Source organism: Ranitomeya variabilis, chromosome 5 (assembly GCF_051348905.1).
Source record: "Ranitomeya variabilis isolate aRanVar5 chromosome 5, aRanVar5.hap1, whole genome shotgun sequence".
NCBI lineage: Eukaryota > Metazoa > Chordata > Amphibia > Anura > Dendrobatidae > Ranitomeya > Ranitomeya variabilis.
This window is the reverse complement of record NC_135236.1, coordinates 674,570,626-674,714,804: the sequence shown is the minus strand read 5'-3', so window position 1 is coordinate 674,714,804 and position 144,179 is coordinate 674,570,626. Positions and strand designations below refer to the sequence as shown.

At 42.5% G+C, this 144,179-nt stretch overlaps 3 protein-coding genes across 4 annotated transcripts; 2 read left to right on the top strand and 1 right to left on the bottom strand.

Annotated features, from left to right (window-relative positions):
• Positions 1 to 2,421: 2,421 nt before the first annotated feature.
• Positions 2,422 to 5,842, top strand: BHLHE41 (basic helix-loop-helix family member e41). The gene is made up of 5 exons (XM_077266869.1): positions 2,422 to 2,645; positions 2,737 to 2,800; positions 2,956 to 3,063; positions 3,314 to 3,425; positions 3,905 to 5,842. The coding sequence occupies exons 1-5, from the start codon at positions 2,584 to 2,586 to the stop codon at positions 4,819 to 4,821; spliced, it is 1,263 nt and encodes a 420-aa protein (XP_077122984.1). The 5' UTR covers positions 2,422 to 2,583; the 3' UTR covers positions 4,822 to 5,842.
• A 35,405-nt stretch (positions 5,843 to 41,247) lies between these two features.
• RASSF8 (Ras association domain family member 8) lies at positions 41,248 to 75,595 on the bottom strand. Of its 2 annotated transcripts, none has more exons than XM_077266867.1 (5): positions 75,343 to 75,595; positions 51,175 to 51,316; positions 45,322 to 46,211; positions 44,697 to 44,835; positions 41,248 to 44,395 (listed from the first exon to the last, which is right to left on the bottom strand). In XM_077266867.1, the coding sequence occupies exons 2-5, from the start codon at positions 51,275 to 51,277 to the stop codon at positions 44,274 to 44,276; spliced, it is 1,254 nt and encodes a 417-aa protein (XP_077122982.1). In that variant the 5' UTR covers positions 51,278 to 51,316; positions 75,343 to 75,595; the 3' UTR covers positions 41,248 to 44,273. The 2 variants fall into 2 exon arrangements, with proteins under 2 accessions (XP_077122982.1, XP_077122983.1); XM_077266868.1 differs by lacking the exon at positions 75,343 to 75,595 and adding an exon at positions 60,309 to 60,469.
• A 7,947-nt stretch (positions 75,596 to 83,542) lies between these two features.
• Positions 83,543 to 138,058, top strand: LMNTD1 (lamin tail domain containing 1). Its single transcript, XM_077266866.1, has 17 exons — positions 83,543 to 83,630; positions 85,841 to 85,989; positions 92,783 to 92,946; positions 93,911 to 94,099; positions 104,584 to 104,677; positions 104,852 to 105,037; positions 113,648 to 113,773; positions 123,798 to 123,899; positions 126,947 to 127,065; positions 129,034 to 129,239; positions 129,438 to 129,639; positions 131,155 to 131,341; positions 132,871 to 132,990; positions 134,141 to 134,349; positions 134,429 to 134,601; positions 134,880 to 134,968; positions 136,364 to 138,058. The coding sequence occupies exons 2-17, from the start codon at positions 85,849 to 85,851 to the stop codon at positions 136,502 to 136,504; spliced, it is 2,448 nt and encodes an 815-aa protein (XP_077122981.1). The 5' UTR covers positions 83,543 to 83,630; positions 85,841 to 85,848; the 3' UTR covers positions 136,505 to 138,058.
• Positions 138,059 to 144,179: the final 6,121 nt, after the last annotated feature.

Genomic DNA, 144,179 nt, shown 5'->3' with positions numbered 1-144,179 from the left:
AAAATGGGCCTTAATGTATGATTAATAATGTAATATAACACTGTTTACACCTTCTTAGGACTCATCAGTACAATATTTCAGTTATAGACAGAATATGTAAATCAACTTAAAAACCAGGTAAAAGTGAAGAATTTGGTCACTGAAATGGTAACGTGTTTATGTATAGATGACAATGAGCATAATGCAAGATTAATAATGTAGTTTAGTACTGTTTACACCTTCTTAAGGCTCATCAGTGCAACACTAAAAGAATGTAAAATTGATTATTTTAGTCTCTGATAAAGTGGTTAATCCTTTATCTACAATAGAGGCCACAATGAGCCTTAATGTATGGCTAATGTAACTTTAACTATTATATGACTGTTTACACCTTCTTAGGACTCATCAGTGCAAGTTCGGTCTTATATGAACAAACTTTAAAACAGGGAAAAGTAATGCATTCAGTCCCTGACCAAGTGGATCCTTTATCTACAATGGAGGTCTCAATGAGTCTTAATGCATGATGAATAATGTAATTTAATACTGTTTACACCTTCTTAGGACTCATCAGTGCAATATTTTAGCTATACATTATATAAATCTGCTTGGAAACAGGTAGCAGCTAATATTTCAGTTACTGACCAAAGGAATGGAATCTCATCTCGAGGTGACACAAAGCCTTAATATATGATCAATGTACCTATAACCATCGTATGATTGTTTACACCTTTTTAGAACTCATCAGTGCAAGCAATAGATTATCCAAATATTCATAAAACAGGTAAAAGCATGGACCAAAAGGGTACTTTTTTTTTCTGGAGATGACAATGGGTTTAGTACATGCATAGTAATGAAATATAGTAATGTTGACACCTTCCTAGGACTCATCAGTGCAATGGATCTGATTGAAAATAGGTTAAAACGAAATGTCCAAGTTACCATACGACTAGACCCATATATAGAGGTGACAATGAGCCTTAATAGATTATTAAATGTCTCTCTAGTCTCTACCCATCAATGACTGTTTACACCCTGTAAGCATTCATCAGTGCAATACAAGTATGAAATATATACATCTATATAAGGAGGTATTGATAAATATTGGTAATATTTCTAGCAGACAAAAATAAATCCTGTCCCTATGGAAACAGCATCAACTTTGTCAAATGCATGTGCTAAGTTTTAGTAGAAAAGGTTACGCCATTTTGAAATTGTGATTAAGAAAGGTTAACCCTGTCAGGTGAAGAATGGAACTTCAGCTAAAACTTTCCAAACTATTACTTCTGAAAGGTGTAGTATTTTAAGCTATCCATCTATAAGTAACAAGGAGTCTTATAGTTCTCTCTCATCATGACATTACTGTTTACACCCCAGAAGGACTCATCAGTGCAAGACTTTGGTTCTATACAGCTGGTTTGATTGGCTATGTTTCCAGTCACTGACCCAATGAATAAACCTTTACTTAAAGGTGACAGTACCCCTTAATGCATGGATAAAATTTCTAACCGTTACAATACTGTTTGCACCTTTTTAGGACTCATCAGTGCAAGACTTAGGTTCTATACAGTTGGTTTGATTGGCTATGTTTCCAGTCAGTAACCCAATGAATAAACCTTTACTTAGAGGTGACAGTATCCCTTAACGCATGGATAAAATTTCTCTCTAACCGTTACAATACTGTTTGCACCTTTTTAGGACTCATCAGTGCAAGTAATGTCACTGATCCGTTTTCTAGTTTTACATTCTCCGATAAGGAAAAAGTGAAGAAAGCTGACATGAGCTTAATACCTGGATGGGTATATGAACTCCTACGATAGGGAAAAAGGCAGAATGTGGACATGAGCTTAATAACTGGATGAATATATAGATTCCTTTGACTGTTTCCACCTTTTAGGACTCATCAGCAAAAGTTACGGCACTGATCTTTCTGACCATAGCTGAAAGCTACTGTTCCAGTCATCAATGGAGGTAAAGGCATAAAGCTGACAAGGAGCTTAATATCTGGATGAACACATCGACTCCTCTCGGACTCTTCACACCTTATTATACCTCATCAGTGCCGGTCATAACACTGTAATCAGCAGATGTTTGGTACAAACTCCTCAGATTGACTAGAACTATGTAAGTCCCAGCCGCCGGAGTTTCCTGAAATAGGTTGCTTCCTGTCATCTGGAGTGGCAAACAGTGTGTTACTATGACTTTAAAACTTTTTTCCAAATTAATGGTTGGTCACAGCCTTACAGAGGAAGCTCAAATCATTCCTCCTGCCTGATAGTAATAGGTGTAAGCTGCCTTGTTAGCAGCCAGATCTTTAAAGAGATATACCCACTCACTTGCTTGTGTAGTCCCCAGGGTGAATATGCTGTGTGACTCCTGCACCTCCTCTTTTGTCCACTAGGGGGCAGTACTGAGTCACTCTTATGACTTTTTGCAGCCATCTTTCCCTCTGCAAAGCAGAACAAGCAGTGCAAGAGAAAGCAGGGGAGAGGGACGGAGCTGCTGCAGCTTCCTCTGACTTGGAACTGTGTAAGTCTGGATGTCCCCCGCTTTAAGGAGAAGCCCTCAAGACTCAAACCCTGCAGATTAGAAGCCTCAGCAGCTGCCATGGATGAAGCTATCCACAGTTTGCAGGAGAGACAGTTACTGGAGCACAGAGATTTCCTGGGGTAAGGCTATTTCTTGGACTTGGAGCTCCTGGTGTTGACTGAGAAGTGAAGTCCAAGCCCGACCGTCTACTAACCTGTCACTTCTTTGCAGAATGGACTACCCCTCCTTATACCTGTGCAAGCCCAAGAGGGGAATCAAGAGAGACGACAGCAAGGTAGGAAGTTTTTTCTATTTCTTATAACCGGGAAGGAAGAAGGGTGGTTGTGATCCCAGACAGTAGATCTGACTTGCACGGAATCCTAAGTGTCTGTCTCGATGGATTCAATGCATCACCGGAACCTTTTGTTTATTATCTCCTCTTCTCGATAGGAGACCTACAAACTGCCTCACCGGCTCATTGAGAAAAAGCGTCGAGACCGGATAAATGAATGTATCACGCAGCTCAAGGATCTTCTGCCTGAACATCTCAAACTCACGGTAAGGTCTCCACTTGGCGTCTTGTAGTCATATATAATTAATAGCCATGAATATTTCAGAAAGCCCATTGATCCATCGAGGAGAGTCATTTGTGTGTGTGCCACGTTGAGCTGCCGGGATCGTTGCCCCTTATCAGTGGAACGAGTTCCTGGTATTCCCATGTTCTGCAGGCAGCCGACTCGTCTGGCGTTGGTGGAGGGGGAAGGAGAAGCTGGCCGTTGGCACTGACATTGACGTTTTTGTATTGCAGACGTTGGGGCACTTGGAGAAAGCGGTGGTGCTGGAGTTAACTTTGAAACACTTGAAAGGTTTGACGTCCCTGACGGAGCAGCAGCATCAGAAGATCATCTCATTACAGAACGGTAAGTCCTGCTTCACGCCTTCTCTGGGTCGTTGACAGCTTTTTTTTTTTATATAGAGCTGTGCTATCCCTTTATGATTTCCAGAATAAGTCCAAAGAGATCGGGGTCGTTATTCTGTGGGTGGTCTCAGATATTTGACCAATTTGTGTAAATTTTTGAAGGTTGCCCTAACAATCCTGACAGTCGATTTTGGTTATCCTGATGATCATAACGATTCAGAATTAGATTGTGTCTACCACAAAAAGTTGTTGATGGTTTTATAATTGAGGTGGTGGCACGAGAGAGGGAGAAAATTAAACGTTGGGTGATTTCTTACCGTATCTAGGCTCTAAGTCAATGGTTGGGATGTTTGTTACTGAGGAAGCACAGAGCTGGGGACCTACAGTGGGGTTTCTTCACGTGTGGTGGATTCATGCGGGCAGCCGATAAGCAGATGTCGCTTGTTGACTTTACTCCTTGTCTGTGTTTGCTATGAACAGGAGAACGTTCCATGAAAACTCCCATCCAGTCAGATCTGGACGCTTTCCATTCCGGCTTTCAGACATGTGCCAAAGAAGTCCTGCAGTACCTCTCCCGGTTTGAAAGCTGGTCAGCCCGGGACCAGAGGTGTACCCAGCTCCTCAACCATCTCCATACTGTGTCCAGCCAGATCCTGCCCAGTTCTCAGCTCCTGTTACAGCAGATCCCTGGCGGCAAAGCACCTTCACTGTCCCCGTCTCGAGGGGATCAAAAAGTTGAAAGCCAAACAAACTGCGTGCCGGTCATTCAAAGGACACAAAACCTGGAACTGAGTGAGAATGACACTGATACTGACAGTGGGTACGGGGGCGAGGGGGAGAAGATGGACACTAAAGCTGAAGGACAAAGTGTTGGCAAGAGCCAAGAGGCCAACAATGTGACCATCAAACAGGAGCCTCTGGATGAACCATCGCCTAAAAGGTTTAAGGCGGAATGTTCAGGATTGGGGGTGCCGGGCGCCGTCTCTGATCCCATTTTAAGACCCGATGCCAATCTTCTCAACACTTTGATGGCATTTGGAAGTGGTCCTTTTGGTCAACAAGCACCTTTCTGTTTACCCTTTTACTTCATTTCGCCAACGGCGGCAGCTGCAGCCGCGGCATATATGCCTTTTCTAGACAAGGGGGGTTTGGAAAAATACTTGTACCCAACGGCTGCCCCAATCCCTTTCATCTACCCGGGCATCCCGACCCAGGCAGGAAGCACGTTCCCATGCCTTTCCTCAGTCCTGACCCCCGAAAAGATGCCAGGTTGCTCCTCAACCTTACTGTCAGAGCTCCCGGCATCAACTTTCCAGGCTGGTGGTCCTACCTCACTGGCCACCGAGGATCTTCGGGAGCCATTACAAGACCTCTTGCAGCCTTCTAAGGAGAACTGATTTTAAGACACTGGCAAATGAAGCAAAAAAAATCTATATACTTTTATCTATATATATATATGTATAAGGAGCCTCTCATTTTTGTAGAAAGTATCGAAGTATCTTACTGGATCAACATTAGGGTTGTATATTGATGGGACGGTTGATGGCTGCTTTAAATTAACTCACAAAGTGCTGGTTTAGACAATCGGAGGTTGCTGACCTCCATATGGAGAACATGTAAGTGTGAACATACTTTTAGCATGACCCTTCCCCGACCCCTGGCACAAAAAAGAACCAAAGTGAAATTTAACAAAAAAAAATTTCAAAAAGTTTACAAAAAGTTCCTATTGGTAAATTAGTTTACGGTTTGGCAGGCTGAACAGGCTTTGGGCAGAGTCATCGTATATAGAATGTATAATGACAGGGATGACCCTCGTCTAGCGAGAGAGACAGGTGGTGACCCAAAAATAGCTTCCCCGTGAGATAAAAAAATATCTAGAAAATGTAATGTATTTCTCAAATTTAAATCTTTTGTACCTTCCATAAATGGGAAGAGAAATCAAAATAAAAAAATAAATAAAAAAAAGCTAAATTTGGAGACTCATAGGTTGGGAGGGGGGAATGTTAGGATAAAAGTCAGTCTACTTGTCCAAAAAGTTAAAAAATACAATATAACATGTGCAAAATAAAAAATTATATTTTGTCTATGCCACATAATTTTGGGTTCTGTTTTGAAAAATGTTTTTCCAAAATTTCTTTAAAGTCTTTCACTTCCTACTATAAAAAAAAATATATATTTTTCAGGATAAAAGTGAGTCTAAAATAGTCCTAAAAGATAAAAATCACAATATTATTTTACAAAATAAGAAATAAATTATGACAAATTTTTGAAATCTCAAACAAATTCCCAACATTTCTGTAAAGTCTGTTGAGTAAAAAAAAAATCTTTATCCCTTGCTACTTGAAAATATGTTACTTTTTTTAGGATAAAAAATGAGTCTAAAATAGTTCCAAAAGCTAAAATTATCATCTAAACATACAAAAATGAAAAAACTTAACATTGTGACACATTTTTGGAATTTCCAAAAGATTCGAAAAATTTCTGTAAAGTCCGACAAGTAAAAGAAAACTACTAGAAAGTAAGCTAAAAGTGAGACTAAAATAGTCCCAAAAAGTTGGAAATGCAATATAAAATATACAAAAAAAAAAGTATTTGAAACCATGACAAATTTTCAGAATTTCAAAAAATTCCAAAAATTTATACTTTCTGTCAATTAAAAATAAAAGATATATATCGATTCCTACTAGAATAAAAAATACCAAAAGTCCGACTAAAATAGTCCCAAAAATTTAAATAAAGTGTACAAATAAAATACTTAAAAGTATATATATATATAACATTTTTGGAATTTAAAAAAAAAATTCCAAACGTTCTATAAAGCCTGCCAAGTAAAAAAAAGAAGATATTTATTCCTTTTTTTTTTCTTTTACTTTTTTTTTAGAATAAAACTGAGTCTAAAATAGTCCTCAAAGCTAAAAACACCATCTAAACATACCAAAAAAATTTTGACAAAATTTTGTTATTTTAAAAAAATTCCAAAATTTTTTCTAAAGCTTGCCAACTAAACAAAAAAGAACTTTATTCCTTTTATAGTACAAAAATTATTTTTTTTTCTAGGATAAAGGCTTGTCTAAAATAGTCCCAAAAAGCTAAAAGTACCATCTAAACATATGCAGATAAAAAGCTTTAAAATTTTGACAAATTTGGGGAATTTCAAAAATTTCAAAAAAGAAATCAGAAAAACAGAAAAAAAGGCATTTTTTTTTACGATAAAAGTGGGTCTAAAATAGTCTCAAAAAGTTAAAAATACAACAAAGTGATAACAAGTATTTGAAAAATTCAACACAAATTTTTGAAGGATTTCTTCAATAGACTCCTGTCGAGTAACGAGTGCAGAAGGGTAATTATTCCTGGCGATGTAATGCCGTAACCTGTTATATAAGCGAGGTGTAATTATACCTTGTCTGATGGAGAGAGAATATTGTGTTCTCAGTTCTCCTTTCTCCGGAACGGGTTCATCCAATATATTATGTAATCCACCTCTTACGTAGATGATTTAATTGGCCAAAAAAAAACCACCTCGGCCCACGTGACCTGCGAGTGTCTACAGTCCGTGGGCCGGTCATACTCTACACCTCCTTTCCTTATAGACCCACAGCACGGAGTATTTTCTAACATCTCGGGCCAGAGCCATCTCTATGGAATGTTAATGTTGGTCTTGTATCCTTGGGTTTTGAAAAAAAAAAAATTATTATTATTATTTTTTTTTTTGTAATTTTATTTTGTTTCGCTGTAAAAAAACAAAAACAAAAACACAAAAGCTGACGTGTTAAAAAAAAGTGTTAAAAATTCAAAATCCATCTAAACTTTTTGAAACTTTTTTTTTATTTTTTGCTGGAGTGAGTTAAAAAAAAAAAAAAAGTAAAAAAAAAAAAAATTTTTTTTTTTTTTTTTTGCTATGTCGGGCTTTAGATTCTGAATTCTGGTTTCTAGTTGCACTTTAATTGTATCAGTTTCTTAAGTTCCACTTGATAAACTTTTGCACTTGACGTCCTGACGAGATTTCTTCTTTTTTTTTTTTTGATACTTGAAAGTGGAGTTTAGTGAAAAAATAAATAAAAAAATCAATAAAAAAAAATCTATGTAAATTATCCCCCTTCCCAAAAAAAAAAAAAAAATAACGGTAGCACTTTATTGGTTGACTGGCCGCGAGTGGGGAGATGATGTTTGTCCGATGTCTCTTTAAGAAAGCAGCTTTGAATGGGAGGTAAAAAAAAGTGCGAAGACCCCAAAAATGTTTTATTATATAATTGCTCAAAAAAATAAAAAATAAACACGAAAAAAAAATAAGTGCACTGAAAAAAAAAATATTTATATGTAGCCTAAAAGAGTTATTACTGAATCGATAAACTGGAAAGGTGGACTAAAAAGTTCCACCAGTTGACGATGGGGAGACTACAAGCCCCAGCATACCCTGTTACCATCTTAGAAGGGTACTATGGGGGGCTTCTTGTTTGTTAATGTCTTAACCACTGGAGACAATTGTGTGTGCTTTTCTGACAGCAGATGGATAGAAAAAAAAACAAAAAACCATTCCACCGAGCAGTGTTTTGTTCTATAAACTGGCAGGGAAAGGAGAATTCCTGCCCCTAAAAATGCCCTCGACGGGGCCACGCTGAATGTCAATGTGGTGCTGAGCACCTGTTTACTGGACTCTGTCTCTTTAAATAAAGTTTTTGCTTTTTTAATATTACATTTCTATACATTTGATTTGTTAATGTGAGCAACAAACATGTCGCCCCTAAAAATGTGGCCTAACCAATGGGGGCCAAGGTGTATTGGTGTTAGTGAAAGCCCACCTGTACCCAATGCAACACCATTCACAAAGGAACATTCTCCTGCTTAACAATTTCCATATTATTGCTCACAAGGAGCAGTATTATAGTAGTTATATTCTTGTACATAGGGGCAGTATTATAGTAGTTATATTCTTGTACATAGGGGCAGTATTATAGTAGTTATATTCTTGTACATAGGAGCAGTATTATAGTAGTTATATTCTTGTACATAGGAGCAGTATTATAGTAGTTATATTCTTGTACATAGGAGCAGTATTATAGTAGTTATATTCTTGTACATAGGGGCAGTATTATAGTAGTTATATTCCTGTACATAGGGGGCAGTATTATAGCAGTTATATTCTTGTACATTGGGGCAGTATTATAGTATTCATATTCTTGTACATAGGGGCAGTATTATATTAGTTATATTCTTGTACATAGGGGCAGTATTATAGTAGTTATATTCTTGTACATTGGGGCAGTATTATAGTATTCATATTCTTGTACATAGGGGCAGTATTATATTAGTTATATTATTGTACATAGGGGCAGTATTATAGTAGTTATATTCTTGTACATAGGAGCAGTATTATAGTCGTTATATTCTTGTACATAGGAGCAGTATTATAGTAGTTATATCCTTGTACATAGGGGGCAGTATTATAGTAGTTATATTCTTGTACATAGGGGGCAGTATTATAGTAGTTATATCCTTGTATATAGGGGCAGTATTATAGTAGTTATATTCTTGTACATAGGGGCAGTATTATAGTAGTTATATTCTTGTACATGAGGGCAGTATTATAGTAGTTATATTCTTGAACATAGGGGGCAGTATTATAGTAGTTATATCCTTGTATATAGGGGCAGTATTATAGTAGTTATATTCTTGTACATAGGGGCAGTATTATAGTAGTTATATTCTTGTACATGAGGGCAGTATTATAGTAGTTATATTCTTGTACATAGGAGCAGTATTATAGTAGTTATATTCCTGTACATAGGAGCAGTATTATAGTAGTTATATTCTTGTACATAGGGGCAGTATTATAGTAGTTATATTCTTGTACATAGGAGCAGTATTATAGTAGTTATATCCTTGTATATAGGGGCAGTATTATAGTAGTTATATTCTTGTACAATGGAGCAGTATTATAGTAGTTATATTCTTGTACATAGCGGGCAGTATTATAGTAGTTATATTCTTGTACATAGGGGCAGTATTATAGTAGTTACATTCCTGTACATAGGTTCAGTATTATAGTAGTTATATTCTTCTACGTAAGAGCAGTATTATAGTAGTTATATTCTTGTACATAGGAGCAGTATTATAGTAGTTATATTCTTGTACATAGGAGCAGTATTATAGTAGTTATATTCTTGTACATAGGAGCAGTATTATAGTAGTTATATTCTTGTACATAGGGAGCAGTATTATTGTAGCCATATTGTTGTACATAGGAGCAGAATTATAGTATTTATGTTCTTGTACATAGAAGCAGTGCAGTATTATAGTAGTTATATTCTTGTACATAGGGGCAGTATTATAGTATATTCTTGCACATAGGGGCAGTATTATAGTAGTTATATTCTTGTACATAGAAGCAGTGCAGTATTATAGTAGTTATAATCTTGTACATAGGGGCAGTATTATAGTATATTCTTGCACATAGGGGCAGTATTATAGTAGTTATATTCTTGTACATAGGTTCAGTATTATAGTAGTTATATTCTTCTACATAAGAGCAGTATTATAGTAGTTATATTCTTGTACATAGGAGCAGTATTATAGTAGTTATATTCTTGTACATAGGGGCCGTATCATAGTAGTTATATTCTTGTACATATGAGCAGTATTATAGTAGTTATATTCTTGTACATAGGGGCAGTGTTATAGTAGTTATATTCTTGTATACAGGAGCAGTATTATAGTAGTTATATTCTTGTACATAGGAGCAGAATTATAGTATTTATGTTCTTGTACATAGGGAGCAGTTTTATAGTAGTTATATTCTTGTACATAGGAGCAGTATTATAGTAGTTATATACTTGTACATAGGAGCAGTATTATAGTAGTTATATTCTTGTACATAGGGGCAGTATTATAGTAGTTATATTCTTGTACATAGGGGCAGTGTTATAGTTGTTATATTCTTGTATATCGGGCAGTATTATAATAGTTATATTCTTGTACATAGGGGGCAGTATTATAGTAGTTATATTCTTGTACATAGGGGCAGTATTATAGTAGTTATATTCTTGTACATAGGGGCAGTATTATAGTAGTTATATGCTTGTACATAGGGGCAGTATTATAGTAGTTATATTCTTGTACATAGGGGCAGTATTATAGTAGTTATATTCTTGTACATAGGAGCAGTATTATAGTAGTTATATTCTTGTACATAGGTTCAGTATTATAGTAGTTATATTCTTGTACATAAAGGGCAGTATTATATTAGTCATATTCTTGTACATAGGGGCAGTATTATAGTAGTTTTATTCTTGTACATAGGAGCAGTATTATAGTAGTTATATTCTTGTACATAGGGAGCAGTATTATAGTAGTTATATTCTTGTACATAGGAGCAGTATTATACTAGTTATTTTCTTGTACACAGGGGGCAGTATTATAGTAGTTATATTCTTGTACATAGGGAGCAGTATTATAGTAGCCATATTGTTGTACATAGGAGCAGAATTATAGTATTTATGTTCTTGTACATAGAAGCAGTATTATAGTAGTTATATTCTTGTACATAGAAGCAGTGCAGTATTATAGTAGTTACAGTCTTGTACATAGGGGCAGTATTATAGTATATTCTTGCACATAGGGGCAGTATTATAGTAGTTATATTCTTGTACATAGAAGCAGTGCAGTATTATAGTAGTTATATTCTTATACATAGGGGCAGTATTATAGTATATTCTTGCACATAGGGGCAGTATTATAGTAGTTATATTCCTGTACATAGGAGCAGTATTATAGTAGTTATATTCTTGTACATAGGGGCCGTATTATAGTAGTTATATTCTTGTACACAGGAGCAGTATTACAGTAGTTATATTCTTGTACATAGGAGCAGTATTATAGTAGCCATATTCTTGTACATAGGAGCAGAATTATAGTATTTATGTTCTTGTACATAGGGAGCAGTTTTATAGTAGTTATATTCTTGTACATAGGGAGCAGTATTATAGTAGTTATATTCTTGTACATAGGGGCAGATATATAGTAGTTATATTCTTGTACATAGGGGCAGTATTATAGTAGATATATTCTTGTACATAGGGGCAGTGTTATAGTAGTTATATTCTTGTAGATAGGGCAGTATTATAATAGTTATATTCTTGTACATAGGGGGCAGTATTATAGTAGTTATATTCTTGTACATAGGGGCAGTATTATAGTAGTTATATTCTTGTACATAGGAGCAGTATTATAGTAGTTATATTCTTGTATACAGGAGCAGTATTATAGTAGTTATATTCTTGTACATAGGAGCAGTATTATAGTAGTTATATTCTTGTACATAGGGGCAGATATATAGTAGTTATATTCTTGTACATAGGGGCAGTATTATAGTAGTTATATTCTTGTACATAGGAGCAGAATTATAGTATTTATGTTCTTGTACATAGGGAGCAGTTTTATAGTAGTTATATTCTTGTACATAGGGAGCAGTATTATAGTAGTTATATTCTTGTACATAGGGGCAGATATATAGTAGTTATATTCTTGTACATAGGGGCAGTATTATAGTAGATATATTCTTGTACATAGGGGCAGTATTATAGTAGTTATATGCTTGTACATAGGGGCAGTATTATAGTAGTTATATTCTTGTACATAGGGGCAGTATTATAGTAGTTATATTCTTGTACATAGGAGCAGTATTATAGTAGTTATATTCTTGTACATAGGTTCAGTATTATAGTAGTTATATTCTTGTACATAAAGGGCAGTATTATATTAGTCATATTCTTGTACATAGGGGCAGTATTATAGTAGTTATATTCTTGTACATAGGGAGCAGTATTATAGTAGTTATATTCTTGTACATAGGAGCAGTATTATAGTAGTTATATTCTTGTACATAGGTTCAGTATTATAGTAGTTATATTCTTGTACATAAAGGGCAGTATTATATTAGTCATATTCTTGTACATAGGGGCAGTATTATAGTAGTTATATTCTTGTACATAGGGAGCAGTATTATAGTAGTTATATTCTTGTACATAGGAGCAGTATTATAGTAGTTATATTCTTGTACATAGGTTCAGTATTATAGTAGTTATATTCTTGTACATAAAGGGCAGTATTATATTAGTCATATTCTTGTACATAGGGGCAGTATTATAGTAGTTATATTCTTGTACATAGGGAGCAGTATTATAGTAGTTATATTCTTGTACATAGGAGCAGTATTATAGTAGTTATATTCTTGTACATAGGTTCAGTATTATAGTAGTTATATTTTTGTACATAAAGGGCAGTATTATATTAGTCATATTCTTGTACATAGGGGCAGTATTATAGTAGTTATATTCTTGTACATAGGAGCAGTATTATACTAGTTATATTCTTGTACATAGGGGGCAGTATTATAGTAGTTATATTCTTGTACATAGGAGCAGTATTATAGTAGTTATATTCTTGTACATAGAAGCAGTGCAGTATTATAGTAGTTATATTCTTGTACATAGGGGCAGTATTATAGTATATTCTTGCACATAGGGGCAGTATTATAGTAGTTATATTCTTGTACATAGAAGCAGTGCAGTATTATAGTAGTTTTATTCTTGTACATAGGGGCAGTATTATAGTATATTCTTGCACATAGGGGCAGTATTATAGTAGTTATATTCTTGTACATAGGTTCAGTATTATAGTAGTTATATTCTTCTACATAAGAGCAGTATTATAGTAGTTATATTCTTGTACATAGGAGCAGTATTATAGTAGTTATATTCTTGTACATAGGGGCAGATATATAGTAGTTATATTCTTGTACATAGGGGCAGTATTATAGTAATTATATTCTTGTACATAGGGGCAGTGTTATAGTAGTTATATTCTTGTATATAGGGCAGTATTATAATAGTTATAATCTTGTACATAGGGGCAGTATTATAGTAGTTATATTCTTGTATATAGGGGGCAGTGTCATGTTCTCAATGGCAAGAGAACATAGCATCAGCACAGATAGGAACTAGCTCTTGGAAGATGGGAACTGAGCTGACCATGAACTAAACCTAACACACAACTAGCAGTGGCCGGGTAGCATGCCTACGATGATTCTAGATGCCCAGCACCAGCCGGAGGACTAAATAATGCTAGCAGAGGAAAATATTAGTCCTAGCTCACCTCTAGAGAAATACCCCGAAAGGAGACAGAGGCCCCCCACATGTATTGGCGGTGAATTAAGATGAAATAACAAACGTAGTATGAAAATAGGTTTAGCAAATTTGAGGTCCACTTACTACATAGCAGAAGACAGAAAGGACACTTTCATGGTCAGCTGAAAACCCTATCAAAACACCATCCAGAAATTACTTTAAAACTCTGGCATTAACTCATAACACCAGAGTGGCAATTCCTGTTCACAAGAGCTTTCCAGACACAGTAACGAAACTACAGCTGTGAACTGGAACAAAAATGCAAAAACAAACATGGACAAGAGTCCAACTTATCTAGTAGTTGTCTAGGAGCAGGAACAAGCACAGAGAGGCTTCTGATAACATTGTTGACCGGCAAGCAACTAACAGAGCAGCAAGGTTATATAGCGACTCCCACATCTTGATGGGAACAGGTGAACAGAGAAGATGAAGACACAGTTCAATTCCACCAGTAGCCACCGGGGGAGCCCAGAATCCAAATTCACAACAGTACCCCCCCCTCAAGGAGGGGGCACCGAACCCTCACCAGAACCACCAGGGCGATCAGGATGGGCCCTATGAAAGGCACGAACCAAATCAGAGGCATGAACATCAGATGCATTCACCCAAGAATTATCCTCCTGGCCGTATCCCTTCCACTTGACCAGATACTGGAGTCTCCGTCTGGAAACACGAGAGTCTAAGATTTTCTCCACAACGTACTCCAACTCACCCTCAACCAACACCGGAGCAGGAGGCTCAACGGAAGGCACAACCGGTACCTCATACCTGCGCAATAATGACCGATGAAAAACGTTATGAATAGAAAAGGATGCAGGGAGGTCCAAACGGAAGGAAACAGGGTTAAGAATCTCCAATATCTTATACGGGCCGATGAACCGAGGCTTAAACTTAGGAGAAGAGACCCTCATAGGGACAAAACGAGAAGACAACCACACCAAGTCCCCAACACAAAGCCGAGGACCAACACGACGGTGGCGGTTGGCAAAAAGCTGAGTCTTCTCCTGGGACAACCTCAAATTGTCCACCACCTGCTCCCAGATCTGATGCAATCTCTCCACCACAGCATCCACTCCAGGACAATCCGAAGATTCCACCTGACCAGAGGAAAATCGAGGATGAAACCCCGAATTACAGAAAAACGGGGACACCAAAGTGGCAGAGCTGGCCCGATTATTGAGAGCGAACTCTGCCAATGGCAAAAAAGCAACCCAATCATCCTGGTCAGCAGACACAAAACACCTCAGATATGTCTCCAGGGTCTGATTAGTCCGCTCGGTCTGGCCATTCGTCTGAGGATGGAAAGCGGACGAAAAAGATAAATCTATGCCCATCCTAGCACAGAATGCCCGCCAAAATCTAGACACGAATTGGGTCCCTCTGTCAGAAATGATATTCTCAGGAATACCATGCAAACGAACAACATTTTGAAAAAACAGAGGAACCAACTCGGAAGAAGAAGGCAACTTGGGCAGAGGAACCAAATGGACCATCTTAGAGAAACGGTCACACACCACCCAGATGACAGACATCTTCTGAGAAACAGGCAGATCTGAAATAAAATCCATCGAGATGTGCGTCCAAGGCCTCTTAGGAATAGGCAAGGGCAACAACAATCCACTAGCCCGAGAACAACAAGGCTTGGCCCGAGCACAAACGTCACAAGACTGCAGAAAGCCTCGCACATCTCGTGACAGGGAAGGCCACCAGAAGGACCTTGCCACCAAATCCCTGGTACCAAAAATGCCAGGATGACCTGCCAACGCAGAAGAATGAACCTCAGAGATGACTCTACTGGTCCAATCATCAGGAACAAACAGTTTATCAGGTGGGCAACGATCCGGTCTATCCGCCTGAAACTCCTGCAAGGCCCGCCGCAGGTCTGGAGAAACGGCAGACAATACCACTCCATCCTTAAGGATACCTGTGGGCTCAGAGTTACCAGGCGAGTCAGGCTCAAAACTCCTAGAAAGGGCATCCGCCTTAACATTCTTAGAACCCGGCAGGTATGACACCACAAAATTAAACCGAGAGAAAAATAATGACCAGCGCGCCTGTCTAGGATTCAGGCGCCTGGCAGTCTCAAGATAAATCAAATTTTTGTGGTCAGTCAATACCACTACCTGATGTCTGGCCCCCTCAAGCCAATGGCGCCACTCCTCAAAAGCCCACTTCATGGCCAAAAGCTCCCGATTCCCAACATCATAATTCCGCTCAGCGGGCGAAAATTTACGGGAAAAGAAGGCACAAGGCCTCATCACGGAGCAGTCAGAACTTTTCTGCGACAACACTGCCCCAGCTCCGATCTCAGAAGCGTCGACCTCAACCTGAAAAGGTAGAGCAACATCAGGCTGACGCAACACAGGGGCAGAGGAAAAACGGCGCTTAAGCTCCCGAAAGGCCTCCACAGCGTCAGGGGACCAATCAGCAACATCAGCACCCTTCTTAGTCAAATCGGTCAATGGCTTAGCAATATCCGAAAAACCAGCAATAAATCGACGATAAAAGTTAGCAAAGCCCAAAAATTTCTGAAGACTCTTAAGAGAAGAGGGCTGCGTCCAATCACAAATAGCTTGAACCTTGACAGGATCCATTTCAATGGAAGAGGGAGAAAAAATATATCCCAAAAAGGAAATCCTCTGTACCCCAAAAACACACTTAGAACCCTTCACACACAAAGAATTAGACCGCAAAACCTGGAAACCCTCCTGACTTGCTGGACATGAGAGTCCCAGTCATCCGAAAAAATCAGAATATCATCCAGATACACAATCATAAATTTATCCAAATAATCGCGAAAAATATCATGCATAAAGGACTGGAAAACTGACGGAGCATTTGAAAGACCAAAAGGCATCACTAAATACTCAAAGTGGCCCTCGGGCGTATTAAATGCGGTCTTCCACTCATCCCCCTGCCTGATTCGCACCAAATTATACGCCCCACGAAGGTCAATCTTAGAGAACCACTTGGCCCCCTTTATGCGAGCAAACAAATCAGTCAGCAACGGCAATGGGTATTGATATTTAACAGTGATTTTGTTCAAAAGCCGATAATCGATACATGGTCTCAAAGAGCCGTCTTTTTATGACACAAAGACAAAACCGGCTCCTAAGGGAGATGACGATGGACGAATATGTCCCTTTTCCAAGGACTCCTTTATATATTCTCGCATAGCAGCATGTTCAGGCACAGACAGATTAAACAAACGACCCTTTGGGTATTTACTACCCGGGATTAAATCTATGGCACAATCGCACTCTCGGTGCGGAGGTAACGAACCAAGCTTGGATTCTTCAAAGACGTCACGATAGTCAGACAGGAACTCAGGAATTTCAGAGGGAATAGATGATGAAATGGAAACCACAGGTACATCCCCATGAGCCCCCTTACATCCCCAGCTCAACACAGACATAGCTCTCCAGTCGAGGACTGGGTTGTGAGATTGCAGCCAAGGCAATCCTAGCACCAAATCATCATGTAGATCATACAGCACCAGAAAGCGAATAATCTCCTGGTGATCCGGATTAATACGCATAGTTACTTGTGTCCAGTATTGTGGTTTATTATTAGCCAATGGGGTGGAGTCAATCCCCTTCAGAGGAATAGGAGTCTCCAAAGGCTCTAAATCATACCCACAGCGTTTGGCAAAGGACCAATCCATAAGACTCAAAGCGGCGCCAGAGTCGACATAGGCGTCCGTGGTAATAGATGACAAAGAGCAAATCAGGGTCACAGATAGAATAAACTTAGACGGTAAGGTGCAAATGGAAACAGATTTATCAAGCTTTTTAGTGCGCTTAGAGCATGCTGATATAACATGAGTAGAATCACCACAATAGAAACACAACCCATTTTTCCGTCTAAAATTCTGCCGCTCGCTTCGGGACAGAATTCTATCACACTGCATACTCTCTGGCGACTTCTCAGTGGACACCGCCAGATGGTGCACTGGTTTGCGCTCCCGCAAACGCCTATCGATCTGAATAGCCATTGTCATGGACTCATTCAGACCCGCAGGCACAGGGAACCCCACCATAACATCCTTAATGGCATCAGAGAGACCCTCTCTGAAAGTCGCCGCCAGGGCGCACTCATTCCACTGAGTAAGCACAGACCATTTACGGAATCTTTGGCAATAAATTTCCGCTTCATCTTGCCCCTGAGATAGGGACATCAAAGTTTTTTCTGCCTGAAGCTCCAAATGAGGTTCGTCATAAAGCAACCCCAAGGCCAGAAAAAACGCATCCACATTGAGCAACGCAGGATCCCCTGGTGTCAATGAGAAAGCCCAGTCTTGAGGGTCGCCCCGGAGCAAGGAAATCACAATCCTGACCTGCTGTGCAGGATCTCCGGCAGAGCGAAATTTCAGGGACAAAAATAATTTGCAATTATTTCGAAAATTCTGAAACCCAGATCTATTCCCCGAGAAAAATTCCGGCAAAGGAATTCTCGGCTCAGATACAGGTGCATGACAAACAAAGTCTTGCAAATTTTGTACCTTCGTGGCGAGATTATTCAAACCTGCAGTTACACTCTGAAGATCCATTACAAACAGGTGGACACAGAGCCATTCAAAGATTAGAAGGAGAAAAAAAAAAAAAAAAAAAAATCTCAGCAGACTTCTTATTTCTCTCCTTTCTCAGCCAAGGATTTTAACCCTTTAGTGGGCCGGTCAAACTGTCATGTTCTCAATGGCAAGAGAACATAGCATCAGCATAGATAGGAACTAGCTCTTGGAAGATGGGAACTGAGCTGACCATGAACTAAACCTAACACACAACTAGCAGTGGCCGGGTAGCATGCCTACGATGATTCTAGATGCCCAGCACCAGCCGGAGGACTAAATAATGCTAGCAGAGGAAAATATTAGTCCTAGCTCACCTCTAGAGAAATACCCCGAAAGGAGACAGAGGCCCCCCACATGTATTGGCGGTGAATTAAGATGAAATAACAAACGTAGTATGAAAATAGGTTTAGCAAATTTGAGGTCCACTTACTACATAGCAGAAGACAGAAAGAACACTTTCATGGTCAGCTAAAAACCCTATCAAAACACCATCCAGAAATTACTTTAAAACTCTGGCATTAACTCATAACACCAGAGTGGCAATTCCTGTTCACAAGAGCTTTCCAGACACAGTAACGAAACTACAGCTGTGAACTGGAACAAAAATGCAAAAACAAACATGGACAAGAGTCCAACTTATCTAGTAGTTGTCTAGGAGCAGGAACAAGCACAGAGAGGCTTCTGATAACATTGTTGACCGGCAAGCAACTAACAGAGCAGCAAGGTTATATAGCGACTCCCACATCTTGATGGGAACAGGTGAACAGAGAAGATGAAGACACAGTTCAATTCCACCAGTAGCCACCGGGGGAGCCCAGAATCCAAATTCACAACAGAGCAGTATTATAGTAGTTATATTCTTGTACATAGGGGCAGTATTATAGTAGTTATATTCTTGTACATAGGGGCAGTATTATAGTAGTTATATTCTTGTACATAGGAGCAGTATTATAGTAGTTATATTCTTGTACATAGGTTCAGTATTATAGTAGTTATATTCTTGTACATAAAGGGCAGTATATTAGTCATATTCTTGTACATAGGGGCAGTATTATAGTAGCCATATTGTTGTACATAGGAGCAGTATTATAGTAGTTATATTCTTGTACATAGAAGCAGTGCAGTATTATAGTAGTTATATTCTTGTACATAGGGGCAGTATTATAGTATATTCTTGCACATAGGGGCAGTATTATAGTAGTTATATTCTTGTACATAGAAGCAGTGCAGTATTATAGTAGTTATATTCTTGTACATAGGGGCAGTATTATAGTAGTTATATTCTTGTACATAGGTTCAGTATTATAGTAGTTATATTCTTCTACATAAGAGCAGTATTATAGTAGTTATATTCTTGTACATAGGAGCAGTATTATAGTAGTTATATTCTTGTACATAGGGGCCGTATTATAGTAGTTATATTCTTGTACATAGGGGCAGTATTATAGTAGTTATATTCTTGTACATAGGGGCAGTGTTATAGTAGTTATATTCTTGTACATAGGGGCAGTATTATAGTAATTATATTCTTGTACATAGGGGCAGTGTTATAGTAGTTATATTCTTGTATATAGGGCAGTGTTATAATAGTTATAATCTTGTACATAGGGGCAGTATTATAGTAGTTATATTCTTGTACATAGGGGCAGTATTATAGTAGTTATATGCTTGTACATAGGGGCAGTATTATAGTAGTTATATTCTTGTACATAGGGGCAGTATTATAGTAGTTATATTCTTGTACATAGGGGCAGTATTATAGTAGTTATATTCTTGTACATAGGGGCAGTATTATAGTAGTTATATTCTTGTACATAGGGGCAGTATTATAGTAGTTATATTCTTGTACATAGGAGCAGTATTATAGTAGTTATATTCTTGTTTATAGGGGGCAGTATTATAGTAGTTATATTCTTGTACATAGGGGCAGTATTATAGTAGTTATATTCTTGTACATAGGGGGCAGTATTATAGTAGTTATATTGTTGTACATAGGCGCAGTATTATAGTAGTTTTATTCTTGTACATAGGGGCAGTATTATAGTAGTTTTATTCTTGTACATAGGGGCAGTATTCTATTACTTATATTCTTGCTAACATATATTTTATTTTTCTTCATTGGGGCAGTATTACGGTATAGTTTTGTCTCTACGGGTAAAATGCACATTACCCTGTAGAGGGAGACAATGAGCAGCGTAGAAAGCTCCTCCCAAAACATAAAATGTTGTGGTATACTAAGGCATGATGGGATTGAATTACTGCACATAAAGAGCAATAAAAAAGATCTTTATTGTCATCGGTGTTAATGTTAGCAGTGACTGGTGTGGCCTTTTCACTGTACCTTTGGCCCCCTGGATCCTTTCTATGACTCCCCCCCATGTATTACTCTCTGTAGACCACCTGCTGGTCGGTACAGACACTACATATAGACCCTGATTGCCTAAAATTTGTTTAGTTTGGCAACATTTTTGTGATTTCCCTAAATTTTATCAGCGCGTATCCCGTAAACTAATTTTGGGTCCCGCGGTCCCCGATCATCATGTGGTTCGGGCTATAACTTCATAGCGCCAAGTAGAAACTTCCTCCCTCACACTCATCTCTCTTTTTTTTTTTTATGTTTTTTTTTCTCCTCAGAATTTGCTGTCACTCAGTGTTTTACAAGTTTTGCGTAGTGAGATCCCGACCTGGAGGTCTCCAGACAGCGCAGATAATGACGGGGGAAGCGGCGGGACTTAGAGAAAGACCTTGTGTAGATATTTATAGGTTGTTGCCACGGCAGCACCGCGAGAAGTCGCACCTCATTGTTATGTAAGAGGCGCGACAGAGCGTGACGGAGGGTGAATAATCCCCAGCGATTTGGGGGTTTATTTATTTATTTATTTTTTTTCGGTGCCTCAGACACTGAGTTTAACAACGTTTTAGAAACTTTACGGCCCGATACCGACGATGATTCATTTTTTCCGTAAATAGGTGAAAATGACGTCCGAAATGTACAAAGTCTGACAAGGTATTTTTGGAAGCGGGATAAAAGAAAAATATATATATTTTTTCGCATTTAATGTGTTCTTTGGAAAGGCTTATGGCGACAGAAGGTAAAATTTTGGTGGAACGATTCTTACCTGCTCATCACTGTGCAAAATAAAAGAGGCAAGAGGAAAAACACAACGGCCTCCGATGTCCGAAATTATCTGCTCCGTCATCAGTAGCTCTATCATCTATCTATTATCTATCTATTATCTATCCTACAGTTGTGTTCAAAAGTCTACATACCCCGGCAGAATTTTTGCTTTCTTGGCCTTTTTTCAAGGAATATGAATGATAACACCAAAACTTTGATCCATGCAAGGTTAGTGTTTATATTCTTGTACATAGGAGGAGTATTATAGTAGTTATATTCTTGTACATAGGAGCAGTATTATAGTAGTTATATTATTGTACATAGGGGCAGTATTATAGTAGTTATATTCTTGTACAATGGAGCAGTATTATAGTAGTTATATTCTTGTACATAGGGGCAGTATTATAGTAGTTATATTCTTGTACATAGGGGGCAGTATTATAGTAGTTATATTCTTGTACATAGGGGCAGTATTATAGTAGTTATATTCTTGTACATAGGAGCAGTATTATAGTAGTTATATTCTTGTACATAGGAGCAGTATTATAGTAGTTATATTCTTGTACATAGGAGCAGTATTATAGTAGTTATATTCTTGTACATAGGGGCAGTATTATAGTAGTTATATTCTTGTACATAGGGGCAGTATTATAGTAGTTATATTCTTGTACATAGGCAGTATTATAGTAGTTATATTCTTGTACATAGGAGCAGTATTATAGTAGTTATATTCTTGTACATAGGAGCAGTATTATAGTAGTTATATTCTTGTACATAGGAGCAGTATTATAGTAGTTATATTCTTGTACATAGGGGCAGTATTATAGTAGTTATATTCTTGTACATAGGGGCAGTATTATAGTAGTTATATTCTTGTACATAGGCAGTATTATAGTAGTTATATTCTTGTACATAGGAGCAGTATTATAGTAGTTATATTCTTGTACATAGGAGCAGTATTATAGTAGTTATATTCTTGTACATAGGGGCAGTATTATAGTAGTTATATTCTTGTACATAGGAGCAGTATTATAGTAGTTATATTCTTGTATATAGGAGCAGTATTATAGTAGTTATATTCTTGTATATAGGAGCAGTATTATAGTAGTTATATTCTTGTACATAGGGGCAGTATTATAGTAGTTATATTCTTGTACATAGGGGCAGTATTATAGTAGTTATATTCTTGTACATAGGGGCAGTATTATAGTAGTTATATTCTTGTACTTAGGGGGTAGTATTATAGTAGTTATATTCTTGTACATAGGGGCAGTATTATAGTAGTTATATTCTTGTACATAGGGGCAGTATTATAGTAGTTATATTCTTGTACATAGAGGGCAGTATTATAGTAGTTATATTCTTGTACATAGGAGCAGTATTATAGTAGTTATATTCTTGTACATAGGGGCAGTATTATAGTAGTTATATTCTTGTATATAGGGGGCAGTATTATAGTAGTTATATTCTTGTACATAGGGAGCAGTATTATAGTAGTTATATTCTTGTATATAGGGGGCAGTATTATAGTAGTTATATTCTTGTACATAGGGGCAGTATTATAGTAGTTATATTCTTGTACATAGGGGCAGTATTATAGTAGTTATATTCTTGTACATAGAGGGCAGTATTATAGTAGTTATATTCTTGTACATAGGAGCAGTATTATAGTAGTTATATTCTTGTACATAGGGGCAGTATTATAGTAGTTATATTCTTGTATATAGGGGGCAGTATTATAGTAGTTATATTCTTGTACATAGGGAGCAGTATTATAGTAGTTATATTCTTGTATATAGGGGGCAGTATTATAGTAGTTATATTCTTGTACATAGGGGCAGTATTATAGTAGTTATATTCTTGTACATAGGGGCAGTATTATAGTAGTTATATTCTTGTACATAGGGGCAGTATTATAGTAGTTATATTCTTGTATATAGGGGGCAGTATTATAGTAGTTATATTCTTGTACATAGGGGCAGTATTATAGTAGTTATATTCTTGTACATAGGGGCAGTATTATAGTAGTTATATTCTTGTACATAGGGGCAGTATTATAGTAGTTATATTCTTGTATATAGGGGGCAGTATTATAGTAGTTATATTCTTGTACATAGGGGCAGTATTATAGTAGATATATTCTTGTACATAGGGGCAGTATTATAGTAGTTATATTCTTGTACATAGGGAGCAGTATTATAGTAGTTATATTCTTGTACATAGGGGCAGTATTATAGTAGTTATATTCTTGTATATAGGGGGCAGTATTATAGTAGTTATATTCTTGTACATAGGGAGCAGTATTATAGTAGTTATATTCTTGTACACAGGGGCAGTATTATAGTAGTTATATTCTTGTACATAGGAGCAGTATTATAGTAGTTATATTCTTGTACATAGGGGCAGTATTATAGTAGTTATATTCCTGTACATAGGAGCAGTATTATAGTAGTTATATTCCTGTACATAGGAGCAGTATTATAGTAGTTATATTCTTGTACATAGGAGCAGTATTATAGTAGTTATATTCCTGTACATAGGAGCAGTATTATAGTAGTTGTATTCTTGTACATAGGGGGCAGTATTATAGTAGTTATATTCTTGTACATAGGGGGCAGTATTATAGTAGTTGTATTCTTGTACATAGGGGCAGTATTATAGTAGTTATATTCTTGTACATAGGGGGCAGTATTATAGTAGTTATATTCTTGTACATAGGGGGCAGTATTATAGTAGTTATATTCTTGTACATAGGAGCAGTATTATAGTAGCTATATTCTTGTACATAGAGGGCAGTATTATAGTAGTTATATTCTTGTACATAGGAGCAGTATTATAGTAGTTATAATCTTGTACATAGGGAGCAGTATTATAGTAGTTGTATTCTTGTACATAGGAGCAGTATTATAGTAGTTATATTCTTGTACATAGGGGCAGTATTATAGTAGTTATATTCTTGTACATAGGAGCAGTATTATAGTAGTTATATTCTTGTATATAGGGGGCAGTATTATAGTAGTTATATTCTTGTACATAGGGAGCAGTATTATAGTAGTTATATTCTTGTACATAGGGGGCAGTATTATAGTAGTTATATTCCTGTACATAGGAGCAGTATTATAGTAGTTATATTCCTGTACATAGGAGCAGTATTATAGTAGTTATATTCTTGTACATAGGAGCAGTATTATAGTAGTTATATTCCTGTACATAGGAGCAGTATTATAGTAGTTGTATTCTTGTACATAGGGGGCAGTATTATAGTAGTTATATTCTTGTACATAGGGGGCAGTATTATAGTAGTTGTATTCTTGTACATAGGGGCAGTATTATAGTAGTTATATTCTTGTACATAGGGGGCAGTATTATAGTAGTTATATTCTTGTACATAGGGGCAGTATTATAGTAGTTATATTCTTGTACATAGTAGCAGTATTATAGTAGTTATATTCTTGTACATGGAGAGCAGTATTATAGTAGTTATATTCTTGTACATAGGAGCAGTATTATAGTAGTTATAATCTTGTACATAGGGAGCAGTATTATAGTAGTTGTATTCTTGTACATAGGAGCAGTATTATAGTAGTTATATTCTTGTACATAGGGGCAGTATTATAGTAGTTATATTCTTGTACATAGGAGCAGTATTATAGTAGTTATATTCTTGTATATAGGGGGCAGTATTATAGTAGTTATATTCTTGTACATAGGGAGCAGTATTATAGTAGTTATATTCTTGTACATAGGGGGCAGTATTATAGTAGTTATATTCCTGTACATAGGAGCAGTATTATAGTAGTTATATTCCTGTACATAGGAGCAGTATTATAGTAGTTATATTCTTGTACATAGGAGCAGTATTATAGTAGTTATATTCCTGTACATAGGAGCAGTATTATAGTAGTTGTATTCTTGTACATAGGGGGCAGTATTATAGTAGTTATATTCTTGTACATAGGGGGCAGTATTATAGTAGTTGTATTCTTGTACATAGGGGCAGTATTATAGTAGTTATATTCTTGTACATAGGGGGCAGTATTATAGTAGTTATATTCTTGTACATAGGGGCAGTATTATAGTAGTTATATTCTTGTACATAGTAGCAGTATTATAGTAGTTATATTCTTGTACATGGAGAGCAGTATTATAGTAGTTATATTCTTGTACATAGGAGCAGTATTATAGTAGCTATATTCTTGTACATAGAGGGCAGTATTATAGTAGTTATATTCTTGTACATAGGAGCAGTATTATAGTAGTTATAATCTTGTACATAGGGAGCAGTATTATAGTAGTTGTATTCTTGTACATAGGAGCAGTATTATAGTAGTTATATTCTTGTACATAGGAGGAGTATTATAGTAGTTATATTCTTGTACATAGGGGCAGTATTATAGTAGTTATATTCTTGTACATAGGGGCAGTATTATAGTAGTTATATTCTTGTACATAGGGGGCAGTATTATAGTAGTTATATTCTTGTACATAGGAGGAGTATTATAGTAGTTATATTCTTGTACATAGGGGGCAGTATTTTAGTAGTTATATTCTTGTACATAGGGGCAGTATTATAGTAGTTATATTCTTGTACATAGGAGCAGTATTATAGTAGTTATATTCTTGCACATAAGGGGCAATTTTTATTATAAAAAAAAACACTTTGCAAAATGAGCTCATCATATTTCAACCCAGTACCTCATCCTTCCATAGCTTTACATTTTGTAACTGTTCCTTGTTCCTATGATTTTATCTGAGTTCGGGCATTATCTGGTTGACAGCGTTACAGATCTGAGTCGGAGTTATTCCGCCCACCACCGGTCTCAATTTCAGACTCTTCCCGAGTGCCCTCAGGTAAGGGCTTCCGCTTTGGAGGACAGTCCCCTGCGTCCCAATCACACTCTATGTCGATTCTTTTAAGGTCATCCTCAAAATCACCATCCGACCGAGACCGAACATCAAACCTATTAGGTATGACCAATACAGACCAATACCTGCAGAACTCTGGACTTTGTTCCTGGCTCTTTGGCCAGTATCATTCTCCTTCTCAGGTTTACTGGAGGTCTTGTCCTTTTTCTTCCTTTTAGTCTGATTATTTCTATTTCCTTCAGATACAAATGGCAATACTAAAGTAATGTCCTGTTCCTGTGACTGCTGCTCCTGAGGCACAACCTCCATACTCCCCTGTGCACCCTCTGAACCCTGCTGCTCTGGTGTTAGCTGAGTGGACCCCTGGTGGACCTTCGGTCTGGTCAGTATTTCCCCCGACAGTAAAGCTGCCTCCTCCAGAATCTCTGCCCCTGCCAGCAAACCCTCATCAGGAAAGTCCTTACAGATATTGTGCCAAGCATCTGGACAGTCTCTGTGAGGGTGACTGGTCTTCCCACAGAGGTTGCACCTGATGTTCTAGCAGTCTGCAGCTACATGGCCGACCTCCCCACATAGGCTGCACTTCACCACACAACAGATATTTGCCACCTGCCTTGCCACATTTGAAGCACTTTTTGGGCTGGCCGGGATAGAAACATACACCCTTCTCCCTCCCAATAAAGAATGAGTTGGGTAAGTGGGCAGTGATGTTATTACACTGGCGGAGCTTCACCAAGATCCTCCACCCTGCTGTCCGGATACCATCACTGTGTCTGCTTTTGGTGAGGTCAGAGACCAGGTCACAATGCCTCTGGAGCCACTCCACAATGTCCTGCAGGGGAACAGACTCATTCCAGAAGATTATATTTACGGTAACCGTGTCTGGCTTAGAGATAGGAATAAAGCTGAACTGAACTTACTCCAGCCCTCAGTGTCTCTAAACTTGGGGAAGTTAGACCAGAATCTGTCCAAGTCAGCCATGAGCTTAAAGTTGACATCATAGCCCTGCCTGTCTAGAAGATTAATCACTGCCAAAATGCTGACTGGCGCAAACCCCATCTGGTGGCACAAGAGCTCCCTGACCACAAACCTCCTGTCTGGCAGATCCTCCTTGGCACCTGTGTGCCAGAAACGCAAAACATTTCTCCATTTAAACACCTGACTGGAATAATTGGCGCCGGAGGTGAAGGACGGAGCACCACATCTCCAGGCATTACTGGGAGGAACCTGCGGGGTCACACTGGACTGACTGATGGGGTGAGGGTCTGCAGCAGGGGGGCTGCCATGCCTTGTGTGCTCGGAATTAAAGGGGGGAAATGACATTATCATACACATTGTTATCATCAACCTCAATGTCATTATCAGACTGTGCAACCTCCACCAAAGATACTGTGCTCCTCCAAGCCCCAGACACAGCACGGTTATCCACAGCATCAGAGCCATGCAAAGCACCATCAGTAACTAATGGAACATGTCCACTCTCCAACTGTTGTGCTTGGCATTCTAAGACTTGTAGTCCCTCTGCTGGAATGTGCACTCCATGCTGCTGCTTGGGATCTGCCACAGGCTGCTGGTGCAGTATTTGACCTTTTTGGAAGCAGAAGCTTGCGGGCTGCAGCACTGGCCGTACCTGCTTTTGGGGTCCACCTAGGACATTGTCTGACCTAGAACCCGCATAGTTCTGCTTGTGTGACAAACAGTTCCTGGTTCCTATAAGTCTCTGCCAGGAACCCCATCTGCTCTAGGATGTAGTCCATGTCCCCCACCACTCTTGCCAACAGCCATACACCCAGTGAGTTCAAACTCTGGTCATACCCGATGTGATCCCCGGAATTAGAAGCCTTTACCTTATAGACACCGTCTATTTGCATCTGCGGCAGGCTTTTCTGCTGCTGTAACTCACTGAACTTCTTGACCAGTCCTGGGATCCCCTCTGCAAGCTGCAGCTCAGGTGCACATGGCGTCTCCTTCTGGGATCCTGCTTTCAGTGATGTCCCCGGCTGCTTGGACCCAGATGTCTCCTTGATTTTTACCACCGCTGGTTTTGTGGCTCCACAGCACTTTTACTGCTGCCACCTGACTGTGACCTTGTGCGTCCAGAGCTCGCCATACTGGCCACCACATGTTTCTGCTGCAGGTTCTCCTGGACCATCTGTCTCTCCAGTGAAGTCCTCCTCTGCCGGTTGGGAGTGAGCTGCACACCTGAGGCCGGTGATGGCATCTCCAGAGCTGCAGGCTGCTTTCCTCCATTCAGCTTCACACCAGTAGATTTCTTTTGGATTTCTCCTAATTGCACTTTACTCTGCTTGCCTTGGCTGGATGACTGCTTAACTGGAAATTTCTTACCGACAACCATGGCTTTTCCTTGTTCCTTTACTTTACTTATTTTCACAACTTCATCTTTCTTGTTGCTTCTGTTACTTCCATTCTGAGCTTTCTTTCCCTCAGAAATCACTTTGGAATCTGCATCCACATTAGAAACAGCTTAGGCGTTTCTTCCCAGTGTAGGCCTGGAAGCCTGGGCCTTGCTTGGGAAGTTTCCCTGCCCTGGGCTTGCTCCAGACATAAGGAGAGCTACAAACACACAATTTCTCAGCTGGGAGGCAGTATTATAGTAGTTATATTATTATACATAGGGGCAGTATTAAACTAGTTATATTATTGTACATAGTGGCAGTATTATAGTAGTTATATTATTGTACATAGGGGCAGTATTATAGTAGTTATATTATTGTACATACGGGGCAGTATTATAGTAGTTATATTCTTGTATATAGGAGCAGTATTATAGTAGTTGTATTCTTGTACATAGGGGCAGTATTATAGTAGTTATATTCTTATACATAGGAGCAGTATTATAGTAGTTATATTCTTGTACATAGGAGCAGTATTATAGTAGTTATATTCTTGTACATAGGGGCAGTATTATAGTAGTTATATTCTTATACATAGGAGCAGTATTATAGTAGTTATATTCTTGTACATAGGGGGCAGTATTATAGTAGTTATATTCTTGTACATAGGGGCAGTATTATAGTAGTTATATTCTTATACATAGGAGCAGTATTATAGTAGTTATATTCTTGTACATAGGGGGCAGTATTATAGTAGTTATATTCTTCTACATAGGAGCAGTATTATAGTAGTTATATTCTTCTACATAGGAGCAGTATTATAGTAGTTATATTCTTCTACATAGGAGCAGTATTATAGTAGTTATATTCTTCTACATAGGAGCAGTATTATAGTAGTTATATTCTTCTACATAGGAGCAGTATTATAGTAGTTATATTCTTCTACATAGGAGCAGTATTATAGTAGTTATATTCTTCTACATAGGAGCAGTATTATAGTAGTTATATTCTTGTACATAGGGGCAGTATTATAGTAGTTATATTCTTGTACATAGGGGCAGTATTATAGTAGTTATATTCTTATACATAGGAGCAGTATTATAGTAGTTATATTCTTGTACATAGGGGGCAGTATTATAGTAGTTATATTCTTGTACATAGGGGCAGTATTATAGTAGTTATATTCTTATACATAGGAGCAGTATTATAGTAGTTATATTCTTGTACATAGGGGGCAGTATTATAGTAGTTATATTCTTCTACATAGGAGCAGTATTATAGTAGTTATATTCTTCTACATAGGAGCAGTATTATAGTAGTTATATTCTTCTACATAGGAGCAGTATTATAGTAGTTATATTCTTCTACATAGGAGCAGTATTATAGTAGTTATATTCTTGTACATAGGAGCAGTATTATAGTAGTTATATTCTTGTACATAGAGGCAGTATTATAGTAGTTATATTCTTCTACATAGGAGCAGTATTATAGTAGTTATATTCTTGTACATAGGGGCAGTATTATAGTAGTTATATTCTTGTACATAGGGGAAGTATTATAGTAGTTATATTCTTGTACATAGGGAGCAGTATTATAGTAGTTATATTCTTGTACATAGGAGCAGTATTATAGTACTTATATTCTTGTACATAGGAGCAGTATTATAGTAGTTATATTCTTGTACATAGTGGGCAGTATTATAGTAGTTATATTCTTGTACATAGGGACAGTATTATAGTAGTTATATTCTTGTACATAGGAGTAGTATTATAGTAGTTATATTCTTGTACATAGGGGCAGTATTATAGTAGTTATATTCTTGTACATAGGAGGCAGTATTATAGGAGTTAATGCTTATATATTGTAGTAGTTTAATGATTGGAGAAGATGAATTATACAATTGCTTTTTTAGCTGGACAAGAGAAAGCGTGACAAAGTACTATGAGAGACGATGAGATGATTATTACTGGGTGGCAGACAGCAGGTCACACATTAATCTAGTGTTGGAGGGAAGCGACGTTCCTTTGGAGTGACTGTCCACGTGAGCGCTTATCACGAGATGCTGGAATATACCCCTATCCAAAAATAATCTGGTATCACATGCAGCGGGTTCCCGACCCCCTGTAGTCAAGCAATTAACATGGGATTTCACACAGATCACTGGCAGATTATACATGCTCTGATCCTGTCATGTACCAGAATCATGAGATTATTTCCAGAGTCAGGATGGCCAAGCATAATAGGGGGTCACACCCGAAATAACCTGCTATAGAACAGATTGTCAGGGGAATTGTTATGATCCCATTGGCAGAGGATCTCAGAGATTACTGCAAAGTCTGCAAACATAAATACCAGCTCATAGGGAAGTGGTAACTAGGCTGACCATATACCTGATCCTAGCACAAACAACTAACAGTAGCCGGGGAACGTGCCTACGTTGATTCTAGACGTCTCGCGCCAGCCGGAGAACTAACTAACCCTGTCAGGGAAAATAAGACCTCTCTTGCCTCCAGAGAAAAGACCCCAAAGTAATAATACAAGCCCCCAACAAATAATAACGGTGAGGTAAGTAGAAAAGACAAACGTAAGAATGAACTAGATTTTAGCAAAGAGAGGCCCACTGACTAATAGCAGAAGATAGTAAGATGACTTATATGGTCAGCAAAAAACCCTGCAAAATATCCACGCTGAATATCCAAGAACCCCCGAACCGACTAACGGAGAGGGGGGAGAATATCAGCCCCCTAGAGCTTCCAGCGATATCAGGAATCACATTTTGTACAAGCTGGACAAAAATATGAACAATGCAAATAAACAAAAATAAGAAAGCAGGACTTAGCTTATCTTGCAAAGAACCAGGACCTGAAGACAGGAGCAAACAGAAATGAACTGATTACAACGATGCCAGGCACTGGACTGAGAATCCAGGAAGTTTAAATAGCAACACCCCTGGACTAACGAACCAGGTGAGTACCAACCTGGGAAAAGACAATCCAAGTGCCAAACCACTAGTGACCACAAGAGGGAGCCAAGAAGTATAGTTCACAACAGGGAATATATAAGATATAGAAATATGGAGGACAGGACAGGAGAGTGACATGATGGACAGCTCACAAGTGAGCTCACCTTTCAGAAGAGATAAATATGACACATTTCAGGAACGGATTGTCACAGCAAATGTACAGGTAGATAAGATCGTGAAATAAAGACCTGCAGGACCTGACGCACATAGATTATATAAAATACAAGAATTGCTAAGATTATATGAAGCTTCTGACACCGCAGACCTGCAATTATAGTACCCAATATATACTAAAATATACGGTAACTACTATAATACTGCCCCTATGTACAAGAATATAACTACTATAATACTGCTCCTATGTACAAGAATATAACTACTATAATACTGCCCCTATGTACAAGAATATAACTATTATAATACTGCCCCTATGTACAAGAATATAACTACTATAATACCGCTCCTATGTACAAGAATATAACTACTATAATATTGCCCCTATGTACAAGAATATAACTACTATGATACTGCCCCTATGTACAAGAATATAACTACTATAATACTGCTCCTATGTACAAGAATATAACTACTATAATACTGCTCCCTATGTACAAGAATATAACTACTATAGTACTGTCCCTATGTACAGGAATATAACTACTATAATACTGCTCCTATGTGCAAAAATATAACTACTATAATACTCCTCCTATGTACAAGAATATAACTACTATAATACTGCCCCTATGTACAAGAATATAACTATTATAATACTGCCCCTATGTACAAGAATATAACTACTATAATACTGCTCCTATATACAAGAATATAACTACTATAATACTGCTCCTATGTACAAGAATATAACTACTATAATACTGCTCCTATGTACAAGAATATAACTACTATAATACTGCTCCCTATGTACAAGAATATAACTACTATAATACTGCTCCTATGTACAAGAATACAACTACTATAATACTGCCCCTATGTACAAGAATATAACTACTATGATACTGCTCCCTATGTACAAGAATATAACTACTATAATACTGCTCCTATGTACAAGAATATAACTACTATAATACTGCTCCTATGTACAAGAATATAACTACTATAATACTGTCCCTATGTACAGGAATATAACTACTACAATACTGCTCCTATGTGCAAAAATATAACTACTATAATACTCCTCCTATGTACAAGAATATAACTACTATAATACTGCTCCTATGTACAAGAATATAACTACTATAATACTGCCCCCTATGTACAAGAATATAACTACTATAATACTGCCCCCTATGTACAAGAATATAACTACTATAATACTGCCCCCTATGTACAAGAATATAACTACTATAATACTGCTCCCTATGTACAACAATATAACTACTATAATACTGCTCCTATGTACAAGAATATAACTACTATAATACTGCTCCTATGTACAAGAATATAACTACTATAATATTGCCCCTATGTACAAGAATATAACTACTATGATACTGCTCCCTATGTACAAGAATATAACTACTATAATACTGCTCCTATGTACAAGAATATAACTACTATAATACTGCTCCTATGTACAAGAATATAACTACTATAATACTGCTCCCTATGTACAAGAATATAACTACTATAGTACTGTCCCTATGTACAGGAATATAACTACTATAATACTGCCCCCTATGTACAAGAATATAACTACTATAATACTGCTCCCTATGTACAACAATATAACTACTATAATACTGCTCCTATGTACAAGAATATAACTACTATAATACTGCCCCCTATGTACAAGAATATAACTACTATAATACTGCTCCCTATGTACAACAATATAACTACTATAATACTGCTCCTATGTACAAGAATATAACTACTATAATACTGCTCCTATGTACAAGAATATAACTACTATAATACTGCTCCCTATGTACAAGAATATAACTACTATAGTACTGCCCCTATGTACAGGAATATAACTACTATAATATGCCCCCTATGTACAAGAATATAACTACTATAATACTGCCCCTATGTACAAGAATATAACTACTATAATACTGCCCCCTATGTACAAGAATATAACTACTATAATACTGCTCCCTATGTACAAGAATATAACTACTATAATACTGCCCCTATGTACAAGAATATAACTACTATAATACTGCCCCCTATGTACAGGAATATAACTACTATAATACTCCCCCTATGTACAAGAATATAACTACTATAATACTGCCCCCTATGTACAGGAATATAACTACTATAATACTCCCCCTATGTACAAGAATATAACTACTATAATACTGCTCCTATGTACAAGAATATAACTACTATAATACTGCTCCTATGTACAAGAATATAACTACTATAATACTGCTCCCTATGTACAAGAATATAACTACTATAGTACTGCCCCTATGTACAGGAATATAACTACTATAATACTGCCCCCTATGTACAAGAATATAACTACTATAATACTGCCCCTATGTACAAGAATATAACTACTATAATACTGCCCCTATGTACAAGAATATAACTACTATAATACTCCTCCTATGTACAAGAATATAACTACTATAATACTGCCCACTATATACAAGAATATAACTACTATAGTACTGCTCCTATGTACAAGAATATAACTACTATAATACTGCTCCTATGTACAAGAATATAACTACTATAATACTGCTCCCTATGTACAAGAATATAACTACTATAGTACTGCCCCTATGTACAGGAATATAACTACTATAATACTGCCCCCTATGTACAAGAATATAACTACTATAATACTGCCCCTATGTACAAGAATATAACTACTATAATACTGCCCCTATGTACAAGAATATAACTACTATAATACTCCTCCTATGTACAAGAATATAACTACTATAATACTGCCCACTATATACAAGAATATAACTACTATAGTACTGCTCCTATGTACAAGAATATAACTACTATAATACTGCCCCTATGTACAAGAATATATCTACTATAGTACTGCCCCTATGTACAAGAATATAACTACTATAATACTGCCTCATGTACAAGAATATAACTACTATAATACTGCCCCTATGTACAAGAATATAACTACTATAATACTGCTCCTATGTACAAGAATATAACTACTATAATACTGCCCCTATGTACAAGAATATAACTACTATAATACTGCCCCCTATGTACAAGAATATAACTACTATAATACTGCCTCATGTACAAGAATATAACTACTATAATACTGCCCCTATGTACAAGAATATATCTACTATAATACTGCCCCTATGTACAAGAATATAACTACTATAATACTGCTCCCTATGTACAAGAATATAACTACTATAATACTGCCCCTATGTACAAGAATATAACTACTATAATACTGCCCCCTATATACAAGAATATAACTACTATAATACTGCCCCTATGTACAAGAATATAACTACTATAATACTGCCCCTATGTACAAGAATATAACTACTATAATACTGCCCCTATGTACAAGAATATAACTACTATAATACTGCTCCCTATGTACAAGAATATAACTACTATAATACTGCCCCTATGTACAAGAATATAACTACTATAATACTGCTCCTATGTACAAGAATATAACTACTATAATACTGCTCCCTATGTACAAGAATATAACTACTATAATACTGCCCCTAAGTACAAGAATGTAACTACTATAATACTGTCCTTATGTACAAGAATATAACTACTATAATACTGCCTCCTATGTACAAGAATATAACTACTATAATACTGCCCCTATGTACAAGAATATAACTACTATAATATTGCCCCTATGTACAAGAATATAACTACTATAATACTGCTCCTATGTACAGGAATATAACTACTATAATACTGCTCCTATGTACAAGAATATAACTACTATAATACTGCTCCTATATGCAAGAATATAACTACTATAATACTGCCCCTATGTAGAATAATATGGTCACGTTGTGCCTCTCACCATCAGGTATTACTCTTTCTCTGACTATTGGACGTTGCTCAGGTTTCCTCTGACATCTGCAATGGATATTAATGGGTTAAAAAAAAATTCCCAGAGGCCTTTGCAGATCCTTGCACTGATCTGTCTATTTTTGGGATAGGGTGAAATCAGGTTGCACCCGTCCGATTTTACGTGTCTCCTAAATGTCACCTCTTGCGGTGGGGAGGCTGCGCGGCATCAATCAGACATACCTTTCATTGCACCTAAACATAGACTGTCCCGGCCCCACGTGTGGGTGTTGGGGGTTCATATACTTATTATTTGGATGTTTTCTTTGCCTCAGTCTTATAATATACAAGAAGTTTGGATACATCATTATTTAAAGGGCACCTTTTACTTTTTTATCAGATTTTCCCAGAATGTCCGCTATATTGCTCCGTCACCCTCCAGCACTATTGGTGCCGGGACATACCGCCGCCCATTCTTTTATTCTATCTCATACACGGTACGGACTTTCTCCCGCCATTGTTGGATTTTGGGTATATTATGTTCTAACCTTTATTTATCTCTGTCCTCAGGGCTGATTTTTTTGGGGTGAGAGAGCCATTCTCAGGCCCCCATAATAACCCCTTTAAGAAACTGGGGTTTAGTTTTAGTATTTTATTTTATTCCCGTTTTCCAACAGCTATTGTTTTTATATATATATCTTTCCTGTCATCATCGTTGTATGAGGCAGTGCCCATCACTAAGGGGTTAATATCAAACCCCAAGCCAGCCCCCTTATGGTCGGACCTCTTGATTAATATTAGACCCCAGACCAGACCCCCGACCAAAACCTCTAAACATGTTCATTCCCCGGACCAGACCCCCTGAATATATTCAGACACCAATATTAATATCAGACCCCAAACCTGACCCTTACATTTATTTCAGACCCCAGACCAGACCCCTAAAATTTTTCAGACCCCATGACGGAGCTTTGTATTGATATCAGACCCCACCCCTGACTCCTCAAGTATATTAAGCCCCCCATATATTAGCATCAGACCCCTAGATGATTTTCACACCCCAAGCCAGGCCCCCATATTCTTTTCATTCTCTAAACCAGACCCCACAAATATATTTAGATCTCATATATTAGGATCAGACCCCTAAACTAATTTTGGGGGTCTCAGGTCAGCGGCTCCAGGTGCAGTGTACAGGCCACTATCCACTGACTGTGCGCCCTCAGAATAAGCTCATCTGTGTGCTTCTTGTGCCCCCTGCTGTCTGACTGGTGAAATAACACTGATAAAACCAGTTCACACTCGCCACCTAGTGGCGGCACAGATAACTGCAGGACATTGGACCATAATCGCTTTTTATGCTCCATTATGACATTATAATGATTACATTATTACGCTACAGCGACATTTTATGGTTCACTTCTGTGATTTAGCTAAAAAGTTATTTTTAGTTTATAAAGAACCTGGGTGTGAATGGGGCTGTAAACCTTGTTGGAACATCCGCAGCCTGACACCATTATGATCACTCATTAGTCATCCCGTGACTAAGGACTAGGTGATCTGATAACGGCCCAAACCTTATTATAAGCCCTACTACAAAATAGAAATGTTTTTAAGTTCAGCCTGCAGTGTACAGCATGGAGTTTTTCTAATCTAGCTACCATAGCTACATTCACAGCCTTAATACATGTCCTACTATCCTTATAGCTGCCAGAGGGGGAAGGAGACTGTCAGCTATGAATACAATCATAGCAAGTTCCCTAGTCAGTCTCCTTCTCCCTCTGCACAGCGATAAATATAGTCATCACTGGTTCATTCATGAGTCTTCTTCCCCCTCTGGCAGCTATGAATATAGCCATGGCAAGTTCCCTAGTCAGTCTCCATCCCCCTCACAGCTATAAATATAGTAATCGCTGGTTCATTCATGAGTCTCCTTCCCCCTCTGGTAGCTATGAATATAGCCATCGCAAGTTCCTTAGTCTCCTTCCCCCTCTCACAGCTATATTGTCATCGCTGGTCCATTAATGAGTCTCCTTCCCCCTCTGGCAGCTATGAATATAGTCATCACAAGTTCCCTAGTCAGTCTCCTTCCCCATCTCACAGCTGTAAACATAATCATTGCTGGTTCATTCATAAGTCTCCTTCCCCATCTGGCAGCTGTGTATATAGTCATACCAAGTTCCCTAGTCAGAGGGGCAGGGAGACCCATGAATGAACCAGCGATGAATATATTTATAGCCGTGAGAGGGAGAAGGAAACTGACTAAAGAACTTGCGATGAATATATTCATAGTTGCCAGAGGGGAACAGAGACAGATTGGGGAAACTGCAATGACTATATTTAAAGCTGCCAGAAGGGAAAGGAGACTGATGGAGAAATCTGCAATGACTATATTTAGAGCTGCCCGATGGGGAGGGAGACTGATTAGGAAACTTGTTATAACTATATTCACAGTCAATATAATCCCCCAATAATTCCATAGTCAGACTCCTCCCTCCTTTGGTAGCTTTCAATAGTTTCTCAATTTGTTCCCTAGTTAGTCTCCTTATTCCTCTGGCAGCTGTAAATATAGTTATAGTACGTTACCTAGTCAGCCCCATTCCCTTGCAATTGCAAATATAGTCATTACAAGTTCCATAGTAGACTATTTCTACAGCTGCCAGGGTGGAAGGAGACTGACTAGGTAACTTACTATAACGATATTTACAGCTGCATGAGGAGTAAGGAGACTGACTAGGGATCTTGCTTTGAGTATATTCAGATCTGCCAGAAGGAAAAGAAGAGAACCTTTAAGTAACTAGATTTACAGCTGCAAGAGGTGAGAGTATACTGATTAGGGAACTTGCTTTTACTTACAGCTGCCAGAGAGGGAAGGACATTGACTAGGGACCTTGCAATGACTATATACTTGTACAATGCTGCCACATCAGGAAAGAGACTATGTATGCTGTAGATATTGTACCAGACCTGACACTTTACTAAAAAGTCTAACGAGACGCCAGGGGGCGTGGGCAACAGCATCTCAACTCATTTACTATAATGCAGGCCAGAAATTTCTTAGTTGGATGCAAATATATATTGAGGTGTGCGTGTCTTTAAAAAAAATTGCCGCACACAACTCCACAAGTTTTTGCTTTAATAGAGTATGAGATGCCAGTCTTCATAAATCTCACCTATAGTTACAATTGCCAGAGGGGGAAGGAGACTGACCATGGAACGTGCGATGGCTATATTTATAGCTGACAGAGGGAGGAGAATGATTAGGGAATAGTGATGAGCAAGCATGCTCATTTCCTAATAGAGTATTTCGGTATGCTCGACAAAAATGCCTGCGTCGCCACTGCTGCATGTCTCGTGGCTACTCTACAGCCATTTGTCAGGCAAACCCTGCAGGTTTTCTGGATGTCTAACAATCGCTTGACATTCAGGTGCGGAGACTTGAGCATTTTTTTCGAGCACACCGAAAATACTCGACAAGGACACGAGCACGCTCACTCACTCATCACTTACTATGGAATTTTATGAATATTTACAGCTGCCAGAGGGGGAAGGAGACCGACTAGAAAACTTGCAATTACTATATTCAAAACTGCCAGCTGAGGAAGGAGACCTTGTATGCCGTATTAAACATTTTAGAAAAGTGTCAGGATTGGTGTAAGAGATTTAGCAAATGGAGAGCGTGCAACAAATACAATGCACGTCATAAATCTGTCTCATAGCTGGTGCCAAATTTATTGAGGCATGTGCACGCATTACTGCAGTGCAGTGAGTTTTGATTTCTGGCTCACATGTGACATATCAATCTTAATAAATGTACCCCCATATTAACAGACTATGGCATAACGATGACTAGATTTACAGCTGCCAGAAGGGGAAGGACACTTACTAGGTAAGTTGTGATTACTACTGTATATTTACAGCTGCCAAAGGATACCTAGGCTAAGTATGCTGTAGATATTGCCTGAATTATGAGATATTGTGGATTATTGTATTATCTTCAAATTCCTTCTGTAAGGTGGTCACAAAACGGTGAAGATGTTGTGGTGATGATGATAAAGATTTATTAATTCGGATGTCTGAAGGTCCTGTGATGTCACACGACCCTGAACGTTGGTCCCGGTTTTGGCTGTAAGTTAGAAGAAAATGAAAAAGTGTATTCACGCGTAAAGCGCCATGGAAAAAATGGCGCTGACAATCTATTGTCACCATGACAAACGGCTCCCCCTAGTGGCTAAGATGTAACACCACAATATATTCTTATAGCACTCCAGGTTCAGAGGGCACCTAGAGGTTGGCAAATATCTGTAAGGCGCTGCGGAATATGATAGCGGTATATAAAAAAATAAAGATTAAATCACATGTGAGAAAGGTTGCAGCGGTGAGTAATGCGGGGTGAGGGGCTGTGTGCCATTGGTTAGTGCTCATAATTTATACTCTTCCATAATTACCCTTCATTTCAGTTCCACCTGTGTGTATTTATCAATATTTGAATCCCAAATCATAGGAAATTCAAGACTCGGCCCACAAAGAACATCCCCGAAATAAATAACAGGGAATTGGCAAGTACTAAATTTGAAGCTGCCAGAGGGGGAAGGAGATTGACTGAAAATTTACTTGGAACTATGTTTATAGCTACCAAAGGTGGAAAAAAAATTGTGAGCCTACTGGAGACTCATTTTTCTGTATTGGGGACTGGTTTAAGATTGGTATATGAAACATCAGTTTTAATAGATTCCCTTCCATAGTTATAGCTGCTAGAGGGGAAAGAAGATCAACTATGGAACTTAGTTAGTAAGTTAGTTACAGTAAGTTACTAAGTTACTTAGTCAACTATGGAACTATGTTTACAGCTGCCGAGGAGGAACAGAAGACAATCACAGGTTCCCTAGTCTGTCTCCTTTCCCCCCTGGCAGCTGTCAATATAGTCTCCCAATCGTTCCCTAGTCAGTTTTCTTATTCCTCTAGCAGTTGTAAACATAACTGTAACTTGCGATAATAATTTTTAAGCTGCCAGGAGGGAAAGGAAACTGACTAGGTAACTTACTTTAACTATATTTACAGCTGCCTGAGGAGTAAGGAAAACTAATGAAGGAATTGTAATGACAGGTATCAAAAGAGGAAGATGAACACCAAGGGAACTAATGTGGAATTCTATTGACAGCTGCCAGAGGAGGAAGGAGACTGACTAGGTAACCACTAGGGAACTATATTAACAGCGGTGAGAAGACAAGACTGACTAGGTAACTTACAGTACCTATAGTTACAGGTGCCAGAGGGGGAAGGAGACTAACTAGGTAATAAATAATATTAATAAATATTACTTACAGCTGCCAGAGGAGGAAGGAGAAGGATTAAGGAACTAGAGGAGGAAATGTGTTGACAACTGGTATAAGAGAAAGACTACTAGCTAGGGAACTAATGTGGGATTATATTGACAGCTGCAAGAGGGGGAAGGAGACTGACTAGGTAAACAATGGGGAACTATATGAACGGCAGTGAGAGAAAAGACTAACTAGGTATCTTAGGATACCTATATTTACAGGTGCCAGAGAGGGGAAGGAGACTAATTAGGTAACTTACAATAAATATAATTTACAGCTGCCAGAGGAGGAAGGAGAATGACTTGCTGGTGAAAGACATAATGCAGAGAAATAGGATGTCTCTCTCGATACATTGCAGTGAATAAAGACAGGAGACGGCCTTCCCAATGTGTGCGGGAATATATTGTATGCAACAAAACCATTTTTTTTTTCTTTGCATTTCGTAACAATATTTAACCATGTGTGGGTAACATTAGAAAATATATAATATCGTAACAGAAAAAAAAAAAAATAGGTAATTACATATAATACAGGGTTTGCATTGGAGCAAAAGCAGAGCTTAAATCATTCACAGTTTCTGTCCAAAATCGCAGTCACGTAAAATATATATATACTGCATATATCGTCGTCCAATCAGAACGCACAAAAGTCCTTTCACAATTCGTAGTACGAGTACGTTTTCCTTCAATTAGGGGTCGGTCAATAAGCGCGCGTCGGGGCGGCAGCCATTTTGCTGAGGGGAGTATAGCAATAGATTCTGAGTGTGTATATATATATATTTATTTATTACGGCCTCATGGGCACAAGCAGGTGTGATGTTAACCATGATAGGCCTAGAGGTGTCCTAAGATCATGGTCGCCCTTAGTATCGGAATTTCAAAATGGCTGCCACCGACATATATATATCCGCACCGCCCTTTTAAAAATTCCCAGTTTTTTTGTTATTTATTTTTTTTTAAATAAAGTTATAAATTGCTCACGTGAATGTTTTCTTTTTTTTTTACCGCGGTTTTCGCAGTAATTCTCACACATCCATTTACAGTCGACACGTAACACGCGCCATTCGCTCCTCGTCAGCCTGGATAATACTGTGTGTTAGGGTGAGGCCACACGTCGCGGCTTTATGCGACGTTTTGTCACGATTTTCAGAAAATCTCCACAAAAAAAAAAAAAAAATTGCTGTTGTTAATTTGACCCATATTTGTATTGTGTAAATGACGGAGGAGATTTATTTTATTATTTTTGTCAGAAGTGCTGGTTTAAGGCGGCAGAATAAACTTCTGGTCGAGTCTCTGACTGCAGAGGAACTAGGCCGCTTATTTTATAGAACTGGTTGCCATGTTGTTCATAGCAACCAATCAGGGATCAGCTCTCATTCTCTAGACAGCGCTGGGCAAATGGAAGCTGGCTTCTGATTGGTTGCTTGGGGGAGACAAGGCTTCATCGCCTGGATGAGGCCTAGTCTACAACTCCATCATTTCACTAATAAAGTGAATGTTAAGGGGGATTCCAGTGACTGCCGGGGACCCCTACTGATAGAGCTAAGAAAAAAACAACAATTGCACATGCAAGTTCCATATTTTAGTCAAGCACTGTAACACTCAATCCCCACAGCGGCCATTTTGAATCACTCATTTCTACAAAATGGCTTCCGGATGAATGTACAATAGACAAAACCAAGGAATGTAGAATACAAACATCCTCCATTTTGTTATAAATATGTAGAAAACAAAAAAAAAGTGGTAAAAATTCCCATAGGAAAAAAAAGTGTCTGCGTTCTGAATCTATAAAGCTATGGCGCCATTTTAGAGGATCACGCGGGGCGTGTATATTTATTACATGAAACCAGATTCATCCCCGGGGTTGTCATTAGCTTTTGGGACGCGCTTCAAACCTCTTGGCGATATTGGGGGACACAGAGGAGGATGGGAGGGGTACGCAGATTGTCCGCTATTTGGCAATAGTACACCTGAATGCTTGGAACTACATTCAATGGCGGGGACAAAAAATAACGCTCTGGAGTGTTCCTTCTCTAGGACGTTTTTACATTAACAGTCCCGTAATCCGGCATCCGACTGTCTGGAAATTCTGATTCATTAGGCCCCATACAACCAAATTAGAGGTCGCTGTCGATTCTGTATCATGTAACATTACAAAAAAAAAGAAAATTCCATCAGGAATGTGACATATTGCCCCCAGGCACAAAAACATCTCAATATTGCCCAGATATCAATTACAATTTTTTTTTTTATAACCTGAAAACCTTAAAGGGGACCTCTCACTAAATTTCTAAATTTAAACTCAGTACCTCCTCTGATTTCCGCTGTCCCGCCGATTCCGGAACAGTTTTTCTTTTTCTTCTGTGACCTTCAGTTCCCAAGTTATGTCCCCTGGTAATAATAATGCAAATTTTCCTTTCAGTCATCTTCTTTGTGGGCGTGGCTGTCAAAACAGCCACGCCCATAGTTCTGTGCAGATGGATGATGGGTAAATTTGCATCCTGATTATCGGGGGGCATAACTTGGGAACGGAGGGTCATAGGAAAAAAAGAAAAACTGTTTCAGAATCAGTAGAGCAGCGGCAATTGGAAGGGGAACTCAGTTTAAATGAAAAAATAACCCCTTTAACACAGAATATTGGGGTTCCATAAACTGACTTCATCTTTTGGATTAGCCCCTCAGAATTAGAAGCGGTCCTCACAATATGGAATGGCTTGGAAGTGTCGGCTAACCCATAATATAGAAAAGCCAATTGGCATCACAAATCTATATAAAGTAGAAGTCCGATGATCCGGCACCATGGTTCGAGTATGAATGTCAGACCGGATCAAATGGAATTGTATTGTGGTCCAGAAAATCTGATAGACCGTAAGTGCCGTAGATACTGGTATCGTGCAGTAACTATTATTGTGCCCAACAGAATAATACTGTGAACCCTAGTCCAAAATTTTTTTTTCAAAAAAGTTTCAACGTGCTTCGTCGTAACACTGTTCTGGTTAATAATAGAAGAAAAAAAGTACAATGAAATACTGGACATACATAAGAAACACATCAACGTCTTAGCAACGGTATGAGATAGAAAATTTCTAAACTGGTGGAAAAATAGATATTTATATCACGTTCTATCCTTCCATGGGCATTTCTATTCAAAATAATACTCCAAAAATAGCATTCGATAAGCAAAAAAAGTGTCAACCTCAGGTCAACACGGGCAGCAAAGTCCTATTGCTCAGATACTTGGTGATGGTTTCCATCTGTGGTTTCCTCGTGTAGGAGTGGCAAAAAAGGATGGCTCCTTGAGTAAAAAGGGAGGAGGCCGAAGCGAAGGAGGAGAACTCATGACCCTCCAAAGGTTTTAGAAATGTAAGAAAAGTCTGGAACTGGGTCCATCCGAAAACGATGTGTAGTTATACGTAGATGCCCTCGGGGTTGAACCCTGAAGACAAGGCGTTCTGGAGGATCCGTAAGTTGCTTGGAAGCTGTCTTGAAGTCACGGGCCGTTTTAGAGACCCTGACTGGAATGCTGGCTCTAGAAGAGAAAAATGGCAAAAGGAAATGGTTTAAAAAAAACAAAAACTTTTTTCAAATTAACTTACTGTAATAGGGTTATATAGTGATTAAAATGGAACCTCGGGGGCGGGGTTTAGAAAAAAATAGATATATTAAAATAGGCCACTACATTAGCTATGGATGTCTGAAAAATCGGCCTTACCCAGGTTGTCGTAGACTCTACTAAAAAGAAAGTGGCACTGTTCACACTGGACTATATGGTGGCACTACAAAAAAAAGTGAAAACAAGAAAAATAATGGGGGACCCAAAGCAAGCGTACCTTTTTCTGGCTGCGGGAATTCAGCTTCGCTGGGCTCTGCGGGCAGTACTGTAACCTTAGTACCAGTCTGCTGGATAAACTGCTGGAGATTCACTTGTCGGAGTTCTTTGGTCAGCTGTTCGAGTTCCTGCTCTCGCTCCTGGAGGGAGGGACAATCAGAATTTAAAAATAAGTAAATAAATAAAATTGCCCTGAAAGCTGTCAAATATTTTTGTCAGGTAGAAAACAGCTCAGAGGAGATGACATTTCTCTTACCCAACCTCCTATGGCCAGTTCACACAAACTACATGACTCTGCAGGGGTGGGAGAACACGGTAGCAAACTCCTCCCATGCTTAAGGAGAATATGAAGACTGAACCTATTCTGTGGTATGATGGGAGTCATGTATGTCTCCACGCTCACTGATCTCTTTTGCTGCCCGCCTATAGACAGTGAGTTAGGGAGCACATGGGAAAGAGTTCACATGGAGCCACATAGCTGTGCACTGGAGCTGCATACATGAACCTCTCCATTCGCGCTCACTCATCTTAATAACCTGCCAACAGACAACCTGAGCGGAGGATGTAATGGCGCCATAATGGCTGTCACTCAGCTACCTCGCCGATACACAGCTGCCATGACTCACCAATAGCCTCTTTGCCGCTTGCCCCAGTGACCGCTCCACAGCCTTGGCCCCATTCTCCAGCCGGACACTTTCCTGCCCTTGATTGTCCAGCTCCCCTTTGATCTTTTCGATCTTCCCCCTGACAATCTCCTCGTTGATCTGTGCTTCTTGCATGACCATCTGTAACCTCTCGGCCTCGATGCCGCTCTCGATGCTCTGGATTTTGCTCAGGTGGTCCTTCAGCTGGCCCTCGCACTGACGCATGCGCTGGGTCATCTCCTCAAGTTGTTCCTGGAGTTGTTTCTCATTTTCCACCTCAATCTGGAACTCGTTCTCCCAGAACTCCTCTTCACCGATCTCCACGTCGTTCCGTTTGATCTTCTGCTCCCATTTCCCAATTTCATCCTCCAAGCCGGACTTGTACTTCTGCTCCCAGTATCGCAACTCGGCGTCGCTGGAGTCCAGCTGCTTCTCCAGGGTCAGGAGCTTGTCGGACTGTAGGTGGACGAGCTTCTTCAGCTCCTCGCCCGTTGTCTTGTAGTTATTGAGCACTTTTTGCTTAAATTCAGACTCTTTGCCTTTACCGAAAATGTCGATAAGTCCTTTGGCCCCGCCGGTAAAAGTCAACGATTTCCTCTTTGGTTCACGCCTCTTTAATGACTTATCGTTCTGCGGCCTCAGCTTGGCCAGAGGTGGAAGGCTCTGCCGGTACAGGTTCCTCTCGGGCACATGGGAGATGGTGTCAGATGTAGGACGTTCACTGAGAGACGGCCCGGTGCGCCTGAGGATGAGCTGCACGTCGCTCGCGTACTGCCCCCACTTGTTCAGGGAGATCACCGGGTTCTCATGGGGAGCCAGGTGCCTCTCCGAATCTCTCCATTTTTCTATCAAGGTGTATCTCCCAGTGCGACCTACCAAATAAAAGGAGGAGATGGTTAATTTAGGAACCTAACGGTATATGGTTTGGTTAGCACAACAACCGGCAGAGCGCTCTACCCCATCACGTCCGATCGGCTCTTCTCAGAGACTTTCTATGAAGCCCATAAATTGGTCTGATCTCCGAGCATCTGAGCTGATCGGCACCGCTGCTGGTTGCCGCTTTGGGCCCGGAGCGCTCTGCCCCATCCGATCGTCTCAAATGTGGGAAATCCCAAATCCTTAATTTTATATTTATGAAGGTTTCTCCCAGAAACCATCAGAGTCAGCAATGATCCTGGGGGAGTCATACATTTATCATCTAGCCTGTGTTTGTTGGACAACCCCTTTAAATTTGAAGACAGAGGTGGAGAATTATCACTTCTGGACCCTTCCTTTAATAATTCTGATGCTTTCTCCTGGAAACAGCAGTGTAGCTCCACCCTTTAATAATCCTGACCGTTTCCTGTGAAAACAAGTCAGCAGTGTAGCTCCACCCCCGAGGGACCCCATATAAGATGGCTTCTGACTGTCAGGACATGCTGGAAATTGTAGTGCTGCAACAGCATGAGAGCCGGCGGCTGGAGCTCATTGATATAGAATACTAGAACTCTCAGTGCGACAGATGGAACGACACGAGGGCTGCAGCAGGTGGCGCCGCGGGAGCTCTGCCAGCAGGTGGCGCTGCGGGAGCTCTGCCAGCAGGGGGCGCTGCGGGAGCTCTGCCAGCAGGGGGCGCTGCGGGAGCCCTGCCAGCAGGTGGCGCCGCGGGAGCACCGTCCACGCCGTGCATCTAGTGAGACTAATAGACCGGGATTCGTTTACCAATAATTTAATTTCTGTGTCTAAATTAGTAGCCCGCATAACCGGACGGCGTTTTTTGTGACAACCGGCACCGTGAGATCAAACCCGTGCTAAAATACTGGAAAAAAGTAAAATTTTATAAAAAAAAAAAAAAAAAAAAATGTCATTCGCTTTTGATGGCGCGACTCCAATAATTGCCGTTTAATGAAACACAAATACTCTCGGCAGCCAAATCACCGCCGGAGCGGGAAGTGTTTGAACACATGGCGGCGGCTGCGTGTCTGATCGCACAGACTGCGCGGGGGCCATATTGGCATCTCTTACAGTAGGTGAAAAAAAAAAAAGCCGGGTTTCAGTATCAGCCATGATTGAATTAAAGGGGTGGGGGAGTGCTTTTTAATGTAGCAAACCATTTTCCCCTTCAAAAGACACCCATCTATACCAGGGTTATGAGACAACCCCTTTAAGAACGGTCACATGATCTATTTCCCCCCCCCTTTCGATTGCTACAATGCCTGCTGATCATAAAGAATGAAAGGAGCAGTACTGAGCACGTGCGACCACTTCGTAGGTTCGGTGGTCGCACGCGCTCACTGCCGCCAGGACCACCAGCGGACATACATTTATTATCTATTTTGTCTATGCGGGACAATCCCTTTAAAAATGTGGGCAGAGAATTAGTACTTTTCGCCCGTTTTTCCACTTTGGGAGACCATTATAGCGATTATTATTATCCCCTCTGGCTCAGTTTTGATAAAAGTCCTAATTTAAAGAATTTTTTTTCTGATGTACATTCCCTTTAAGACCTCACCCCACACCCCTAAATAAAAAAAAAATGTCAAAACCCATTTTAAATCAGTGAAAAATTATGCTTCTGCGATTTACAGGATTTTCAGGCAAATTCTGGGAAGAGCCCCCGGAGATTGCGCAATGTGAGATTTCCTCACTGAGGAGGTTTATTAGCTCACTGGTAAAAAAAAATAGATAAAAAGAATGAAAAGAAAAGATATAATAATAATAATAATGATAATAATAATAATTTACTGTATATAACAAAAAATAAAAAATAAATAAACAAAAAGAATGAAAAAAAGGATAATAATTTACTGTATATATAACAAACAAAAAAAATTAAAATAATAATAATAATAATAATAATATAATTTACATAATTAAAAAAAAAACAAAAAAAAGAAAAAAATAATAAAATGCTAAAAAATAATAAAAATTATTTATATAATATAAATAATTTTTTTTAAAATTGGTGGCAGCATGAAGGAGCCCTGCAGGAATAGAAACTCATCGAAAACTTTGGGTACAACTTTTTAAATTCCCCTTTAAAGAAGATTTTGAGTGGGGTTGTGGGGTTGTGGGGGGGGGGAATTTGTGATAATTATGAAAGGTTGGAGCAGATTTTAAAGCCCCCTCCCAGTAATCAGTCCCTGATCAGGCCCCTCTAATCTTCTGAACCCATCCCAGTAAATTAAGAAAAACATAGATCTCAGGGAGAGAGAGGGGCAAAGGACCCCCCGAAAATGTCCAGGCCCACAATATCTGTAGCTGTGTGTCTCCCCCCACCTTAAATGTTGGGAGTTGTGGTTTTGCAGAAAGCCACAGGCTGAGAAGTGCAGATGGAGAGAAACTACCTCTTTAAATTAACCCTTTCTGGTCTGAATGTAGCATAATAAGAGAGGAGCTGTCAATCACGCTGCAGCTCCACCCCCTCCCGGAAGCTGATCCGCCTTTTAAAACACTAACGGCACCGTTCCACCTCCAGAGAGCTGCAGCAGTAATCAGCTGATCGTGGAGGTGCTGGGAGTCAGTAGTCACAGCAGGGGGCTCCCAACCCTACCCAGTAGAGTTTTCTTGGAAATTCTTATTCACCTGGTCAAAAGTTTCTAATTTTGCTCTTATTTTATTCCCGTTGTTCCCCTCAGCATTCAGTCTTTTGATGCTTGAAAATCCGCCGTATGGATCCAGAGATACGGGCCTTTTCATGAGCTTTAGTAAGTGGGCGTGGCTCAAAGGGTAATTATGCAGAGCCTGGAGACACGCCCCAGAGGATCCTGTGAGCCACGCCCCATTGAAAACACCATTAAAAAGGCCCATATCTCGGGAACCATATAGCGGTATTTATAGAAAACAAAGTGGAATACTTGGAGAAGCAGCGGTAATAAAATAAGACCAATAACTGGACACTAGACCTGGTGGCAGGTGTTCTTTAAAGGGGAAGTGCTCATTAATATACAGGCATGCAAGCAGCACGTCGACGGGTTAACATATGTACAGGTTTCTTTACGCAGTGCACGGTGACCCTGGATTTGCCAACCATGAAGGACATGATCAGACTAAATTGGATTGTGTCTCTTATTTCCCAAGTTATTGCCGGGCTGGGCTTTAATGAGGGGTGTGTGTGGGGAGGTGTCACGAAATCCCACAGCTTTTTATGAAAACAAAGTGTTGACCCCAGTCATGTGGCCTGAAAAACAAACATGGCCGACATTTTGATGTTCTCAGAAATGTTTATTTAGTTGGGCTCAGTTGTTGGATTAAATACGGAGATGAAAAGGAGAAGGACTCTGCTTGTGACTGTGGGGGGTCACAGGCAGCGGGTGGGCTAAAGTTGTCCAGAAACATTAATCGTAAAATCTGGAAACTGCAATGATTACGACAGAGGAATAAAGGATCGGCAGGTTGCACAGGAGACAAGCAGTGGCAAGAGGAGACCGAGAAAGATAGATGTCAGTTCTATGAGGAGACCGGGAGAGATGGATGGTGGTCTATGAAGAGATCAGGAAAGATGGATGGTGGTCTACAAAGATCAGGAGAGACAGATGGCGGTCTACGAAGAGTTTGATGGCAATCTACGAGGAGACCGTAAGATGGATGGCGGTCTGAGGAGATCGGGAGAGATAGATGGCAGTATACGAAGAGATCGATATAGATGGATGGTTGTCAATGAAGAGATAGGGAGAGATAGATGGCGGTCAACGAAGAGATCGGTAGAGATGGATGGTGGTCTATGAGGAGATCGGTAGAGATGGATGATGGGATATGAGGAAATCGGTAGAGATGGATGGTGATCTATGAGGAGATCGGTAGAGATGGATGGTGATCTATGAGGAGATCGGTAGAGATGGATGGTGGTCTATGAGGAGATCGGTAGAGATGGATGGTGGTCTATGAGGAGATCGGTAGAGATGGATGGCGGTCTACGAGAAAATCTGTAGAGATGGATGGTGGTCTACAAGGAGATCGGTAGAGATGGATGGTGGTCTACGAGGAAATCTGTAGAGATGGATGGTGGTCTACGAGGAGATCGGTAGAGATGGATGGTGGTCTACGAGGAGATCGGTAAAGATGGATGGTGGTCTATGAGGAGATCGGTAGAGATGGATGGTGGTCTATGAGGAGATCGGTAGAGATGGATGGTGGTCTATGAGGAGATCGGTAGAGATGGATGGTGGTCTATGAGGAGATCGGTAGAGATGGATGGTGGTCTATGAGGAGATCGGTAGAGATGGATGGTGGTCTATGAGGAGATCGGTAGAGATGGATGGTGGTCTATGAGGAGATCGGAAGAGATAGATGGCGGTCTATGAAATAGGGAGAGATGGATGGTGGTCTATGAGGAGATCGGGAGAGTTTGATGGTGGTCTATGAGGAGATCAGGAGAGTTTGATGGTGGTCTATGAGGAGATCAGGAGAGATAGATGGCGGTCTACAGGGAGAGATGGATGGCGATCTACGAGGAGATCAGGAGAGATAGATGCGATCTACGAGGAGATCGGGACAGATTCATTAGTCTATGAGGAGATCGGGAGAGATGGAATCTCTATGAGGCCGTACCCCCCGATTTCACGCCAGCGTTCGGGGAGCAGGTGTCATGCACTAAATGCTTCTCTGACTGGACCTTGAAAAGATTAGAACACAAGGGCCTGAGCGCGCGTCTGGTGCTCCACAGCTGTGCTCGGTAAGTCTGGACGCCATCTGCTTCTTCTGCCACTGGGCACATTCCACCAGTTGGACCCCAGACTTCAGATCAGAGCCTCTGCTTATCTTCTTGGAGCTCCAGCATCCAACTTAACCCCTAAACTTCGTCGTCACCATTATATTACATACGTGAAGACCCCATCCCCTTCAGGCCAGACTCACCTATGGCCTGTGCCAGGGCGATGACAACTTCCTGGCACGTGGTCGCCTCCGTCACCCCGCAGACGATCCTCTGGACCCCGTCCACCCACACTTTGAGTTCCATGATGAGGATCAGAGATTGGCAGCTCACGTCATGTCAAATCTGCGGAGATCAACACAACAGGACATTACTTATTTATTTGTTTTAGGAATTGTTTTTCCCCCTGTTCATCCTGTTCCACCTGGTTCATGACAAGTATAATAAAGGCAGATTAGTGGAATGAGGGGGTGGGGAGTCGCTCTTAAAACCTGTCCGTCAGCTCCTGACACACTGTAACGCAGGCCTCTGCTGAACGCCAACTTCAATCATCTGGAGGAAATTAAAGATCCTTCTACCTGCCAAGAACAGCGCCGCGCCGGCCGGGGTGAGGCCGTTTCCGTGAACAGGCAGCGCCCCGCGTTCACCCCGCACCCCAGTCCACTTTGCTGACATCTTGCAATTCAATCCCGCGCTCCAGGATCCTACACAAACAGACCCGACACTCGAGAGCGGAGGGGGTCACACGGGAGAAGAGGCGATGTCTGTGCCGTGTGTATCCCTGCGTACAAAGAGCGCTCGCGGATCGCAGCCGTCATCGTCACAGCAGCGCAGAGGATTTCAGCACTGAAAGAGCGCGGCCGAGCTGTATACCGCAGAGGCGGGTTCTGCTGGGTGCCATCTCATATGTTTACTCCTTGGCGCAAGAATGAAGGAGCTGTCAGAAAAAAAATGCGGCATTCTTGGGCTGCCCCCAGCGGGGGGCGCCCTGTCGAGATATGTTGGGCTTTCAAAGAGGGAGACCCCACCAGAATGGAGCCGCCCCGTGTGTGGTCGCCTGTAATACCACACACCACCTGTGGACAGGGGAGGCGCCATTTTACCAACCTGAGTAACATCCACAGTGGCAGCTCCAGACAGCTGCTCCCCCTGTACGGGAGGTTCGGGACCGTCACCCCCTCTCTCCGGCCTCATTATGGAGGACCCTCGCCCCCTTGATTTTCAATTACCGCTCGCTCAGTTTTCCGCCGGTTGCCATAGGTACCGGAGTTCTGTCTTTTCTCCATCTTCCTCTGTGATATGTTGCAGGGCGAGTGCCGAATCTTTACAACATCCCCAATAGTGCAGAAGGGGAGGAAACAGCCCTTTCCTGAAATACTCTGTGCCGTTGTGACACCTGTTTTGGAGTTACAACCTTTTGGGTTCCCCTTCTAACATCACGTATGGCCCTCTCCTCCTGCAAGCGTGCAGCAAACTGCTTTCCTTAAGTACTCTGTGCTGCTGTGTAACCTCCTCGGCCCCTGTACACAGCCTCCATCTGCCGTATATCACTCCTCTGCCCCTGTAAACAGCCTCCTTCTGCAGTACATCGCTCCTCTGCCCCTGTATACAGCCTCCTTCTACAATACATCGCTCCTCTGCCCCTGTAAACAGCCTCCTTCTGCAGCAGTACATCGCTCCTCTGCCCCTGTATACAGCCTCCTTCTACAGTACATCGCTCCTCTGCCCCTGTAATCAGCCTCCTTCTGCAGAACATCGCTCCTCTGCCCCTGTATACAGCCTCCTTCTGCAGTACATCGCTCCTCGGCCCCTGTACACAGCCTCCTTCTACAGTACATTGCTCCTCGGCCCCTGTACACAGCCTCCTTCTACAGTACATTGCTCCTCGGCCCCTGTACACAGCCTCCATCTACAGCACATCACTCCTCTGCCCCTGTACACAGCCTCCTTCTGCAGTACATCGCTCCTCTGCCCCTTTAAACAGCCTCCTTCTACAGTACATCACTAATCTGCCCCTGTATACAGCCTCCTTCTGCAGTACATCGCTCCTCCGCCCCTGTAAACAGCCTCCTTCTACTGTACATCACTAATCTGCCCCTGTATAGAGCCTCCATCTGCAGTACATCGCTCCTCTGCCCCTGTACGCAGCCTCCTTCTGCAGTACATCACTAATCTGCTCCTGTATAGAGCCTCCATCTGCAGTACATCGCTCCTCTGCCCCTGTAAACAGCCTCCTTCTACAGTACATCACTAATCTGCCCCTGTACACAGCCTCCATCTGCAGTACATCGCTCCTCTGCCCCTGTAAACAGCCTTTTTCTGCAGTACATCGCTCCTCTGCCCCTGTACACAGTCTCCATCTGCAGTACATCGCTCCTCTGCCCCTGTAAACAGCCTTCTTCTGCAGTACATCGCTCCTCTGCCCTGTAAACAGCCTCCTTCTACAGCACATCGCTCCTCGGCCCCTGTATACAGCCTCCATCTACAGCACATCACTCCTCGGTCCCTGTATACAGCCTCTATCTACAGTACATCGCTCCTCGGCCCCTGTATACAGCCTCCTGCAGTACATCACTAATCTGCCCCTGTATACTCCCGATTTTTATTTTACAGTTGATAGTGTCTGTCTTCAGTGAATACAGATTTTACCTCAGAATTGAGAATTTTGACAATGGCTGATCAGTTTTGGCAGAGAAAGAAAACGATTGCTCTGATAATATATATCACAAAGTTGCTTATTTTCAGGTGTATTATTGATCTATGAAATAAAAATTAAAACTACGTTTACTCTTTAATCGTTTAGATGCCGCTTTTAATCCTATTCACGACATCTAAGGGGTTAACCTGCTAGGATCAGAACAGATACCATATTGTTTGCCCCTAGATACCTCTGACACATCTGTGGCCATGGACCCCAAGGTGGGATGGAACCTTTCCCAACAGGGGGCAATGTGTAAAAGCTGCGCCTCTCGTGACCGGGCTGCATTAATAATCACCCCCCACAAACCAAATCCCAGCAGACGTGTAGACATGTTAAGGCTTGAGATCCTCGTAACAAAGGGGGGGATGGAAAGTGAAATGAAATGTCACAATGGTCGCCTCCTTCCGCAGACAGAGCTGCGGAGTGACAATGGATCAGGACTTGTCAACACCCCGTAATTCAATCATTACCTTTACGTGGACGACTGCCCATCAACAACCAGAAGAACTAGACCTGTGGCGGCCATATTGGTTGTCACCCAACTTGCCCAGGATAACTCAGAGCCCTGACTGTTCGCTTTCTATAAGGCCGCACTAATTACTGTGGACCCGGACCCCCGGCCCGGCCACAGACCTGCTGCCTCAGCACATCTAATGGGATCCCGGGAAGGGGGAGTGAGCAAAGTGGGAAAGGTCTCTAATTTATTGTGAAGAAGAGGGGGATGGGAAACTGCCAGTAATGAGGGGGCACATAAGGGGGGATTCACACTGTGAGGTCAAATCAAGTATTTCTCAGTGAACTTTACAAAAATCCTGTCAAAAACTTTCACAAATAAACAAGATGCAACATGTGAAAGGGCCTCTGCACAGGTATTCTGTATCTGACACACTGACACAAACTACAGCTGTGCGAGCCGGGCGAGGACAAATCATCACATGAAGGTATCATTATAGTCAATGAGTCATGTCACACCATCCTATGTACAAGAATATAACTGCTATAATACTGCACCTATGTACAAGAATATAACTACTATAATACTGCCCCTATGTACAAGAATATAACTACTATAATACTGCTCCTATGTACAAGAACATAACTACTATAATACTGCCCCCTATGTACAAGAATATAACTACTATAATACTGCTCCTATGTACAAGAATATAACTACTATAATACTGCCCCCTATGTACAAGAATATAACTACTATAATACTGCTCCTATGTGCAAGAATATAACTACTATAATACTGCCCCTATGTGCAAGAATATAACTACTATAATACTGCTCCCTATGTACAGGAATATAACTACTATAATACTGCCCCTATGTGCAAGAATATAACTACTATAATACTGCTCCTATGTACAAGAATATAACTACAGTACTATAATACTGCCCTCTATGTACAAGAATATAACTACTATAATACTGTCCCCTATGTACAAGAATATAACTACTATAATACTGCTCCTATGTGCAAGAATATAACTACTATAATACTGTCCCCTATGTACAAGAATATAACTACTATAATACTGCCCTCTATGTACAGGAATATAACTACTATAATACTGTCCCCTATGTACAAGAATATAACTACTATAATACTGCCCCTATGTACAAGAATATAACTACTATAATACTGTCCCCTATGTACAAGAATATAACTACTATAATACTGTCCCCTATGTACAAGAATATAACTACTATAATACTGCCCCTATGTACAAGAATATAACTACTATAATACTGTCCCCTATGTACAAGAATATAACTACTATAATACTGTCCCCTATGTACAAGAATGTAACTACTATAATACTGCCCCTATGTACAAGAATATAACTACTATAATACTGCCCCTATGTACAAGAATATAACTACTATAATACTGCCCCTATGTACAGGAATATAACTACTATAATACTGTCCCCTATGTACAAGAATATAACTACTATAATACTGCCCCTATGTACAAGAATATAACTACTATAATACTGCTCCTATGTACAAGAATATATCTACTATAATACTGCCCCTATACACAAGAATATAACTACTATAATACTGCCCCTATGTACAAGAATATAACTACTATAATACTGCTCCTATGTACAAGAATATAACTACTATAATACTGCCCCTATGTACAGGAATATAACTACTATAATACTGCCCCTATACACAAGAATATAACCACTATAATACTGCCCCCTATGTACAAGAATATAACTACTATAATACTGCCCCTATATACAAGAATATAACTACTATAATACTGCCCCTATGTACAGGAATACAACTACTATAATACTGTCCCCTATGTACAAGAATATAACTACTATAATACTGCCCCTATGTACAAGAATATAACTACTATAATACTGCTCCTATGTACAAGAATATATCTACTATAATACTGCCCCTATGTACAAGAATATAACTACTATAATACTGCCCCTATATACAAGAATATAACTGCTATAATACTGCCATATGTATGTATATATACATAGAAGCTTTTCTGTCTTCCGCTCGCTCCTCGTCTTCTCCGTGGGATCTATATTAAGCTCCGGCACACAATCAGTGACTCATCCGCCATCTCCATCTGGAGAAGTTATCAGTGGAAGTTTCTTCTAAACTTGTGTAAGTAACACAGCAGAGGGGGAGATAATGGCGGTATTAATACTCCATTATCTGCAGCGGGTGGGCCGCTCTCCACTTCAGGCTTCTATTTTGGGGGGCTGCTATCTGCGTATACTTGTGATCACCCCGACATTCACTTGTGGTTTTCCTTCAGATGATGGGACAATATGGAGGACGTATCTACTATATAATTGTCTAAGGGTCACTTCCGTCTTTCTGTCTGTCCTTCTGTCTGTCTGTCACGGATATTCATTGGTTGCGGCCTCTGTCTGTCATGGAAATCCAAGTCGCTGATTGGTCGCGGCAAAACGGCCATGACCAATCAGCGACAGGAACAGTCTGGCGGCAAATGGCCACTCCTTACTCCCCGCAGTCGGTGCCCGCTCCGTACTCCCCTCCAGTCAGCACTCACACAGGGTTAATTGCAGCGGTAATGGACCACGTTATGCCGCGGTGTAACGCACTCCGTTACCGCTGCTATTAACCCTGTGTGACCAACTTTTTACTATTGATGCTGCCTATTCGGCAACAATAGTTAAAAGATCTAATGTTAAAAATAATTTAAAAAAAATAAAAAAATCGTTATATACTCACCCGTCCGTCAGCCCCTCGGATCCAGAACCGGGCTTTCCCGCTCCTCGCGACGTTCCGGTGACCGCTACGTCATCATCTCGTGAGACCGCAATGCACTCTTGAGACCGGAGCGCCCGAGGAGCGTCGGTAACCGCTTCGCCTGGATCCGGGGCCAACGGAAGGTGAGGATATAACTATTTTTTATTTTAATTCTTTTTTTAACAGGGATATGATGCCCACATTGCTATATACTACGTGGGCTGAGCAATATAATACGTGAAAAAAAAACTTACATAGCAAATAGATAATGGCTGCACTCAATTTTACTGTTCTAAAGCAAGGAAATGTGCGATACATGAAATGTGAACAGCATAATGGCTTGTGAAATCTATGAAAAAAATCATATGCGATGCTTAGCACAAGATTTGGCCAAAAGTTGTGAGCCCATCCACCAAACGTCAAGGTAATCTCAGATCGGATGGGTCCCTGACCTCTCTGCCTAGTGTGAACACTTACCTATGGCTAATAACATGGTAAAGCCTGCATTTATAGGAAGGTCGGAACCAACTGTGTTTGGATGTAATTAAAATCACAGCATGGTGAAGGGCGGGGCGTTCAAGTCAGAAAAAAATAGTACATAGCAAATAATGGTCAACTGACCGAATAGCAATCTAGTCTGAACTGGTGCATAACCAAAACAAACTAGACTAGATACTTCTTGGGCTGTGCTATATACTCCGTAAGCTGTGCTATATACTACGTGGGCTGTGCTATATACTCCGTGGGCTGTGTTATATACTCCGTGGGCTGTGCTATATACTACGTGGGCTGTGCTATATACTCCGTGGGCTGTGCTATATACTCCGTGGGCTGTGCTATACACTCCGTGGGCTGTGCTGTATACTCCGTGGGCTGTGCTATATACTACGTGGGCTGTGCTATATACTACGTGGGCTGTGCTATATACTACGTGGGCTGTGCTATATACTACCTGGGCTGTGCTATATACTACCTGGGCTGTGCTATATACTACCTGGGCTGTGCTATATACTACCTGGGCTGTGCTATATACTACGTGGCTGTGCTATATACTACGTGGGCTGTTATATACTACATGGCCAGCTGCGAACAATTAGCGACAGGCGCAGTCCAAATCCTATTCAATGTATTATTCTAAAATCTTCATAAATAAACTACATACATATTCTAGAATACCCGATGCGTTACAATCGGGCCACCATCTAGTCACAGTATAACCAGGCAGAGAGGGAGAGCAGAAGCCAATATGGCCACCAGTACCCCTTCCACTGTCATCGGGCCTAGTTACGTAAACCGACTAGATGTGCTAATTCGGACAATGGGAAAGATGGCCGCCATACGTGTGACAGTTGGATAGGCGGCCATGTTGGTTGTCACACAGCATTCTCAGCAATAGATGTAACTACGGGAAGCCATATTGTAAAAAAAATACCTAAAAAATTGTGACATGATGTTTGCAAGCAATTGTAGTAAAGAGGCTTCATGAATTTAGGCCTCATTTGGCAAAATGGACTTCGTGTTCTGTAGCAACCAATCACGGCGCAGCTTACATTCCTCAAACAGCTCTGGCAATATAAAAGCTGCTCCGTGATTGGTTGCTAGGGACAACAAATGCGGTTTCTACAAATCTACCCTTAATTCCTTTTATATGACCTTTAAGGGCCCCTGGTACTTGTTGGGGCCACAGCTAATGTCCCTAGATGTCAGGGCTGATGTTGATCACGGAGGTCAGTGACTTTTACCTGAACTGTCACATGGCCAACAATTTAAGGGCCGGTGTTTATAAAGTTAGCAGATTGTAATAGCGCAGGAGCATAATAATGCGAAGCAAAACACATCTCCCAGCTTGAAACAGCTGATAACAGAGAAATAGATCACGCTCTAAAGACAAGATTACACGTGTACTGTCTCTTTAAGAAAGATTTAAAGGGCTCTTACGCCTTAAGTAAGATACAGGGAGGGGCGGCGAATAAATAGTGCAATCAGGTCTATTTTTAGGTGATAATTTGATAATGAATATTAATGAGCCGTCCCTCCCGGTAAAGCACAGGTGATTCCTCACCCCGATCCCTCCCTGCACGGGGTGGAACATGTGTTTTGGGTTTTTCTGGTACAATCTCATTCGGAGCGTAGAAATCCTAAAAATAGAGAAGACTGCGGCGTGCGGGAAGTGGAAATGTCTAACAGATGTGCCTGCTGCAGATGGAAAACGTCACCCCGCGGCCCTGCGGAAAACAACGGGGGGCTCTGCGCGGCCCCAAGTCATATGGGGCCGAATTCTGACGGATCTCTGGAAGACACCTAAAAAGAAAGAAATGAGCAAATCTCCCAAAATTTGTTCCAGACACGTGTGGGGATGCGGTGCACGACGATGTGTGGGGCAGCAGCGCACAACGTGGGGGAAGGGGTGCACAACGTAGGGGTGCGAAGGAGGTTCACGACGTAGGGGAAGAAGCGGCTCACGACGTAGGGGAAGAAGCGGCTCACGACGTAGGGGAAGAAGCGGCTCACGACGTAGGGGAAGAAGCGGCTCACGACGTAGGGGAAGAAGCGGCTCACGACGTAGGGGAAGAAGCGGCTCACGACGTAGGGGAAGAAGCGGCTCACGACGTAGGGGAAGAAGCGGCTCACGACGTAGGGGAAGAAGCGGCTCACGACGTAGGGGAAGAAGCGGCTCACGACGTAGGGGAAGAAGCGGCTCACGACGTAGGGGAAGAAGCGGCTCACGACGTAGGGGAAGAAGCGGCTCACGACGTAGGGGAAGAAGCGGCTCACGACGTAGGAGGGGGGGGGAATAGAGCGGCGCACAATATATCTAACATGGCCCCCTGAGGCCTAGTCAGAACCGGAAGATCTGAAAAACAAACAGTGACAGTTAGGAGCTAGCGGACAGAACCGGCGGGCAGTTGCGGCAGCAGAACTCACATTTACTATTAACCCTTTCCCAGGCCCCTCAGGCTGGCTACCATTTTGCCTGTGAATCCCATCATTTTCAGGATTGGTCGTTCACATCTCCTGAACTTCTTCCCCTTTAAGTCCTGCTGCCTACATTCCACCCCAGCGATTACATGAGGTTTCGATGCGGATACGTTTGTGGATGGATTTCCTGATCTCTCCTCTCCAGATTTCCTTCTTTATACAGGAGCCGCAGACATGGCGCTGACTCAGTCTTTCCTCCCCCGTTATCTGTAGAGCTCGTATCCTACCCTGCAGATGTTGGATATTGTCAGTCACAGCCCCCCCAAGTCTACATGAAATCTGTCTAACGCCCAGAAGGCCACCCATCTTTCCCAGAATCCTGAATAGCAAAAAGGATTATGATGGAGTAAAGAAAAACACGAAGACGGTTGGACAGAAGAGGCAAAACCTTACCAGAGATGGAAACTGGAGGATGAGACATAAGAGGAGAACGTGAAGACACGAGTCATTCCTGAGACGTGAGGTCACTTGGAGTAGGATGTGATCCCATGTCCCAGCTCGGGGCGACGGAGGCCGACTGTAAACCGGATAACCTGGCTCCAATATGGTGACAAACCAGATTGTTGGAAATGGATTATACAAGAATAGTCACTTCTCCACACATTATTTATCCTGTAATATACCTTAGAGCTGCACTCACTATTCTGCTGGTGCAGTCACTGTGTACATACATTACATTACTGATCCTGAGTTACATCCTGTATTATACTCCAGAGCTGCACTCACTATTCTGCTGGTGCAGTCACTGTGTACATACATTACATTACTGATCCTGAGTTACATCCTGTATTATACCCCAGAGCTGCACTCACTATTCTGCTGGTGCAGTCACTGTGTACATACATTACATTACTGATCCTGAGTTACATCCTGTATTATACCCCAGAGCTGCACTCACTATTCTGCTGGTGCAGTCACTGTGTACATACATACATTACTGATCCTGAGTTACATCCTGTATTATACCCCAGAGCTGCACTCACTATTCTGCTGGTGCAATCACTGTGTACATACATTACTGATCCTGAGTTACATCCTGTATTATACCCCAGAGCTGCACTCACTATTCTGCTGGTGCAGTCACTGTGTACATACATACATTACTGATCCTGAGTTACATCCTGTATTATACTCCAGAGCTGCACTCACTATTCTGCTGGTGCAGTCACTGTGTACATACATTACATTACTGATCCTGAGTTACATCCTGTATTATACCCCAGAGCTGCACTCACTATTCTGCTGGTGCAATCACTGTGTACATACATTACTGATCCTGTATTATACCCCAGAGCTGCACTCGCTATATGCAGCTACATCTGACGCTCTCAGGTGTATAATATGTTGGCGGTGTCGCTGTATATCGGTCGGTAACACATGGGGCCGTCATGGAGTCGCGTTGCGCCCGGTTATGGAGAACATTCTGTACCATCAGCCACTTCATTCATATTTAACGCTCTGACTATAAGGCCTCCAGCGTCTTTTCCCTTTCGCAGCCGCACGGCTCACGAGCGTTAAAGGACGTGAGGAGAATAATCAGCGCACGTCTCATTACCATCCTGCCTGTCAGGTTATGTAATAAGGCGCTTAAAGGGGAACTCCACATTATATGAGCGTTGTGTCAGAAGCAATACAAGATGTAATGAAGCTCCTACATGGCACAACAGGCTGTGCACTAGTGATTAATGAACTACAAGTTCCAGCACAACCTCATTCACACTACAAGAAGGATGTAAATAAACTGCAGGCCTGGTTTCCCATAGTAACCAGTCTGAAAGTGCTGAGGGGGCCTAGCAACCAATCAGAATCCATGTTTCATTTTTCCACTGCAGTTTAGAATATGAAAGCTCATCTCCTATTGGCTCCTCGGTTCAATAAACTTTAATTTAAAATGAACAATAATTTTTAGCTATAACTTTAGGCCACGTATTAAAGGGGCGTGAAATGTAGGACTCGATATTATAGGACAGGGCCACCTGGCGACTTAGGCTGCAAAAAAAATGGGCACCTGTAGCTCCATTAACTGATGGGACGCACTTCTGGGAGTTGTAGTTTCACACCCGCCGTAGAGACGACCGATTTCCAGACGTAAAAGCTTCATATGTTCATTTTTGTTGAGCTCCTCGTTCTTCACGGATAAGTCCTAATCTAGATGAACCATCTGCCGCCATACTGAGCCGTGATCAGAGCTTTGCTCTCCCCAGGAGACCCCCATAAATAGCGGCCACCTACATAATACGACGAGAGCCCCCGAAAAAGGAATATATTTTACGGTCTGATCCTCGAATTTACCACATAGTCGCCATTTTGTCGCCACATTACTCCTTAGAGGGATTTGCTAATATTATTATAATTACATATTGGGACAGGATCTTGGAGATGGGAAAGCTCGTGTCACCTAAAATGTAGATTAAAAACAAAAAAAAAAGTCCAAGTGGAGTTGTCCTGTAAATCGCCGGCCATCAAATACAATTGTGACAATGGCTGACAGAAACAAAAGCTTTTTATTCCCCCTGTAGGCCGCGGGCGAGGGCGGTTTACTGAGAAAACACTGCGGGGTGAAGAATCCGGGCTTGTATGATGTGTACGGGCTCAGTGTCGCAGACTGACACCGCGGAGTGGTCACCGGGCGACTGCGCAAAAAATAATGGCCGGTAAAGGAGAGCGGGCCCCGGAGACACCATCCTAATCTCCCCACAGTCCGACTACCTGCCATGGGAGACAAGAAACAGCAGGAAACACTTGAGGCTCATTCAAGTAGATTAATCCCCGATGGCCCCGGCACTAGACCTCTAAATCCCAGGACTGGACATCTACAAGGCGGCTCTCGCCACGGTGCACAGCGCAGCCTGGAGGAAGGGGGTATAGAAAAGCCTCCGGGGCAAAAGGGAACAATCTGAGGTAATAAATACAAAATACAGAAGGGAGTGGCGCTACTACATACGCACTACAGCCAGGACTGGCGCTGCTATATACGCACTACAGCCGGGACCAGCGCTGCTACATACGCACTACAGCCGGAACCGGCTCTGCTACATACGCACTACAGCCGGGACCGGCGCTGCTATATACGCACTACAGCCGGGACCGGCGCTGCTACATACGCACTACAGCCGGGACTGGTGCTGCTATATACACACTACAGCCGGGACCGGCGCTGCTACATACGCACTACAGCCGGGACCGGCGCTGCTATATACACACTACAGCCGGGACCGGCGCTACTACATACGCACTACAGCCGGGACCGGCGCTGCTATATACACACTACAGCCGGGACCGGCGCTGCTATATACACACTACAGCCAGGACTGGCGCTGCTATATACGCACTACAGCCGGGACCGGCGCTACTACATATGCACTACAGCCTGGACCGGCGCTGCTATATACACACTACAGCCAGGACCGGCGCTGCTATATACACACTACAGCCAGGACCGGCGCTGCTATATACGCACTACAGCCGGGACTGGCGCTGCTATATACACACTACAGCCAGGACCGGCGCTGCTATATACGCACTACAGCCGGGACCGGCGCTGCTATATACACATTACAGCCGGGACCGGCGCTGCTACATACGCACTACAGCCGGAACCGGCGCTGCTATATACACACTACAGCCGGGACTGGTGCTGCTATATACGCACTACAGCCGGAACCGGCTCTGCTATATACGCACTACAGCCGGGACCGGCGCTACTACATACGCACTACAGCCAGGACTGGCGCTGCTATATACGCACTACAGCCGGGACTGGCACTGCTATATACGCACTACAGCCGGGACCGGCGCTACTACATACGCACTACAGCCGGAACCGGCGCTGCTATATACACACTACAGCCGGGACCGGCGCTACTGCATATGCGCTACAGCCGGGACCGGCGCTACTACATACGCACTACTACATACGCACTACAGCCGGGACCGGCGCTGCTATATACACACTACAGCCGGGACCGGCGCTACTGCATATGCGCTACAGCCGGGACCGGCGCTACTACATACGCACTACTACATACGCACTACAGCCGGGACCGGCGCTGCTATATACACACTACAGCCAGGACCGGCGCTATTACATACGCACTACAGCCTGGACAAGCGCTACTACATACGCACTACAGCCGGACCGGCGCTGCTACATACGCACTACAGCCGGAAGCGGTGCTATTACATACGCACTACAGCCGGGACCGGCGCTACTACATACGCACTACAGCCGGGAGCGGCGCTATTACATACACACTACAGCCGAGAGCGGCGCTATTACATACGCACTACAGCCGAGAGCGGCGCTATTACATACACACTACAGCCAAGAGCGGCGCTATTACATACAAACTACAGCCGAGAGCGCCGCCAGTACACAGGCACTACAGCCGAACACAGCGCTATTACATACGCACTACAGCCGGAATCGGCGCTACTACATATGCACTACAGAAGAGACCGGCGCTATAACATATGCACTACAGCCGAGAGCGGCGCTGTTACATAGACACTACAGCTGAGAGCGGCGCTATTACATACGCACTACAGCCAAGAGCGGCGCCATTTCCCAGGCACTACAGCAGAGAGCGGCGCCATTACGCAGGCACTACAGCAGAGAGCGGCGCCATTACACAGGCACTACAGCAGAGAGCGGCGCCATTACACAGGCACTACAGCAGCACCATTACACAGGCACTACAGCCGAGAGCAGCGCTATTACACAGGCACTACAGCTGAGAGCGGCGCTATTACACAGGCACTACAGCCGAGAGCAGCGCTTTTACACAGGCACTACAGCCGAGAGCAGCGCTATTACACAGGCACTACAGCTGAGAGCGGCGCTATTACACAGGCACTACAGCCAAGAGCAGCGCTATGACACAGGCACTACAGCCGAGAGCGGCGCTATTACACAGGCACTACAGCTCAGCAGGGCGCTATTACACAGGCACTACAGCTCAGCATTGCACCATTACACAGGCACTACAGTAGAGTGGATGAACCCACGAAGGGACTGTAAAAATGGAATTAAATTAACAGGTCAGAACTAATAAGAAGTCTATCCAGGGGTCAACACAGACATTGTGGTTTTAAACACCATATTACTTTGAAAAATAAAAGATATATTTTAATAAATTATTAAAGAAATTTTAGTTTGGGTGTATTTACTTTATGGTAATTTGTAAATTAAAACTGTCTGCAACAAAACTCCAAAGCATGATTGATCTCCACCATGCTTAATGGTTGCGAGATGTTCTTTTCCTGAAATTCTGCACCCTTTTTCTCCACCTTTGATCATTGTGGTCAAAGACATAAATTTAACCTCATCGGTCCACAGGACTTGCTCCTGAAATGTATTAGGTTTGTTTAGATGTTCTTTTGCATACTTCTGACTCTGAATTTTATGGCGAGTTTGCAGGAGAGGTTTTCATCTGATGACTCTTCCATGAAGGCCATATTTGTGCAGGTGTCTCTGAATAGTAGAACAATGTACCACAACTCCAGAGCCTGCTAAATCTTTCTGAACGTCTTTTGCAGTCACGCAGGGGTTCTGATTTGCCTCGCTAGCAATTCTACCAGCATCTCTGACTGAAATTTTGCTTGGTCTTCCAGACCTTATCTTGACCTCCACTGTTCCTGGTAACTGACATTTCTTAATTACATTTTGACCTGAGGAACGGTCAAATGGAAAACTCTTTGCTCCATTCTTATAGTCTTCTTATAGCTTTGTGGCCTCCGCCATTTTCAGAGTGCTAGAACTTCTCCCTACGGCCTACAACAAGGTTTATGCTGCGCTTTCGGAAAAATCCATAATGCCCGAATACACCCCAATTTCTCCGGTTGGCTGCCAGTTGTGGTGGATTACTACTTCATCATCCTCCGCCTGCAGATGAACGTTCAGTGTTAACGGATCCTCGTTAAATTCTGGCAACCATCTTTTTCCTTAATTCATCCCAGGTGCTGCGAGTTTACTCTAGTGCGATCCTTCAGGCCGGCGCTCCCCCTCTTGTGCGCGGTGATTACACGGGAGGGTGGGAGAGGCCGCATATGGAATTTACAGCAACACAGACACTTGCAGCCAAGTGGAAAGTATTTACTTCAGACACAAGGAGAGAACTGGCACCGACCCGGGCGCCTCGTATTATACAAGCCCTCGTAATCAAAACATCTCTGGAGGCATCGCCTTCTACGTGCGTCAAACACACCATCAAAACTCATCTCAAAGGAGACGTGACAGAAGAAATTGATGAAAAAAAACCTTAAAGTGCATTAAAGATGTGAAAAACACGTTCTAATATCTTATCTCTAGGCAGAAATACGATCATACGGGGTTACAGGCCCGAAGCCTGAGGCTGCACTACTGAGAGATTCCGATGTCAAGGTCTCCCTCAGTCAGGGGGGACAAAGGGAGACTGTGTTCAGCTAAGTCAAACATGCCAAACTCTGGCCCGTGGGCCAAATCTGGCCAACAGTGTGATTATATTTTGCCCACAACGCTGGCACCGCCCGTTCCCCACCCCACAATGCACTTTCAACTGTATCGGCATCCTGGATGCTACATGGGGCCCATTTCGACGCACGGAAGGCTACGTGGGGCCCATTACGACGCACGGAGGGCTACGTGGGGCCCATTACGACGCACGGAGGGCTACGTGGGGCCCATTACGATGCACGGAGGGCTACGTGGGGCCCATTATGACGCACGGAGGGCTACGTGGGGCCCATTACGACGCACGGAGGGCTACGTGGGGCCCATTTCGACGCACGGAGGGCTACGTGAGGCCCATTACGACGCACGGAGGGCTACGTGGGGCCCATTACGAAGCACGGAGGGCTACGTGGGGCCCATTACGACGCACGGAGGGCTACGTGGGGCCCATTATGCTGCATGGAAGGCTATGTAGGACCCATTATACTGTATGGAGGGCCATGTGGGGCTCATTATACTATATAGAGGGCTAGTTGGAGATCACAGTAGGGTCATCATACAATACGTGTGGAGGGCACTGTGGAAGAATTCACTGTAGGGGGTATCCTACGGTGTTTGTGTAGACACTATTGTTGGCATTATACTTTAAAAAGGGGCAATGAAATGGGAATCTAGGGGCTATAATAGGACAATTACTTTGTGAGATATGCCTTTCTGTGACCCAACCGAACATTAAGGTTTTTTTTCCCACTAGAAATTCTGCCATAGGGCCCCACATTTTCTATGTACGTCCCTGCCCGCGAGGAAATACCCAGTGCTCCAGCCGTGTAAATCTGACCCTTACGATTTATACGTTGCTCATGGGACAACCTGTAAGTTTTTTCCACATGAAAAAGACACGGTGCGGGTATTTTAACGATTTTGATCCACACAAAACTCCCATCATCCTCCTCTCCATATCTGTTTTTCCCTCGATCATTGAAGCGTTAAACATGAGTTTTTGGCTTAACTTTAAACCGAGCCAGAAAAATGAAGAGAGAGACGAGCGAAGAACGAAAGACAAGAAGATCTGGTCCGACCTGATCCTGAGGAAGAACCTACTGCACACGGGGTGGAGTCGTAAGGTCGTTTAAAGGGGACCTGTCACCAGGTCAAAAGCAATCAATTTCTGCTCTTATTTTATTCTCGTTGTTTCCTTGATTATTCCACTTTTTGTTTTTTTAGAATCCACCATACGGTCCCAGAGATATGGGCCTTTTTATTGGATGCTAACTTTTACTGAGTAGTGCTAATAGCATAATTATTTAGAGCAGCATAAAGACACGCCCACATAGTATCGCTTGAGCCACGCCCCCTTTGTAAAGATAAAAATTAGCACTAAATAAAAAGGTCTATATCTCTAGAACTGTATGTCGGATTTCAAAAAAACAAAAAGCGAAATACTCAGGGGAATGAAGCAAGTACAAAAACTGGACACTTTTGACTTGGTGACATGTCTCCCTTTAAGGGAGATAAGAGTTTTTTGGTTTTTTTTCAATAAATTGCGACTTTTCTTCAGAAAAGTGCCACAAGTTTATAGTTTGTATCTGGTATTACGGATCAGCTCCATAGAATTGAATGGGGTTAAAATGCAATACCGCACAAAACCTGTAGATAAGGTGTGGCGCTGTTTTTTGTAACAGAAACAGGCATGTTTTTCTAATCCTGTGCAACCCTGTATTTAAGAACCTCCTCCGGTACATTTACGGACGACACTAAACAGAGGTTGGCATTGTTTCATCTCTAATTGTGGCCCGTGAAAAAGCCATGACGACAACAGAAGAGTAATCCAGGATTGTCCTGAACCAAAAGAGATTCTGCCAGCATCAGCAGCGGACGAGGTAAACAATCGGGGCAATACCCAGCAGATATAGAGACTGGTGCTCACTGCCACAGCACTATCACTCCCACCATGCTCAGCCTGGATATACAGAGGAGGATGGTAGCAATAAAAAAATAATTCTGTCTAGCTATCCCTGTCTGACTATAATTCAAGTTACACACTACTAAAAGAGGTGGCAAACTGGGTCTGCATCCAGCTGGAAAGGACTAGAAAGGAGGTGCCTAAAAAGAATCATATCCCTCAGTCAACAGGGGGTGTGCTCCCAGCATAGCCAAGAACACTCCCAGTGATGCTGATTGGCCCGTGAGCACTTAAGTAACAGGACTATCTTCCTCATGCTCCTCCCTCATAGTCCTTTTCAGTTGGATGCAGACACAGTATAGAAGTTCTCTACAGAGAGGCGCGAAGTGTGGCAATGGCGTATTTCTCGTACACCCAGAATAGGGTGGTTAAACACAGAACTATCCTGAGTAACCAGTGCTGCACCTATAGACCCAATCTACAGGCTTTCCAATAGGTCATTCCTCTTTTTGTACATATTTTTCTGCAGCGTCGGTCGTGCTGCTCCTTTGGGTTAGTTATGTATTGTATTTCGTTGTTTTTTTCTTTGCACAGTGTTTTCAGTCATTTCCACAGTGCGGCTCTGCAGGAAAATGGCCAGGATGAAATTATAAAGTAATCTCAGCCTCTGGAGGAGACGTCTAGACAATATGTGTGCAGCTGCCATGTCAGCAGGGCGCGCGGCTGCGCTACTCCATCCTGACCAGGAATAACACAACATCACTTCCAGGAGATGCTCCAGTTTAGGAGTCACATAGCACATCACAAAAGAGTGTGCAGGTCAATGAAATCTATTGTTCACTGTTATCAGCCATTCCAGGCTGTCTTTAGTGTCTTAAAAGTGATAATGCGGTAACATAAGTGTCAGCTTTGGACTCGCTATTATAAGCTGCCAACTGTAAGGCTACTGGCCCTTTAAAATCAGAGAGTACAACTGGAAAGCGATGGACAACGTCCAGCTAACTTACAGCTGAGAGAACACAAGAGGGAAACTATGAAAGTCATTTCCGCACCGGACCAAGGACACAGCTCACACTGCAACATACTACACCGAACACAACCGACTCTACTACAACACAAACCAGAGACACACATCTAATAACAAAGTACAGATATTGCTGTACATAGGGGCAGTATTATAGTAGTCATATTCTTATACATAGGGGGCAGTATTATAGTAGTTATATTCTTGTACATAGGAGCAGTATTATAGTAGTTATATTCTTGTACATAGGGGCAGTATTATAGTAGTTATATTCTTGTACATAGGGGCAGTATTATAGTAGTTATATTCTTGTACATGGGGCAGTATTATAGTAGTTATATCCTTATACATAGGAGCAGTATTATAGTAGTTATATTCTTGTACATAGGAGCAGTATTATAGTAGTTATATTCTTGTACATAGGGGCAGTATTATAGTAGTTATATTCTTGTACATGAAGCAGTATTATAGTAGTTATATTCTTGTACATAGGGGCAGTATTATAGTAGTTATATTCTTGTATATAGGGGCAGCATTATAGTAGTTATATTCTTGTACATAAGAGCAGTATTATAGTAGTTATATTCTTGTACATAGGGAGCAGTATTATAGTAGTTATATTCTTGTGCATAGTAGGCAGTATTATAGTAGTTCTATTCTTGTACATAGGGGCAGCATTATAGTAGTTATATTCTTGTACATAAGAGCAGTATTATAGTAGTTATATTCTTGTACATAGGGAGCAGTATTATAGTAGTTATATTCTTGTACATAGGAGCAGTATTATAGTAGTTATATTCTTGTACATAGGGGCAGTATTATAGTAGTTATATTCTTGTACATAGGAGCAGTATTATAGTAGTTATATTCTTGTACATAGGGGCAGTATTATAGTAGTTATATTCTTGTATATAGGGGCAGCATTATAGTAGTTATATTCTTGTACATAAGAGCAGTATTATAGTAGTTATATTCTTGTACATAGGGAGCAGTATTATAGTAGTTATATTCTTGTGCATAGTAGGCAGTATTATAGTAGTTATATTCTTGTACATAGGGGCAGTATTATAGTAGTTATATTCTTGTACATAGGAGCAGTATTATAGTAGTTATATTCTTGTACATAGGAGCAGTATTATAGTAGTTATATTCCTGTACATAGGAGCAGTATTATAGTAGTTATATTCTTGTACATAGGAGCAGTATTATAGTAGTTATATTCTTGTACATAGGAGCAGTATTATAGTAGTTATATTCTTGTACATAGGAGCAGTATTATAGTAGTTATATTCTTGTACATAGGAGCAGTATTATAGTAGTTATATTCTTGTACATGGGAGCAGTATTATAGTAGTTATATTCTTGTACATAGGAGCAGTATTATAGTAGTTATATTCTTGTATATAGGGGCAGTATTATAGCAGTTATACTCTTGTACATAGGGGCAGTATTCCACACTTTTCACCTGTGTATAACTTCCCAGAATATAATGTCAGGAGACTGCGGCTTGTAGCCCCCTGTGGTCTCTTTCCTCTCCCGCTCTCAGACGTTTGACTAACGGTAATCTCAGAATTCCTTCTCCGGCCAAGAACAATGGGATTTAGAATTAGCGCATAGCTGGCAACAAGACACCAGTCACCTTGTGCAGCAGATTAGACGGCTCCTTGTACTCAGGACGCCGCGCTGCCATGGAAATGTAAAGTACGAAAACAAAATGGAAACATCGATTTCACCTAAATGTATGTTTCTGCCAAAACCGTTATACAGGTGTCCTCGGCTGCCGGAAGAACAGTTACATTCTTCCCAGATCTCTGCCCTAATCCCGTCCCGCCATATTGTTTAGGACGCAGACTAGCAGCCTAAGGAAGGCGATGGCAGAACTATACGTTATATATACACATTTATTAACTACGAATGTGAGGGGAACTCCAGAAAATAAAGTGTAGCCTAATCTGTCAATTAAAGGGGTAAAGTGGTAACGCCCAATTGTCAATTTACTTATACGTCCAGGAGGAATAATAGAAATGGGTCAATTAAGCATTTTATGTAATTTTTAATACTACTTTTTACTAAAACAGACAAGTCACGTTGCCTAGCAACAGTCCCAGACATCACTGGTGACTACTCCGGAGCTACATGCTCTTGAGGAGGCCGATGTTGTCACTTTCTGTAATACATGGCGCCATAGAGGACACAAACTACTTTATATACAGGTAAGGCAGAAAACGAAAATTTCTCATGGTCATGGGTGAACAAAACATTCACTCCGACTCATGGCAGAGCAACCAATCAGAAACCAGCTTTCATTTGTCCGTTACAGGTTAGAAAATGAAAGCCGGGATCTGATAGGATGCTACACGCAAGTCTGGCAAGAAACACACGACACAGACAGGGCCTCAGAAATGCTGTAGGCCTCGTTGCCTATAGCAACCAATCAGAGCCCACGTTTGATTTTTCCAGTGCATGTCTCAGAATGGAAACTGAGCTCTGATTGGATGCTGTGTCAGATATCAGTAATCAAGGTCGCTCTATAGTAACGGACGGCGGCCACGCCAGAAACACCGAGTGGAGTAAAATACCTCAAGGTGTTTTTTCAGTAGGAAAATATGAATTATATCCCCCCCAAAAGAAATAAATCAGCAGCCAACTGATGGGCGGCCATCAATAGTCTGGATTATCGGTCGGTCGATGATTTTCTGGATTAGGCATCAGATGAAAGAAAATAATATATAAGCTGAGGGTTTGTTACCATCGCGGACTGTGTCAGAGCTGCGGCTACAAAACCCCAATTACTCCCTGCACCAGAGTGAATGTCGCCCGGTGGTGGGCGCAGCGAGGACTCCACACAGCGCCACCACTGAGGCGCTGACAACCAGGGTGCTGACCACCGAGGCGCTGACAGCCAGGGTGCTGACCACCGAGGCGCTGACAACCAGGGTGCTGACCACCGAGGCGCTGACCACCGAGGCGCTGACCACCAGGGTGCTGACCACCAGGGTGCTGACCACCGAGGCGCTGACCACCGAGGCGCTGACCACCAGGGTGCTGACCACCAGGGTGCTGACCACCGAGGCGCTGACAACCAGGGTGCTGACCACCGAGGCGCTGACAACCAGGGTGCTGACCACCGAGGCGCTGACAACCAGGGTGCTGACCACCGAGGCGCTGACAACCAGGGTGCTGACCACCGAGGCGCTGACAACCAGGGTGCTGACCACCGAGGCGCTGACAACCAGGGTGCTGACCACCAAGGCGCTGACAGCCAGGGTGCTGACCACCGAGGCGCTGACAACCAGGGTGCTGACCACCGAGGCGCTGACAGCCAGGGTGCTAACCACCAGGGTGCTGACCACCGAGGCGCGACCACCAAGCGTGGGAACAGGACCTGTGTTACCGTGAAGATTACGAGCTCGGCTTCTTACAGGCCGCCGTCAGCCGCCCTGTGATTACAATGTGCCTGGCACAGACTGCAGTGCCCTCTACAAAGTGCCAGGAGGGCAGCGCACACTCTCACCACAGAATCACTGCTGAGGAGGCGACATCAGTACAGTACACGGGAAACTGATAGACGCCAGGAGGGCACCGTGCGAGGGGGAGACACCCAGGCACACACCATGGGGAACTCACACACACAGGAGGAAGGAGATTACCCGATGCATTGGGTTTTTGGAGTTTGGGAACACACACACAGAGGCGCTCACTACCGGGAACACACACAGAGGCGCACACTACCGGGAACACACACAGAGGCGCACACTACCGGGAACACACACAGAGGCGCACACTACCGGGAACACACACAGAGGCGCACACTACCGGGAACACACACAGAGGCGCACACTACCGGGAACACACACAAAGGCGCACACTACCGGGAACACACACAGAGGCGCACACTACCGGGAACACACACAGAGGCGCACACTACCGGGAACACACACAGAGGCGCACACTACCGGGAACACACACAGAGGCGCACACTACCGGGAACACACACAGAGGCGCACACTACCGGGAACACACACAGAGGCGCACACTACCGGGAACACACACAGAGGCGCACACTACCGGGAACACACACAGAGGCGCACACTACCGGGACGACACACAGAGGCGCACACTACCGGGACGACACACAGAGGCGCACACTACCGGGACGACACACAGAGGCGCACACTACCGGGACGACACACAGAGGCGCACACTATCGGGAACACACACAGAGGCGCACACTATCGGGAACACACACAGAGGCACACACTACCGGGAACACACACAGAGGCACACACTACCGGGAACACACACAGAGGCGCACACTACCAGGAACACACAGAGGCGCACACTACCAGGAACACACACAGAGGCGCACACTACCAGGAACACACACAGAGGCGCACACTAAGGGGAACACACACGGGGAAGGAGAATACCCAGTGTCTTGGGTTTTTGGAGTTTAGGAACACACAGGCGCGCACACTAAGGGGAACACACACAGAGGCGCACATTACCAGGAACACACACAGAGGCGCACACTACCAGGAACACACACAGAGGCGCACACTATCGGGAATACACATTGTGAAGGAGAATAACCGGTGTCTTGAGTTTTTGGAATTTGGGAACACACACATAGGCGCACACTAAGGGGAACACACACACGGGGAAGGAGAATACCCGGTGTCTTGAGTTTTCGGAGTTTAGGAACACACAGGCGCGCACACTAAGGGGAACACACACAGGCGCACACACACTATCGAGAACACATGCTCCCGTCTCTCGCCTCGGGTCTGGCAGTGAAGGGGTGCGAGTTGATCCCTCTCCAGGATTACTTGCCGTCTGGCCTCCAGATTACTGTGGTCGGATGTTCTGGCTCCTCCGGCCGCTCCACACAACACACAATTGTTTTCTGACTGTTGTGTAACAAAGTTGCAGAGTGAGAACAATCGCTGCTTCCTGTACATCACATCTGAGGACCCCAAATATATCACTGGCACAGTCCAGCGAGGAGTGGGGGGGTCAGAGCCTGGAGATGGGATGTTTTGTGGCACAATGCAAGGTGGGACGATGGAGAGCGGGGGGCACAGTGCACACACTTTACTTCTATGGACAATGGACGGTCAGGCGGACACACGACAGGGATAGCAGTAAAGACTGTGCTCAGCACATGGAGGGACGGCCACATATGGCAGCGCAGTACAGGGGGCAGCGCAGTACAGGGGGCAGCTGACTAGGACAACAGTACAGCTGTGCACAAGGGGACATGCAAGGGCACACAGTGCAGGGGTACAGCATAGGGGTGCACAGACAGGGTAGCACAGGGCAGGAGTACAGCAGCGGAGCAGATAGACCGGGGGGGGGGGGGGGGGTGCGCAGCAGACGAGCACATAGGAAGGGGGGGCACAGGGGTACAACAGAGGAGCACATAGGCTGGAGGGGCACAGCAGAGGCGCACATAGGCTGGGGGGGGGGCACAGGGGTACAGCAGAGGAGCACATAGACCCTAGCAGCAGAGGAGCACATAGACTGGGGGGCACTGGGGTACAGCAGAGGAGCACATAGACCCTAGCAGCAGAGGAGCACATAGACTGGGGGGCACTGGGGTACAGCAGAGGAGCACATAGGCTGGGGGGGGCACAGGGGTACAGCAGAGGAGCACATAGACCCTAGCAGCAGAGGAGCACATACACTGGGGGGCACTGGGGTACAGCAGAGAAGCACATAGGCTGGGGGGCACTGGGGTACAGCAGAGAAGCACATAGGCTGGGGGGCACAGGGGTATAGCAGAGGGGCACACAGTTCGGGGGGAGGGCACAGCAGAGGGGCGCAGGGCAGGGGTACAGCTAAGGGGTGCACAGAGTGGAGGGCGCAGGGTAGAGTGGAGCACTAGAGGTAAATACAGTATATGGGGACAGTCCTGTACGGGGGGCACAGGATGATAGCTCAGATATTGGGGTACATGTTTGGTAGTACAGTTATCCGGGAGCAATGCTCATACCCCGGGGTGCACGGCACAGACCCCCGGTACACGGCTCATACCCCGGTACACGGCTCCCTCCCCGCTTGTACTCACAGTGCAGGACTCCTCTCCGCTCCGCACTGCTCCCGGCTCCGGGGTGCGCACAGTCCGGGGCCCCGGGGACCACAGCTCCGGAGAAAGTTAGTAAAGTTGTTCCCGCAGTAGCCGCGCTGTCCGCGGTGTGTCGGGCGGGGGCCGGAGCTGAGCGCTGCTGAGCCCGGGCTGTGCGATGTCACTGCGGTGCAGCCGCGGCTCCTCCTCCCCTGTCACCGCCGGAGCCTCCTCCTCCACCGCCCCCGCCCCCACTGCAGCGCCGCAGCCGCCGCACAGCCTCTTATCAGGACCTCTGCTTGCTGTCAGTGCACAGGAACACCCTGACTCCATGCACAGGCCCCCTCAGGGAGCTGCGGACAAGGCTGATACACTGTAACAAACCCTCTGCATGTGACAGCAAGCAGAGATCGGCGCAGAAAGTCTAGGAGAAAGTGTCAGAACTCTATTCCACACTGACCCAGTAACAGAACCCCTCCTGGGACCATGATGCTTTGCTCTGGTTTGGAGGTCTGGGTGGGTTTGATGCCCCCTGGGGCTACCAATGTCCTTTATCCCTTCTACGCCTTTAAATATAACCTGTGCCCCCTCAGCCATTGCAAAACTATAACTCCCAGCATGCCCCATGCCGCCGTCACCCACCAGTGACTGGCACTTATTTGCTGGGGAGGGGGGCACTGTCAGGTTGCGAAGTCACATGAACAGAGGCGAAAGGTTTCAGGAAACACAACGGCCGCCATCAGATCTTGCGTTTCGCTCCGTCCGCCGTGCTTTATACTGCAGCACTGCTTATTCAGATTTTTCTGCTGTGTCTAAGCACCAGCTCATCTTGGTACCAGGATATCACATCTAGAAGTCTCCCCCTTTTCCTGATGAGTTTTCAGGCAGTTTTTAACCTCTCAACGGTCCTTAAAAGATTTTTTTGTGTGCCTTAAATATGTAATTTTTCTTATCTGGAATAAATGCTGCCATTCTCCTGAATCCGGCGATGTTTTTCTTGTGTTTCTACGCCTCTCTGTTCCTGAGATACGGCCCCTTCTTCTCTGTATGCAAATTGAGTCTCTTTGGCAACTGGGTGTGCGCATCAACAAACAACGCCCACTTGGCTAACAAGACTAGATTTATAGACAGGGAAGAAAGGGCCGTATCTCAGGAACGGAGAGGCGTAGAAACACAAGAAAAACATCGCCGGATTCAGGAGAACAGCGGCGTTTACACCAGCTGAGAAAAATTACATATTTGTGGAAAGTAACAGGATGGAAACTCCAGGAATAAACTTAATCCAGCATTATATGGTGGTATTATATGAGGGAAGTATATGGCGGTACTATGTAGGCTCCTTAAAGGGCATTCGCCATACTTAAACCACATCAACCATGACCTATGTGTCTAGACCACAGAGACCCCCAACTGATCATGATAATAGGGGTCCCCGGGTGTTAGGAGATGATAAACATGAGACACACAAACTTTTGGGATCCTATTGAAGAACAACAAACTTTTTTTGATACAAAAAATCCCTTTAAAGGGAACCAGTCACCTAGACGGACTTCATCACTCCTTACGGAGGCTCTTTGGGTCCAAATCATCCTTGCCATATAGGCCCCGCCTCTCTGTTAGTCACATGACTCACTTTCCTTTAGCCTTGACTCTGAGAGCAAAGTCATAGGGGCGGGGCTTACTTTAAGAGGCCGTAGGGGGAGGGGAAATGAAATTCGACGGCTGAGCCCTGATGAGCCGAGGTGGAGGACTCCATTGACGCTCTTTCAGTCTCTTAAATACAATTCCCTCGAAATGTGACCATTACCTTTAATTTCCTATTTTTGGGGGTCGTTGGTTGAGACTCGCAGACGTGACACGTACCACTTTGTTACTCTCCGTCTTAACAGGGGCTGATCCTAAAAATCAATTCTTCACCCTGGGTAATTTGTGCGCCCCTCCAGAATACACAGCCCTCGCCCCCCTGCCCCCCTCCCCACAGGGAAGGAGATTGGACGGGACTGATAACATAATTGGGTGGCTGGCCGCTATTCAGAGGGCGAAGAAAATCACAAAATAATTGGGTTACCTTGAGAAAAAAAAACAGACTCGACCAATTTAGAACTCGACAGGGGAACGAAATGGGATTTATGGCTGTAAAACGGAGAAATATGCGAAAAATATACGAAAAAAAATCATCGAAAAAAATAAAAAATATTACTATATTATAGGGGAAGGGTGAAGATGGGGCCCCAGAGTCTAACTGGGGGCCAAATGGTCCCTTTTTCCATTTTTGGGGACCGGTATTAAACAGATTTGTTCACTTTTCCCAATAAGGGGTGTGGCATTTACCGCCTAAAGCCACACCCTCTATCAAACACTCCGCCTTTCCCCGACTATTCCCCGCCCCCTTGACTTTATGATTGGTCTCCAGAGCTTTATCCAGTGGTGATACATTTTTGGGATGTCTAGAACGTCTCTCCTTAAAATACGGTATAAATGTTGCGCACTGTTACCGGTTTTCCATTGGCCCATTTACATCCTCATGGGCGGGGCTAAACAATTACCCTAATTGCACATTTTAAAAAAAAACTAGAGCCATTTTGGGCCATTAGGCTCATCTTTATGCGCCACCTACTTCCTATTAATTTGTAAAAGGCGCCAAATGTACCACGCTGAGCTCGCCATGTAGATAAATTGGGGCCAAACTCTTTAAATCCCTCCCCATTCCACTGTGTAACGTGGCGCCCTTGCACAATTTTGAAATGTGACCACAAAAAATGCACTTTTTAGACATTTTTACATCAATTTCTCTTTGCTTAACTTTTATTATTACTGTTCCTTTAAATAAAGAAACTCCGCCCACAGGTTCCTCGGGGGAGGAGCATGCACATCATTTTTTCTGCTATTTCTCTTAAATTTTATATTAAATTATTATTTTTTTGGAAGATTATTTGTTTGGGGGCCATTTTTGACTTTGATACAATGTTGCGACTTTATAGACACGATCCCCTTTAAAAAATAATTATTTTGTCGCAGTGACGGTTCGCTCTTTTCCACCGCCTCTGCGTTTTACATTCGGTCTATGGAATATTTGTGCTTCGTGATTTATTTTTCTTTTTCCAGCTTATCCTTTTGACAGATATTAATCAGAAAACGTCTTTTCTCGGTGAGGGGGTCGCGGGCGGCGACACAATTTACGGAAAGAGCGAATTTAGCGGTTTCTGTGGAAACAAAAATGCATTTTTTTTGTTGTTTTTTTTTCTTGTATTGTAAGATATTTCTATTCCGGAAGAAACGACTGCGGCTGGAACAAAAGGCCGCGATTCCCGGGGTCCTTGTGGCAAAGGAGCGGCGGATCGGCACCGCCTGCCTCATTACTGGCACCGAAAAGAGGTGCTATCACTTTAAATTAACTCTTTCCTGCCCCGACCAGCAGCTGGATTTTCCCAGTATTTCTGCCAAAAATGGGATTAGATCCCAGCGGCCAAAGGTGCCCGGTGCAAGGCACTGCGATCAGGGCAGAGTGACAGGCGCTCTGATGATACTGGGGCATCTATTTATTTTAGCCAAGTGGGTGTGGTCCTGAAGACGATGCCCACATAGAGGAGTTGAAGATGACGCCCACTTGGCTATAAAGACAACATTTACATATAGAGAATAAAGGGCCATATTTCCGGAGCGGAGAGGAGGAGGAACCTGAGAGAAACATCGCCGGATTCAGGAGAACGGGGGCCTTTATACTGAGGGAAACAATGAAGCAACGCTTTGTGTAAAACGCTACTATATGGGGGCTTTAGTACTTTATACATTGTTATGTAGCCTCTATATGGAGGAGAGCAGTACACTGAACCAACCCATGGCCCCCATACTCAGGTCCTGTAGTCCGGGGCTCCCGGTTACGGCCATTCATCACTTATGAAGCTTCATGGTCGACCTGCAGAAATGTCCAAAACTTCTACTGTGTTCTGAATCCATCATCTAATACGAGACGTAGATATGGCGGCGGCCGCGCTCCTCAGATTTCATCCCGTTGTCAGAAATTGACAGAAATAAATTTAATTGCTGTTTATCATATTGAAGGTCTGCAGAGTACAAACTGTGGAGCCGGAGAGATGCAGAGCTGGCAGTATGGAAGGTGAGAGCAAGAGCCTACAGCGCAAGGGCCCAGAGGACACGGAGGGAAACGGCAGCTTACCCCCATTACATCCATCCAAACCTTGTGACGTAGTGTGTAGATGTATTTATTACATTACCCCAGAGCTGCACTCACTATTCTGCTGGTGCAGTCACTGTGTGCATACATTACATTACTGATCCTGAGTTACATCCTGTATTATACTCCAGAGCTGCACTCACTATTCTGCTGGTGCAGTCACTGTGTACATACATTACATTACTGATCCTGAGTTACATCCTGTATTATACCCCAGAGCTGCACTCACTATTCTGCTGGTGCAGTCACTGTGTACATACATTACATTACTGATCCTGAGTTACATCCTGTATTATACCCCAGAGCTGCACTCACTATTCTGCTGGAGCAGTCACTGTGTACATACATTACATTACTGATCCTGAGTTACATCCTGTATTATACTCCAGAGCTGCACTCACTATTCTGCTGGTGCAGTCACTGTGTACATACATTACATTACTGATCCTGAGTTACATCCTGTATTATACCCCAGAGCTGCACTCACTATTCTGCTGGTGCAGTCACTGTGTACATACATTACATTACTGATCCTGAGTTACATCCTGTATTATACCCCAGAGCTGCACTCACTATTCTGCTGGTGCAGTCACTGTGTACATACATTACATTACTGATCCTGTGTTACATCCTGTATTATACCCCAGAGCTGCACTCACTATTCTGCTGGTGCAGTCATTATGTACATACATTACATTACTGATCCTGAGTTACATCCTGTATTATACTCCAAAGCTGCACTCACTATTCTGCTGGTGCAGTCACTGTGTACATTACATTACATTACTGATCCTGAGTTACATCCTGTATTATACCCCAGAGCTGCGCTCACTATTCTGCTGGTGCAGTCACTGTGTACATACATTACATTACTGATCCTGAGTTACCTCCTGTATTATACCCCAGAGCTGCACTCACTATTCTGCTGGTGCAGTCACTGTGTACATACATTACATTACTGATCCTGAGTTACACCCTGTATTATATCCCAGAGCAGCACTCACTATTCTGCTGGTGCAGTCACTGTGTACATACATTACATTGCTGATCCTGAGTCACATCCTGTATTATACCCCAGAGCTGCACTCACTATTCTGCTGGTGCAGTCACTGTGTACATACATTACATTACTGATCCTGAGTTACATCCTGTATTATACCCCAGAGCTGCACTCACTATTCTGCTGGTGCAGTCACTGTGTACATACATTACATTACTGATCCTGAGTTACATCCTGTATTATACCCCAGAGCTGCACTCACTATTCTGCTGGAGCAGTCACTGTGTACATACATTACATTACTGATCCTGAGTTACATCCTGTATTATACTCCAGAGCTGCACTCACTATTCTGCTGGTGCAGTCACTGTGTACATACATTACATTACTGATCCTGAGTTACATCCTGTATTATACTCCAGAGCTGCACTCACTATTCTGCTGGTGCAATCACTGTGTACATACATTACATTACTGATCCTGAGTTACATCCTGTATTATACCCCAGAGCTGCACTCACTATTCTGCTGGTGCAGTCACTGTGTACATACATTACATTACTGATCCTGAGTTACATCCTGTATTATACCCCAGAGCTGCACTCACTATTCTGCTGGTGCAGTCACTGTGTACATACATTACATTACTGATCCTGTGTTACATCCTGTATTATACCCCAGAGCTGCACTCACTATTCTGCTGGTGCAGTCACTATGTACATACATTACATTACTGATCCTGAGTTACATCCTGTATTATACTCCAAAGCTGCACTCACTATTCTGCTGGTGCAGTCACTGTGTACATTACATTACATTACTGATCCTGAGTTACATCCTGTATTATACCCCAGAGCTGCGCTCACTATTCTGCTGGTGCAGTCACTGTGTACATACATTACATTACTGATCCTGAGTTACCTCCTGTATTATACCCCAGAGCTGCACTCACTATTCTGCTGGTGCAGTCACTGTGTACATACATTACATTACTGATCCTGAGTTACACCCTGTATTATATCCCAGAGCAGCACTCACTATTCTGCTGGTGCAGTCACTGTGTACATACATTACATTACTGATCCTGAGTTACACCCTGTATTATACCCCAGAGCTGCACTCACTATTCTGCTGGTGCAGTCACTGTGTACATACATTACATTACTGATCCTGAGTTACCTCCTGTATTATACGCCAGAGCTGCACTCACTATTCTGCTGGTGCAGTCACTGTGTACATACATTACATTGCTGATCCTGAGTCACATCCTGTATTATACCCCAGAGCTGCACTCACTATTCTGCTGGTGCAGTCACTGTGTACATACATTACTGATCCTGAGTTACATCCTGTATTATACCCCAGAGCTGCACTCACTATTCTGCTGGTGCAGTCACTGTGTACATACATTACATTACATGCAGCTCTGGAGTATTGGAGACGTGAAATGCTGCGGATCGGGGTGAGCTTCTTATAACGCTTCGGTTGGCGGTGTTGTGCGGCGATTATGAGTCTGCCATCGGTGCCATCCGTCAGTTGTGTCCTTTCTCCGACTGACATTCAATGAAAAGAAAGGACTAACGCTGGTTATCACCGCTCAGGATATTTTAACCTTTTATACGGAGCTCGGCGCCCGTAATGCGGCGTAAAACTGCGCAATCCAAAGGTCGTGAGAGGGCAGACATAAAACAGAACAATGGTGACGGTGCCGGAGCGTGGGTCAAACCACGGGCAGGTATCGCTCAACAAAAATGCCATTTCCTGCAGAATGGAGGGGGCGCACGAACGGGAGCAGGCAGGTGAACAATGGGGGGCACGGGGGTGGGCGACACTGACTCTCGTCTTACTTTACAAATTGTTGATAGAGCGGAGACACTGATGTATTGTAAGAATAGAAATGACTCTCATGTGGAGGACAAGTGGTTTCACGAAAAAGTCTGAACCTCTCCTGGGTGCCCTCTGAAAGATCCTGTTTTTCAGCGATTAGTAAAGTAGGGATTGAGATATTTAGGGACGTTCAGGCACAGCGAACGACCATGGAGTGGGCAAGAGGACGGTGCTGAAGGGCGAAAAAGGGGTTGACGCCAGTGCCAAAAATGAGAGGAATTTTCACAATTTCCACGTATGGAAGCCTACTAGGCCACGGTAGAGGCAGAGTCCCACCGACAGGCACCAATACACCCCAATGTAGAGCAATGTAAGCGATCAGGAGATTTTCTTACAAAAGTTCTTGCATTTTTTTTATTAAAAAAGTTAAATTTGTTATATTATGGAGGTGAATCAGGACATTGTTAATAGGATTAATAAAAAAAAAGTAAAGAAAAAATCCTCAAAGTTAAATTTTTTCGTGTAAAAATAATTTAAAAAAAATCAGGATTTTACTGACATAAAAAGTGTAATAAAATGATATCGCTGCCTCATACAATAAAATGAAACCGTTATTGATCCCATGTCGTAAACACCGTAAAAAAAAATAATAAAAAAAAATAAAAAACTATTTTTTAAAATTTTATGAGTTAATCACGGGCATCGAGGGCTTTGTTTCTAGGATAAAAAAATAAATAAATAATAAAAAACAAATGTATAAAAAGTCCCCAAAAATGCAATTTTTGTGCAAAAAAATAAGTCAGGATTTTTTTTCTGACTAAAAATTTGTATAAAAAAACGTAAAAAATAAGATAAAAAACACTGTATAAATGGCGGTTTTTCTGAGGGGGTCTTTTTTGGGTCATTTTGGGGACGGATCCTGAATTTGGCCAGTGTTGGATGACAGGGTTGGGGTGAGTTTGTAGATTTGTGGGAGAGGTGTGTGGTGGCCTCTATGGCGGCCATATTGTCTTCACCCAGCTTTTCCCAGTTATGGTCCCTGACTGGGAATGTGGTGATTTGTGCTGGGGATGGGGGGCACTGGTCGTCCAGGAGGCGGCAGACACCAGTGAGGTGAGTGACACCGGCTCCACGGGCCCCGGCTCCACCTCACATTGTTGTCCTCAGGCCCAGCGTCGCCCATGGAGACCATCAACAAAAGTGAATGTGGGCGATCACTGGTCACATCCGACCAACACTTCCTGAGGGAAACTGCACAGGGACGACGAGGGTGAGTGACGAGGGGCTGACGAGGGTGAGTGACGAGGGGCTGACGAGGTGGGACCCCCAGCCGCGGGATGTGAGCCCCTAATAGTGCGTATGATCCCCTTTATCACACCCCTAAATGAATACAGACCCCCCTGACCTATTACAGACACCAGGCCCCCTAAATATAGAGAGACCCTGCAGTAATAAAGACCCCCAGAGCAACCCCCCTGTAATAAAGACCTCAGTCCAGCCTCCCTTACTAGAAAGACCCCAGACCGGTCATTCCCATAACAAGCATCCCAAACCAGCCCCCTATTATAAGGACCCCAGACCAGCCGGCCTCATAATAAGGGTATGTGCCCACGTTGCAGATTCTGCTGCGGATTTTCTCGCGGTTTCTTCTGCGGATTCCTCTGCGGGTTTTCAACTGCACTTTCCTATTGGTGCTGGTTGAAAACCGCTGCGGAATCCGCACAAAGAATTGACATGCTGCGGAAAATAATCCGCTGCGTTTCCGCGCAGAATTTTCCGCAGCATGTGCACAGCGTTTTTTTTTTCCCATAGGTTTACATGGTACTGTAAACTTTGGGAAAACTGCTGCGGATCCGCAGCGTCAAATCCCCTGCGGATCCGCAGCAGAATCCGCAACGTGGGCACATACCCTAAATACTCCAGACCAGCCCCCACCTTATAAAGACCCCATACTAGACGCCACATTTTAAAGACCCTAGACTATCCTTCTATAATAAAGATCCCAGACCATGTTCTCATAATAAAGACCCCAGACCATCCCCCTTTTATAAAGATCCCAGACCACAGTCTCATAATAAAGACCCCAGATCAGAATTCTCAATAATCAAGACCCCAGGCGAGACTCGTATATAATAAAGACCCCATATCAGCTTCCTCCCTAAATATAGACCTGAGACCAGCCTCCCTTATAAAAAAAAACTCCCAGGCCAGGCTCCCCCATAAAAAGTACCCCAATCAGACTACTCCCTAAATAAAGACCCCAGCAGCCTCCATTAAAATAAAGACCACAGGCCAGCCTCCTCATTGTAAAGATCCCAGCCTCCTCCCCATTATAAAGACCCCAGGCCAGCCTCCCCATTATAAAGATCCCAGCCTCCTCCCCATGATAAAGACCCAATGCCAGCCTCCCCATTATAAAGATCTCAGCCTCCCTATGATAAAGACCCCAGGCCAGTCTCCCCATTACAAAGATCCCAGCCTCCTCCTTATTATAAAGATCTCAGGCGAGCCTCCCCATTATAAAGACTGCAGCGTCCCCATAATAAAGACCCCAGGCCAGCCTCCCCATTTTAAAGATCCCAGCCTCCTCCCCATTATAAACACCCCAGGCCAGTCTCCCCATTATAAAGATTCCAGCCTCCTACCCATTATACAGACCCCAGGCCAGCCTCCCCATTATAAAGAGCCTAGCCTCCTCATTATAAAGATCCTGGCCTCCTCATTATAAAAACCCCAGGCCAGCCTCCCCATTATAAAGATCCCAGCCTCATACCCATTATAAAAACCCCAGGCCAGCCTCCCCACGATAAAGAGTCCAGGCCAGCTACCCCATTATAAAGAGCTCAGGCTCCCATTATAAAGACCCCAGGCCAGCCTCCCCATTATAAAGATCACAGGCCAGCCTCCACATTATAAAGATCACAGTCCAGCCTCCTCCATAAAAAAGAGTCCTGATCTTAAGCCCCCAAGATAAAGTTCCCAAGCCAGCATCCTGCATTATAAAAAACCCAGCTTCCCCATTATAAAGACCCCAGGCCAGCCTCCCCATTATAAAGATCACAGGCCAGTCTCCACATTATAAAGATCACAGTCCAGAATCCCCCATAAAAAAAGAGTCCTGATCTTAAGCCCCCAAAATAAAGTCCCCAGGCCAGCATCCTGCATTATAAAAAACCCAGCTTCCCCATTATAAAGACTCCAGACCAGCCTTCCCCATAAAAAAGTACTCCTTCACAATACCCAATAATAAAGCCCCCAGGCCAGCCTCCTCCAATATAAAAACTCCAAACCAGCCTCTCTTATAATAAAGATCCCAGATCAGAATCCCTAATTATCAAGACCCTAGACGAGACTCCCCCCCACTGTCAGACAGGAAGCTCCCACAATGCACTGCTCTCTGCTAACAGGAAACCAGCTGAATTCTGAGTTCAGCTCTGGATTTTGATGTGAAGCTAATTTTAACCTGTTCCCTTCTGTCAGGAGGAAGCATGATCCCACTCAGCGGAGCACGGTCACCTGCCGCAGAAGTGGCGCGCCGCAACTCCGAAAAAGCGCAAATCCGAGACATTACGGAAAGATTCAGGAGCTATATACAGGGGGTGAAATCGCTGAGGAGTCAGCTGAGACAGGTGCGATGGAAAGCGACGAGTGAGCTGAGGATCCATCAGTGAGCGCCTTCTGATGGATCCGCAACTGTAAGCCTGTCATGTTTCCGGAAACAAAAAGCCTGTAAAAGCCAAACGGTGCAAAATGTTTAATGAAACCCAACTGCAAAAATGATTTTTAGCCCCAAATAAATAGATTTAAGTAATAATAATAAAAACTAGACACCCCCTTTAAGCCCCGCCTCCGGAAGCGACCCGAAACCACTAACAGTGGGATGTGGTCTACTAAGCCGCACCTTTCTGATGGCCCGGATCTGACAAATGTGCACAGAGCTTTCTCCTCTAATGAGCCCCATCTTCACTGAGAGTGACCGAAACGCGTCCCCAGCTTCAGGATGTTCCCGAGAAAACAGAAGTTTGTGTTCGACTCGATCAGTCTGTAAATGACGACGCCGTGACAATGGAGACGCTGTGCGCTCCTCAAGATGAGGCAGTGTGATCTGTATAGCTCACTGAGTCACGAGTACTGAAATCTATCCGTGACCCGTCACTTTAAAAAGATTTACCCTCCAAAAGCTGTTTAAATTTGTCGATTTCATTAATGTATGCCGGTGTTATACAGGCATGGTATTGCAGTATTATTGGTAATGGTATTGCGGTATTATTTATGAATGGTATTGCAGTATTATTTCCAAATGGTATTACAGTATAATTTAAGAATGGCATTGCAGTATTATTCATTAATGGTATTGCGGTATTATTTACGTATAGTGTTGCAGTATTATTTATCAATAGTATTGTGGTATTATTTATGAATTATATTGCAGTATTATTTATGAATGGTATTGCAGTATTATTTATGAATGGTATTGAGGTATTATTTATGAATGGTGTTGCAGTATTATTTATGAATGGTATTGTGGTATTATTTATTAATGGTGTTGCAGTATTATTTAAGAATGATTTTGCAGTATTATTTATGAATGGTGTTGAGGTATTATTTATGAATGGTATTGTGGTATTATTTATGAATGGTGTTGCGGTATTATTTCTGAATAGAATTGTGGTATTATTTATGAATGGTATTGCGGTATTTTTTATGAATGGTGTAGCAGTATTATTTCTGAATGGTGTTGCAGTATTATTTATGAATGGTATTGTGGTATTTATGAATAGTATTGTGGTATTATTTATGAATGGTATTGCGGTATTATTTCCGAATGGTGTTGCAGTATTATTTATGAATGGTATTGCGGAATTATTTATGACTGGTATTACAGTATAATTTAAGAATGGCATTGCAGTATTATTTATTAATGGTATTGCGGTATTATTTACATATAGTGTTGCAGTATTATTTATCAACAGTATTGTGGTATTATTTATGAATTATATTGCAGTAATATTTATGAATGGTATTGAGGTATTATTTATGAATGGTGTTGCAGTATTATTTATGAATGGTATTGTGGTATTATTTATTAATGGTGTTGCAGTATTATTTAAGAATGGTATTGCAGTATTATTTAAGAATGGTATTGAGGTATTATTTATGAATGGTATTGTGGTATTATTAATGAATGGTATTGCGGTATTATTTATGAACTAGATTGTGGCCCGATTCTAAAGCATCGGGTATTCTAGAATATGCATGTCCCCGTAGTATGTGATTCGCGGCAGACTGTGCCCGTCGCTGATTGGTCGAGGCAACCTTTATGACATCATCGTCGCCATGGCAACCATTATGACATCTACGTCGATACTGTGCCCGTCGTTGATTGGTCGAGGCCTGGCGGCCTCGACCAATCAGAGACGCGGGATTTCCATTATGACATCATCGTCGCCATGCTGTGCCCATCGCTGATTGGTCGAGGCCTGGCGGCCTCGACCAATCAGAGACGCGGGATTTCCAGGACAGACAGACAGACAGACGGAAAAACCCTTAGACAATTATATATAGATAGTATTGTGGTATTATTTATGAATGGTATTGCAGTATTATTTATTAATGGTATTGCAGTATTCTTTATGAATGGTATTGCAGTATTATTTCCGAATGGTGTTGCAGTATTATTTATGAATGGCATTGTGGTATTATTTATGAATAGTATTGCAGTATTATTTCCGAATGGTGTTGCAGTATTATTTATGAATGGTATTGTGGTATTATTTATGAATGGTATTGTGGTATTATTTATGAATGGTATTGCAGTATTATTTATTAATGGTATTGCGGTATTCTTTATGAATGGTGTTGCAGTATTATTTGTGAATGGTATTGCAGTAATATTTATGAGTGGTATTGCAGTATTATTTATGAATTATATTGCAGTTTTTTCATTAATAGTATTGCGGTATTACTTATGTATGCTGCTATAATTTTTGAATAGTATTGCAGCATTATTTATAAATGCTATGGAGTTATTATACAGGAGGCATGGTATTGCGATATTTATGAATGATATTGCAGTATTATTTATGAATGATATGGCAGAATTATTTATGAATAGTATTGTGGTATTATTTATGAATGGTATGGTGGTATTTGTAAATGGTATGAAGGTATTATTTATAAATGGTATTGCAGTTTTATTTATGAATAGTATTGTATAATTTATGAATGGTATTGTGGTGATATTTATAAATAGTATGATGGTATTATTAATAAATGGTATGGAGGTATTATACAGGCATGTAAACGGTATTATTTGTAAATGGCATAATAGTATTAATGTTTTATATGTGTTATTCGGATACTGTTTGGTGGTATTATTTTGTCATTGCTTTTAGCGGTATTTGATGAGAAATAATGGCAGTATTATGTTTGCACCATATAATTTGGATGCTATTAAATGGCAGTATTACTTAAGCATAATATGGCGGTATTATTTAGACACTTTATAGGAGTAGTATTTAGAAAATATATGGCAATGTTATGTGTGCACAATATGACGGTATTATTTAGGCCTATTTTGGCATTGCATAGTAAAATTGTGTGAAAAACATGACAATCTTGAGATCTGCAAGAATTGTCTAAAAATTATCATTCGGAGGAGGTATCGGTAAATAATGGCCACATCAGGGACAAGCACTTCAGATTCATTCACCTTCCTAATTATAATATGTTCCCTGAGGATGGAAGGAAATCCGCAGATGTCCACGCTCGTACACCGCTAGAAATCCGGCATTATACCGTCCGGGAACATTGCTAAATAACGAACACTGACATAGAGAGCAACAATACTAAAAAAAAAACATAGTAAACATACTACTGCTATATGGTGCATACATCACTCTAACTTTCAGAGCGAGCTCAGAGCCGCCATATAGTGGACAAATAGTTTTGGCATCTAGTTCCGTGCAGGGCATAATAAATGCTGACATAAAGTGCAAAAATAATAATTGAAAAATAGTATATAAACTCTACTGCTCTATAGCACATAAATAATGCCGCCTCTCAGTGCATAACTGATACCGTGATAAGGTACAAAAATAATATTGGAAGCAAAGATGATTAAAATACTACTGCGGTATGGTGAATAAATAACACTGCCTTTCAGTACAAGCATAGTTCCGCCATACAATATAATACCGCCATGTAGTACACACATAATGCTGACATATACAGTATATGCAAAATAATAAAAAAAAATAAGTGGAATAAACGGAATATTTCGCCTTTGAATGTCTCACCTTTATTTTGGTCTGTTAGTTGATTTACTTCAGGAAAAAAAAGCGAAATATGTCCACGTCTTCCTCCGTTATCGAGCCCGTCCCTTTAATTACATTTCACTAACATTGGATTAGTGCACAATGCTGAGGTGAAGAGGGTCCTATTATCCCCCCGCCGCTAATAATATGCAAACACACACAGACCCTCTGTAATTATCACCACTGTCATTAAGACGTCGCAGCAGATGACAAGTAATTGTGGCTCTTTGTTCGCAGAGGGAATTAAGGAAGATTTGGGAGGATTAGTGTTTTGCATTGAACACGTGTTTTAGATCACTGAGTGCGTGTGTCGTGGGGTGCGGGGTAGACCAGTGATCGCAAGTAGTCATCGTGTATAAATCCGCCATACGGGAAAATAACAAAATTATCACAAGTGGCACTGATCAATAATTCAGAGGTAATCCCTGACTCACCTGCCAAATACCATACCGCTAATTACCTCTTATTATACTGTGAAGGTCCCTCCTCTCCCAGACTGTATAATATAACTACTATAATACTGCTCCTATGTACAAGAATATAACTACTATAATACTGCCCCTATGTACAAGAATATAACTACTATAATACTGCTCCTATGAACAATATAACTACTATAATACTGCTCCTGTGTACAAGAATATAACTACTATAATACTGCCCCTATATACAAGAATATAACTACTATAATACTGCCCGTATGTACAAGAATATAACTACTATAATACTGCTTCTATGTACAAGAATATAACTATGTCAATACTGCCCCTATGTACAAGAATATAACTACTATAATACTGCTCCTATGTACAAGAATATAACTACTATAATACTGCCCCTATGTACAAGAATATAACTACTATAATACTGCTCCTATGTACAAGAATATAACTACTATAATACTGCCCATATGTACACGAATATAACTACTATAATACTGCTCCTATGTACAAGAATATAACTTCTATAATACTGCCTCTATGTACAAGAATATAACTACTATAATACTGCTCCCATGTACAAGAATATAACTACTATAATACTGCTCGTATGTACAAGAATATAACTACTATAATACTGCTCCTATGTACAAGAATATAAGTACTATAATACTGCCCCTATGTACAAGAATATAACTACTATAATACTGCTCCTATGTACAAGAATATAACTACTATAATACTGCCCCTATGTACACGAATATAACTACTATAATACTGCTCCTATGTACAAGAATATAACTACTATAATACTGCCCCTATGTACACGAATATAACTACTATAATATTGCCCCTATATACAAGAATATAACTACTATAATACTGCCCCTATGTACAAGAATATAACTACTATAATACTGCTTCTATGTACAAGAATATAACTACTATAATACTGCCCCTATGTACAAGAATATAACTACTATAATACTGCTTCTATGTACAAGAATATAACTACTATAATACTGCTCCTATGTACAAGAATATAACTACTATAATACTGCCCCCTATGTACAAGAATATAACTACTATAATACTGCTCCTATGTACAGGAATATAACTACTATAATACTGCCCCCTATGTACAAGAATGTAACTACTATAATACTGCTCCCTATATACAAGAATATAACTACTATAATACTGTTCTTATGTACAAGAATATAACTACTATAATACTTCCCCCATGTACAAGAATATACCTACTATAATACTGCCCCTATGTACAAGAATATAACTACTATAATACTGCCCCTATGTACAAGAATATAACTACTATAATACTGCCCCTATGTACAAGAATATAACTACTATAATACTGCCCCTATGTACAAGAATATAACTACTATAATACTGCCCCTATGTACAAGAATATAACTACTATAATACTGCTCCTATGTACAAGAATATAACTACTATAATACTGCTCCTATGTACAAGAATATAACTACTATAATACTGCCCCTATGTACAAGAATATAACTACTATAATACTGCTCCTATGTACAAGAATATAACTACTATAATACTGCTCCTATGTACAAGAATATAACTACTATAATACTGCCCCCTATGTACAAGAATATAACTACTATAATACTGCTCCTATGTACAGGAATATAACTACTATAATACTGCTCCTATGTACAAGAATATAACTACTATAATACTGCCCCCTATGTACAAGAATGTAACTACTATAATACTGCCCCTATGTACAAGAATATAACTACTATAATACTGCTCCTATGTACAAGAATATAACTACTATAATACTGCTCCTATGTACAAGAATATAACTACTATAATACTGCCCCTATGTACAAGAATATAACTACTATAATACTGCTCCTATGTACAATAATATAACTACTATAATACTGCTCCTATGTACAGGAATATAACTACTATAATACTGCCCCCTATGTACAAGAATATAACTACTATAATACTGCCCCCTATGTACAAGAATATAACTACTATAATACTGCTCCTATGTACAGGAATATAACTACTATAATACTGCCCCCTATGTACAAGAATATAACTACTATAATACTGCTCCTATGTACGAGAATATAACTACTATAATACTGCCCCTATGTACAAGAATATAACTACTATAATACTGCCCCTATGTACAGAATATAACTACTATAATACTGCCCCTATATACAAGAATATAACTACTATAATACTGCTCCTATGTACAAGAATATAACTACTATAATACTGCAGGCACCATGTAGTTCAGTAAAGCTCGGGTGACCCTGTGACTTACCAATTGCTCGGTAGCGCCCCCTTCCTGTGTAGTGATGCACACAGACACCAGTTGGCGGTGATTTTGGTGCACATTATAGCGATACATATGAGATCGTGTAGATGAGTAATAGCCATGCTCCAATAATGGAGTAGAAATTATAGACTTCCAGGGATGGAAACAAAACCCCACATGAGCTGTTCTGAGTGAGTAATGGCCGCCGCGCTCTCCCGGATGTTATATCAGTGATAAAGCTTTGTTATTATGATTTTTCTTACTACGGAGCATTTTCCTCCTGTAAGGGCTGTAAATGGTGTCGGTAATAATCAGGCGATTTCCCTGTACACAGGATGATGCCGCTGCCTCAGTCCAACATCTCCAGAACGAAGTCATTACCATCCGGAGTATGTATGAGCAGGAGATCGGAAACCTGCGTGACAAGCTGGCGCAGAATTACAGGGAGCAGGATGGCGACGGCTTTACTGCAGCACTAGTACCTGAGTACCAGAACAGGTATTCATACTGCAAAAAGTCTTATATGCAATCTATAATCCTGTCTGCAGTCACCACTAGGGGGAGCTCCCTGTATACAGAGATACATGATAAGATCCTGTCTGCAGTCACCACTAGGGGGAGCTCCCTGTATACAGAGATACATGATAAGATCCTGTCTGCAGTCACCACTAGGGGGAGCTCCCTGTATACAGAGATACATGACAAGAGCCTGTCTGCAGCCACCACTAGAGGGAGCTCCCTGTATACAGAGATACATGATAAGATCCTGTCTGCAGTCACCACTAGGGGGAGCTCCCTGTATACAGAGATACATGATAAGATCCTGTCTGCAGCCACCACTAGGGGGAGCTCCCTGTATACAGAGATACATGATAAGATCCTGTCTGCAGCCACCACTAGGGGGAGCTCCCTGTATACAGAGATACATGATAAGATCCTTTCTGTAGCCACCACTAGGGGGAGCTCCCTCTATACAGAGATACATGATAAGATCCTGTTTGTAGCCACCACTAGGGGGAGCTCCCTGTATACAGAGATACATGATAAGATCCTGTTTGTAGCCACCACTAGGGGGAGCTCCCTGTATACAGAGATACATGATAAGATCCTTTCTGTAGCCACCACTAGGGGGAGCTCCCTGTATACAGAGATACATGATAAGATCCTGTTTGTAGCCACCACTAGGGGGAGCTCCCTGTATACAGAGATACATGATAAGATCCTGTTTGTAGCCACCACTAGGGGGAGCTCCCTGTATACAGAGATACATGATAAGATCCTGTTTGTAGCCACCACTAGGGGGAGCTCCCTGTATACAGAGATACATGATAAGATTCTGTCTGCGGCCACCACTAGGGGGAGCTCCCTGTAAGGTCCCTCTTATAGTAATATTATATGTGAACCTCTTGATTGCATTTCCCAATATTCCTGATAATGTCACAGATCTTTATTGATAATCTAGAATTTGGGAAATGAACAAAGAAATCCTGAAAAAAGATGAAAACCTCCGAGAGTTACAACTGCTTGTTGCAAAGAAGGAATCAGATATCCAGGAGTTAAAAGGATCCGCAATATCCCCATCTATACAGCTGGAGATGGCCAAACAAGAGCTGGGGGAACTGCAGAGGAGCATTGTGATGGCTCAGACAAAGTAAGTGCCCCCTCCCCCCGCATTATTCACTGAGATGATTGAAACCTTGTACAAAATATTCAAACATCACATGTTATCCAGCGATCAGCAGTGATCACAAGAGGATCAATGCACAGCTACAAATTTATCCTGCAGCTCCCCCGAAGGAGAGTCGTGGTATTACATGGTGACAATTCAAAGCAAGATCATTTAATTTCAAGCTGTCAAATCAATATATAAATTTAGGAATATCCATAGCATCTCCGGTCAGCTGATATAACCTGGGTATCTCCTGTATATAATTATATATGTACAGCTGGTATAACCTGGGTATCTCCTGTATATAATGATATATGTACAGCCGGTATAACCTGGGCATCTCCTGTATATAATTATATATGTACAGCCAGTATAACCTGGGCATCTCCTGTATATAATGATATATGTACAGCTGGTATAACCTGGGTATCTCCTGTATATAATTATATATGTACAGCCAGTATAACCTGGGCATCTCCTGTATATAATGATATATGTACAGCTGGTATAACCTGGGTATCTCCTGTATATAATGATATATGTACAGCTGGTATAACCTGGGTATCTCCTGTATATAATGATATATGTACAGCCGGTATAACCTGGGCATCTCCTGTATATAATGATATATGTACAGCTGGTATAACCTGGGTATCTCCTGTATATAATGATATATGTACAGCCGGTATAACCTGGGCATCTCCTGTATATAATTATATATGTACAGCCAGTATAACCTGGGCATCTCCTGTATATAATGATATATGTACAGCCGGTGTAACCTGGGAATCTCCTGTATATAATTATATATATACAGCTGGTATAACCTGGGCATCTCCTGTATATAATTATATATGTACATCTGGTATAACCTGGGCATCTCCTGTTTATAATTATATATGTACAGCTGGTATAACCTGGGCATCTCCTGTATATAATTATATATGTACAGCTGATATAACCTGGGTATCTCCTGTATATAATTATATATGTACAGCTGGTATAACCTGGGCATCTCCTGTATATAATTATATATGTACAGCTGATATAACCTGGGTATCTCCTGTATATAATTATATATGTACAGCTGGTATAACCTGGGCATCTCCTGTATATAATTATAGATGTACAGCCGGTATAACCTGGGTATCTCCTGTATATAATTATATATGTACAGCTGGTCTAACATGGGCATCTCCTGTATATAATTATATATGTACAGCTGGTATAACCTGGGTATCTCCTGTATATAATTCTATATGTACAGCTGGTATAACCTGGGCCTCTCCTGTATATAATTATATATGTACATCTGATATAACCTGGGTATCTCCTGTATATAATGATATATGTACAGCCGGTATAACCTGGGCATCTCCTGTATATAATTATATATGTACAGCCGGTATAACCTGGGCATCTCCTGTATATAATTATATATGTACAGCTGGTATAACCTGGGCCTCTCCTGTATATAATTATAGATGTACAGCCGGTATAACCTGGGCCTCTCCTGTATATAATTATAGATGTACAGCCGGTATAACGTGGGTATCTCCTATATATAATTATATATGTACAGCCGGTATAACCTGGGTATCTCCTGTATATAATTATATATACAGCCGGTATAACCTGGGCATCGCCTGTATTTAATTATATATGTAAAGCTGATATAACCTGGGTATCTCCTGTATATAATTATATATGTACAGCCGGTATAACCTGGGCATCTCCTGTATATAATGATATATGTACAGCTGGTATAACCTGGGCATCTCCTGTATATAATTATAGATGTACAGCCGGTATAACCTGGGTATCTCCTGTATATAATTATATGTGTACAGCTGGTATAACCTGTGTATCTCCTGTATATAATTATATATGTACAGCTGGTATAACCTGGGCATCTCCTGTATATAATTATATATATACCGCTGGTATAACTTGGGCATCTCCTGTATATAATTATATATGTACAGCTGATATAACCTGGGCATCTCCTGTATATAGTTATATATGTACAGCTGGTATAACCTGGGCATCTCCTGTATATAATTATATATGTACAGCCAGTATAACCTGGGCATCTCCTGTATATAATTATATATATACAGCTGGTATAATCTGGGCATCTCCTGTATATAATTATATATGTACAACTGGTATAACCTGGGCATCTCCTGTATATAATTATATATCTACAGCTGGTATAACCTGGGCATCTCCTGTATATAATTATAGATGTACAGCCGGTATAACCTGGGTATCTCCTGTATATTATATATATATATACAGCCGGTATAACCTGGGCATCGCCTGTATTTAATTATACATGTAAAGCTGATATAACCTGGGTATCTCCTGTATATAATTATATATGGACAGCCGGTATAACCTGGGCATCTCCTGTATATAATGATATATGTACAGCCGGTATAACCTGGGCATCTCCTGTATATAATTATAGATGTACAGCCGGTATAACCTGGGTATCTCCTGTATATAATTATATGTGTACAGCTGGTATAACCTGTGTATCTCCTGTATATAATTATATATGTACAACTGGTATAACCTGGGCATCTCCTGTATATAATGATATATGTACAGCTGGTATAACCTGGGCATCTCCTGTATTATATATGTACAGCCGGTATAACCTGGGCATCTTCTGTATATAATTATATATGTACAGCCGATATAACCTGGGTATCTCCTGTAAATAATTATATATGTACAGCTGGTATAACCTGGGTATCTCCTGTATATAATTATATATGTACAGCTGGTATAGCCTGGGCATCTCCTGTATATAATTATATATGTACAGCTGATATAACCTGGGTATCCCCTGTATATAATGATATATGTACAGCCGGTATAACCTGGGCATCTCCTGTATATAATTATATATGTACAGTCGGTATAACCTGGGCATCCCCTGTATATAATGATATATGTACAGCTGATATAACCTGGGTATCCCCTGTATATAATGATATATGTACAGCCGGTATAACCTGGGCATCTCCTGTATATAATTATATATGTACAGCCAGTATAACCTGGGCATCTCCTGTATATAATGATATATGTACAGCCGGTGTAACCTGGGAATCTCCTGTATATAATTATATATATACAGCTGGTATAACCTGGGCATCTCCTGTATATAATTATATATGTACATCTGGTATAACCTGGGCATCTCCTGTTTATAATTATATATGTACAGCTGGTATAACCTGGGCATCTCCTGTATATAATTATATATGTACAGCTGATATAACCTGGGTATCTCCTGTATATAATTATATATGTACAGCTGGTATAACCTGGGCATCTCCTGTATATAATTATATATGTACAGCTGATATAACCTGGGTATCTCCTGTATATAATTATATATGTACAGCTGGTATAACCTGGGCATCTCCTGTATATAATTATAGATGTACAGCCGGTATAACCTGGGTATCTCCTGTATATAATTATATATGTACAGCTGGTCTAACATGGGCATCTCCTGTATATAATTATATATGTACAGCTGGTATAACCTGGGTATCTCCTGTATATAATTCTATATGTACAGCTGGTATAACCCTGGGCCTCTCCTGTATATAATTATATATGTACATCTGATATAACCTGGGTTTCTCCTGTATATAATGATATATGTACAGCCGGTATAACCTGGGCATCTCCTGTATATAATTATATATGTACAGCCGGTATAACCTGGGCATCTCCTGTATATAATTATATATGTACAGCTGGTATAACCTGGGCCTCTCCTGTATATAATTATAGATGTACAGCCGGTATAACCTGGGCCTCTCCTGTATATAATTATAGATGTACAGCCGGTATAACCTGGGTATCTCCTGTATATAATTATATATACAGCCGGTATAACCTGGGCATCGCCTGTATTTAATTATATATGTAAAGCTGATATAACCTGGGTATCTCCTGTATATAATTATATATGTACAGCCGGTATAACCTGGGCATCTCCTGTATATAATGATATATGTACAGCTGGTATAACCTGGGCATCTCCTGTATATAATTATAGATGTACAGCCGGTATAACCTGGGTATCTCCTGTATATAATTATATGTGTACAGCTGGTATAACCTGTGTATCTCCTGTATATAATTATATATGTACAGCTGGTATAACCTGGGCATCTCCTGTATATAATTATATATATACCGCTGGTATAACTTGGGCATCTCCTGTATATAATTATATATGTACAGCTGGTATAACCTGGGCATCTCCTGTATATAATTATATATATATACAGCTGGTATAACCTGGGCATCTCCTGTATATAATTATATATGTACAGCCAGTATAACCTGGGCATCTCCTGTATATAATTATATATATACAGCTGGTATAATCTGGGCATCTCCTGTATATAATTATATATGTACAACTGGTATAACCTGGGCATCTCCTGTATATAATTATATATCTACAGCTGGTATAACCTGGGCATCTCCTGTATATAATTATAGATGTACAGCCGGTATAACCTGGGTATCTCCTGTATATTATATATATATATATACAGCCGGTATAACCTGGGCATCGCCTGTATTTAATTATACATGTAAAGCTGATATAACCTGGGTATCTCCTGTATATAATTATATATGGACAGCCGGTATAACCTGGGCATCTCCTGTATATAATGATATATGTACAGCCGGTATAACCTGGGCATCTCCTGTATATAATTATAGATGTACAGCCGGTATAACCTGGGTATCTCCTGTATATAATTATATGTGTACAGCTGGTATAACCTGTGTATCTCCTGTATATAATTATATATGTACAACTGGTATAACCTGGGCATCTCCTGTATATAATGATATATGTACAGCTGGTATAACCTGGGCATCTCCTGTATTATATATGTACAGCCGGTATAACCTGGGCATCTTCTGTATATAATTATATATGTACAGCCGATATAACCTGGGTATCTCCTGTAAATAATTATATATGTACAGCTGGTATAACCTGGGCATCTTCTGTATATAATTATATATGTACAGCTGGTATAACCTGGGCATCTCCTGTATATAATTATATTTGTACAGCTGGTATAACCTGGGCAGTTCCTATATATAATTATATATGTACAGCTGGTATAACCTGTGTATCTCCTGTATATAATTATATATGTACAGCTGGTATAACCTGGGCATCTCCTGTATATAATGATATATGTACAGCTGGTATAACCTGGGCATCTCCTGTATTATATATGTACTGCCGATATAACCTGGGTATCTCCTGTATATAATTATATATGTACAGCTGGTATAACCAGGGCATCTCCTGTATATAATTATATAGGTACAGCTGGTATAACCTGGGCATCTCCTGTATATAATTATATATGTACAGCCGGTATAACCTGGGCATCTCCTGTATATAATGATATATGTACAGCCGGTATAACCTGGGCATCTCCTGTATATAATTATATGTGTACAGCTGGTATAACCTGTGTATCTCCTGTATATATTTATATATGTACAACTGGTATAACCTGGGCATTTCCTGTATATAATGATATATGTACAGCTGGTATAACCTGGGCATCTCCTGTATTATATATGTACAGCCGGTATAACCTGGGCATCTCCTGTATATAATTATAGATGTACAGCCGGTATAACCTGGGTATCTCCTGTATATAATTATATGTGTACAGCTGGTATAACCTGTGTATCTCCTGTATATAATTATATATGTACAACTGGTATAACCTGGGCATCTCCTGTATATAATGATATATGTACAGCTGGTATAACCTGGGCATCTCCTGTATTATATATGTACAGCCGGTATAACCTGGGCATCTTCTGTATATAATTATATATGTACAGCCGATATAACCTGGGTATCTCCTGTAAATAATTATATATGTACAGCTGGTATAACCTGGGCATCTTCTGTATATAATTATATATGTACAGCTGGTATAACCTGGGCATCTCCTGTATATAATTATATATGTACAGCTGGTATAACCTGGGCAGTTCCTATATATAATTATATATCTACAGCTGGTATAACCTGGGCATCTCCTGTATATAATGATATATGTACAGCTGGTATAACCTGGGCATCTCCTGTATTATATATATACTGCCGATATAACCTGGGCATCTCCTGTATATAATTATATATGTACAGCCGTTATAACCTGGGCATCTCCTGTATATAATGATATATGTACAGCCGGTATAACCTGGGCATCTCCTGTATATAATTATATGTGTACAGCTGGTATAACCTGTGTATCTCCTGTATATAATTATATATGTACAACTGGTATAACCTGGGCATTTCCTGTATATAATGATATATGTACAGCTGGTATAACCTGGGCATCTCCTGTATTATATATGTACAGCCGGTATAACCTGGGCATCTTCTGTATATAATTATATATGTACAGCCGATATAACCTGGGTATCTCCTGTAAATAATTATATATGTACAGCTGGTATAACCTGGGCATCTCCTGTATATAATTATATATGTACAGCCGGTATAACCTGTGTCTCTCCTGTATATAATTATATATGTACAGCTGGTATAACCTGGGCATCTCCTGTATATAATGATATATGTACAGCTGGTATAACCTGGGCATCTCCTGTATTATATATGTACTGCCGATATAACCTGGGCATCTCCTGTATATAATGATATATGTACAGCTGGTATAACCTGGGTATCTCCCGTATATCATTATATATGTACAGCTGGTATAATCTGGGCATCTCCTGTATATAATTATATATGTACAGCTGATATAACCTGGGTATCTTCCGTATATAATTATATATGTACAGCTGGTATAACCTGGGCATCTCCTGTATATAATTATATATGTACAGCTGGTATAACCTGGGCGTCTCCTGTATATAATTATATATGTACAGCTGGTATAACCTGGGCATCTCCTGTATGTAATTATATATGTACAGCTGGTATAACCTGGGTATCTCCTGTATATAAATATATATGTACAGCTGGTATAACCTGGGTATCTCCTGTATGTAATTATATATGTACAGCCGGTATAACCTGGGCATCTCCTGTATATAATTATATATGTACAGCTGGTATAACCTGGGCATCTCCTGTATATAATTATATATGTACTGCCGGTATAACCTGGGCATCTCCTTTATGTAATTATATATGTACAGCTGGTATAACTGGGCATCTCCTGTATATAATTATATATGTACAGCTGGTATAACCTGGGCATCTCCTGTATATAATTATATATGTACAGCTGGTATAACCTGGGCATCTCCTGTATATAATGATATATGTACAGCTGGTATAACCTGGGCATCTCCTGTATATAATGATATATGTACAGCCGGTATAACCTGGGCATCTCCTGTATATAATTATATATGTACAGCTGGTATAACCTGGGTATCTCCTGTATATAATGATATATGTACAGCTGGTATAACCTGGGCATCTCCTGTATTATATATGTACTGCCGATATAACCTGGGTATCTCCTGTATATAATTATATATGTACAGCTGGTATAACCTGGGCATCTCCTGTATATAATGATATATGTACAGCCGGTATAACCTGGGCATCTCCTGTATATAATTATATATGTACAGCTGGTATAACCTGGGTATCTCCTGTATATAATGATATATGTACAGCTGGTATAACCTGGGCATCTCCTGTATTATATATGTACTGCCGATATAACCTGGGTATCTCCTGTATATAATTATATATGTACAGCTGGTATAACCAGGGCATCTCCTGTATATAATTATATAGGTACAGCTGGTATAACCTGGGCATCTCCTGTATATAATTATATATGTACAGCCGGTATAACCTGGGCATCTCCTGTATATAATGATATATGTACAGCCGGTATAACCTGGGCATCTCCTGTATATAATTATATGTGTACAACTGGTATAACCTGGGCATTTCCTGTATATAATGATATATGTACAGCTGGTATAACCTGGGCATCTCCTGTATTATATATGTACAGCCGGTATAACCTGGGCATCTCCTGTATATAATTATAGATGTACAGCCGGTATAACCTGGGTATCTCCTGTATATAATTATATGTGTACAGCTGGTATAACCTGTGTATCTCCTGTATGTAATTATATATGTACAACTGGTATAACCTGGGCATCTCCTGTATATAATGATATATGTACAGCTGGTATAACCTGGGCATCTCCTGTATTATATATGTACAGCCGGTATAACCTGGGCATCTTCTGTATATAATTATATATGTACAGCCGATATAACCTGGGTATCTCCTGTAAATAATTATATATGTACAGCTGGTATAACCTGGGCATCTTCTGTATATAATTATATATGTACAGCTGGTATAACCTGGGCATCTCCTGTATATAATTATATATGTACAGCTGGTATAACCTGGGCAGTTCCTATATATAATTATATATGTACAGCTGGTATAACCTGGGCATCTCCTGTATATAATGATATATGTACAGCTGGTATAACCTGGGCATCTCCTGTATTATATATGTACTGCCGATATAACCTGGGCATCTCCTGTATATAATTATATATGTACAGCCGGTATAACCTGGGCATCTCCTGTATATAATGATATATGTACAGCCGGTATAACCTGGGCATCTCCTGTATATAATTATATGTGTACAGCTGGTATAACCTGTGTATCTCCTGTATATAATTATATATGTACAACTGGTATAACCTGGGCATTTCCTGTATATAATGATATATGTACAGCTGGTATAACCTGGGCATCTCCTGTATTATATATGTACAGCCGGTATAACCTGGGCATCTTCTGTATATAATTATATATGTACAGCCGATATAACCTCGGTATCTCCTGTAAATAATTATATATGTACAGCTGGTATAACCTGGGCATCTCCTGTATATAATTATATATGTACAGCCGGTATAACCTGTGTCTCTCCTGTATATAATTATATATGTACAGCTGGTATAACCTGGGCATCTCCTGTATATAATGATATATGTACAGCTGGTATAACCTGGGCATCTCCTGTATTATATATGTACTGCCGATATAACCTGGGCATCTCCTGTATATAATTATATATGTACAGCTGGTATAACCTGGGTATCTCCCGTATATAATTATATATGTACAACTGGTATAACCTGGGCATCTCCTGTATATAATGATATATGTACAGCTGGTATAACCTGGGTATCTCCCGTATATAATTATATATGTACAGCTGGTATAATCTGGGCATCTCCTGTATATAATTATATATGTACAGCTGATATAACCTGGGTATCTTCCGTATATAATTATATATGTACAGCTGGTATAACCTGGGCATCTCCTGTATATAATTATATATGTACAGCTGGTATAACCTGGGCGTCTCCTGTATATAATTATATATGTACAGCTGGTATAACCTGGGCATCTCCTGTATGTAATTATATATGTACAGCTGGTATAACCTGGGTATCTCCTGTATATAAATATATATGTACAGCTGGTATAACCTGGGTATCTCCTGTATGTAATTATATATGTACAGCCGGTATAACCTGGGCATCTCCTGTAAATAATTATATATGTACAGCTGGTATAACCTGGGCATCTCCTGTATATAATTATATATGTACTGCCGGTATAACCTGGGCATCTCCTGTATGTAATTATATATGTACAGCTGGTATAACCTGGGCATCTCCTGTATATAATTATATATGTACAGCTGGTATAACCTGGGCATCTCCTGTATATAATTATATATGTACAGCTGGTATAACCTGGGCATCTCCTGTATATAATGATATATGTACAGCTGGTATAACGTGGGCATCTCCTGTATATAATGATATATGTACAGCCGGTATAACCTGGGCATCTCCTGTATATAATTATATATGTACAGCTGGTATAACCTGGGTATCTCCTGTATATAATTATATATGTACAGCTGGTATAACCTGGGCATCTCCTGTATATAATGATATATGTACAGCTGGTATAACCTGGGCATCTCCTGTATATAATGATATATGTACAGCTGGTATAACCTGGGCATCTCCTGTATATAATTATATATGTACAGCCGGTATAACCTGGGTATCTCCTGTATATAATTATATATGTACAGCTGGTATAACCTGGGCATCTCCTGTATATAATGATATATGTACAGCTGGTATAACCTGGGCATCTCCTGTATATAATTATATATGTACAGCCGGTATAACCTGGGCATCTCCTGTATATAATTATATATGTACAGCCGGTATAACCCGGGCATCTCCTGTATATAATGATATATGTACAGCCGGTATAACCTGGGCATCTCCTGTATATAATGACTTTTCTCCGCAGATATGAGGCCGAGTTTTCCCAGCGTTTAACCCTTGAGGAGCGCGTTGCGGAGCTGACTGCCCAGGTGGAGCGGCTGCAGTGTCGTCACGTGAAGGTGGGTTTTTACATAGCGCTGTGCCTGACAACCTGCTGAGTTGTACATCGGCCAGTTATGGCATACGGCCATCGGTGTATATCTGCCATTCAGGAGCCTGGGAAAGCTGGCGAGGACCACGCTGACTGTCAGCAGCGTTCCCCTGAGTTAACCATCTATTTATCCTGTTATCAGGAGTCTCAGGAGCTGAGAGCCCAAGTGGCCCAGTCCGAGGCCCTCACCCTCCGGCTGGAAGACGAGCTGCGGAGGCTGAGCCGCGGGGGACCGGCCCTGGTGGAGACCGTGCAGAAGATCCAGGAGGCCAGCGAGGCGGAAATGAAGAGACTGCACGACGAGAGCGAGACCGTCTACAGCCAGAGCGTGAGTGACTGCCACCGATGTGTGTACTGCCTGCAATGGCCACTAGGTGCCACCGGAGAGCGAGCTTCCATCTGGTAGGCGGAGAGCTGATTTGCATATCTCTTTCCCAGAGAGCATTGCTCGGCCTATACCGCCCGGCGGTCTCCATAAGTTGTAGCATCACCTGCCCCTGACCGGTCACATTGGGGCCGGTGCTGAGATCTAGGCTGAGGAGGGGGGTCCATCTTCTCTCTGTGACTCATCCCTCGCAGGACGACAGTCGCGCTGCTAATTTTAGCGTTCGGCGTTATGTAACCGCCGTCTGTGCCGCCGCTGATCGCAGTGCAGGCAGGCGTGAGGCCATCACTACCCCGCCGCAGACCCACCGCATGTTCTCCTCCGCATCACCGAGAAACCGGCCGTCCCAGAGGATCCAGCCGACCCCAGAGTGATGCTGGGACGCAGCAGAATCGAGTGAGGAGGCGGAAAACGCGATCAGATGCAGCAGAGCCGAGGTTGTCACTCGCCTCTGCTGCATCTGACCCAGATAAAGTCGCTCTGCTCCATCCGACAAGCTCAGTCCATTTACATCCAGTGCGGTAGAAAATCTCAGCTCTGCCGCCTCTGATACATGTTGGACAATGTTAGCTCTGCCGCACCTGTAAAATGCAGGCTGGGACCTGCAGAGAGGTCTCCGCTAACAGGTGCAGCAGAGACAAGTATGTTCATTAGTACAGAGCTAAGACTGTCCAACGCTGAGCCGTGTATCTAATCCTATCCTGTGTGATACTGACTGCTGAGCCGTGTATCTAATCCTATCCTGTGTGATACTGACTGCTGAGCCGTGTATCTAATCCTATCCTGTGTGATACTATCTGCTGAGCCGTGTATCTAATCCTACCCTGTGTGATACTGACTGCTGAGCTGTGTATCTAATCCTATCCTGTGTGATACTGTCTGCTGAGCCGTGTATCTAATCCTATCCTGTGTGATACTGTCTGCTGAGCCGTGTATCTAATCCTATCCTGTGTGATACTGACTGCTGAGCCGTGTATCTAATCCTCTCCTGTGTGATACTGACTGCTGAGCTGTGTATCTAATCCTCTCCTGTGTGATACTGACTGCTGAGCTATGTATCTAATCCTATCCTGTGTGATACTGACTGCTGAGCCGTGTATCTAATCCTCTCCTGTGTGATACTGTCTGCTGAGCTGTGTATCTAATCCTCTCCTGTGTGATACTGACTGCTGAGCTATGTATCTAATCCTATCCTGTGTGATACTGACTGCTGAGCCGTGTATCTAATCCTCTCCTGTGTGATACTGTCTGCTGAGCCGTGTATCTAATCCTACCCTGTGTGATACTGTCTGCTGAGCCGTGTATCTAATCCTCTCCTGTGTGATACTGTCTGCTGAGCTGTGTATCTAATCCTCTCCTGTGTGATACTGACTGCTGAGCTATGTATCTAATCCTATCCTGTGTGATACTGACTGCTGAGCTGTGTATCTAATCCTATCCTGTGTGATACTGTCTGCTGAGCCGTGTATCTAATCCTCTCCTGTGTGATACTGTCTGCTGAGCCGTGTATCTAATCCTCTCCTGTGTGATACTGTCTGCTGAGCCGTGTATCTAATCCTATCCTGTGTGATACTGACTGCTGAGCCGTGTATCTAATCCTCTCCTGTGTGATACTGTCTGCTGAGCTGTGTATCTAATCCTATCCTGTGTGATACTGTCTGCTGAGCCGTGTATCTAATTCTATACTATGTGATACTGTCTGCTGAGCCGTGTATCTAATCCTATCCTGTGTGATACTGACTGTTGAGCCGTGTATCTAATCCTCTCCTGTGTGATACTGTCTGCTGAGCCGTGTATCTAATCCTCTCCTGTATGATACTGTCTGCTGAGCCGTGTATCTAATCCCATCCTGTGTGATACCGTCTGCTGAGCCGTGTATCTAATCCTCTATTGTGTGATACTGTCTGCTGAGCTGTGTATCTAATCCACTATTGTGTGATACTGTCTGCTGAGCCGTGTATCTAATCCCATCCTGTGTGATACTGTCTGCTAAGCTGTGTACCTAATCCTATCCTGTGTGATACTGTCTGCTGAGCCGTGTATCTAATCCCATCCTGTGTGATACCGTCTGCTGAGCCGTGTATCTAATCCTCTATTGTGTGATACTGTCTGCTGAGCTGTGTATCTAATCCTATCCTGTGTGATACCGTCTGCTGAGCCATGTATCTAATCCTCTCCTGTGTTATACTGACTGCTGAGCTGTGTATCTAATCCTCTCCTGTGTGATACTGTCTGCTGAGCTGTGTATCAAATCCTATCCTGTGTGATACTGTCTGCTGAGCTGTGTATCTAATCCCATCCTGTGTGATACCGTCTGCTGAGCTGTGTATCTAATCCACTATTGTGTGATACTGTCTGCTGAGCTGTGTATCTAATCCTATCCTGTGTGATACCGTCTGCTGAGCCATGTATCTAATCCTCTCCTGTGTTATACTGACTGCTGAGCTGTGTATCTAATCCTCTCCTGTGTGATACTGTCTGCTGAGCTGTGTATCTAATCCTCTCCTGTGTGATACTGTCTGCTGAGCTGTGTATCTAATCCTCTCCTGTGTGATACTGACTGCTGAGCTATGTATCTAATCCTCTCCTGTGTGATACTGACTGCTGAGCCGTGTATCTAATCCTCTCCTGTGTGATACTGACTGCTGAGCTGTGTATCTAATCCTCTCCTGTGTGATACTGACTGCTGAGCTATGTATCTAATCCTCTCCTGTGTGATACTGACTGCTGAGCCTTGTATCTAATCCTATCCTGTGATACTGACTGCTGAGCTGTGTATCTAATCCTCTCCTGTGTGATACTGACTGCTGAGCTATGTATCTAATCCTCTCCTGTGTGATACTGACTGCTGAGCCTTGTATCTAATCCTATCCTGTGATACTGACTGCTGAGCCGTGTATCTAATCCTCTCCTGTGTGATACTGACTGCTGAGCCGTGTATCTAATCCCATCCTGTGTGATACTGTCTGCTAAGCCGTGTACCTAATCCTATCCTGTGTGATACTGTCTGCTGAGCCGTGTATCTAATCCTCTCCTGTGTGATACTATCTGCTGAGCCGTGTATCTAATCCTCTCCTGTGTGATACTGACTGCTGAGCCGTGTATCTAATCCCATCCTGTGTGATACTGACTGCTGAGCCGTGTATCTAATCCTCTCCTGTGTGATACTGTCTGCTGAGCCTTGTATCTAATCCTATCCTGTGGGATACTGTCTGCTGAGCTGTGTATCTAATCCTATCCTGTGGGATACTGTCTGCTGAGCCGTGTATCTAATCCTACCCTGTGTGATACTGACTGCTGAGCTGTGTATCTAATCCTATCCTGTGTGATACTGTCTGCTGAGCCGTGTATCTAATCCTCTCCTGTGTGATACTGTCTGCTGAGCCGTGTATCTAATCCTATCCTGTGTGATACTGACTGCTGAGCCGTGTATCTAATCCTCTCCTGTGTGATACTGTCTGCTGAGCTGTGTATCTAATCCTATCCTGTGTGATACTGTCTGCTGAGCTGTGTATCTAATTCTATACTATGTGATACTGTCTGCTGAGCCGTGTATCTAATCCTATCCTGTGTGATACTGACTGTTGAGCCGTGTATCTAATCCTCTCCTGTGTGATACTGTCTGCTGAGCCGTGTATCTAATCCTCTCCTGTATGATACTGTCTGCTGAGCCGTGTATCTAATCCCATCCTGTGTGATACCGTCTGCTGAGCCGTGTATCTAATCCTCTATTGTGTGATACTGTCTGCTGAGCTGTGTATCTAATCCACTATTGTGTGATACTGTCTGCTGAGCCGTGTATCTAATCCCATCCTGTGTGATACTGTCTGCTAAGCTGTGTACCTAATCCTATCCTGTGTGATACTGTCTGCTGAGCCGTGTATCTAATCCCATCCTGTGTGATACTGTCTGCTGAGCCGTGTATCTAATCCTCTATTGTGTGATACTGTCTGCTGAGCTGTGTATCTAATCCACTATTGTGTGATACTGTCTGCTGAGCCGTGTATCTAATCCCATCCTGTGTGATACTGTCTGCTGAGCCGTGTATCTAATCCTCTCCTGTGTGATACTGTCTGCTGAGCTGTGTATCTAATCCTCTCCTGTGTGATACTGTCTGCTGAGCTGTGTATCTAATCCTCTCCTGTGTGATACTGTCTGCTGAGCTGTGTATCTAATCCTCTCCTGTGTGATACTGACTGCTGAGCTGTGTATCTAATCCTCTCCTGTGTGATACTGTCTGCTGAGCTGTGTATCTAATCCTCTCCTGTGTGATACTGTCTGCTGAGCTGTGTATCTAATCCTCTCCTGTGTGATACTGACTGCTGAGCTATGTATCTAATCCTCTCCTGTGTGATACTGACTGCTGAGCCGTGTATCTAATCCTCTCCTGTGTGATACTGACTGCTGAGCTGTGTATCTAATCCTCTCCTGTGTGATACTGACTGCTGAGCTATGTATCTAATCCTCTCCTGTGTGATACTGACTGCTGAGCCTTGTATCTAATCCTATCCTGTGATACTGTCTACTGAGCTGTGTATCTAATCCTATCCTGTGTGATACTGACTGCTGAGCCGTGTATCTAATCCCATCCTGTGTGATACTGTCTGCTAAGCCGTGTACCTAATCCTATCCTGTGTGATACTGTCTGCTGAGCCGTGTATCTAATCCTCTCCTGTGTGATACTATCTGCTGAGCCGTGTATCTAATCCTCTCCTGTGTGATACTGACTGCTGAGCCGTGTATCTAATCCCATCCTGTGTGATACTGACTGCTGAGCCGTGTATCTAATCCTCTCCTGTGTGATACTGTCTGCTGAGCCTTGTATCTAATCCTATCCTGTGGGATACTGTCTGCTGAGCTGTGTATCTAATCCTATCCTGTGGGATACTGTCTGCTGAGCCGTGTATCTAATCCTATCCTGTGTGATACTGTCTGCTGAGCCGTGTATCTAATCCCATCCTGTGTGATACTGTCTGCTGAGCCGTGTATCTAATCCTCTCCTGTGTGATACTGTCTGCTGAGCCGTGTATCTAATCCTATCCTGTGGGATACTGTCTGCTGAGCCGTGTATCTAATCCTATCCTGTGTGATACTGTCTGCTGAGCCGTGTATCTAATCCCATCCTGTGTGATACTGTCTGCTGAGCCGTGTATCTAATCCCATCCTGTGTGATACTGTCTGCTGAGCCGTATATCTAATCCCATTCTGTGTGATACTGTCTGCTGAGCCGTGTATCTAATCCCATTCTGTGTGATACTCTCTGCTGAGCCGTGTATCTAATCCCATTCTGTGTGATACTCTCTGCTGAGCCGTGTATCTAATCCCATTCTGTGTGATACTGACTGCTGAGCCATGTATCTAATCCTCTCCTGTGTGATACTGTCTGCTGAGCTGTGTATCTAATCCTCTCCTGTGTGATACTGACTGCTGAGCCGTGTATCTAATCCTGTCCTGTGTGATACTGTCTGCTGAGCCGTGTATCTAATCCTCTCCTGTATGATACTGTCTGCTGAGCCGTGTATCTAATCCCATCCTGTGTGATACCGTCTGCTGAGCCGTGTATCTAATCCTCTATTGTGTGATACTGTCTGCTGAGCTGTGTATCTAATCCACTATTGTGTGATACTGACTGCTGAGCCTTGTATCTAATCCTATCCTGTGTGATACTGTCTGCTGAGCCGTGTATCTAATCCTCTCCTGTGTGATACTGACTGCTGAGCTGTGTATCTAATCCTCTCCTGTGTGATACTGACTGCTGAGCCGTGTATCTAATCCTCTCCTGTGTGATACTGTCTGCTGAGCTGTGTATCTAATCCTCTCCTGTGTGATACTGACTGCTGAGCTATGTATCTAATCCTCTCCTGTGTGATACTGACTGCTGAGCCGTGTATCTAATCCTCTCCTGTGTGATACTGTCTGCTGAGCTGTGTATCTAATCCTCTCCTGTGTGATACTGACTGCTGAGCTATGTATCTAATCCTCTCCTGTGTGATACTGACTGCTGAGCCGTGTATCTAATCCTCTCCTGTGTGATACTGACTGCTGAGCTGCGTATCTAATCCTATCCTGTGTGATACTGACTGCTGAGCTATGTATCTAATCCTCTCCTGTGTGATACTGACTGCTGAGCCGTGTATCTAATCCTCTCCTGTGTGATACTGTCTGCTGAGCTGTGTATCTAATCCTCTCCTGTGTGATACTGACTGCTGAGCTATGTATCTAATCCTCTCCTGTGTGATACTGACTGCTGAGCTGTGTATCTAATCCTATCCTGTGTGATACTGTCTGCTGAGCCGTGTATCTAATCCTCTCCTGTGTGATACTGTCTGCTGAGCCGTGTATCTAATCCTATGCTGTGTGATACTGACTGCTGAGCCGTGTATCTAATCCTCTCCTGTGTGATACTGACTGCTGAGCCGTGTATCTAATCCTCTCCTGTGTGATACTGACTGCTGAGCTGTGTATCTAATCCTCTCCTGTGTGATACTGACTGCTGAGCCGTGTATCTAATCCTCTCCTGTGTGATACTGTCTGCTGAGCCGTGTATCTAATCCTCTCCTGTGTGATACTGTCTGCTGAGCCGTGTATCTAATCCTATGCTGTGTGATACTGACTGCTGAGCCGTGTATCTAATCCTCTCCTGTGTGATACTGACTGCTGAGCTGTGTATCTAATCCTCTCCTGTGTGATACTGACTGCTGAGCTGTGTATCTAATCCTCTCCTGTGTGATACTGACTGCTGAGCTGTGTATCTAATCCTCTCCTGTGTGATACTGTCTGCTGAGCCGTGTATCTAATCCTATGCTGTGTGATACTGACTGCTGAGCCGTGTATCTAATCCTCTCCTGTGTGATACTGACTGCTGAGCTGTGTATCTAATCCTCTCCTGTGTGATACTGACTGCTGAGCTGTGTATCTAATCCTCTCCTGTGTGATACTGTCTGCTGAGCCGTGTATCTAATCCTCTCCTGTGTGATACTGTCTGCTGAGCTATGTATCTAATCCCCTCCTGTGTGATACTGACTGCTGAGCCGTGTATCTAATCCTCTCCTGTGTGATACTGACTGCTGAGCTGCGTATCTAATCCTATCCTGTGTGATACTGACTGCTGAACTATGTATCTAATCCTCTCCTGTGTGATACTGACTGCTGAGCTGTGTATCTAATCCTATCCTGTGTGATACTGTCTGCTGAGCCGTGTATCTAATCCTCTCCTGTGTGATACTGTCTGCTGAGCCGTGTATCTAATCCTATGCTGTGTGATACTGACTGCTGAGCCGTGTATCTAATCCTCTCCTGTGTGATACTGACTGCTGAGCCGTGTATCTAATCCTCTCCTGTGTGATACTGACTGCTGAGCCGTGTATCTAATCCTCTCCTGTGTGATATTGTCTGCTGAGCTATGTATCTAATCCTCTCCTGTGTGATACTGTCTGCTGAGCCGTGTATCTAATCCTCTTCTGTGTGATACTGTCTGCTGAGCCGTGTATCTAATCCTCTCCTGTGTGATACTGTCTGCTGAGCCGTGTATCTAATCCTCTCCTGTGTGATACTGACTGCTGAGCTGTGTATCTAATCCTCTCCTGTGTGATACTGACTGCTGAGCCGTGTATCTAATCTTCTCCTGTGTGATACTGTCTGCTGAGCCGTGTATCTAATCCTCTCCTGTGTGATACTGTCTCCTGAGCCGTGTATCTAATCCTATCCTGTGTGATACTGTCTGCTGAGCAGGGGCGCCGCTACCATGTGGCAAGTTGAGTGCTTTGCCTCAGGCGGCACTGCCTTCAATGAAGAGAGGGGGCGGCAGATTCTGCCGCTGTAGTAACTGAATTTGCGTCATAGACACAGGTTCAGTTACTACTGTATTCAAGGCTCCCAACTGTCCCGAATGGCCGAATCCCCTCATCCAGCCCTCCCCGGCTCATGTGACCGGTCACGTGATCGTGACATCATCACAGGTCCTCAACCTGAAGTCACTCCTCTCCTGCATCTGCTGGGGCTGCTCATAGAAGGCTGTTCTGTGCGCACAGGACCTGTGATGACGTCACCGGATGGGAGGAGGGGTCACATGATCAGTGGCCTCAATGTATGCAGGACTCTACTGTGCTGGTTGTCATGGTGCTGGAAGAGGGTAAGCTTATGTGTGGGGTCAGGAGGGGATTACAGTGTGGATGTGGTGGAGCCGTGTGTGTACGGAGCGGAGCCGTGTGTGTACGAAGCGGAGGCATGTGTGTACGAAGCGGAGGCATGTGTGAACGAGGTGTGCGGAGCTGAGCCGCATGTGTACGAGGTGTGCGGAGCTGAGCCGCGTGTGTAGAGGGTGTACAGAGCGGAGCCCTGTGTGTACAAAGTGTATGAAGCTGACCCGTGTACGGAGCGGAGCAGAGCTGTGTGTGTACGGGGTGTATGGGGCCGCCATTTTGCAGTTCGCCTCAGGCAACAGAGAGGCTAGGTTCACCTCTGCTGCTGAGCTGTGTATCTAATCCTCTGCTGTGTGATACAGCCCGATGATCAGATGTATCTAAGCTCACGCCTCTCTCTGATTCTCGGCAGCTGCTGGAGTTACAGATGCGGCTGCACAATGATCACATCCTGCTGGATCAGGCGCAGGAAGACAATGAGCGACTGCACCGGAGGGTGGAAGAATTAACCTCCATGGTGACATCACTGGAGAAGAAGGTAGGACCCCGGAGGAAATCTGGGCGCTCGGATCAAAACTGACCCAGAGACCTGCAGAGTCAAAATGATAAAGGGTTGGACTAGGTAACTTTTGCGACTGTTAAAGCAATGCTGGGAGTTGTAGTCTCAACTTGAGTCTGTCTATAGTAAGGGAGGGGTCTGGTCTGGGGTCTGTATACAGGAGGGGTCCGGTCTGGGGTCTGCATACAGGAGGGGTTCGGTCTAGGGTCTGAATACAGGAGGGGTCTGGTCTGGGGTCAGTATACAGGGGGTCTGGTGTGGGGTCTGTATACAGGAGGGGTCCAGTCTGGGGTCAGTATACAGGAGGGGTCTGGTGTGGGGTCTGTATACAGGAGGGGTCTGGTCTGGGGTCAGTATACAGGGGTTCTGATGTGGGGTCTGTATGCAGGTGGTCTGGTTTGGGGTCTGTATACAGGAGGGGTCTGTTTACTGGAGGGGTCCGGTCTGGGGTCAGTATACAGGAGGGGTCTGGTGTGGGGTCTGTATACAGGAGGGGTCTGGTCTGGGGTCAGTATACAGGGGTTCTGATGTGGGGTCTGTATGCAGGGGGTCTGGTTTGGGGTCTGTATACAGGAGGGGTCTGTTTACCGGAGGGGTCCGGTCTGGGGCCTGTATACAGTGGGTCTGGGGTCTGTTCACAAGGGGGTCTGGTGTCTGTATACAAGAGGGGTCCGGTCTGGGGTCTGTATACAGGGGGTCTGGGGTCTGTACACGGGGGGGTCTTGTGTCTGTATACAGGAGGGGTCCGGTCTGGGGCCTGCATACAGGAGGGGTCCGGTCTGGGGTCTCTATACAGGAGGGGTCCGGTCTGTATACAGGAGGGGTCTGGTCTGGGGTCTGTATACAGGAGGGGTCTTGTCTGCGGTCTGTATACAGAAGGGGTCTGGTCTGGGGTCTGTAACATGATGGGTCCGGTCTGGGGTCTGTATACAAGAGGGGTCTGGTCTGGGGTCGGTATACAGGGGGTCTGGTGTGGGGTCTGTATGCAGGGGGGTCTGGTTTGGGGTCTGTATACAGGAGGGGTCTGTTTACTGGAGGGGTCCGGTCTGGGGTCTGTATACAGGGGGTCTGTTCACAAGGGGGTCTGATGTCTGTATACAAGAGGGGTTTTGTCTGGGGTCTGTATACAGGGGTCTGGGGTCTGTACACGGGGGGGGGGGGGGTCTGGTGTCTGTATACAGGAGGGGTCCGGTCTGGGGTCTGTATACAGGGGTCTGGGGTCTGTACACGGGGGGGGGGGGGTCTGGTGTCTGTATACAGGAGGGGTCCGGTCTGGGGTCTGTATACAGGGGTCTGGCCCGGGATCTATATACCCAGTAGATGTGATGAGACGTGGTGCTGCTGATGTTCGGGCCTGGACACAATGTTCTGGCTGTGGCCCCGCAGGGGATTCGCGGCTTCTTTCATCTGCGCACAAGTGGGAATTGTCCGGGAGATCACAGCAGTAATGAGGCCGAGGACGGAGGCTGCATGTGAGATGGAGCAGAGCCGGGTGTGTCGCAGCGCTGAGAGCAGTCCGTGCAGCCGGTATCAGAGCTCCGGGATTCCACTCACTGACAGCAAGCAGTGATAACTAATAATAGAAAGTAAACCAGAAAACTGCAGAGTTTTGGATTTTTTTTAACTACACAATTAAACTTTATATAAAAACCCTTAAAGGGCCGGTAACCCTAGATACGGCAGCTTAACATCAAAAATTTAATTTATTGAATATTCAATTGAAATAATGATGAAAGCTATTATTATTATTTACTGTTATTATTTATTATTATTATTTACTATTATTCATTATTATTTGCTATTATTATTATCATTTTTTATTGTATTATTGTCATTATCATTATTATTACTAATATTTTTTATTCAGTTTTTCATTCTCATTAAATTTTATTGTTATATGAATTAAAGTTAATAAAATAAAAAAACTAATATGAATAATCACTTTTAGGTTTAGGTATAAGAATAATAATAATAATAATAATAATAATAATATAAAAAAAAAATACAAATTGAAAAATTTAAGATAAAAAAAATGTTAAAAATGCTTAAAAAATGTAAATTGAAATAATGGCAAAACCCGATATTATTTAGAAAAAAAAAAGTTAAATTGAATTGAAAATGTAAAAAAATGAATTTCAGAATTCAAAATAAATAATAATGAAAAAAATATATATTTTTTAATTGTTGCCCTGTGAGTGCTACAAAATAAGACTAATCAATATGGTTAAAAAAAGTGGAAAACAAAATGTTTTTTTCCTTCAATTTTCTTGTTTTTTGTTTTTTTTTACTATTTTTTTTTTATACGTTATAGGTTAAAAAAGGCGAAGAATAAAGTATAAGCAAAAAAAAATTAAAAATACAATAAAAAAAAAAAAAAACAAGATATAAAACATGCAGATCTGTCCCGCGCTGCCGTCCATTAATAGGATATTATGCACATTGTCGCCCCCTGAATCCTGAGCTGTGATTAGGGGAATCAGCGCATTACGCTGCGGCTCACGCCGGGTACACAGCCATTAATATGTGAGCAAATATTAATAGAGGGAACGACCGCACGTTGTGTGATCAGCGGTGGCCGAGGCCGAGGCTCCGATGACTCTGTGTGCTCTGCATAGTAATAATCTTATAATCGGACCCCCTTATATACGTCCATTATCTGGGTAAACGGCGCCCCCACCTGTAATGCTGGAGCGACATCAAGTCGTCACCTAAAAGGACCCAGAGGAGAACTTACACGTGTCCCGGCTCCAGCACCGGGCTCTGCTTCCTCCATCTCTGATGCTTCCTTTCTCATATGCAGGGGGTCACCATGAAAACCCCGCATGCATTTCAGATGTCTCTTCCCTATTTTTTTTCTAACCGTGCAGTTTAGCATATCTAGCTTTGCTAATCGACGTGCCGTCCAGCATTTGCTATTCAGCTCTGCTATTCCAAGGTGCCCGTCTGCATAGAATCCTAGACTGTTAGAGTTGGAAGGGACCTCCAGGGTCATAGTGTCCAGGAGTCACTAAATCATCTCAGATAGATACCTGTCCAGCCTCTGTCTAGCATACTCGTCTCTGCTGTTCTAAGGTGCCAAATTGCATGCTTGTCTCTGCTATTCCAAGGAGCCTCTTCTCAGGCTTGTCTCTACTGTTCCAAGGTGCACTTCTGCAAGCTCATCTCTGCTGTTTCAAGATGCCTGTCGGCATATTTGTCTCTGCTGTTCCAAGGTGCCTCTCCCATGTTCATCTCTGCTGATCCAAGTAGCCTATTTGAAGGCTCGTTTCTGCTGTTCCAAGATGTCTCTCCGCATGTTCGCCTTTGCTGATTCAAGATGCTTCTAATCATGCTCGTTTCTGCTGTTCCAAGGTGCCTCTTCACATGTTCGCCTCTGCTGATCCAATTGCCTCACCCATGCTTGTCTATCCTGATTCAAGGTGCCTCTCCTCATGCTAGTTTCTGCTGTTCCATGGTGCGTCTCTGCATGTTAGTCTCTGCTTAACCAAGTTTCTGCTCCGCATGCTCATTTCTGCTTATCCAAGTTGCCTCTCTGCAGGCTCGTTTCTGCTGTTGCAAGGTGCCTCTCCTCATGCTAGTTTCTGCTGTTCCATGGTGCCGCTCCACATGTTCGTCTCTGCTTATCCAAGTTGCTTCTCAGCATTCTCATTTCTGCTGATCCAAGTTTCCTCTCTGCAGGCTCGTTTCTGCTGTTCCAAGGAGCCTCTCTCCACACTCACCTTTGCTATTCCAAGGTGTCATCCATCATACCTAACTCTTCATTCTAGGTGCTGACTTACATATCCAACTCTAAAAGTCCACAAACATTCCAGTTCATTCAATTTTTCTGTATCCTGCTGCACCAATGCCTCTGGTCCGTGCTGTCCATCCTTTACCAAATCCATCTTCCAGGGCCTGAAATTATCTAGAGTCGTATCCAACAGACTTATGTCAGATCATCTGCAGCGTTCAGACCTCTGTACCCCAATGTTTAAGTTAGTTTTCAAATGGCGGACTGTCATAACATCCTGCCCCAACTACTGTGGTAAAACAGCTCTGGAGGACAAACTTCTGCTCCGACCATTGAAAATGTAAGCACATAAAGTCTCATAGACCTGGACCATTGTGTTCCTCTTCTATTCTCCTCCACCTGTGACACAAAGGGTTAAAAGACCCTTTTACTCTCACAACTAATTGCGATAGGATTAAAATTAGGGGCAATCAGATAGAAACTGCGCAGACAATGAACGGCGGCCGGCGGCCCCCACTGATTATAATGGTGCGTTATAAAAGCTGGGAAAACAAGATCTCGTAGTCATCACTTATATGGAAATCATCAGTAGGAAGCAATCATGTCAGTCACATGTAGAGGAAGGGGTCACCGGGGGTCTCGTCTCATCTACCCCACCACAATCAATTCTACCCACTCCGGCCCTTAGAAAGGGGGAGGGGGCAGAAAATGATAAGGATCAAAGATCGAGCTGATCACCATATGTATAAATAATAAATAATTGTACAGATGTAGCAGAGCTGAGGAGCCGGACTGAGATTCATGGACTTAGATAGTTTTCTGCCTCTTTGCTTTTCAGGTCATGTAAAAAACAAATCAAATAATACACAAGCTCATCGTGTACTGCTATAATCTTCCACTAGCTACACATCAGTGTTCAACTCAGTATCGTAGTTATATTCCTGTACATAGGAGCAGTATTATAGTAGTTGTATTCTTGTACATAGGGGCAGTATTATAGTAGTTATATTCTTGTACATAGGGGCAGTATTATAGTAGTTATATTCTTGTACATAGGGGCAGTATTATAGTAGTTATATTCCTGTACATAGGAGCAGTATTATAGTAGTTATATTCCTGTACATAGGAGCAGTATTATAGTAGTTATATTCTTATACATAGGGGCAGTATTATAGTAGTTATATTCTTGTACATAGGGGCAGTATTATAGTAGTTATATTCTTGTACATAGGGGCAGTATTATAGTAGTTATATTCTTGTACATAGGGGCAGTATTATAGTAGTTATATTCTTGTACATAGGGGCAGTATTATAGTAGTTATATTCTTGTACATAGTAGCAGTATTATAGTAGTTGTATTCTTGTACATAGGGGCAGTATTATAGTAGTTGTATTCTTGTACATAGGAGCAGTATTATAGAAGTTATATTCTTGTACATAGGAGCAGTATTATAGTAGTTGTATTCTTGTACATAGGGGCAGTATTATAGTAGTTATATTCTTGTATATAGGAGCAGTATTATAGTAGTTATATTCTTGTACATAGGGGCAGTATTATAGTAGTTATATTCTTGTACATAGTAGCAGTATTATAGTAGTTGTATTCTTGTACATAGGAGCAGTATTATAGTAGTTATATTCTTGTACATAGGAGCAGTATTATAGTAGTTGTATTCTTGTACATAGGAGGAGTATTATAGTAGTTATATTCTTGTACATAGGGGCAGTATTATAGTAGTTATATTCTTGTACATAGGGGCAGTATTATAGTAGTTATATTCTTGTACATAGGAGCAGTATTATAGTAGTTATATTCTTGTACATAGGGGCAGTATTATAGTAGTTATATTCTTGTACATAGGAGCAGTATTATAGTAGTTATATTCTTGTACATAGGAGCAGTATTATAGTAGTTATATTCTTGTACATAGGGGCAGTATTATAGTAGTTATATTCTTGTACATAGGGGCAGTATTATAGTAGTTATATTCTTGTACATAGGGAGCAGTATTATAGTAGTTGTATTCTTGTACATAGGAGCAGTATTATAGTAGTTATATTCTTGTACATAGGGGCAGTATTATAGTAGTTATATTCTTGTACATAGGAGCAGTATTATAGTAGTTATATTCTTGTACATAGGGGCAGTATTATAGTAGTTATATTCTTGTACATAGGGGCAGTATTATAGCAGTTATATTCTTGTACATAGGAGGCAGTATTATAGTAGTTATATTCTTGTACATAGGAGCAGTATTATAGTAGTTATATTCTTGTACATAGTAGCAGTATTATAGTAGTTGTATTCTTGTACATAGGGGCAGTATTATAGTAGTTATATTCTTGTACATAGGGGCAGTATTATAGTAGTTATATTCTTGTACATAGTAGCAGTATTATAGTAGTTGTATTCTTGTACATAGGAGCAGTATTATAGTAGTTATATTCTTGTACATAGGAGCAGTATTATAGTAGTTATATTCTTGTACATAGGGGGCAGCATTATAGTAGTTATATTCTTGTACATAGGAGGAGTATTATAGTAGTTATATTCTTGTACATAGGGGCAGTATTATAGTAGTTATATTCTTGTACATAGGGGCAGTATTATAGTAGTTATATTCTTGTATATAGGAGCAGTATTATAGTAGTTATATTCTTGTACATAGGAGCAGTATTATAGTAGTTATATTCTTATACATAAGAGCAGTATTATAGTAGTTATATTCTTGTACATAGGAGGCAGTATTATAGTAGTTATATTCTTGTACATAGGAGCAGTATTATAGTAGTTATATTCTTGTACATAGGAGCAGTATTATAGTAGTTATATTCGTGTACATAGGGGCAGTATTATAGTAGTTATATTCTTGTACATAGGAGCAGTATTATAGTAGTTATATTCTTGTACATAGGGGCAGTATTATAGTAGTTATATTCTTGTACATAGGGGCAGTATTATAGTAGTTATATCTTGTACATAGGGAGCAGTATTATAGTAGTTATATTCTTGTACATAGGAAGCAGTATTATAGTAGTTATATTCTTGTACATAGGAGCAGTATAATAGTAGTTATATTCTTGTACATAGGAGCAGTATTATAGTAGTTATTCTTCTACATAGGAACAGTATTATAGTAGTTATATTCTTGTACATAGGGGCAGTATTATAGCAGTTATATTCTTGTACATAGGGGCAGTATTATAGTAGTTATATTCTTGTACATAGGGGCAGTATTATAGTAGTTATATTATTGTACATAGTGAGCAGTATTATAGTAGTTATATTCTTCTACATAGGGGCAGTATTATAGTAGTTATATTCTTGTACATAGCGGCAGTATTATAGTAGTTATATTCTTGTACATAGGGGCAGTATTATAGTAGTTATATTCTTGTACATAGGGAGCAGTATTATAGTAGTTATATTCTTGTGCATAGCGGTAGTATTATAGTAGTTATATTCTTGTACATAGGGGCAGTATTATAGTAGTTATATTCTTGTACATAGGGGCAGTATTATAGTAGTTATATTCTTGTATATAGGGAGCAGTATTATAGTAGTTATATTCTTGTACATAGGAAGCAGTATTATAGTAGATATATTCTTGTACATAGGGGCAGTATTATAGTAGTTATATTCTTGTACATAGGGGCAGTATTTGTGTCTCAGGGTCTTTGGATCACTGGCACCAATCTCAAACACTGATGATAATTTGATTGCCAGATGAGGCAAAGTTAAAGGAAAACTACTAAAGAAGGATGTTCCACATTATTACACAGCCAAAGGTTTCAAGCAATATCGGAAAGAAAACTGCCAAAAAAGCATTAACTAATGATCAACATTTGAAAACAGTAGATATTTCATGAAAACTTAAGCGTGATTATTGTACGGTGAATAGATTTGCGGCCGATAGAGAGCACAGACGGGTTTGTGCAGATAAAGGCGTAATGAGGAAGGTTTCTGTCGAATTCATCGGATTGAGAGAGCAGCTAAAATACCATCAGAAAGCAGGAAACAGGTCCTGTAGAGTTCCTGAAGCGGTGCAAATGACTTTGACAAAGTATATAGAGTTTCTGACTGACCACTTTCTTCCATGTCACAAAAAGAAGAACCGCGCCATCTGTAGCACAATGATCTTCATGCCACAAATAAGGTAGATCCACCATCCTCCACTGACCTCAACCCTATTGAGAACCTTTGGAGTATGCTCAATCAGAAGATCTATGAGGGTGGGAGTCCGATCACATCAGAAGAGCAGCTCTGGTGGCGATTGTGACATCCCTCAAAGAAAACTATAAATATCTAAACCTGGACTCTGTTCCATCCCGGCTCGGCTACCTGTGACCGGGGTTATTGTTTCCTCCTTTGATGATGTTTCACAGCAGTGACTGATTAAAGGTTTATTTCTGGGACAATTGCGCCTCTTTCCAGCGGTGACCTCTGACCCGCTCTTTTCGGCTCCCTCTTCACTTTGACAATAGGTCTCTTGTTCGGTGGAGTTGTAGTACTTGTTTGTGAGCTCCAGGTGTCAGCAGTGAGCACAGGATTTAAATCCCCGAATTACTATTAATTTGTATGTAAATATTGGTGTTTTTGGCCTTTTTTCCAGTTTTGGCGGGGGCCGTAGTGATGGCGGGGGCTGAAGTGATGGCGGGGGCCGAAGTGATGGCGTGGGCCGAAGTGATGGCGGGGGCCGAAGTGATGGTGGGGGCCGTAGTGATGGCGGGGGCTGAAGTGATGGCGGGGGCCGCAGTGATGGCGGGGGCCCCCTCATATAGACGCCCCGGTCCCTGGTCACTCAGTAATGTGTGGAGAGCGCAGCTCTGAGGACGCATACGCCGCGCTCATTACCGCATGTGAAGTGCCGTCTCCCTCTGCCTTGTTTGGCACTAAGCGGCTCCTCGTCCGCAGCTGATCCTCGGCGCGGCCGCCCCTCCCCCGGCCTCCTCCATTGTGGGCTTCGTTCTGCGTTTTCTCTCTGTAGATGCAAGAACTGAACACCTGGGTCTTCAAAGAGTAGGGGGGGCACATACTTTCTAATGCCTCACCGCCAGTTATTAGACTGGATTAATTGGAAAGGCGCAGGTGTGCGATTAGCGAATCAAGAAAGCGTTTACGTAGAGCGGAGGCGAAAGACGGGAAAGAAGCAGCGAGCGGCCACCCGAAAATAGGAAAAATGGCCGATATATCATCCTAGAAATATAAGTGATATCTGCTGCGGTGCGGTTCTGGTGCAGTGCGTCGCTGTTGCGGTGCGGTTCTGGTGCTCCAGAAATTCCAATAGTCCGGCAGATTAGTTTGGACAATGTATGAGCCATTACCGTGCAGCTCTGGCCATTAATTGGATACTGTCAGAATGACGGCAACATGGCTCCTTCTCGGGGGTCGTATGAGCCCCTCCTGTAGCTGCCAGAGGACGTGTCTGCAGTCAGCTCCCCCTGGTGGCAGCAGCTGGCAGTGTTATGTCATTAGAGTATATGACTGAGACAAGGGGAACAACAGGACTGACACTGCTAATGAGGGGGCAATAGGACTGACACTGCTTATAAGGGGGCAACAGGACAGACACTGCTTATAAGGGGGCAACAGGACTGACACTGCTTATAAGGGGGCAATAGGACTGACACTGCTTATAAGGGGGCAACAGGACAGACACTGCTTATAAGGGGGCAACAGGACTGACACTGCTTATAAGGGGGAACAGGACAGACACTGCTAATGAGGGGGCAACAGGACTGAAACTGCTTATAAGGGGGCAATAGGACTGACACTGCTAATGGGGCAACAGGACAGACACTGCTTATAAGGGGGCAACAGGACTGACACTGCTTATAAGGGGGCAACAGGACAGACACTGCTAATGAGGGGGCAACAGGACTGACACTGCTTATAAGGGGGAACAGGACAGACACTGCTAATGAGGGGGCAACAGGACTGACACTGCTAATGAGGGGGCAACAGGACTGAAACTGCTTATAAGGGGGCAATAGGACTGACACTGCTAATGGGGCAACAGGACAGACACTGCTTATAAGGGGGCAACAGGACTGACACTGCTTATAAGGGGGCAACAGGACTGACACTGCTTATAAGGGGGCAACAGGACAGACACTGCTAATGAGGGGGCAACAGGACTGACACTGCTAATGAGGGGGCTCTTTGGGAGTCGGGGAGAATCAATAATACGTCAGTCCTCCTGAAGTGGCTGAAACAGAGAGCAATGGCAGAGCAGTGTAATAGTTCTTGATCCTCTGCATTTGTCTCCTTAGCTTTTCTCTGAAGAATCCGACAACAGGTCATTAATGGAGAAGGTGGAGGCCGAACATGTGAGAGGCCGGCGGCTGGTTGAGGCCCTGGAGGCCCGGCTGGAGGTCAGTGCTGTGCCCCCTGTAATGAGTCGCTCCGGGAGCTGCAGATGGAGAACGTCTATTAATTTCCCATTACACCAAATAATATGGGCAATTGTGTGTCTCGAGAGCCCGGCCGGCCTCCACCAACAATGGGGCCATTCACAGCCTCATTATTGCCGTACTCTGCACTTCATGCCCTTTATGCTACAGTAAAAGATGGGAGACGTCTGATAAATTCAGGGTTTTGCAAAAAAAAAAAAATGTTATAAATATTGAAATTGTGAATTTTTATGTTTCAATAGTTCCTGCTCATCCTGAGCCTCTTGGTTCATGAATAGAATACTACAGCTGCCTGTAGGGGTGTGATACTGTCACTGAGGATATGTATGCCAAATATATAACCCACCCCTCCAAAATGCCCTCAAAATGACAAACTTTATATTGTGCTGGACCCCAAACACACTGCAGTGCAGCCACAGTGCCTCCATAATAGTGCCAACCAGGAGTGCAGGGGAATCTGATGGAGAGGAGGGTCTGCAGGATAGGAGTCTGAAGGATAGGATAAATCTGCGGGAAAGGAGGAGTCTGTGGTGGGAGAGGAGGAGTCTGTGGGGGAGGAGGAGTCTGCAGGAGAGGAAGAGTCTGCATGAGAGGAGGAGTCTGTGGGAGAGGAGGAGTCTGTGGGAGAGGAGTCTGCGGGAGAGGAGGACTCTGCGTGACATAGGGAGAAGGCCTGTGGGATAGGAGGAGTCTACAAGAGAAGAAAAGTCTGCAAAAGAGGAGGAATCTGATGGAGAGGAGGGTCTGCAGGATAGGAGTCTGAAGAATAGGATGAATCTGCGGGAGAGGATGAGTCTGTGGGAGAGCAGGAGTCTGTGGGAGAGGAGGAGTCTGTGGGAGAGCAGGAGTCTGCAGGAGAGGAGGTGTCTGCGTGACATAGGGAGAAGGCCTGTGGGATAGGAGGAGTCTACAAGAGAAGAAAAGTCTGCAGAAGAGGAGGAATCTGATGGAGAAGTGGGTCTGCAGCATAGGATGAATCTGCGGGAGAGGATGAGTCTGTAGGAGAGCAGGAGTCTGCGGGAGAGGAGGAATTTGTGAGAGAGCAGGAGTCTGCGGGAGAGCAGGAGTCTGCGGGAGAGCAGGAGTCTGCGGGAGAGCAGGAGTCTGCGGGAGAGGAGGAGTCTGCGGGAGAGGAGGAGTCTGCCGGAGAGGAGGAGTTTATGGGAGAGCAGGAGTCTGCGGAAGAGGAGGAGTCTGCGGGAGAGCAAGGAGTCTATGGAATAGGAGGAGTCTGCGGGAGAGGAGGAGTCTGTGGGAGAGCGGGAGAGGAGGAGTCTGTGGGATAGGAGGAGTCTGCGGGAGAGGAGAAGTCTGCGGGAGAGGAGGATTCTGTGGAAGAGCAGGAGTCTGCGGGAGAGGAGGAGTCTGTGGGACAGGAGTCTTCAAGAGAGGAAGGGTCTGCAGAAGAGGAAGAATCTGCGAGAGAGGAGGAGTCTGCGGAGGAAGAAGCATCTTCAAGAGAGAAAGGGCCTGCAGGAGAGGAGGGGTAGGCAGGAGAGTAGGGGTCTGCGTGACGAGGAGGGTTCTGCTTGATAGAAGGAGAGGAAGGTATGCAGGATAGGAGGAGTCTCAAGAAGAGGGTGAATCTGCGGGAGGAGGAGTATGCAAAAGAGGAGAGGTCTGTGGGAGTGGAGGGGTCTGCATGAGAGGAAGCATCTGCAGGAAAGGAGGGGGTCTGCGGGAGAGAAAGGGTCTCTGGAAAACAAAAGGTCTGCGGGAGTGGAGGGGTCTGCAAGAGAGGAGGGGTCTGTAAGAGAGGAGAAGTTTGCGGGAGAGGAGTCTGCGTGACAGAAGGAGAGGAAGGTCTGCAGGATAAGAGGAGTCTGAAGGAGAGGGGGAATCTGCAGAAGAGGATGAGTCTTCAAGAGAGGAGGAGTCTGCAAGAGAGGAAGGGTCTGGGAGAGGAGAGGTCTTCTGGAGAGGAGGAGTCTGGGAGAGGAGGAGTCTGCAAGAATGAAAGGGTCTGTGGGAGAGGAGGGGTCTGCTGGAGAGGAGGAGTCTGTGTTAGAGGAGGAGTGTGCATGACAGGAGAGGAAGGTCTGCAAGATAGGAGGAGTCTGAAGGAGTGGCGGTATCTGCAGGAGAGAAGGAGTCTGTGGGAGTGGAGGGGTCTGCCAAACAGGAGGAGTGTGCGGGAGAGGAGGAGTATGTGGAAGAAAGGGAGGCCGCAGTAGAGGGGGTGTCTGGAGCATAGGAAGAGTCTGAAGGAGCGGCGGTATCTGCGGGAGAGGAGGAGTCTGCGGGAGTGGAGGAGTCTGCGGGAGAGGAGGAGTATGTGGAAGAAAGGGTGGCCGCAGTAGAGGGGGTGTCTGGAGGATAGGAAGAGTCTGAAGGAGTGGCGGTATCTGCGGGACAGGAGGAGTCTGCGGGAGAGGAGGAGTCTGCGGGAGTGGAGGGGTCTGCGGGAGAGGAGGAGTCTGCGGGAGAGGAGGAGTATGTGGAAGAAAGTGAGGCCACAGTAGAGGGGGTGTCTGGAGGATAGGAAGAGTCTGAAGGAGAGGGGGAATCTGCAGGAGAGAAGGGGACCGCAGGTGTGATTCTGATGAGCCTCCTGTTCCGTGGAGGATTATCGTCAGGTCATTTCTATGTAATAATATGGCGGTGCAGATAATTGTCCGCTAGTTACTCTGTCAATCAGGCATTGTGGCGATCCAGACTTCACTCAGCCCCTAATTGTTTGAGTCAAGAGGAAAATTTGAGCATTCTGGAGCCTATCCAGGTAATGGCCGAGGTCACATGATGCATCCTCCGCGCTGCGGAGCTGAAGAAGGAATTGTCTGAGATTTAATTAGGTTCTTATTGCAGCTCAGCAAAGTCCTTGAACGCACATCATTACAATCAGTGGCAGGAAAAAAGGGAGTGGGGGGCAGCAGAGAGTCCTTCTAAGGGGAAAAAATGTTCCTAGAAAGGATCTTATTATCAGAGTGAATATAATTATTCATCCATATATCATCCATCCATCTGATTTTTCTATGTATCTCACATATCAGACATCCTTTGTCTTCCAGGAGCTTCAGGATCTTCTCTTGGCCAAAATGAAGGAGCTGAACACCTTTCAAGAAACCAACGTATCACTGAGGAACGAGCTGGATGCCCTGAGGTCTTTGCTGGAAGAGGAGGAACAGCAGTAAGGAGGCATCTACTGTAGGAAATGTGTGTGGGGCTCTCCATCATGGTCTACAGTGGGATTAGAGAAGAGTAAAAGGCAGTTGTCTAGGAGTACAAAAATATGGCTGGCTTTCCAGAAACGGCTCCACCCTTGTCCACAGGTTGGACATAGTATTATACTTCTGAGCCATTCTCTTTAGTAGAGCTGAGCTAGGACCTCCAGAGCTGAGAGTGGCTACAAAAACAGTCCATCACTCTGGAGGACCCAATGTCATGTTTACTTATGCAGACAGCCCATTCATTTTAATGAGAGCGGTGTAATGCTTTGTGTAATCTGGGGTGTCAGTACAGGGAAAGTGAACCCTTGCTGCAATTACCAATTACATCTGATCGCTGGGTTTCTTCCAGCAGGACAACATATGCTTGGCCTAATGACAGGATTGCTTACAACCCCAATTCTCATAAAGTTTGGAAGCTGCGTAAAATGTAAAGAAAACAAGAATAGAATGACTTGGAAATCTCTTATGGATAGATGATGGGATTTCTAAAGTTTTTGCAATTGTACTCCCAGGGTAGTGGGAAGCTGAAGTGTGTATAAAGAACACACTAATCAAACAAACAAGGTAGGAAGAACAGGGATAAATGAAAAGGGACAAGGCCTCACCTTTTAATGTTTTAACTATGTTTGAACAAAGAACCCATTTTATCCCTCAATGGTTGTACTGGAATCTTTCCCCATTTTTTGTCGATAAATGAAAATACCAACTATACAAAATATACACAAAAAATAACAGAGTGTAACACAGGGGAGTTAAGGGAAGGAGAAACCAAATAGGAGAGGATGTGCACACAGATAAAACTCCAAACAACAATCTCCTGAACAAATCTCCAAATGCTAACTCCATCCACAAACAACACCTCTAACTCTTAACCAGGCAGTAAGAACTAACACTGTCACATCCTAAGTGCCAGAGGAGAGCATATATAGCAGAGGGGAGCGGCCAACACTGAACAGCTGATACAATCCAGGTAGGAAAGCTCCAGGAGCTTCAACTGAACAGATTAACCCTTGCACTGCTAGCAAGAAAAATAAACTGCTCTGTTTAATAAGATGATGAAGGACTTCTAACCAGTTCAGGAGTTCATGAACTCAGACACCACGATCTTCTGACCCCTCTCTGTTGCAGTATCCCCGTGACATTGTTTCACAATGTTTATACACAGCCCTTGACAGATCAGTGACCTCTGACCATCTTTGCTTCTGTGAGACTCTGCCTCTCTCACATGCTCATTTTACACACAGTCATGTGACTTAGTTGGAAATTGACCCTTCAGATGTTTTTAGTTTTTACCACTTTTCCACACTTTTGTTATCCCTTCCCTGACTTATTTTTTTAGATGTGCTGCTGCTATCGATTTCTAAACAAGTTTTTATTTTTTTAAAGAAATGGGAAAATGTCCAACATTGAACTTCAGCTCTGTGTCCTGTGGTGAATAAAATATGGCTATATGAGATTTCCATATCATTGCTTGTTTTCTTTACATTTGACACAGCAACCCAACTTTTTTGGAACTGGGGTTGTTCAATGTCCGAATCGGACTGCCCCTATACGTTGGTAGATTTACTAGAGAGGTTTCTACACTTGAGGTCCAACATCGGTGCTTTTTTGGCTTCAGTCTTCACACAACTCCATGATGCATCTGCGTGTGATACTGAATGGCTTTGTTCCTCTTCGCTTATACTCATCCTATTCCGCACTCACATCCAGAGCCAATCTTAGAGTTTTGTAGGATTCTCGGAAGTCTGAGGAGTTCATATCTCAGTGATGCCCCCTCCTGGTCAATGTTCAGAGAGAATGTGAAAATTCCAACGATATTGCTCTGATTTCATGAAATGATGATAGTTACTTCTCCCCTTATTACCGACCACCATCTCTTTCATAGTTTCATTCATGATGTACAGTGAAGGCCTTTGTTTTCCCTGCAGGATGACTATCCGTCCGCTGCTTGCTCTCCGCACCCCTCCATTCTCCTCACATTTATTACCGGAACCTTTTCAGTCTCAAACCTTCGACAGTCTTCCCGATTACACCAATGGTCCTGTGCCTGAATTAATCCCATCGGATCCTGGTACATTGTCCAACAGCGGAGCCACCTCTGACGGGAATAATTCACTAGAAGAAGAAAGTCCTGGTAAGATTTCTGTGTCCGTGGAGGGTCAAGATACGGGCTGAGAATGCAATGTGGCTTTAGATATTGAATGTATGGTGCCCATGCTGGAGCACTTTGTAGGCTGACTTAGGTTGGGGGGTAAATATCATCAATATGACAGTGCCACCTAAAGACTCAGAAACTAATCTGGGCTTTGCCCCTTTACAAACTTAATTTTAGATCTACTTTACCCAGAAGATGAAGGCCACCAAGCTGAGCTGGTGACAAGGCCGGCCACCACTCCTCTCTTGAGTTCCACCACTTCAGACCCTAGCAAAACACAGAGCTCTTTCTCATCTATGATGGAAAATAATGTGCACCCTCAAGATGTTACCAACACTGCACCCATGACACGTGGGGGCACTAAAGAAGCCGTATCCAGGTCAGTTCACCATTGATGGTCTTTACGTGTCATCTCCTAACCACTTTCCCTAGACTTCATCATACAGTGAGGTACCATCTCCATTATACTTTTTATAAATGTCTCTTACATGTCATTTGATATCCCCCAGCCCCATGTGGTTAGACACCACTACTCAACATCTTCTCTCAGATGCACCCAACTAGGCATTGTGTGCACCAGGTGAGTTCGCGGCATGCTAGTTTGGAGCTAGATTCCACCTTAAATCATAGAGGCTTCCAAGTAGACCTGGCACTTGTTTACTCTCTTTCCATCTCTTGTTGGCCAGTATCACCCACAAGAGACCCATAGACCATTCTTCTAACCTACTTAAATTATGGAGCCCATCAGGAGAACTCTACATGAAGAGTCATCAATAGATCAAACTTTTTAAGCCAGTACCTGTTAACCACTTAAGTCCAAGGTCCTAGTATTTCATGGCTAGATAGATGTCTCCTCAGGGTTTCTCAATCAGTTTTCCCATTGGTTAAAACAGACCTTCACAGGTCACACCATCTCCAAAAAAAAAGTGGAAAAGAGGAAGCATCTTTCTTGAGAGTTCCACCTCCAGGGAACTAAGAGGAAGGACAAGACCCCAACCTCCTGTTCTAGGAGGAAATGGTGGTGTTAATTACCACTGGAACCGAGGGACTGACTTTTGCCTTTATATATATATATATATATATATATATATATATATATATATATATAAATAGAGAATATTTTCCAAAAATTGATAATGAAACCTAAATTATAAGAGACACATTCTGTTAAAGAAAGAAGCTCCTTAACAATCTATTGGTCTCTGTCTAAATGTGTGAACCTCCAGGTATCTGTGCTGTATTGATATTTTTGTCTCTGGTAGCCCCGGGCATTACATACTTTTGCTTTTCTCAGAAGTGTTATGTGTCAGGATGCATCAAGAGGGAAGTTACATAAACCAGACATGCTCAATAATTCAACGTTATCATTTATAATACCGAGCACCAGCGTCCAACATGACCACTCCGATTTATCTTGGATACGATCATAAATTTCTAAAATAAGGTGGCCAAAATGCAATTACAATCTGAAGGTCAAGAATAGGTTTAGATGACATGACCAACGGAAAGCAGATGCAATAATTTTGGGGCAGATAGGGTAGATAAATTTATAGATTAAATGTATTGGTCTTGGTAAAAAAGTTATGAATGGGCCCATTACCCAAACTGTTATGTGTACTTCCTACTTTTTAGTCTTAATGACCTACATCAGTGTTCCCTAACTCTGGTCCTCAAGAGCCACCAACAGGTCATGTTTTCAGGATTTCCTTAGTATTACACAGGTGATACTTGCATCAGCTGGACGACCAAGAATCCCATCACCTGTGTAATACTAAGTAAATCCTGAAAACATGATCTGTTGGTGGCTCTTGAGGGCCAGATATGGGGAACACTGACCTACATACTACTTAAATGTGAAGATTTACTCTTCTCATATGTCTATAAAATTCTTCAGTGCCCTTGGAGATCTGGAAATCACAGAAGTTCAACCTGATGGCCATTTCGTGAGAATTGTCAACCGATCTCTTGATAAAGAAGAAGACATTGGAGGTTATCTACTGCAGCAGAACATTCGTGGACATCCTGTGTCCATCTACCGCTTTCCACCAAAATCCAGAGTCCTAGCAAGTTGTGATGTGACTGTAAGCAAAGAGGAAGGGGAAAAGATAGACACAAAATATGATTTATAATATATATCCAAAAGGTGGAAAATGTTAATCAAGAATTAATTAATCAATTAGTTTAATCAGTTAACATTTACACAAAGACGAATTCTGTTCCTGGTTGTTTGGGACATGCAAAGAAGTTAGCAAATTATGGGGGCATACTGTGTGATTTCTGTTAATTGGATGATTCTTTGTGAAGCTCAGAGGTCATATGTGCGAAGAAGTCAGGTCTTGAAGAAGAGTTGTCCTAGTTCAGCTCCCAAAAAGGAGTTTTTCTGTGGCACATTCTTAGAGATGTGGTTTGATCATGGAGACATTGGTTTTGCAGTCAGGTCTGAGAAGTAAGGTCGTAAAAAACTTTTATCGTCGGTCACAGTAAGGATTATACTGAATGGATTGTTCTTAGTCTGATCTTGAAAAATAAGTATGTTCGGTGGTCAACTCTTCAGTGCTCAGGTCTTGAGAACATTTTCTTGAGTGGTCAGGTCTCAAGGAACAGGTCATCAGTACTCTGATCTGGAAGAAAACTTGTTGATAGGTTGGGGTCTGGTTTGTTCAGTCATAAGTTCTTGATGAAGAGTTCTTGAGTGGTCACATATTGAAGAAGTGTTATATACTGTATATAAATTATAAACACTTCTTTGAGAGGTGACCACTGAAGACCTCTTAATCAAGATCTTACACACCTTCGAGAACATTTTCTGATAATCTGATGACTAAAGGAGTCCTCTTCAATACCTGATCACTGAACATAATTTATACACAGTATATACGTTTGGTGATCAAGTCTTGAAGAGGACTTCTTCAGTGTTCAGGTCTTGAGAAAATGTTCCTCACTGGTTTGGTTTTGATGAACAGTTCTTCAGTTGTCTAATTCTTGAAGACTTATTCATTAATGGATTTTAAAGTTGGCATGTTCAGTCATCAGGTCTTGATAAAGAGTTCTTTAGAGATCGTATCTTGAAGAATGAGTTTTTCAGTGGTCTGGTTATGAAGAAGTCATATGGTGATCAAGTCTTGAAGAAGGTTTGCTTAATGGTAGTAAGATTTGAAGACAAGTTGAGCTACAGATGAGTCTCAGTGGTCACATCTGAACAATAACTTTATTTTTAGGATGCCCTTGTCTCCCATCTCACATGATTGGCCAAACATTTATGTATTTTCAATTCAAAGCAGGGAGAAAATTGTTATCAGACCCCTTTGATGGCAGCTAATCTGTGAGTACAGGAGAATTTGGAGTTTGTATTCAGACGATGTTGGGGGGGGGAGTCGGAGGCACATTATACTCAACCTGTTCTTCATTGTGGTCGTATCTTTGTTGGTAAAAAGGGCAGACATCTTTTAATTTTTGACCTTCAACTTCTGAAGTTGTTGGTCTAAGTACAACCTTTTTCATTTTTTCAGAAAATACTTTGTTTTTTAGGATAAATGGCAAAAATAGTCAGTGCTATAACATATAACGACATTACAAATGTGACGTCATCTTTTCCATCTTTTGATCCCAGGTTTGGGCGTCTGCAGCTGGTTTCCCTCATAAACCTCCCACTGACTTCCTGTGGAAAGAACAGAACAAATTTGTGACGGAACCAAAATGTACAACCATTTTGTGTAAACCGAATGGACAAGTAAGATATTTTATATTAATCGACTCTATGCAAAAAGTTCAGTGAAGCTTCTTAAGCTCCATTAGAGATCCCATAGAATCAAAATGTACTTACCCATAGAAGAAGCCATTGAGGCAAGTGGGGTAACTTGGAGCTCCTGGACCGCAATGGGAAATCTGTAAAAGTGCCCCTATCTACCATGTGCCATTTACAACACTGGTGTCTTATGTGACTGAGGGGTTGTTGGGCCGCTTTGAGCATCAGGGCCAGAATTTCTGAACTCGGTGGAATTTTGGTGGCCTTTAGAACAAGTTGTTGAGAACCACTGTCACGTCTACAGAACCTGAATTCCACCATCTTTAAAGCTCAGATATTGGAAAGTTGTTGAACATTGTTTCTCTAATGAAGTTTATGGGAAATATGGAGATAGCTAAGACATCAAAAAGAGATTGCCATGAATGTGTGGCTGCTTCGCCACCTCTTCGGCTGGAAAAAAAAGTTAATAAAAACCTTTAGGTAACCTCTATACCTACCAACATTTCTTAATAACCATTAAGGTGCCTTCAAATTGGCCACTTTTAGGTGAATTGTGCAAAATTCACTTCCCCACACAGTCAGGTTTGTGGTATTTCTTCCCACCCCAAAAAAGTGACAGTTGAGATTATTTTGAGCATATCATGCTCGTTCAGATTCACCTGTGGCAAGTAAGAGGTGTGGGCAATATAAAAATCACACTTGAAACCAGATAAAAAGGGGAGACGTTTACTCAATCTTTGCATTGTGTGTCTGTGTGTGCCACACTAAGCATGGAGAACAGAAAGAGGAAAAGAGAACTGTCTGAGGACTTGAGAACCAAAATTGTTGAAAAAGAGAAATACTTTATTTTCTGGAACAATTTCAAGGGTGCCAACACTGTCGGCCAATGGTAAGCAATGGTTACCAGGCGTGTGATGGGTTGGAAGAACAAACTCAGGAAAGGAGGTTGAATTTTGGAGACCCAGCCAGTGCCTCAAAGTGGTGAAGGCCCAGTCTGTAACCCTTTATTGTTGCTCCTCCATGAGGCTATTGGGCTCTTAACTTCCTAGTTGATCACATGTGACAAGATCCTGGATAAATAGAATTATAATTTCTTTTAGGGCTTTTTATTTTTATTGTTTTGTGTGTTTTTTAGGCCGTGGCATGGTTCACTCCTCTAAGGGAAAAAACAAGGAAATCATTAGAAAGATGTGAGATTTTCAGATCTGACCCTAAAATCCATTCTTCAGAAATAATAAATGAGCCAACTCAAATGGAAGTAGAGGCCACGAAAGACGGAAGCCGCTCCCCAAGGTCTCCACACGGTTACGGTAAACTGGAGAAGGTGCCGCGTCTCCTGAGAAGGTAGAATCCATCTCTGTCCTCAGCTGCTGCAGAACCTGATGCAGTGAAGGCTCAAACACCTCCTGTTTTTTTTTTTTAGAGAGAAGGTCCCACCCGTAGTCCTGCCAGCTACATCCAGCCCATGGACACAGAGTACAGCGTCTCCCACCCATCCTGACTTCAACCCTTGTCATCTTATGTCACTGGGAAGTGATGGAAGCAGCTTGTGTCGTCAAAGCAGGTCTCGCACTGCTAAAACGGCGCCCTCTTCAGGTGAGAAGCAAGAATTACATTGAAGAATCTGGACCCTATAAAAGTCAGAGAAGATGGGGAAGGTGTCACCAGCAGCAATCTGCCCCCAAACCCCTGACAAGGCAGTCTTAGTCCCCCCTCTTTATCGAAACTTATTGCTTCACTTGCTTTAGGGGAGGTGGAGACAAAATGTGCAACTCCTTGGATGTTTGAGTTCTGATCTGGGTCATAAAAAAATCCAGGAAGATTAGGACGCCATAATTGATGATAATGGAAGACCGTTTCCTTTTGTCCGGCAGATACACAGAGCGCGGCGCAGAAAAATGACAAAGATCCAAATGGATATCAAAGACGCAAGAACTTCCGGGGGCCCATCCGGTCAGCAGGGGTAAGATGTCAGCTTTCCATTGTGGACGTGACTGGTAGGAAATAGTGATGAGCGAATGTGCTGGGATAAGGTGTAATCTGCTCAAAAAATATGTTCGAGTCAACACCTCTCACGGCTGTTCGACAGCCACAACAGGTGCGGGGATTGCTTGTTTGTTAGGGCATTCTGCATGTGTTGCAGACTGTCTACAAGCCCTGAGACATGCAGCCGCGGGGATTCGAACATAGTATTCGAGCTCCCGATTAGCACCCGAGCATGCTCGGAAGAACACCTTATCCCAGCACATTCGCTCATCACTAGTACGAAACCTGCGGTATAAGATGACGTCTGTCTCGGTCCCCAGTGATGGTTATGACACTGGGGATTACTGTCGTCTTGAAGCATTGAGGTTCTGAGGACCAGGAACAACATCCGAATGTAAGAAGAACCCCTCCATGTTGTCTCTATTACAGATACGATATAACCGGCGCGATGTTCTGCAGATCGTATGTGCGGACTTGTATTAGTATTTTAGGGGTTCAGTTACTCTTCTGTCCCACATCAGTAACATGAAATTATCAGCTCTGGGTCTGGAAACAGAAAGTGTAGTAAGCCAGAAAATGGTCACATCAGGAGGTGCAAATTTCGAGAAAACTTTCGACTTGCCTACGCCATCACTACTGCTGTGTATTGTTCTCTGTTATCAGCCGTTTTGGAGTGTATTGCTCACATTCTTTAACACATATCTGAGAACTTTCAGAAACCTTTTCTTCCATATATCATATGTAATTTATAATTTGGTGACTCTGGCCGAGACCTTTAGGCCCCGTAGACTCTAGATCCGCATGTGACCACTACCTCTTGGCCCCACTGCCCAGGTGTGATTTCATGAAAGCCAACGGGGACATCTACTGTTCATATATGGAACTGCATGTCCTCGTTAATAACGAACACGCCATAGAGTAACCCTAAATATGTGATATAATTGTATATCGATCATGTTTGGGAGAACGTTGTATTTCCTGATACAGATTTAATAAATGTTCGTCTGTTTACACAACAGGCAAGAAAAGGAGGAACTCTTAGACTTCTCCTGCCCGGAAGCTTCTCCCCAGTCTATGAGCAGCACCGGGCAGGGTTACACATTTTGCAGTCAGTGCAGAACCTCCATTTCCAGCCTCCGATGCCACGTCCTCCACCTCTCACGTGCTGGTGATCTGGATCCCATAGACAGGTCAGGATCGTTCCCCGCTGTGCTGTTTTAGGTGGCAGTTACTGACCCCCAAGTATCATCAGGGCTCCACATTGTACACAGGAGGCTCCTGCTCCTTCCGGTCACTGATATTATAGTATGTTATAATAAATAGACGCAGAGTTTGGGGTGACTAGTTCCCACTGTTGCTCTTTCTCTTACAGCCAAATTCCAGGGGAGTCCTGTATCTGGGATATTCATCGCCTGCTGGGTCCACTCTACAGAAATACTTTGCAAACTCCTCGTATAACATCAGATTGGCGAGCCAAGTGTCTCTCGCCCCCACAATCCTGTCCAGTGTCTGATGATATTATTGATTTTCATTTTGTCATTTTGTATATATTGGTTTCTTAATAGAGGTTGTGATTTTTTTTCCTGATGCAGAGCTTCAGGTCCCATTGAATTTTTCCTGCAGCCACCACTAGGGGGAGCTCCTTCTATACAGAGATGCATGATAAGATCCTGTCTGCACCCACCACTAGGGGGAGCTCTCTGTATGCAGAGATACATGATAAGATCCTGTCTGCAGCCACCACTAGGGGGAGCTCCCTGTATACTGAGATACAAGATAAGATCCTGTCTGCAGCCACCACTAGGGGGAGCTTCCTGTATACAGAGATACATGATAAGATCCTGTCTGCAGCCACCACTAGGGGGAGCTCCCTGTATACAGAGATACATGATAAGATCCTGTCTGCAGTCACCACTAGGGGGAGCTCCCTGTATACAGAGATACATGATAAGATCCTGTCTGCAGCCACCACTAGGGGGAGATCCCTGTATACAGAGATACATGATAAGATTCTGTCTGCAGCCACCACTAGGGGGAGCTCCCTGTATACAGAGATACATGATAAGATCCTGTCTGCGGCCACCACTAGGGGGAGATCCCTGTATACAGAGATACATGATAAGATCCTGTCTGCGGCCACCACTAGGGGGAGATCCCTGTATACAGAGATACATGATAAGATTCTGTCTGCAGTCACCACTAGGGGGAGCTCTCTGTATACAGAGATACATGATAAGATCCTGTCTGCAGCCACCACTAGGGGGAGCTCCCTGTATACAGAGATGCATGATACGATCCTGTCTGCAGCCACCACTAGGGGGAGCTCCCTGCATACAGAGATACATGATAAGATCCTGTCTGCGGCCACCACTAGGGGGAGATCCCTGTATACAGAGATACATGATAAGATTCTGTCTGCAGTCACCACTAGGGGGAGCTCTCTGTATACAGAGATACATGATAAGATCCTGTCTGCAGCCACCACTAGGGGGAGCTCCCTGTATACAGAGATGCATGATACGATCCTGTCTGCAGCCACCACTAGGGGGAGCTCCCTGTATACAGAGATACATGATAAGATCCTGTCTGCGGCCACCACTAGGGGGAGATCCCTGTATACAGAGATACATGATAAGATCCTGTCTGCGGCCACCACTAGGGGGAGATCCCTGTATACAGAGATACATGATAAGATTCTGTCTGCGGCCACCACTAGGGGGAGCTACCTGTATACAGAGATACATGACAAGATCCTGTCTGCAGTCACCATTAGGGGGAGCTCCCTGTATACAGAGATGCATGATAAGATTCTGTCTGCAGTCACCACTAGGGGGAGCTCCCTGTATACAGAGATACATGATAAGATCCTGTCTGCAGCCACCACTAGGGGGAGCTCCCTGTATACAGAGATACATGATAAGATCCTGTCTGCAGCCACCACTAGGGGGAGCTCCCTGTATACAGAGATACATGATAAGATCCTGTCTTATTCTCAGAATCTTGCTTATTTCCCACTTGCTTTGGTGATGCTTGCTTGTTCTTGTCAATAAAGTTTCTTTCAATTTCCATTTGATATAAAACCTTTCAATAGGTGACACAAATCAAAGGCATCTCAACGGATCTGACAACACTTATAGGATATGTGCACATGTTCAGGATTTCTTGCAGAAATTTCCTGAGCAAAACAGGACATTTTCTGCAAGAAATCCGCATGCATTTTTTGCGTGTTTTTCTCGCGTTTTTTTTTACCGCGTTTTTGGTGCGTTTTTTTTCCGGATTTTTCCGGAGGTTCCCAATGCAATAATATAGTGGGAAATCCGCAAAAAATCCGCAAAATTAATGAACATGCTGTGTTTTTTACCGCTATGCGTTTTTTTTTGCGGAAAAAAACTCATCATGTGCACAAAAATTGCAGAATGCATTCTAAATGATGGGATGCATAATGTATGCGTTTTTATAGCAAAAAAACCCGAAAAATCTGCAACGTGTGCACACAGCCATATACAAAAAACTAGAGACGTGGTGTAATAGAAGGACAAAACCAGGACTACACAGGATGAGATCTCTATGGCCAAGATGGTTGCTGCAGATGCAAGGGGTATGCTGCGGAAAGTTTAAACCATACCTCCCCTGTCCATTCTCTGCACAGCATCATCATTATTGACGTTGTTCTTTCACTCAACAATGGAAAGGCAGGAGACTTTCTTCTGCGCTCCCCATTCCTCTGCAACGGCCATTTTAGTAATTGAGAAGCGGAATATTGATCCCACAGACTGGAGGAGCGGCCGCAGTTATTGTATCACGACATAAATCCTGACCACAGATATAAGGCCTCATGAGGTAAAACTCGGCCAAACGAATCGTTTTTGGTGGTTCAGTGGATTATCTGATGTTATTAATGGTTTCCTGACTGTCCCCAATCTTTACTCCATTCCTGTTGCTCACTCGATCACTCCGTTCTCACTGACATCATCCAGACAAATACAATTACTGAGTTCTAACACTGGTTGTATGAATTGGGAAATCTATGACAGCGCCTCTTCTGGTGTCTGGTGCAAACGTGAAAAGAGCTGAACACCAAAACCAGACATGGAACAATCAGAGGAAAAGTAGACTAGAAACACGTCACCACTTCTGCATTTATTACCCACTCCTGGTTTTGGCTTACAAATAATGAGGTAAAATACTGAAAAAATACTGACCGTGTAAATGTGGCCGAATGGAAACAAGTCACCACTTCTGTATTTATCACCCACTCCTCGTTTTGGCTTAAAAATACTGAGGTAAAATATTGAAAAAATACTGACCGTGTGAATGTGGCCTAATGGAAACACGTCACCACTTCTGTATTTATCACCCACTCCTGGTTTTGGCTTACAAACATTGAGGTAAAATACTGAGGTAAAATACTGACCAAACACCGAACGTGTGAATGTGGCCTAATAGAAACACGTCACCACTTCTGCATTTTTCACCTACTCCTAGTTTTGGCTTACAAACACTGAGGTAAAATACTGAGGTAAAATACTGACCAAATACTGAATATGTGTATGTGGCCTAATAGAAACACGTCACTACTTTTTTCACCTACTCCTGGTTTTGGCTTACAAATACTGAGATAAAATACTGACCAAATACTGGCCATGTGCACGACACCTAAAGGATCGACCACTTTCTCTTTAGTGCAGTTTTCCTCACAGACTGCTCAATACTTCTGTCCATAAAATGGCTGCTGGTTCAGGGTCATCTGCCTCCTTCAATTGTAAAACACCTCACATGGGAAAGCTGCTTTTCTGTTGGACAAGGCTGTGGATTGTGTGCAGGGAGAACAACTGATTAGATGTCCTAATGTGTAATGCATCGGGTCTGTATAGTAGACATACCTCCCAACCGTCCCGGATCCCGCGGGACTGTCCTGATTTTGACAGTCAGCCCCGGGATCCCGGGAGGGACATTGGTTGTCCCGCACTACGTGCCTAGGGCGGGGACAATGCAGGGGGCGGCACCTGAGTAACTTAGGTTTGTGGCTGTTTTTTTTTTTTTTTAATAAAAGCTGGGTCACCTCCCGACCGACCCCGCCCCCCCCCCCGCCCCCCTGTGCGGCGCTGCCACGCTGAGGGAGAGAGCCAGCAGCAATCAAAATGAAAGGTCAGCGACTCAGCATACCTCCTGTGTGTGCACGGAGCTCCGGCTTCTCCTGCTCTTATCTGCTATCCCGGCAGAGAAGGAGAGACGGGGGAGGTGCCGGGACAGTGCAGAGCAGCCTGTTAGCAGGAGAAACTGAAGAGCTGCACATGGACATCAGCCGCCCCTGCACCACAGAGGAGATTGTGTGTGTGATGTGTGAGATGCTTCATGTGTGTCATGTGTGTATGAGGTATCTAGTGTGTATGTAATGGCTGTGTGTGTGTGTGATGGCTGCGTGTGTGTGTGTGATGGCTGCGTGTGTGTGTGATGGCTGGGTGTGTGATGGCTGGGTGTGTGTGTGATGGCTGCATGTGTGTGTGATGGCTGCGTGTGTGTGTGTGTGATGGCTGGGTGTGTGTGTGATGGCTGCATGTGTGTGTGATGGCTGCGTGTGTGTGTGTGATGGCTGCGTGTGTGATGCATTTGTATCAAAGCTGCATGTGTTTGTGAGCTGCGTGTGTGATGCTGCGTGTGTGTGTGTGATGCTGCGTGTGTGTGTGTGATGCTGCGTGTGTGTGAGCTGCATGTGTGTGAGCTGCGTGCGTCTGTGAGCTGTGTGTGAGCTGTGTGTGTGCTGCGTGTGTGTGAGCCGTGTGTGTGAGCTGCGTGCCTGTGTGTGAGCTGCGTGCCTGTATGTCATTATACAGTATGGAGAACTGTGGCCATTATACAGTATGGAGCATCATGTGCAGCCAGTATACAGTATGGAGCATCATGTGCAGCCAGTATACAGTATGGAGCATCATGTGCAGCCAGTATACAGTATGGAGCATCATGTGCAGCCAGTATACAGTATGGAGCATCATGTGCAGCCATTATACAGTATGGAGCATCATGTGCAGCCAGTATACAGTATGGAGCATCATGTGCAGCCATTATACAGTATGGAGCATCATGTGCAGCCATTATACAGTATGGAGCATCATGTGCAGCCATTATACAGTATGGAGCATCATGTGCAGCCATTATACAGTATGGAGCATCATGTGCAGCCATTATACAGTATGGAGCATCATGTGCAGCCATTATACAGTATGGAGCATCATGTGCAGCCATTATACAGTATGGAGCATCATGTGCAGCCATTATACAGTATGGAGCATCATGTGCAGCCATTATACAGTATGGAGCATCATGTGCAGCCATTATACAGTATGGAGCATCATGTGCAGCCATTATACAGTATGCAGCATCATGTGCAGCCATTATACAGTATGCAGCATCATGTGTGGCCATTATACAGTATGGAGCATCATGTGTGCTCATCATACAGTATGGAGCATCATGTGTGGTCATTATACAGTATGGGGCACTGTGTGGCTATATTTTTTTGTTTATAATTATTGTATATGAAACAGTGTGATCGGCAGTGCTAAATGGGTGTGGTTGGGACGTGGATATGGGTGTGACTAATTATGAATGGGTGTGGTCAGAGGCGTGGCCTAAAATTTGCCGCGGCGTGCTTTGCGCGCTGCAAACTTTGTCCCTCTTTCCCGTCTTCAAAAGTTGGGAGGTATGAAGTAGAGATGTGGATGAATGGACTTATGTTGTGACTTGCAGTTAGGATGCGGTTAGGATTCCACCCCAACTACTGGCGGATAGATCTCAGACAATACTACCAGAAAATAAAAGCTCCAATACTACCCAGGAGACTTTTCACAAGGCTCTGATTAGAACACACAGGACAGAATTGAGAAGCTGAGGTGTCTTGCAGATCATCACCTGCTGGGTCTGACAAAGAAAGAAAGAGTGTACTGGGACCAGGGAAAGTTGTATAAGGACACTCTCCCCCACCAAAACCCAAAAGTCATGGGACATTGAGAAGCTTCTGGTTGATCCCAATCCATTCCGAAATGATTCATAATTGTTCATGAATTTTCTCTTGCAAGGAAAGAATTAAGCCTTTTATTGGCCCAATGTGGGAACTGACTTAGCCAATTATAGTCGATCTTGCAGAATTTGTGAAAGAGTTGGAAAAACTGAGGATATTTATAAAGCCAGGGGGTGTAACGATAGTGGTCGCAGAGGTTGTGATAGCGACTGGGCCCGTGGGGGTGAGGGGACATCCGACACCAGCGCAAACTTCAACTGGATATATGTCTTCGCACGCACATTCAGCTGAAGTGTATTGCGGTGCAGGGCTACAGAAGAGGACGTCGAGTAGCGGGGGAGCAAAGGGAAGGTGAGTAGATTCAATTATTTTTTTCCCATGCATTAAAGAACAGCGGCAGAACAAGGGACATTTACCAGCATGGGGGTCATGTATATCAAGATGGGGAACATGCATACCAGGATGAGGGATATATATACCAGGATGGGGACCAGTATGGGGGATGTACCGTATATACCAAGATATGGCCCAGGATAAGGAACATATAAACCATGATGGGGGTACATATATACCAGCATGGAGCCCAGTATAAGGGACATATATACTGTACCTGGATGGGAGATATATATCAGGATGGGGGACATATATACTAGGATGGGCCCAGAATGGGGGACACGTATACCAGGAAGGAGCCCAAGATGGGGGGACATTACTACATAATGAGGGAGGAGGTGCTCCTTTTTTTGTCCTTAAAGGATTTAGAAAGCTAGTAGGATCCATACATGTGCCCAACATGCGGTAGGGCATGTCACTGCATAAAGCCCCATTATATATCCATAATTCGGGGTGATATTACATTTCTGACATGCCACTCTCCCAAAAACCATGGCGCTTACAGCCAGAGATGCAACACAGATACATGCATTGGTTGTTTGGACATCAGATTATTATAGATATGGCAGGGGATAAATGCCGTTACCATTTCTGCTGTGTGATGTCCCTGGTATGGAGATGTCCAGTCTGCCTTGTGGATAATTATCTTTCCCTCTGACGAGCTCCTCTTTGCTAATGAGGAAATACACAGTTTGCATCTTCCAGAAACTGTCAGCTATTTGCTAAATAATTTATCTACACACAGAGGAGATTCTGTATTTTTATTTACCTATATTCATTTTACTGAGGATCACCTGTAACTATAACTGTGGAGCACACATTGGCCTTTGTAAAATACGGTTTGACTGTAAATTTTCCTTTCAGCTTAAAAAATTGGTTAGGAAAGACATTTTGTAAGTGTTCTGTGAATCTGCTCTGGGTCCACTTGGTGGCAGCAGGTGCCCTCTGTTCCTGCATTAGCTTTATTGCTTTCAGTACAAGAATCACAATAATAATGTAGATAAGGGACCACATTCTGGTCATTAAATACCGGCGGCACAGAGAGGCCTATAAGGCTACTTTCACACTAGCGTTAACTGCATTCCGTCACAAGGCGTCGTTTTGCCGAAAAAACGCATCCTGCAAAAGTGTTTGCAGGATGCGTTTTTTCACCATTGATTAACATTAAGCGACGCATTGTGACGGATTGCCACACGTCGCACCCGTCGTGCGACGGATGCGTCGTGCAGTGGCGGACCGTCGGGAGCAAAAAACGTTGCATGGAAAACTGCTGCGGATCCGCAGCGGTGAAATCCGCTGCGGATCCGCAGCAAAATCCGCAAAGTGTGCACATAAAGAACCACCATAGAAAAAATGCGATCAAAAACACCCAAAAACAATTTTATAATAATATAAATACTTTATTAGAAATACATATAACACGATATTTCAGGCCAGGGAGGGAAGTAGGAAAAAACTCAGGTCACAATGTGCACCCAGAAACGGCCAGGGGTACAGGCATGTGGACCAAGTAAATAGAAACATTCATATCTACGGTCCAAAAAGACTCCTAAATAAAGCCATAGCAGGAAAAAATATCCAAATAGGGAATGTGTCTGACAGTCAAACAACAGTTAATGCTATAAAACTAAAGCATAATTACCTGCACAGGCACAAAGTCAACCTCGGTCCACAGCGTGTACCCACCCCAACGCACGTTTCGGCGAAATGAGCCTTTCTCAAGGGGTAACAGGTAATGGGAAGTAAAAGACATAAAATAGAAACCACCCGCCAATCG

Bases quoted from the DNA above. Each gene is read 5' to 3' on its own strand.
- BHLHE41 (XM_077266869.1), top strand. From the start codon at position 2,584: ATGGATGAAGCTATCCACAGTTTGCAGGAGAGACAGTTACTGGAGCAC. The intron at 2,801-2,955 runs GTAGGAAGTTTT...TCTTCTCGATAG, and splicing joins TCAAGAGAGACGACAGCAAG to GAGACCTACAAACTGCCTCA. The intron at 3,064-3,313 runs GTAAGGTCTCCA...TTTGTATTGCAG, and splicing joins CTGAACATCTCAAACTCACG to ACGTTGGGGCACTTGGAGAA.
- LMNTD1 (XM_077266866.1), top strand. From the start codon at position 85,849: ATGATCCCACTCAGCGGAGCACGGTCACCTGCCGCAGAAGTGGCGCGC. The intron at 105,038-113,647 runs GTGAGTGACTGC...GATTCTCGGCAG, and splicing joins AGACCGTCTACAGCCAGAGC to CTGCTGGAGTTACAGATGCG. The intron at 134,602-134,879 runs GTGAGAAGCAAG...TTTGTCCGGCAG, and splicing joins TAAAACGGCGCCCTCTTCAG to ATACACAGAGCGCGGCGCAG.
- RASSF8 (XM_077266867.1), bottom strand. From the start codon at position 51,277: ATGGAACTCAAAGTGTGGGTGGACGGGGTCCAGAGGATCGTCTGCGGG. The intron at 44,836-45,321 runs GTGAGTCATGGC...CCCTCCCTCCAG, and splicing joins AAGCGGCAAAGAGGCTATTG to GAGCGAGAGCAGGAACTCGA. The intron at 44,396-44,696 runs GTACGCTTGCTT...TTTCTCTTCTAG, and splicing joins ATTCCCGCAGCCAGAAAAAG to AGCCAGCATTCCAGTCAGGG.